At 37.5% G+C, this 101,875-nt stretch overlaps 1 protein-coding gene, 1 long non-coding RNA gene and 1 pseudogene across 2 annotated transcripts; 1 reads left to right on the forward strand and 2 right to left on the reverse strand.

Annotated features, from left to right (window-relative positions):
* Positions 1-11,523: 11,523 nt before the first annotated feature.
* LOC147578086 (uncharacterized) lies at positions 11,524-33,004 on the reverse strand. The gene is made up of 3 exons (XR_015254772.1): positions 30,619-33,004; positions 20,058-20,229; positions 11,524-11,784 (listed from the first exon to the last, which is right to left on the reverse strand). It is a non-coding gene; the product is annotated as an uncharacterized LOC147578086 (long non-coding RNA).
* Positions 33,005-37,730: 4,726 nt separating this feature from the next.
* Positions 37,731-94,161, forward strand: IL23R (interleukin 23 receptor). The gene is made up of 10 exons (XM_025935196.2): positions 37,731-37,829; positions 40,416-40,712; positions 47,548-47,671; positions 56,965-57,125; positions 62,182-62,327; positions 68,132-68,288; positions 81,470-81,559; positions 84,219-84,324; positions 85,267-85,357; positions 89,146-94,161. Exons 1-10 carry the CDS (start codon positions 37,760-37,762, stop codon positions 89,797-89,799), a joined length of 1,896 nt encoding a protein of 631 aa, XP_025790981.2. The 5' UTR covers positions 37,731-37,759; the 3' UTR covers positions 89,800-94,161.
* LOC147578087 (large ribosomal subunit protein eL42-like) lies at positions 63,950-68,587 on the reverse strand (annotated as a pseudogene).
* Positions 94,162-101,875: the final 7,714 nt, after the last annotated feature.

The following is a 101,875-nucleotide window of genomic DNA, read 5'->3' on the forward strand; positions in this document are numbered from 1 at the left end:
TATATGACAATACATACGAAGTATTGTTAACCAGGGAAGCTTACCTAAGCTTCGTGTCCAGATTTTTAGTGGGGCTTCATCATATAGGGATGTTTGACTGATTGATTGCCCTGCATGGTTAATCTCAGTTTCCATTTGACCCAAAGCACCCACCTTAAGTCACATTGTTGACCTTTCTGCAGTGGCCAGCCCCCACCTTAAGACTAAATGGGTGTGGCCAGGCCTCCACACTAAATCACACTGTTAGACTATTCAGTATGACCCAAGGCTCAAGGTCATTCAGTATGACCCAATGACTCAAGGTCATTCAGTATGACCCAAGGGAGCATTTCCTTTCTTGCCCCACAAAAACCATGAGGTCTGAGAGACATGTCACTATTCTTCAGCCTCCCTATTGTCCCTTTTATATCTTTATTATTCCTCTTTCTTAGGAGAGGCCTCCTCTTATGAGATTCATGCCAACCATCTCTCCACACCTACTTACTGACAAATTTCCAGTCATTTCCCACTTCTACCAATTTAGGAATGTCAGTCTTCCTTTCCATATTAAATCCATGAAGGCAAAAGTTTTGCCTCTAAACTCATTAACTACCAAATTAAAGCTATCTTTACTTCTTTATCCTTAAAACTGTTACTCTTTAATCTTGAGCTCTGATCTCTGATCACACAATCTCTTATCCCTTTAGTCCATTAGTCTCTTTCTTCCAGATAGTAAGCTCTTTGGTCCCTTAATCACCCCTTAATCCCATCTTTTTCATTTGCAAACCCAACAGACATCTTTCAGACGCTGTTATTTGATCTTTGTTCTGAATTTGACACTTCTAATTCTGTTTTTTTGAAACATTCTCATCCCTTGGCTTCAATGATCCCACTCTCTCCTACTTCTGCCTTACTGCCAATTTCCTTATTACTTTCCTCTATTCCTCTGCTCACTCCTCAAATATTATTGTACCCTAGAACTCTTTCCTGTTTTTCTTTTCCTCCCTTCATTCTTTTCCTGGGCTTGACAATGCCCTCAGAATACAGTCAAAATTATACAACATAGAATATGAAACCTTATATCATCTGAGTCTTGTCTATGTTGAACTGAGTTCTGATTTCCTTTATAGCTTTGTCTCAGCCAACCTATGGTACACAAAGTAACAACCTTATCAGTTAATGTAAGTTTTTCAGATGTTCCAGGTTTTTCTTATCTCTGTGTCTTTGTTCATGCTGCTCCCTCTGCACAGGCACTTTAGAAGAACTTATTCAACCCCGTGGTCCCAAGGGAGGAGCACTTTATCTACGCAATACCAATGAGACCACTGGCCACAACTCTCTAACCACAGTGACTGGCTCAGGAAGGGACATATGACTCAGGTGAAGTCAATTAGGACCCAGAAAGTTCAATTCTGAGATATCGAACCTCCAGGAAAGCAGATTCTCTCTCTTCTCCTATCTGTTGTGGGCTTTGGGGGCCACCACAAATAGCCTGAGAATGGAGTCAATCCAAAGGAAACAAACTGAAAGATTGGATATTGGTGGTATCATCTGAGCCCAGGGTGAATCTACCACTGACACTCGAGCCACTGCTAGACCTTGTCAGCTTACATGATTAAATAAATTCTCTTTGTGCATAAATTAGTTTGTATTTATTTTTCACTTTCTACAAGAGGAAGTCTAAAAACTGATACTGTGCTCAACAAATATTTGTCAAATAAATGGAAATGGTAAAATTAGGAGATTAATGATCTCATGGGCCAATCTGGGAATTAAATGATTTAACAATCTGAAGTGCCAAGCATAGTGCCTAGCAAAAGGCAGATAACCCAAAGCTTCCTTTAGGTTTCTGTGCCCCTTAGCCTTCTCACTATCCGCACAAAGTCCACACAACATAATTCAAAATGGCTACCTGCACCAGATTTTATAGTAATATGAAAATACATACTCTCAAGCATTTCAATTATTAAATCCTAGACTTTTTCTCTATAAATCCTTTCCTCCTATTAAAGACCACACTTTTAAACACATCCCTTAGTATAGCATCTTCAAATGTTTTGCCTGCTATGCATGCAAAAACATAATATTTAGAGTAAAAGATTGTCAGATCTGACTTCAGATTTAAAACTTCTGCATGTCAAAAACATAATAACAAAAATTTAAAATATATTGCACTTGGAAAACTGCCCAACATGTGTAAACACAGAGTATCTTAAAAATCTTAAAATCTTGAAAAAAAGACAAACGCCATACTGGGAGAAAAAATATGTGTTGCATATAAACTGTTCATTTGCAAAATAATACCTACAAATAACCATTAATTATATTTTTAATATCAACAAACTTATCAAAGGTGTATTCATTAAACCAACAAAATATAACTCTCTCCCTTGTATTGGCAAGTTGGAGAAGGGAACAGAGACACATGTATACCTATGCTCTGCTGGTGCAAATGTAAATTGTCAGAATGGTAACTTACAATTTACCTCAAAAAATATATAACCTTTGACCCACAATTCCACTTCCAAGAATTTATATTTGGGAATTAATCATAGAAATCCACAAAGAATTAGAAATAATGATGTAAATGTAACAATATATTTTATAAGTGTGAAAAATTAAAAGTAGATTACTGGCATCTATTATTTAATTATTGAATTCCCATTTATTAACTTTATTGTCTATCAAATGGTCTACTGAATTTCACATACATTGTCTCATTCAGTTTTTATTTTATAGATTTAAAAATTTGATTCAGAGATGTTAAACCTCTTGATCAAAATAATAAACCTACTGGGTAGGGGTGGGGAGGGAAAAAAAATCATAAAGCTATTAAGTGGCAGATTCAGAATTCAAACCCAGTTGTATTTATTTCCAAAATCTATGATCTTTACTACTATTTTTAGATTATTTATTTATTTATTTACTTTCAAGTTAGTTAACATACAGTGTAGTCTTGGCTTTAGGAGTAGAACCCAGTGATTCATCTCTTATGTATGACACCCAGTGCTCATCCTGAAAAGTGCCCTCCTTAATGCCTGTCACGCATTTAACCCACCACCCCCTCCAGCAACCCTCAGTTTGTTCTTTGTAGTTAAGAATCTCTTATGGTTTGCCTCCCTCTCTGTTTTTATCTTATTTTTCCTTCCCTTCCCCTATGTTCATATGTTGAGTTTCTCAAATTCCACATATGAGTGAAATCATATGATATATCTCTTTCTCTGACTGACTTATTTCATTTAGCATAAAACCCTCCAGTTACATCCACATTGTTGCAAATGGCAAGATTTCATTCTTTTGCATCACCAAGTAGTATTTCACTGTGTATATATAACACATCTTTTTAAAAATTTTTTTAATGTTTTTATTTATTTTTGAGACAGAGAGAGACAGAGCATGAGCAGGGGAGGGGCAGAGAGAGGGGGAGACACAGAATCTGAAGCGGGCTCCAGGCTCTGAGCTGTCAGCACAGAGCCTGACTTGGGGCTCGAACTCATGGAGTGTGAGGTCATGACCTGAGCTGAAGTTGGACGCTCAACAAACTGAGCCACCCAGGCGCCCCTATATACCACATCTTAATCCATTCATCAGTTGATGGACATTTGGGCTCTTTCCGTAATTTGGTTATTGTTGATAGTGCTGCTATAAACATTGGGGTGCATGTGACCCTTCGAATCAGCATTTTTGTATCCTTTGAATAAATTCCTAGTAGTGCAATTTCTGGGTCATAAGGTAGTTCTATTTTTAACTTTTTGAGGAACCTCCATACTATTTTCCAGAGTGGCTGCACTAGTTTGCATTCTCACCAACAGTGCAGAAGGGTTCCCCTTTATCCACATCCTTGCCAATATCTGTTGTTTCCTGAGTTGTTCATTTTAGCCATTCTGACTGGTGTAATGTGGTATTTCATTGTGGTTTTGATTTGTATTTCCCTGATGATGAGTGATGTGGAGCATCTTTTCATGTGTTTGTTAGCCATCTGGATGTCTTCTTTCGAAAGATGTCTGTTCATGTTGTCTGCCCGTTTCTTTACTGGGTTATTTGTTTTTTTGGGTATTGAGTTTGGTAAGTTCTTTATAGATTTTGGATATTAACCGTTTGTCAGATGTATCATTTGCAAATATCTTCTCCCATTCCACTGGTTGCCTTTTAGTTTTGTTGATTGTTTCCTTTGCTGTGCAGAAGGTCCCAACAGTTCATGTTTGCTTTTATTTCCCTTGTCTTCAGAGACATGTCAAATAAGAAGTTGCTGCAGCCTAGGTCAAAGAGGTTGCTGCCTCTTTTATCCTGTAGGATTTTAAGGGTTTCCTGTCATACATTTAGGTCTTTCATCCATTTTGAATATATTTTTGTGTATGGTGTAAGAAAGTGGTCCACTTTCACTCTTCTGCATATTGCTGTACAGTTCTCCCAGCACCATTTGCTAAGAAACTGTCTTTTTTCCATTGGTTTTTCTTTCCTGCTTTGTCAAAGATTCATTGGCCATGTATTTGTGGGTCCATTTCTGGGTTCTCTATTCTCTTCCATCGATCTCTGTGTCTGTTTTTGTGTCACTACCATACTGTCTTGATGATTACAGCTTTGTAATACAGCTTGAAGTCTGGGATTGTGATGCTTCCAGCTTTGGTTTTCTTTTTCAACATTACTTCGGCTATTTGGGGGTCTTTTGTGGTTCTATGCAAATTTTGGATTGTTTGTTCTAGCTCTGTGAAGAATGCTGGTGGTATTTTGAAAAGGATTGCATTGAATGTGTAGATTGCTTTGGGTAGTATCGACACTTTAACAGTATTTGTTCTTCCAATCCATGAGCATGGAATGTTTTTCCATTTCTTTGTGTCTTCTTCAATTTCTTTCATGAGCTTTCTATAGTTTTCAGCATACAGATCTTTTAACTCTTTAGTTAAGTTTATTCCTAGGTATCTTACAGTTCTTGGTGCAATTATAAATGGGATCAATTCCTTTTATCTCTTTCTGCTGCTTCATTATTGGTGTATAGAAATGCAACCAATTTCTGTATATTGATTTTATATGCTGCAACTTTGCTGAATTCCTATATCAGCTCTACTAGTTTTTTGGTGGAGTCTTTTGGGTTTTCCATGTAGAGTATTATGTTATCCGAGAAAAGTGAAAGTTTGATTCTTATTTGCCAATTTGGATGCTTTTATTTCATTTTGTTGTCTGATTGCTGAGACTAGGACTTCCAACACTATGTTGAACAAGAATGGTGAGAATGGACATCCCTGTCTTGTTCTTGATCTCAGGGGGAAAGCTCTCAGTTTTTCCCCATTGAGGATGATGTTAGCTGTGGGCCTTTCATATATGGATTTTATTATGTTAAGGTATGTTCTTTCTATCCCAACTTTCTTGAGGGTTTTTATCAAGAAAGGATGCTATATTTTGTCAAATGCTTTTTCTGCATCTATTGACAGGATCATATCATTCTCATCCTTTCTTCCATTAAAATGGTGTATCACATTGATTGATCTGTGAATTTTAAACCAGCCCTGCAGCCCAGGAGTAAAGCCCACTTGATCATGGTGAGTAATTCTTTAAATGTAGAGTTGAATTCAATTTGCTAGTATCTTGTTGAAAATTTTTGCACCCAGGTTCATCAGGGATGTTGGCCTGTAATTCTTCTTAGTGGGGTCTTTGTCTGGTTTTGGAATCAAGGTAATGCTGGCTTCATAGAATGAGTTTGGAGACTTTCCTTCCATTTCAATTTTTTGGAACAGTTTGAGAACAATGGGTATTAACTCTGTTTTAAATGTCTGGTAGAATCCCCCTGGGGAGCCATCTGGCTCAGGACTCTTATTTGTTGGGAGATTTTGATAATTGATTCAATTTCTTTACTGGTTATGGGTCTATTCAAATTTTCTATTTCTTCCCATTTGAGTTTTGGTAGTGTGTGAATGTCTCGGAATTTGTCCATTTCTTCCAGATTGTCCCATTTGTTGGCATATAATTTTTCATAGTATTCTCTTATAATTGTTTGTATTTCATGGTGTTAGCTGTGATCATTCCTCTTTCATTTGTGATTTTATTTATTTAGGTCCTCTCTCTTTTCTTTTTAAGAAGTCTGGCTAGCAGGTTATCAATTTTGTTTATTCTTTCAAAAAACCAGCTCTCAGTTTCATTGATCTGTTCATTGACCTCTTTTTTTTTTGGATTCTATCGTGTTTATTTCTGCTCTAATCTTTATCATATCCCTTTTTCTACTGGCTTTGGGTGTTATTTACTGCTCCTTTTCTAGGTCCTTCAAGTGTAAGGTTAGATTATGTATTTGGGACCTGTTTTTGCTTCTGGAGATAGGCCTGAATTGCAATGTATTTTCCACTTAGGATTGCCTTTGCTGCATCCTAAAGGATTTGGACTGTCATGTTTCATTTTCATTTACTTCCATGCATTTTTAAATTTTTCTTTCACTTCCTTTTTAACCCATTCATTCTTTAGTAGGATGTTCTTTAACCTCCATGCATTTGGGGGCTTTCCAGATTTTTTCTTGTGGTTGATTTCAAGTTTCATAGCTTTGTGATATGAAAATATGCATAGTATGATCTCTATCTTTCCTTACCTGTTGAGAGCTGTTTTGTGACTCAGTATGTGATCTATTTTGGAGAATGTTCTGTGTGCATTCAAGAAAAATGTATATTCTGCTGCTTTAGGATGAAATGTTCTGAATATATCTGTTAAGTCCATCCAGTCCAATGTGTCACTCAGAGCCATTGTTTCCTTATTGATTTTCTGCCTAGATGATCTATCCATTGCTATAAGTAGAGTATTAAAGTCCCCTACAACCATGGTATTGTTACCTATACATTTATTTATGATTGTGATTAATTGACTTACATATTTGGGTGCTTACACATTGGGGCATAAACACTTAAAATTATTAGTTCTTCTTGATGGATAAACCCCTTAATTATGATATAGTGCCTTTCTTCATCCCTTGTTACAGTCTTTGGTTTAAACTCTAGCTTGTTGATATAAGTATGACTATACTAGCTTTCTTTCTTTCTTTTTTTGATGTCCATTAGTGTGATAGATTGTTCTCCATCCCCTCACTTTCAATCTGCAGTTGTCCTTGAGTTTAAAATTAGTCTCTTTTAGGCAGCATATTGATGGGTCTTGTTTGTTTGTTTGTTTTTTAATTTTTGATGTTTTTCTATTTATTTTTGAGACAGAGAGAGACAGAGCATGAGCAGGGGAGGGGCAGAGAGAGAGGGAGACACAGAATCTGAAGCAGGCTCCAGGCTCTGAGCTTTCAGCACAGAGCCTGACGTGGGGCTTGAACTCACAGACTGTGAGGTCATGACCTGAGCTGAAGTTGGACGCTTAACCGACTGAGCCACCCAGGCACCCCAGGTCTTGTTTTCTTATCTATTCTGATACTCTATACCTTTTGATTGGGGCATTTAGTCCATTTACATCAGAGTGATTATTGAAAGGTATGAATTCAGTGCCATTGTGTTATCTGTAGATTTCATGTTTGTTGTGATGTCTCTGGTTCTTCACAGTCTTTGCTGTTTTCCACTCACAGGGTCACCCTTAGGATCTCTTGTAGGGCTGGTTTAGTGGTCACAAACTCCTTTAGTTTTTGTTTGTCTGGGAAAGCGTTTGTCTCTCTATTCTGAATGACAGCCTTGCTGGATAAAGGAGTCTTGGTTGCATATTTTTCCCATTCAGCACATTGAATATTTCCTGCCACTCCCTTCTGGCCTGCCACATTTCAGTAGACAGGTCTGCTACTACCCTTATGTGTCTACCCTTGTAGGTTAAGGCCCATTTGTCCCTAGCTGCTTTCAGAATTCTCTGTTTATCTTTGTATTTTGCTAGTTTCACTATGATATGTCATGGTTTTGACCTATGTTTGTTGATTTTGAAGGGAGTTCTCTGTGCCTCTTGGACTTGGATGCCTGTTTCCTTCCCCAGATGAGGGAAGTTCTCAGCTATAATTTGCTCAAATAAATCTACAGCCTCTTTCTCCCACTCTTTTGGAACTCATATGATATGGATATTGTTTCATTCCATGGGATCACTCAGTTCTCTAATTCTCCCCTTGTGATCTAGTAATTTCCTTTCCCTCTTATTTTCAGCTTCATTATTTTCCATGTTATCTTCTATTTCACCTATTCTCTCCTCTGCTTATTCCATCCTCACTGTCACTGTATCTAGTTTATTTTGCATCTCGGTTATAGCATTTTTTAATTCATCGTGACTAGTTTTGAGGTCTTTGATCTCTGCAGCAAAAGTTTCTCTGGTGTCTTCTATGCTTCTTTCAAGCTCAGCTATTAGTCTTATGACTTATCCTAAATTCTTTTTCAACATATATTGTTTATATCTGTTTTGAACAATTTTCTGGCTGTGATTTCTTCTTGAACTTTCTTTTGGGGAGAATTCCTCTGTTTTGTCATTTTGTCTAAGTTTCTGTCTTTTGAATATTTTAATTTTTTTTAGAAAAGAGACAGAGTGCATGTTGGGGAGGGGCAGAGAGAGAGGGAGACACAGAATCTGAAGCAGGCTCTAGGCTCTGAGCTGTCAGTACAGATCCTGATGCAGGGCTTGAACCCATGAACCATGAGATCATGACCTGAGCTAAGGCCGGATGCCCAATCAACTGAGCCACCCAGGCACCCCTGGGTGTTTTAAATTCTTGTTGTGTGTCCTGAGCCTACCAGTACTTTCATATTAAGAAGGAATCATACACTGTCCAGGTCCTGTCACTTCAGGAAGTGTTTTTGGTGTATGTTGCATGCACTCTACTGTTGCATTTTGGCTGTTCTGTCCCACTGGTCAGTCCTCTGCAAAGCTCCTCCTTGCTTGTAGTGGTGGAGTGTTTGGACCTTTTACCAGGAATGCTTTGATTTGTTTGTTCAAGTAAATCTGGCGGTGTGGGGTGGGGAAAGGAAAAGTGGGGGAGGGGGGCAGGAGCCTGATCCCAGAAAAAGAGAAAAATGAAGGGGGCGAAAAGAAGATGAAACAGAGAATCAAAAAAGTAAAGTCTAAATCCAGAGAAAGAGAAAGGAAAATAAAGAAGAAAGAGAAAAGGAGGAAAAAGAATAGAATAAAAATGCCTGATAAAACATTTAGATATATAATTATTTAAATTTTTTTGTAATGTTTATTTATTTTTGACAGAGAGAGAGACAGAGCATGAGCGGGGGAGGGGCAGAGAGAGAGGGAGACGCAGAATCTGAAGCAGGCTCCAGGCTCTGAGCTGTCAGCACAGAGCCCAACGTGGGGCTCGAACTCACAGACTGCGAGATGATGACCTGAGCCGAAGTCAGACACTCAACCGACTGAGCCACCCAGGCGCCCCGAGATGCATAATTATTATATATATATATATATATATATATATATATATATGATTGTTTAATGTGTGTGTGTACACACATATAATAAGAACTGACCAAAAACAAATCAGAAACTATAAGCCTGATTCCAAAAGAAAAATAATAAAAGGGTAAAAATAAAAATAAAATAAATTAAAATAAAATACAAAACAAAAAAACAGTTGTCTGTAGATGCCTGGGACTGGTGACTGTGCCGGTTTTGAGGAGTGGCCATCTGGTTCACTTAGTGTCAGTTTTTCTCCAGTAGATAAGCAGTTGCCAGGTCCAGAGTGGCGGGGTTTTGTGTAAGCATGTCCCGCCTCCACTGGAGGCCACTGTGCTGCTCTCTGATGTCCCACCACGTTGGTGTTGAAGGTAAAATGAACATCTCTTCCCCCTGACCGGGTATCTCTACCCATGCTGTTCAGGCAGCCCTTACAGAATAGAGAGAGCAGTCGGCTTGCTCTACTCCACAGTCTCCCGATCTTTGTAGGCACTCAGCTGGGAGTCAAATGCAAAACCTTAAAGGACCCAGCTGAGTGTGGTTCCTCTCCCCTGTTCCAGAATAGAGCCACTCTGGCCTGCTGATAAAAGGCCTTTGGTTGGCACCTGCAGGGTCTTTTGTCCTTGGAAGGGCAATAAAGCCTCTTCCCAAAGTACTTGAGGAAGGGAACTGTTCTCTCCCAGTGAACCCCTGAGATTGCTACACTGAGCTATGCACTCTGGGGCCGACTCCCACCTCCGAGGAGCATGAGCCAAGGCTCCCGGTTTTGCTCTGGAGAAAGTCACACACTTCTGAACCTCAAGTTTCAGCCCCTAAGGCTGTTTGCAAAAAAGAAACTGTCACTCTTCATATTTCTCATTCCCCAGTTCATGGTCCAGAGAGGTTTTCTCTTGTCCTAATTCGATGCTGCACTTTCACACCTCTCTCTCTCTCTCCCTTTTGTTTCTCCACAGAAAAGTTTCCCTCCCCTTTGTGCCTATGCCGTTTTATCTCCCGCAATTCACATACACACACCTCGATCCTGCCAAGCTGTCTCCTTCCAACTGTGGAGATCCTTCTGTACTCGGCAGACTGATTTCCTGGATGTTCCAAGTGATCTGACCTCAATACAGCTGTGTCTGAGGGACGAGGAAAATCTGGGTCTCCCTACTTCTCCACCATCTTAACTCCCTCTCAATTGTCTTTTTCTTTCTTTCTTTCTTTCTTTCTTTCTTTCTTTCTTTCTTTCTTTCTTTCTTTCTTTCTTTTTCTTTCTGTTTTATTTTACTATTTTTGAAAGAGAGGAAGACAGAGAGCAAGCAGAGGCGGGGCAGAGAGGGAGGGAGACAGTGTCCAAAGCAGGCTCCACGCTGTTAACACAAACGTTACCTTACATGGGGCTCAAACCCACAAACCGTGAGATCATGACCTGAGCGGAAGTTGGATGTTCAACTGACTGAGCCACCCAGGTGCCCCTATTTTTAGATTTTCTCATCTAAATTCTTATCTAGCCATTTGATGTTACATGTGATGTACATATTAAAAGTGATATAAAGGGATATTAATGATCTAGGAAAATATTTATGATATTGTTAGTTGAAAAAAACATATTGTAAGACTTTAGACATAGAATTTTTTTTTTTAATTTTTTTTTCAACGTTTTTTATTTATTTTTGGGACAGAGAGAGACAGAGCATGAACGGGGGAGGGGCAGAGAGAGAGGGAGGCACAGAATCGGAAACAGGCTCCAGGCTCCGAGCCATCAGCCAGAGCCTGACGCGGGGCTCGAACTCACGGACCGCAAGATCGTGACCTGGCTGAAGTCGGACGCTTAACCGACTGCGCCAACCAGGCGCCCCAGAATTATTTTCTTTTTAACAAAATAAAATATAGGTCTCTGTTCACAGAAAAAGAATCGTGCTAAAACATCCTAAAAGATGGTTACCTTGGGGCGGTAAAATTGTATCTTAGAAATTTTTTACTGCTGTTACTCTTGTTTTTCCTAAATGCACAAAGACTAACACCTAGAGAATACATATAAATACGTATTATTTTTGCAGCCAAAAAAAGTTATTTTAAAACTTCAGTATGGACTTAAGTTTTCTTTCCTTCTTGTGAGATTTGGAAAGTCAAAAGCCTTTTAAAATAAAAAGTTTAAAATGTCTTTCCATTTAACACCCCAAAAAAGTTTTTACAAAAGTACATAAAGCTAAAGATTAAAACAATAACTTAATGATTTTAAAAGTAAAGGATAAACCAATAGAAAATAGAAAAGCTGAGTGTAGACAAAAGAAAGATAATTGATAATTTCCAAGCAATCACCTTTAAAATGCTTCTGTTCTCTGTTCCAGGCTGTGGCACTTTTTCCTGAGGGAGGAGCCAAGACGCTTTTGTGCGAATAAGAGCTGGAGCCTCTCCAATTGGCCTGCTCTCCAAGATAGTTTACAAATACAATAAGGCAATCTGTTTTGTTTGTAATGCAGGAAAAATCTTAAATGAGCAAGACATTTTAGCTCTGACTTCAAAACTACTAAGTTTTGATTGTATCCTACAGTGGAAATAATAGATTAGTTATTCCTATGACTCAATCAAATGTAAATATTTTTATTGCTCAAAACTAGTGAGGATACATCCAATTAAATTGAAATAGAGTCTCTAATGCTGAATCGAACATAAAATTCCTGCTTAGATTAAGTTAGTGTTCGGAATCTTATTATAATTCCAAAATCAGCTTTTCAACTCTTCTAGAACAGTGACAGAAAAGAGTTTAATGTGAGTTTGAAATATTTATATGTTTTATTTGAAATTTTGCAAGGGATTCTGTTACTTTTTTAAAAAGTTCTCAGAAATCTGTCTTATTATTTTAAAATATTTTTAAAAATACTCTAAATTAGAAAAATATTATTATAGCCCTCATAGACCAGTGACGAACCAGGCAAAGGTGGATAAGGGAGTGTTGATAGAGAAGGCAGGAGGAAGGGAAGAAGGAGAAAGAAATTAGAATGAATTGAATAGGTGGGGGAGGGGATTAAAGAGCAAATAAATTCTTTAATAATCATGGAAGGTTTTATGGTACATATAAGAATATGTCCTGGATAGCTCTTTTGTTATTTTCTTTTTGGTACTATTTAGAGAAAGAAGGTGAAACTTTAAGAGAAAGAGGGCAGGGAGAAAGAGCAAAGACACATGTGTGAGGTATTTTGCTAGATGTTTTGTTTCTGTTATTACATTTAAAAAGTAACCACTTTTTTAGAAAGTTTAATATTTATTTTGAGAGAGAGAGCACATGCAAATAGGGGAGGGGCAGAGAGAGAGGAGAGAGTGAGAATCACAAGCAGGCTCCTCACTGTCAGCATGGATCCCCATGCGGGGTTCAAACCCACGAACCATGAGATGGTGACCTGAGCTGAAATCAAGAGTCGGAGGCTTAACTGACTGAGCCACCCAGGCTCCCCAGAAATAAATCACTGTTGATTGAACTGTGTTCAATCATCCTCACAAGCTTAAGAAAAAGGTATTATTATCCCCATTTCATAGGCGAAAAACTGACACTCAGATAGATGAAGTAATTTGACAAAGTTACTTAGGTAGTGAGAGGATGTTTTTATTTTCCTTTCAAAGCCAGGATCTTTCTCCTCTCCCCCACTCCCCCCAGCATAACAAAATCAAAAGCTATACATGTGCTTCATGTAGAGTAAGTAGAGTGTAATATCCTGTCTGTGATTCAAGACAAATTTGGCAGTCTGCTGAGAGATAGGCAATCTTTAGATTGTTTGAAATGAGTAGCATAACTTAGGATATAGTGCTGGGAAGAATTTTTCCTTCAAAAGTAAAATTAAAGGTGAATAGATCATGAAAATATAAAGATCATTACAAAGTGTTCTACTGTTGGCGCCTGGGTGGCTCAGCCGGTTAAGCATCCAACTTCAGTTCAGGTCATGATCTCACAGTTTGTGGGCTCGAGCCCCGTATCAGGCTCTGTGCTGACAGTTCAGAGCCTGGAGTCTGCTTCAGATTCTGTGTCTCCCTCTCTCTCTGCTCCTCTCCCACTCATGCTCTGTCTCTCAAAAACAATAAACATTAAAAAAAAATAATAATAAACAAAGGGTTCTACGATCTTATTTGCATTGTCCCAAAAGCAGACCAAGCAAAGACAAAGATTTCAGTACAAGGAGTTTACTTAGCAAATAATCCCAGGAAGTGTGATGAGGTAGTGAAGCAAGGGAAGAAGAAAATTTCATATGTTAATGAGTAGGTCACTGCTGCTGGCAACTGGGGCTCAGTTCCCCTGGGTAGCTCTGAGAGCTGTTGGAATTGATGTAGAACACACAACAGAATTGTCCCTACTATGGGTGAGGAAGCTAGGTTATTTATCTGTAACACTTATCCCTCATTGAATGATGGTTATTCTGTGTCATTATGTCCCTGGCACTTCCACCCTGCCCACAAAAGGGCTGAGCTCAGTTTTGAGACCACAGATGACTGAAATAAGATGTCTTTGGAATATAAAGGAATTCTCCATGAAGCTGCAGGTGACCTTTAGGAGTAGACTGAAGGAATATATAGGCAGGACATCAACAGAATGGACCATGGGGACCAATAAATAATATCATGTGTGTCTGTGCATGTGTGTAGCTTCTATAAATAAAACACAGTTTCAGAAGATAAGTAGATTCAATAGAATAAAATGAAGAGAAAAATTATATTCTCTTACTTATATACATCTTCCTTCCTCTTGGTGGCAGTTTACCAAAGTTTCCATCTAGAAGGAAGGAAGGGAGGAAGGGAGGAAGGGAGGAAGGGAGGAAGGGAGGAAGGGAGGAAGGAAGGGAAACAAAGTCTTGAAATGACACTGAATATCTCATAATAATGGCCCCAAAACAACTTCCCCAGAATATGCCCTTTTTCCAGTTGGAGATTAAGCTACTGTTACTATATTGTAAGAGTGCTTCCCTTCTCCCCCTAGCCCTGACCACTTTTATGCCTATTATAGTCATGAAATTACTATTACAGTGCAGTGAAACTGTTGAATTAATACTTAAACCACTTTCTTACTTTGTATATCTCTTTACTCTTTACTGCTACTTAAGGCCTGATTTGTCTCTCTTTATATTGGCATTTTTTATAGAAACAAAAATATCTTTCTTTTCAGTAAGAGAGGAGCTGTTTTCCTAACCAAAATGCTGATCAAAAATTATTATAAATGCTGATAATGATAACCATTTTTCTGTATTCATTTCTTGTGTTATATTCATATTTCTTCTTACACTACCTAACAATGATAAATTAAAAACTCTATTAAGTACACTTAATCATAAGCTTGTATAAGGAGCACCTGGTTGGCTCAGTCGGTTAAGCATCTGACTCTTGTTTTCTGCTCAGAACATGATCTCACAAGTTTGTGAGATCAAGCCCAGAATCTGGCTCCCTCTGCTTCTCTTTCTCTCTCTCAAAATAAATAAACATTTTTGAAAAAGCTTGTATAAAATAACATCATTATCTTTGAACTAAATGTAAAATTAAACATTGATAAATTATTATTAATGCTAAGAGGATTGATAAGCTCTCAAAAAAATAAAAAAATAAAAGGATTGATATGCTCTCAAACTCCCTTTTCTACTTCCTTTTGGTTTCCTCCTACTGATTAGATTGTTTCTACTGTGGGCTCTTCTTTCTCTCCTCATTTTAAAAAAATTATTTTAATGTTTATTTTTGACAGAGAAAGAGAGACATGATACAAGCAGCTGAGGGGCAGAGAGAGAGGGAGACACAGAATCCAAAGTAGGCTCCAGGCTCTGAGCTGTCAACACAGAGCCTGATGTAGGGCTCAAACCCCACGAACTGTGAGATCATGACCTGAGCCGAAGTCAGACGCTTAACAAACTGAGCCACCTAGGCACACCACTGTCTCCTCATTTTATAAATGTTGGTATTATCCAGGGTTTTATCTTCAAACTTCTATTTTCCTTCAACCTAGTCACCGCCCCTAAGCAATCTCACCCATATCTAAAGTGTTTCACCTCCTCCCACTTACTGACAATTCCTAGACTTCTATTCCCAGCCCCAACTCTCTCTGAAGCTCGTTTTATTTTTGTGATTACCTATTAAACATCTCCACTGGAGGTCCCATCATTGAGAGTGACATATTAAAATCATTTTAATGTGAATAATAATATTACTAATTGAGTTCCTACCTTGTCCCAGGCACTGAGTCTTTTATGTGTGTCACCTTTTTAATACTCAAAACAAGTAAGTGCTATTGTTCAGATCATTTTACAAATGAAGAATAGAGACTTGTCCATAGCTACGTGGCTAGTAAGTAGAGGAAGTGGGATTTAAACTCAGGCAGTATGTTTTCAAGCCCATATTACTAATCCACACTGTTAGTGATAATAGCACCAAATATCCATATGTGTCTAACAATTTTCCCACCTGCCTTGCAATTAGGTTGGGGCCATCTATCTAGTTCTGGCCAATGAAATGTGAATGCAAGTAATGTATGTTTCTTCCAGGCCATTGCACTTAAAAAATGGTGTTCCTCTCAATCTCTGTTCCTCAGCTATGGCAACCTTAGAGGCCATGAATTCCAGATGGCATAGCTACATGATGGAAGAGATTCCATATGACTAAGGATAAAACTTCTGTGGTAAGCTCTGGAAATTTCTGGATTTGTTATGAGCACAGTGTATCCTAGCCTGTCCTGACTGATACAGGCAATATGCCAATAAATTCCTCCCTCTCCTTTACTCTCCACATCCAAACCAATCAGCAAATCTCAGCCCTCCCTAATTCTTCTTCCTCTCTGTTCTTTCCACACTGCCAGAGACTAAGTCCTCATTGTCTCTCTAGCTGGGACAGCCTCTAAGTAACTGATCTTCTTGCACCCATCCTTAGCCATCTCCCATGCATATTCCACTGTGCAGCCAGAGTGACCCTTCTAAAATAATATTATATTAATTCCTTGTTCTCACTTGAAATTTTTAAATGGTTTCCCATTCCCCAGCAGATAATATCCTAATTCCACAGCATGGGCTCTAGGATGCTTGAAAAACCTGATTAACACTTACCTCACTGGCCACTCCCCTCAGGCTCATATTCATCCCATTCAGGTTCTCAAAGGTACCTTATTCTGCTTTTCTAATATGCTGCTCCTCCTGGGAATGTCTCTCCTATGCATCTTTAGAAATTCAACTTAGTTGTTGCCTTTTAGGAAGAAATCCTCCCTGACATTTTGTTCCATCTCCTCTTTTCTGTGTTCCCAGGACCCACTCTTCTCTAGACCTTATGCACTGCATGTAGCTCTTTATTCCCATGTCAGAATTCATTTCACTGTCAGACTCATGTTAATATGTTCATTACATGCACAGGGACTGGCACATATTAGATAACTCAATATCTGTTGAATGAATTAATGAATACACGAACGAGTGAATAATATTTGTAGCTATTATATTTGCCACATAACTTGTAGGGAAAGCAGGATCATTTAAAAAGGCACAAAACTACATTCTCTGGCTGAGGTAGCCAGTTTGCTGAAACAGCCCCCAGTGAACCATGCCTCCCAGTACTCATATCTTAGGCAAACCATTCCCATATTGAGTGGACTGGCCCTGTGGTCACTCTTAGTCAATAGAATGTGGAAAAAGTGGCACTGTGCAATTTATAAGAATGGGCTTAAAATATCTACAGTTGCTAATTTCTTTGCTTTGGAGACTCCCCTTTGGAAACCAGGCAACATGCTTTCAGCAGCCCAAGCCATGGAGAAGACACAAGGAGGAAAACTGAGGCACTCTGGTCAACAGTCCCAGCTGATTTCCCAAATGCTAGCCAGTGCAAGCTATGAGCCCCATGCATGACCCATTTTCATATTCCAGACCCATTGAGCCAAGATGACTACATGTCCCATCAACATCATGTGGGACAGAAGAACCTCTCAGTCCAGTCAACAGCTTTGCTCCTATTCTGGCTTAATGTGATCATGTCTTCTATGCACATGATGACAAAAGTGACAATTCTGCTGCCTTCCAAGTCTTTGCCCCACCAGACTGATTATCAGTGCCTGCCAATGTCTTTGCTAATGCTACTGGTACTTGATGTTGAGAGTGTAGATGTCTACACTGGGGTGTGGCCTCAGGTCACTACAGAAGTTTTGTCATGAATGCTGCTGACTTCTTGTACTTCAGTGTCCCACAGAGATCACTGTACAACGGCTCTTCTGATTGACTCACATTTTAAGTGTACCCCTTTCATCCTAGGACTCAGGCTTGAATCTATGGGGGCTTGGCCAAAAACCAATCTGACTGATAGACAGAAATTGTGCTGCATTCATAATCATTTATCCTCCTTTACCTTGGCCATTGTCCTTAAGCCATAGTTCTGTGCCATGAAATTCCATTCCCTGGGATTGAAGTATTTCCAAAGAGGCACCAAGGTCCATCATGTAAACAGATCCAAGGATATGAGTGTCACCAGACATCAGATATGTCCAGAGAAGGCTGAAACCAAGAGGTTCAGCATGCCCAGATTCTAGGGAATTAAGACTGAAGACATTTAATGTTTTTTGTTTATTTATTTAATCAGTGCAGAGTACCTCTCCTCACCTCAACTTCATTTACTAACAGCTACCCTTCTGCTTAGAGAAACTGCCCTTCCTTCTTTCTGATTAGCTATGGTTGGACTTTCAATTATAGTAGAGGGATACTAGCCCACAGGGATAGGAACACAAACATGTTCTGGTCAATGATACTTCATTTCTCTAGGAAAAGGGATTATTCTAAAGGATGAGTAATGACCCAATGATAGGGCAATCAGAATCCTTCTTTGAGATTTGTTTCAGGAAGACACTCCTTCATTCTTGAGGTATAGAATAAGGTTGTGATCTGAGCCTCTCTGTGGACAATACTTGGAAAGAACAAAGTCTAGAAGAATTAAACAGATGAGAGATGAATGGTATAAAAAAGAATGAGTCCTGATCATGTCAAGCTAGAAGTTTCTCTCCTCGAGATACCTGAAGTGACCTGCTCCTCACAAAAATGCCACTAATTCTATAATATGCCCCATTATTCTGCCATTAATTCTCATTTTTTTATGTAGGTAATTTGGGTTGGATTTCTATCAGGAATAGTAAAAAAAATTCTGACTATTGAAAATACAAGCATGCCAAAATGGTAAAAATATCTTTTTTTTTTTGTTTTAAATGATCTGTCTTACATTCATAATGGGAAAATGGGGAAAATGACTTAAAGTAAAAAGAGCTGAAGTTGCACATATTTAGAGTTATATAATTAGAAATCAATGTGCTTGTGTAACTTGTGGTTGCAATGATCCAATATGGTTAACAATTGTTCAAGAAAAGGAAATTAGATTTTCGGAGTTTTTTGTAATGGGAAAAATTTATGGAAAATATACGCTTTGTTGGAATAAAATGACAGTTTTAAAACTTACTCAGCTTTACTATTTTCTCTTGCAACTCCAATTTGAAACTTTTGTTTTTTTAAAAAAAAAAAGAATGTCTCTATAATTTTGCTAACCAGAAAACACGAGATATATAATATGAAGTAATGAAACTCTTTGAAAATTCTTTACTACTGAATAGTACTATGCTCTGGATTTAATAAAGTTTTCTATTGATTTTAGAGTAAAACATGAACAAAGATTCAACTCTAGCAAATTGGATCATTCTTTTTTTTAACAACTGATCAGTATTACCTGAAGAAAGATATCTCAGCAAAATATAAAGGTTCTTATAAATAAGGCCATATGAAATGTATAAAGTATAAAGGTGTCTAAAGAAGGCAAATTACTTAAATTCATTAGCCAAGATTTACTTTGTTAAATGAGAAAGTAAAAATTTGTACTATAAGTTGCCTTTTTAAATGTGTTTATAAGTGTGAACTCTTTGATTTCCCAATACTGGAAAGAAAAGGAGGCAGCATGCTAGTTAGTGTCTTTCTTTTATAGACAAAGAGATTAAATGAGGGCATGACCTACTCCTAAAAAAGCAGCAATTGGAAAAAGAGATACTAATTTGGAATCCTCAAGGACACTTTCTTTGGAGCTTAACTAAGAGAGTTTATAGACAAAATGACATTGTCTCAGTTAAATACAGCTTTTATTGTTTCTCCTTTGAGATTCTATCTGTTAGATTCTTAGTACAGTACTTGTTACATTATGAGACTATTTCTCTTCCAATTGCTCTGTAACATTTGGGGATTGACAGTATTTACTACTTGGTTTTACTACATTTGTATCTATGTAATAATACCATATTGGATACCTATTGTTTGCCCAACATCCCATCTTTCTCTGAGAGCTGTTTCTCACATTTACCCCCTATGGTGGATTGAATTATTCAGTCTCATCCTTCCCTATCTGCTGCATCCCACTCTGACTATAGCTTCACTTTGGCCAGAAAGTGTTTCCCTGGCCCTTATTGTCTAGCCATGGGATATACATTAACTGATGGCTTGTGGGTGGGGGTAGAAGTGTTTAGACGGTTCTGAGTCTAAACTTCAGAGGACTTCCACAAGCCCTGGCTAGCTTACTGTCCCCAGGGAGGTTGACCAATGTGTGGAATACCATGGTCACCACAGACTGAAGTAGAGCTGCACCAGCCAATCTGCACATCATAGAAATAATTGACAGTTGTTTTAAACCACTAGTTTGGGATGTTTGTTATACAGCATTAAAGTAATAATAGCTAGCTGATATACCTGTCACCCTACTCCATTTACTCCCCATCATATGGTTCCCACAGGACTTACCAAGTTATTGTAAGATCTGACTCCTTGTAATATCTTACAAGATCCTATCAACAGTTGGTCCAGAGGCTGACTGGGCTACTTAGAGTTCTCAATGCTTTGAATTTGGAGGGAGAACATCAGGCACACTTTCTATGGCAGAAAGTCTAAGATGTAAACCTTGGGAGTTATCAGCCTGTAGAGAAAGCATACTTGTAATGAGAAAGGAAATGAGTCAGGAGGCAGAGAGCGACACCTAGAGGCTGTTTAGAGTCTCTGGTTGCAGTTCTTGTTAAGGCTTTGCTGCTTCCTTACCCTTTCTTAGGTTCTCTGAACCAATAAATTCTCCTTTGTTTCACTAAGCTAATTTGGTTGGGTTTAATTACAATCAAATGAGTATCAGCACATAAACATTTTTGTTTTTCTTTATTGTGGTAAAAAACATATAACATAAAATTTACCATCTTAACCATTTTTAAGTGTAGTACCTAACAAATTAGAGTGCAGTAGTGTTAAGGATGTGCACATTGTTCTAGATCTTTAGAACATTTTTGTCTTGTGAAACTGAAATGCTACATACATGGAACAATGATTCCTCTTTTCCATCTCCTCTCTATCCCTGCCACTACCATTCTACTTTTGGTTTCTATAAGCTTAACTACCTTAGATATCGCATATAAGTGGAATCATTCAGTATGTCTTTTTGGGACCAGCTTATTTCATTTAGAATAATGTCCTCAAAGTTCAATCAAGTTGTAACACCTGACAGAATTTCCTTCTTTTTAGGCTGAAAAATGCCCCCATTACGTGTATATACCACATTTTTCTTATTCATTGATCCATTGATGGACATTTAGATTGATTCTACCTATTGGCTATTGTGAATAATGCTGCGATGAACATAGGTATGCAAATATACACTTATTTTCTTAATGGAGTCAAGCTAATAATTATTTGTGCAATCTCTGCTTACCTACTTTGGAAGGAAAAAAATTAAAGAAATAGGATGACAATAACAGTAGTCTGGGGACATGACCACCCACCAGTGAAACATACTCCTGAGCTTTCCCACCCGAAGACCTTTGCTCATACTGTATCTTCTACCTGTCAATATCCAATTCTACCCATACTTTAGGGGCTATCTTAAATGCTGTGTCCTCTATGGTACTTCTAAAATGCAGCCAATGAAGAATCACTTTCTTTAGCACAAACCTTCATAAGGTGTTTCTGCCTCACTATGTCTCTTATCACATTTTACTTATCTCATTCTCCATTATTATGTTTAAATCTTTCTGAAGGAACAGAGCAACTTATTTACATTATCTATATTTTCCAAATTATCCTTTCAAGTGATAATAGGCACTGAATAAATATTTGTGAAATTGAGTGGTTCCCCATCCAAACCCTGGAGTTAAAAACTAGATCCCTTTCTTTGTACGAGTAAACCCATATTTATTCTAATCTACCTACTTTATACTGGAAGTTCACATGTCAATCATTACCCATCATTTGACTGAAATTAAAACCCTAAGTTAGAATTTAATGAATGACTCAATCACCTGGTTTTTTAAAGGTCAAAATAGTTGTTGCCAAAAGGCCAACATGTTGAATGTCATCATCCCTATTAAGGTTAAGGTCTATTTTAGCTTCAAGATTCTTTAGCCTTCTTTGTGATATAGGCAGGTAATTATTTTCCCAATCATAAATAAATGAATTTTCTGGTAACCATCTTACAGATACTTGGTAGAAAATTTGCCTTGGTTTATTTTTCTTGATATCTTTGCATAGGAATATTCTGGGCAGAGTCCTTTTCAATCTCTAGTTTATATCTACTTTCTTGGTAATCTCAGTCATGTTAGTGGCTTTAAGTTCCATCTATGTGCAGATGACACTCAAAATCTTATATCTTAACTGTCTCTCTCTCTGAATTTTAGACTGGTGTGACCAACTGCCCACTGACCATCTCTGTCTGGATGCAAAATGGGGACTCTAAGCTGATAATGTCCCAAAACAAATGCCTAATTCCCTTCCCCATTCCTCTGCAAAATATTTTCCTCTTCAAGTTTTACCTCATATCAATTAGTGGCTACTTTACCCAACCTTTCTAGTTGCTTTTTTCTCCCATACTTACAGCACTGTTTATTTTAATATTTGTTTCCTGTTCTATGTAACATACATAACTTAAAAACACACCCATACACATTTCCTACAAGCTGCACCTTCATAATGAAACCCATAAACATACAATGTCTACTTCCCTTCCTGTGGTTGGGTCTTCTGTTATTGCTTTCTTTTCTTGTTGCTTGTTTCTTGGAGTCAAATCATCATCATTCTGCTACGTAAAACCCTCCAATGACTTCTCATCTCAATCATCAGAAGAGCCCAGAGCCCTGTGGAGCTTTATGCTATGGCCCATCCCCCCTCACTGCAGTTATTTCTCTGACTTCATTTCCTTCTGTTTTCATCTCTCACTGAAGTCCCTCTTGCCTACCTTGCTCCTCCCACACTGGCCTCCTTCCTGGCCCTCAAAAGCACCCCAGAGCTTCTTTTTTTCCCCCCTCTCCTGTCCCCAACTGTTCTTTCTGCCTGAATCACACTTCTTCAAATTACCTCTGTAGCAACTCCCTCATTTCTACTAGATCTTTGCTCAAATGATACATTCCAGCAAGATCTTTGAGCACATTGACCTCTGTCTGCCTTTCCTACTTAAATTTCACCAAACGTTATCATCATCTAAAACTATACTTTTCTTATTTATTTTACTTGTTACTTGTCTCCTTACACTTGAATATAAGTAAACTCCATGAGGAGTAGATTTTCTTTTCTGTTTTGTTTACCGCTTTATTTTCAGTAGAATAGTTACTGGAACATAGGAAAAAATAAATATCTCTTCAACAAATGAATGTAAGGTCAGAACAAATATGTGTAGAACAAAATGATAAAGAATCATTTTTCTTTCCCTTGAATTATACCTATCAATGCATATAGAAGGCAAGAATGATTCCACAGTATATTTTACATTGTTTAATAAAAAACACTATCATTCAGTTATTTTAAAGTATATCTATGGGTAGAATGGCAGAGAAAATATGCTAGCCAAAGTATAACAGTTTTAAAAAAAGGTTTTTTGGTTCTCTAAAAAAATTCAGTTTGCTATAGGGGATACACATAACAAGTTTCTTTAATGTAGTGTGTATATTTCTGGTGATAAATGAGTAATTTTAGAGTGTACACAGATAACCATTTACACTTAATATCAATGTGTTTATTTTAATATGTATTAGAAAAAATAAAACCAGAATATCAGAACTGTGATTTTTCTGGACATTACTTTTTTGGATAAGGCTAAAGCAAGTAGAAGTGTGGTAATCTGAATACTACATGAATCACAGAAGGGGGCTTCAGGTCTGCCCATGATTGCTGTGAATCTCCATGACTGAATTTTCTCCTGGAACTGTTCATGGAATGTATAACCTCAATGATGTTGTTCACTAGTATGTTTTATTACATACTGAATTTTCAAGCCCATTCTTGAATTCTTCTTAGCACTAAATTGAAATGTTACTTTAATCCATCTATGTCATTGTGAATGGCAAGATTTCATTCTTTTTGGTTGCTGAGTAATATTCCATTGTGTGTGTGTGTGTGTGTGTGTGTGTGTGTGTACACACATCTCTATCCATTCATTAGTTGATGGAAATTTGGGATCTTCCCATAATTTAGCTATTATTGATGATGATGCTACAAACATCGGGTGCATGTACCCCTTCAAATCAGTATTTTTGTATGCTTTGGGTAAATACCTAGTAGTGCAATTGCTGGGTTGTAAGGTAGTTCTATGTGTGGAATTTAAGAAACAAAACAGATGAACATATGGGAAGGAAAAAAAAGAGAGGGAAACAAACCCTAAGGGACTCTTAACTATAGAGAACAAATTGAGGGTTGGTGGAGGGAAGAGAGTGGGGGATGGGCTAGATGAGTGATGGGTATTAAGGAGAGCACTTATTTTGATGAGCACTGAGTATTATATGTAAGTGATGAATCACTAAATTCTACACCTGAAACCAATATTACAATATATTTTAACTAACTAGAATTTAAATAAAAACTTGAAAAAGAAAAAAAAAATGAAATGTCACTTTGAGAAGCTGATAACTGGAGCATTAAAGTGGCTGCCCTGAAAGCATAATCTAGTTACTGTTTGGATGCACCAGCAAAGCAAACAAACACAAAAAACCTTGAGCACCTACTTGCAAACTGAAGATAAGTATTTAAATGATGCTTTTCAAATGTTAACTGTATCATCCAAAGTCCTCTTAAGTGTCAGATTTTTCCTTTCAGGGAGATGAACAGAGGCAATGAAACCACTGAAAATCCTTAGATTTCATGTAGCTGGGTCCTCACTCTTTCATTTGAGTTGACAGGACTCTAAATCTTACTGGAGGAAACTAAATTTCAAAACTGTTTTCATGAATGGATTTGAACATTAAAATATCTTATCAATATCTTTGCTAATTTGAATAGCCTAAAGTCATCCTTACAATGCAAGGCCTCCATTAGAAATATATGGAAAGGCTGGGGCACCTGAGTGGCTCAGTCGGTTGAACGTCCGACTTCGGCTCAGGTCACGATCTCACAGTTCGTGAGTGTGAGTCCCGCGTCGGGCTCTGTGCTGACAGCTTAGAGCCTGGAGCCTGCTTCTGATTCTGTGTCTCCCTTTCTCTGCCCCTTCCCCACTCATACTCTGTCTCCCTCTGTCTCTCAAAGATGCATAAACGTTAAAAAAAAAAAAAAGAATTATATGCAAAGGCCAAGTGAAGGAGGGGTGTGCTTCTGCAAAACAGAGTGATGAATGTGTGCCTTGATCATGCTCAGTTCCATTGTTCTCTATCTGAAAAACTCTCTAAAAATATCTTGAACATCATGAAAGAATTCATAAATATTTTTCCCACCAATGGACAGTGGTGAACGGATAAGGAAAACTTTTTTTCTTCTAATAATATGTTTTTTAAAATGATATAAATTTTCCATCAAAGCCAACATTAATAATAATAATAATTAATGATAGTAAGTTTCATTGTTAATAATTATTATTATAGCAACAAGCACCTATATTAAGAAAAAGAATAGATCACAAGTAAACAACCTAACTTTACATTTCAAGAAACTATAAAGAGAAGAACAAACTAAACACAAAGTTACCAGAAGGAAAGAAATAACAAAGATCAAAGCAGAAGTAAATGAAGCAGAGACCAGAAAAACAATATAAAAGATCAAAAGTGAAACAAAGATCTGATTTTTAAAAAGATAAACAAAAATGGCAAACCTTTATCTAGACAAAAAAGAAATGCAAATAAATGAAATCAGAAATGAAAGAGGAAACATTTTAACTGATACTGCAGAAATACAAAGGATCATGAAATTCTACTATGAACAGTTATATGCCAACAAATTAAATAATCTAGAAAAAACAGATAAGTTCCTAGAAACATACAACCTACCAGGGCTAAATCATGAAGAAATAGAAAATATGAACGACCTATAAGTAACAAGGAGGTTGAATCAGTAATCTAAAATCTTCTAACCAAGGGAAGTCCAGGACAAGATGGCTTCACTTGTGAATCCTACCAAACCTCTAAAGAATTAATGCTGATCTTTCTCAAACTCTTCCAAAAAAGTGGAAAAAATTCATTTTATGACGGCAGCATTATCATGATAACAAAGCCAGACAAGGACACAAGAAAAGAAAATTACAGGCCAATATCCCTAATGAACAGAGATGTACAAATCCTCAACAAAAAGCTAGCAAACTGAATTAAACTGCACATTAAAAAAATCATACACCAGGGGCGCCTGGGTGGCGCAGTCGGTTAAGCGTCCGACTTCAGCCAGGTCACGATCTCGCGGTCCGTGAGTTCAAGCTCCACGTCGGGCTCTGGGCTGATGGCTCAGAGCCTGGAGCCTGTTTCCGATTCTGTGTCTCCCTCTCTCTCTCTGCCCCTCCCCCGTTCATGCTCTGTCTCTCTCTGTCCCAAAAATAAAATAAACGTTGAAAAAAAAAAATTAAAAAAAAAAAAATCATACACCATAATCAAGTGGGGCTTGTCCTTGGAATGCAAAAATGGTTCAACACACACAAATTAATAAATGTGATACAGAATGAAGAATAAAAATCATATAATCATCTCAATATATGTAGAAAAAGCATTTGACAAAATTCAACATTCTTTCATGATAAAAACTCTCAACAAATTAGGTACAGAATAAATGTATCTCAACATAATGAAATCCACATGTAACAATCCCACAGGTAATATCATTTTCAACAATGAAAAGCTTTTCCTCTAAGATCGGGAACAAGACAAGGATGCCCATTCTTGTCACTTCTATTCAACAAGTCAGATCAATTAGGCAAGAAAAAGAAATCAAAGGTATCCACAGTGGAAAAGAAGAAGTAAAGTTGTCTCTGCAGATGACATGATATTATATGTAGAAAACCTTAAAAGTGCCACCAAAAAATAATTAGAACTAACAAATTCAGTACATGTTTAGGGTACAAAATCAATATATAAAAATCAGTTGCATTTTATGTAGTAAAGTATCTAAAAGAGAAATTAAGGAAGATAATTCCATTTATAATAACATCAAAGACAATAAAATACTTAGAATGAATTTAACCAAGAAGGTGAAAGATCTAGAATTTAGATCTTAGGAATGAATTTAACCAAGAAGGTGAAAACTAGAAGACACTGATAAAAGAAATTGAAGAAGTTTCAAATAAATGGAAAGATATCCTGTGTTCTTGGCTTAGAAGAATTAATATTGTGAAAATGTCCATACCGCCTGAAGCAATTTACAGAATCAGTGCAATCCCTATCAAACTTCCAATGGCATTTTTCACAGAAATAGAAAAAACAATCATAAACTTTTTATGGGACCACAGAGGACCACATAGGCAAAACAATCTTGAGAAAGAACAAAGCTGAGGTCATCACACTTCCTGATTTCAAACTATATTATAAAGTTATAGTAATCAAAACTATATGGTACAGGCATAAAAACAGATATACAGATCAATGGAACAGAATAAAGAGCCGAGAAATAAACCCACGCACATATTAATCTTTGACAAAGGTGCCAAGAACACACAATGGGAAAAGAATAGTCTCTAATAAATGGTGCTGGGGAAACTGGATATCTACATGCAAAAGAATGAAATTGGACCCCTATCTTGCACATTCACAAAAGCTAACTTGAAATGAATTAAAGACTTAAATTTAAGACCCCAAACTCTAAAATTCCTGAAAGAAAACAGGGAAACATCTCCTCGACCTTGATTTTGGCAAAGATTGTTTGGATATAATACCAAAGTGCAAGCAACAAAAGCAAAAGTAAGCAAGTGGGGCTATATCAAACTGTGCAGAAAAGCTTCTGCACAGCAAAGAAAACAATCAACAAATGGAAAGGCAACCTATAGAATGGGAGAAAATATTTGCAAACCATATACTTGATAAGACTTAGTATCTAAAATATATAAGGAACTCCTACAACTCAATAGCAGAAAAACAAATAATCTGATTAAAAATTGGAGGAACTGAATAGATATTCTTCCAGAAAAGATATACAAATGGGCAGCAGGTACATGAAAAGGCACTCAACATCACTAATCATCAAGGAAATGCAACTCAAACCCAAAATGAGATATCACCTCACACCTATTAGAAAGGCTTTTATAAAAAGACAACAGATAACAAATGTTGGCAAGGATCTGGAGAAAAGGGATCCCTTATATACCATTAGTGGGAATGTAAAATAGGGCAGTCATTATGGAAAACATTATGAAGTATCCTCAAAAATTAAAAATTGAACTACAACATAATCCAGCAATCCTACTCCTGGGTATATATCCAGAGGAAATCACTATCTTGGAAAGATACTTACACATCCATGTTTATTGCAGCATTATATACAATAGGTAAGATATGGAAACAAGCTAAGTGTCTGACAAGGTGAATAAAGAAGATATGATGCATACGTGTGCACCCACACACACACTGGAATATTATTCAGCAATGAGAAAGAAGGAAATTCTGTCCTTTGCCACGTGGATGAATCTAGAGAACACTATGCTAAATCAAATAAGCCAGAAAAAGAAAGACTAATACTATATTGTATCATTTATGTGGGGAATCCAAAAAGTAGTCAAACTCATAGAAACAGAGAGTAAAATGGTAGTTGCCAAGGACTGTGGGGTGTAGGAAATGGGGAGATATTAGTTAAAGGGTGCAAACTTTTAGTTATAAGATGAACAAGTTCTGAGGATTTAATGTACAGCATGGTGATTCAAGTTAATAATAATGTACTATACACTTGAAATTTGCTAAGAGGGTAGATCTGAAGTGTTCTCACCAAAAAAAAAAAAAAAAAAGTAACTATGTGAGGTTATGGATGTGTTAACTTGATTTGGGTAATCATTTAATACATACACACACACACACACACACACACACACACATATATATATATGTATACACAAATCATCATGTTATACACCTGAAATATATATAATTTTGTCAATTTTATTTCAATTTAAAAAATTGTTATTATTATTATTGCATTTTTCATTGGTCTTCTTTTCTTTGAATCATTAAGGGCTTAAGGTCCAAGTCTTAAGGTATAGAAGAATTGATTTTTCCTCTATGGGAAGAAAAACCGTCCTCATTCCTGCCCCTTATAGTTAAATTTGCATAAATTAAATATGTACATCAGCAGACATATCAATAATTCCCTCCAACTGTCTCATATTTCAGAGTTGACTAGGAAGGAAACTCCCCTTTATATCCCTTCATTTAAACTTTTCCTTGTCCTTATTGTGTTTAGTATTTTTTCAATGTTTTAAAATTATCATATATAAACACTCACCCTAAAAACAGGGAGTTACAGAAAAGCAAAAGGAAGAAAAAAAAACTTGATAATTTGATAATCAAAAAAACCACTATTGAGATTTTGATGTATTTTTTCCACCATGGTTTTGATTGGCTTGTATAGTTGAGCTCTAGTGCAGTGGTCTTCCAAATATTTTCCTTAAATACTCTTAAAAGAAGCTTTTAAAATTATGTACCCACTTGTATATTTTTAATTAACATCTAAAATGTTAAACATAAGTCTAAGTAAGTTTATTTCTTTTTAAATAAACAACAGAAATTATTAAACATTTTAGATGGTGAAGTAAGTTCAACTAAGCTGTAATAGGAACAAATATGCCATGAACTACCTTATGGAATAAAGTACATTAAGTCTGAAAAAAATCAAGTAAAACTTTAACCATGAGTTTTATCCAATGTGTCTAGAAAAAATATGACAGTCCATCAAAAATTTCATTTACATTCAAGAAAATAACCGTAAGTCCTCCATATTGCTTCTGATGCCTGGTAGTCAGACTATTCCAAAAGAGATCCAAATATCCCCAAATTGGCTAAAATTCAGAGTATCTCAACACGAGCTGAAATACAAGTATTTTGGTAAGCTTCACAGGCAAAGGCTAGAGAAGCCTTAAGTATTTAAAGCCCCTGACTAATTATCCATAGAGGTCTCCCTGAAACCAGTATTTACATTTATCTGTTTGTTTGGTACACTGCAGCTATTTATACCCAGGGTAATTCAGCATGCTGAGATTTGGCATGGAGGGATACCATTCTTTATGAAATGAGAGGATGACTACTGTGAACCCAGGCTCATTCTCAGAGGAATCAAATTTAGGAAAGGGTATGTAATGGAAATTGAGACTCTGGAAATTGACCCCCTTAAAAGTATATATGCAATCTAAAAGCTTGAGATGTGCACTGAAAGTTTTAAAATCATCTCCACTTCTTAGCATTCTTAAGTCTCTAACACACTCATAAGGAAGTAAGGTAAAGATGACCTTTAATGCACACCTCACAGGAAATAGCAATGATTCAGCCTGTAGCACCCATTCCTCCAACACAGCTCAATGTACTATCAGGTGCTTGATGCTGAGAAGAATCAGGCAGCTGCAGGTAGGTACCATCCTCTGGATGAGTCATAAGATTTATGGTATTCATTTCTCTTCAAAGAGTCTACATATCTCTTTATGAATAATGGGGTTATTAATTCAGTGGTTGAGAAAATTAATAAAATGACACCTCATTTATCTGGCATATGTGAATAATGAGCTCTTCCAGGTAAGACTACCCTCAAGATAATTAAAACATAACTTCAAGGCCTTGAAGTTAGAAAAATAAGTTCGATATTTTTTATTACAAGCTTTCTGAAATGAATAACATTTTCTGTTACCTTCTTAAAGACTGTAGAACTAAAATTGTACTTTTCATAATTACTCAGACTTGTGAGTGTTGAAAAGTAGGGCAGGCTGAGACAGTGAGGTGGACCCCACTGGTGAAGCAAAGTGGATGTGGTATGGTACACTTCCATTGGAGGATGATGGGGCAGCAGGAGAGGCAGTTGAAAGAGTTATGCTGATACCATAAAATCAAGTTCAGAGGCAAAGGTGCGAGATCAAACTTGAGGGACCAGGCAAGAAATTGAGCCCGAGTCCTTGACTCACATCAGGTAAACTTTATCCTACAGGAGCTGGCGTTCAGGCCTGAAGCTTGCAAAAATTTATTCTTTTGCATTTTAATTTTTAAATTCTGTCTTCTTTCCCACTTAAGGATCCTCGAAAGCTATTAACATCTTCTCCATAGCCATAGCCTCAAGTACAGTGTATGCTGGTACCTAGAAGACACCCAAGAATATGCAGCCTCTTCATTGGGCCGATAACAACAGAAAGACAGGATGTCACAATAAATTAGCAAAATAAGTCTTCACTTCATATAGTCTACAGTGTACTGGAAAGTACAGAAGAGTTCTTTATCCTAGGATCAAGCTCCTTAATATGGTATATACAGAAATACCTTCAGGCCATGAAGGGTGGCTCACTGCATATGACCATCTGCAATCACAGTGGGCTTTTCTGCTCTCATCCTCAATTTCCGGGCACCCATCCATGCCGCTGCCTCTCTCTTGGTTCTTTAAAGAAGAAATTGGGAGGAGGAAGCCACTTCCCTAGTCAAACATCTGTTAAACAATTAGACTTTTATTCTACAAAGAATTGGGGAGTTATTTCAAAGCTGTGGTTTGCTTTAGGAAAAACAAAAAAAGCCATCCTCTCTTGCCCCTTTTTGTGTTGCTTTTCTAAAGGCCCTCTTCTGTCATTTTGGTTCCATTTGTGCCTACCCAGGAAGGAGGGTGGATATGTGTCTTGTCCCAGTCGGGGAGTGAGAAGGGATCCTTTTCACCCTTTACCTATTGTAGTACAGTAAGCCCTCTCAAATGGGGGCACTTTTTTTACACCCAGGTGTAGAGAGGACTGGGCTGTACCACTGCATCCTACATACCAAGAATTGGGTAGATATGTACAAAGCATCTTCCCCTGAGCATACTCATATATCAGGGGACATGCTCTGGCTCTTATGGGCTGCTTCAAAAACCATCTCATCCAACCACCCACCATTTTCCACACCTTTCCATAATATTGATTTATTCCTTTAGTACAGAAGTGCTAGATCACCATACAACATCTTAAGCCTCCCAAATCAAGTCTACCTAATGGGATTTGCATATTTAGTCATACCTCCAAGGGAATGTCTCAGGAGCTTTACACACTGTAATATTCAGTCACTCACCCCTACTAAAGCTACCACAAAGAAATGCAGTCATCTAAGGAAAAACAGTGTACCCTCTATGCAAGCACAAACTCAGGACAAGTTTCCTACTCCCTTTCTCTAACCAGATTACCAGCCCTAAACCAGGCCTATTCAAATCGCTGGGGCTGCTATATCACTTCCCCATATACAGGCGGTAGGTTTTCCATCTCTATTCAGAGTCAAGAGTCACTAGGTTCCCATTTCAGGGGTCAACAGTTTACTCCTTGTTCTGCTCATTCCCACCCACATATGGTATCTGGGTCCTGAGGCAAGATAGAGCCCTCTAGCCTGCTCCCCAATGGGTAGACCAGTGTTGTAGGCAATAGCAATTCCCGGTCTTGACCCAGCTATACATCTTAAACTGGGAGATCCTAACTAATCTACTTTGAGGAGTTCCTTCTAGTAGCTAGTTCCTTCTAGTTAGTTTATGACAATGTGTGTTGCCTATGGACAGGGAAAATGGAGATATTTTCAATCCACAACAGGCAGGTAAATTTACAGAAAGGCACAATTATGTAAGCACTATAGTTCTAACCGTTTCCTTCTGTTCTACCTTTAAGTTCCCTAGGGAGAATTTTTTTTTAAGTTGGAAAAAAATCTAAAATGCTGCATTATGATGTATTTGCCTTGATGATGTGCTAACTCACAATATACTTACTAATTTAATATGGTATGTTTTCAGGATATGCATTTTATACTCAATCACTCTTTTCATTCCCTTCAGCCAACAAACGTTCCAAACTTTTACCAAATACCAGAGAAAACTTAAAATAATGTGACTTTTAGGAAACAAACCAAGTTTATTACTTATATACCTATAAGAGAGTGATAATATATCTTCCAAAATGGAATAATTTTGAAAATAAAATGGAATGTTATATATAATTACCCTGGGACAAGTGTAAATTAGACTGTCCTGGTATACCCAAATAGCAACCCTGCCTGTAGAGAAAAAGCCAAGACAATGGTCTTCATGCTTTCTGATTAGCAAATGAAGTGAAACCACTTACATATGGGATTTTATATAGTTGATCTTCATCATTCCCTGATTCCAAATTTGGGAATTCATTTGCCAACTAAAATTTACTTGTAACCCCCAAATCAATACTTGCAGCATTTGTCAGTAATTTGCAGACATGTGCAGAGTGGTGAAAAATTTGAGTCACCCAATGTACAAGTCCCTAGCTAAGAAACTTGTTTCCAATCTCATACTATAAACAAGTGTCCTTTTGGAGATCTGTTTAGTGCCACATTTTTTCCCATTTTGTACTTTCTGTTTGCGATTTCACTGTTTAAAATGGCTCCCAATTTTAAACACTGTCTGGTGTTTCTGAGCACAAGAAGGTTGCAATGTATATTACAAAGAAACTCCATGTGTTGGTGAGCTTTGTTCAGGCATGAGTTATGATGTTATTGGCCCTGAGTTCAGTGTTAATGAATCAGCAATATAGATTAAGTAAGGTGTCTTTAAACGGAAACACACATACAATAAGATTATGTATTAATCTGTTGATGAAAATGTAAGCAGGGAAAAACAAATGGAACATTAAAATAATTAATTGGGGAGCACCCAGGTGGCTCAGTCAGTTGAGGGTCCAACTCTTGATTTCAGCTCAGGTCATGACCCCAGGGTCATGGGATTGAGCACCACGTTGGGCTTCCTGCTAAGCGTGTAGCCTGCTTGAGATTCTTTCTCTCTCTCTCTCTCTCTCTCACCCCCCCCAACTTATTCTCTCTCTCACTCTCTGAAATAAAGAAAAAGAAAAATATTTTTAAAAAAGAAAATAAAATAATTAATGAATCAGACTTAATCAAAATTAAAAGTTTCTGTTCTCAAATGACATTGGTAAGAAAATGAAAAGGTAAGAGACAGACCAGGACAAAATATTTGTACAATGTATATGTGATAAAGGACTGGTTTCCAAACATATAAAGAACTCTCAAAACTCAATAATAAGAAAAACAACAAACTAATGAAATGGATAAAAGATGTGACTGGACTGTTCACCAAAGAAGAGGCACCACCACCAACCCCCATTTTAAACAATAAATAAATCTTAATTTGCACAGAGCTCCCTATCAGTAGCATCTTCACTGTCCAAATTCCTGAAAGATTAGCCAATATCCTCTTTTTTATTTTTTATTCTAACTCATTTTAGTCTCCTTTCTACCTCCATTTCTTCTCTAAAACTCTTCTCAGGGAAGACTGACTATTGTCAAATCCAACATTTCCTTTTAGTTCTTATCATCTTTAATCTCTGACCATTGGACACTGGCCACACACTCCTTGTATCTCTTCTTCTTGTCCTTTGGTCAAGATTTCTTGGTTCTGTCCACCTGCTCCCTTCCCTTACGATTCTAGATGTGCTAAGTTTTCTTATTCTAATCTCAGTTTTAAAACTGCTGACATGCTGAAATCTTCCAAATTTAGATCTTTAGCTCAAACTTCTCTCCCAAGTTTACCAGTGTCTACGATGGCCTCTAGACAGTTTTCTCTGAATATGTTGTAAGCTCCGCCAAATCAACATGACCAGAATCAAACTCATCACTTCCCTATCACTCCTTTTGTGTGCTCAGTTAATGCCCTTATCTACTGGGTCAGCAAAAATCACCACGAGAGTCATTCTTCATGCTCCTGATTTCTTAGCTCCCAACAAGTGTTGTTTACTGCACAACTGCAGGGGTCGCCATTTTGTCCAATCTGCCTCCACATAGCTCCCAATGCTGTTTCTTCCTCTGAGTTCTTGCTGCCATTGCTTTGCTTTGTGCCCTCACCAGCTTCTGATTTTCAATAACTTAAATGGGCTCTTTATCTTCATTCAATGCTCCACACAATAATTAGAATCACCTTTTTTTTACATTTTTTTTAACGTTTATTTTTTGAGAGACAGAGATGGAGCACGAGCTGGGAGGGGCAGAGAGACAGGGAGTCACAGAATCTGAAGAAGGCTCCAGTCTCTGAGCTGTCAGCAGAGAGCCTGTCACGGGGCTCTAACTCACAAACCACAAGATTAATACCTGAGCCGAAGTGGGACACTTAACCTACTGAGCCACCCAGGCGCCCCTAGAATTATCTCTTTAAAATCCAATCTGATTATGTTATTTCTCTGCTTACCAATCTTTGCTATCTCTGACTGACTTCAAGACAAAGGTTAAACCACTCAGCAGGAATACAAAACCCAGTAATCACATTCTGCCACTGGCCTTAATTTTCTAGCTCAAATCCTATTCCCTTCAACTAGCTTGTCCCAAAACATCTCTATTACTTGCACATTCTGTTCTCATATGTGAAATGTTTTCTCACACCCTTTCCTTCACAGCTTGGCAAATTGTTCCTAATCATTGACATCCAGTTGACAGTCCTTTCTTTTGTGTGGTCTTCAAAGATATTCATTCTTATATTCCAATAATTCTCAACCCTGACTGCTCATTATAATCACTAATCACATGGCGGGGAGGTGTAAAATATTGATGCCCAGCCTTCACCCACAAACATTCTAATCTTCACTGTCTAAAATAAATCTGAGCATAGAAATGTTTTGAATGTTTCCCCAGAGTATTATATTATGCTAGGTACCAAAGATATAAAAATTTAAAAGGCAGGATGGAGTTTCTGGCTTCAAGAAGTTCATTGAAACAAGTAACTTAACTGTCATTTACAATAAAAAGGAATACACAGAGTGAAAAGATACTCAAGTAGAAGCAACCAAGGACATGGGAGGAAAAAGCATGCCATGAAAAGCCCTTGGTGAGGACTTCTATAAGTGTACCAAATATTTGGTAATTTTTTATTTGCCTGTAGAATCCTGTGATAGTTCAAAACAACTGATCTACCATTTAATCACTTTAAACAATACAACAAAAGAGCTGTTCAGTAATTAATCACCATCATATTCTTAATACCCAGAACAATGGCTGACACATATTAGATACCCAAAAATGTTTGTTAAATAAATGAATGGTCAATGGTAGCATTTAAACTTTCTTAAGAAACTGGTTTATAATAAATATCAATGTTAATTGCAAATTAAAGCTAAGCATCGTATTTTTGGTGTCAAAGATTCTGACAGATAGAACCTGTATAGGGGTTCTACTTCTTGGATGAGACAGATCATTTTAAATTAAGCTGAGAAAAAAAAGTACTGACAAAGCAGTTCACTTTCAGTAATCTGGGTTTTCCCAAATAGTGACATTAGAGCCAGTCATTTTGAATTGGACAGTTTGAGTTCAAGAGTCTGAAATGTAGGTCAGGGCTTTGCTGACATTTCCATTTGCCTCATTGCTGAAAATCTGAAGTGATTATTGACAGTGGGGAAAGAGGACATGATGCAGGCAACAAGGTAGCAGCCTGGCTCTGAAGTGGAATTATGTGCTTCAAACAAGTTGAAAGGTAAACAAACCATGATCATCCAAATGCTTAAAAACAGCTATATTTTCTATGGAAATACATGGCACAGGTTGTTTTTCTCTTTCTTTCCTTTAAAAAAATTTTTAATGTTTATTTATTTTTGAGAGAGAGAGAGAGAAAGAGAAGAGAGAGAGAACGAGCTGGAGAGGGGCAGAGAGAAAGGGAGACATAGAATCTGAAGCAGACTCCAGGTTCTGAGCTATCAGCACCAGAGCCCTACGTGGAGCTCCAACCCACGAACTGAGAGATCATGAACTGAGCTGAAGTCGGACGCTAACCAACTGAGCCACTTAGGTGACCCTCTTTCTTTCTTTTTTAATGTATACTTATTTTTGAGAGAAAGAGAGCACACACGAGAACACGAATGGGGGAGAAGCAAAAAGAGAGGGAGAAAGAGAATCCCCAAGCAGGCTCCTTGCTGTCAGCAAAGAACCGATGTGGGGCTCAATCCTAGATCATGACTTGAGCTGAAAGCAAGAGTCAGATACTTAACTGATTGAGCCACCCAGGGGCTCCGGTTGTTTTTTCTTGTAAGTTCTTGCGATATTTTATAGAGTGGTTACAGATGAAAGTTTATACTCAAATGTTGTCTGATACTATATCACTTTAAACAATTATTGTTGTATATATTCTATTGGGGTGAGTAGTTAACTTCTAACCAGGAACATTTTAGATTTTGTTTTGCTTATTATTCATAAAGAGAAGACCTCATATTGCTAGCAAATTATGAAAGGTGTTCCTATATTCATGGGTGTCATGGGGACCCCAGGTTTTAAGAATGTTATCAGATATTTTATGCTATATGATGAGTCATGATTTTGTTTTGCTGTCTTATATGAAAGGCTCAGGTTTTATTAAACATAAAAATAACTGAATAATGTTGGTTATTAAATAATAATGTAAAGTAACATTTAAATAAAAATGTAAGTAACTGAGTAAATAATGCAACTAGTCATAAACTAATGGTAATATTGTTTGGAGTTTATATAATGTGTGTCTTTTGAGCTGTCTACAGAGGAAAGGAATTTTATATAAATTTAATTGGTGATAGCACATATACCTTTGTCTCACTTCATCTTTCTTCATTTTGAATGCCTTTTTCTGGAACTTCTGAACTTTTTGGCTTTTCCTAAGTTTAACTCATCAAAGACTGATATTTCTGGAACTTCTAAGGCATAGAAATCTGGCCAGGAGTGAGAGCAGAGATTTCTGATGAGAGATACTAGATTAGAAGAAAGTGTATTTTATTAAGGGTCAAAATGTCCTAGTAAGGTAAATCATAGTGACTTTTGAAGGGTATAAAAGACCATTCTTTTACTTTACTTTTCCATCTGTATCATACCTCCTTACATACCACTGACTTTTCTTTGCCCTGTTTCCCTCCTCCCTTCCTTTCTCCCTTCCCCTCTTTTCTTCCTTCCTTCCCTCCTCCTTTCTTTTCTTCCTATTGAAATGTTCTCATCAAAGGCAATAATAACTGTTAGGAAAAAATGTAATGCCTTTATTATGGTTATTTTATTAAAATATTATAATTTAAAACTTTTTCATATTTTTTCTAGAGGGCAACAAAGAGCTATTTCCTGCTTTCAGGCATGAATCAGGTCACAATTCAATGGGATGTGGTAATAGCTATTTACATATTCTTCAACTGGTGTCATGGAGGTATAGTATTTTTAGTGCCCATTGCTTTCTTTTATTTAAAAATATGTTGAGTGGTTATTGCTTTCAAGGCACTATTCTAGGGTCTCTGAAGAACCAAAAATTAGATTGGGAAAAACTATATGCACATAAATATTATATGGAATGAAATAAAAGAGTCCAACCGCCCCCCCTAATGGCAGAATTCCTTTCCCTAATAAACAAACCTCTAACTCATATATGCACATTTCTATGAATAAGCATATTATTCTGAGTTGGCGTGTTCTATCTTTGAACTGTTACAATTGTTATATGATAATCCATCAAACATTTGAATTTAATTCAACTCCACAATTTATTTGTTGACAGGCACTATGTGTCAGGCACTGGGCTAACTAAGCCTTTTATTTCTCACAACTTCATGCAATGGTATTGGCTATTATTATTCCTATCTTATAATTCACACAAACATCTGGCATTATTACAGATACAAGCGTAAGCAGCTTTGAGGAATCCAGGAAGGGGATTGTCAGAAATTCAGGCATAATAGCCTTGACATCTGAGAGTTTTTACTGGGGACTTGGTGTCCTGGGCAGGGGGTAGAAATTCATTTAGTGGGAGACAAGCAACACTAAGGTAGGGTTCTAGACCTGGAAGGAAGCTTTGCAAACCATGCAAATTACTCAGAATAGTGACAAAAGCAACAATGTCTTCTGTAGGCTGGAACACAACTATATTGGTAGTTATACCAATATATTGATATATACCTCTATATATTGATATAGGGGTAGCTTTGTCATCAGAACTAGAACCCCTCCAGCAGGATATCAGACACTGCCAGAATCAGGCCAACCACTATCCAAGATTTAGGAGATTGAAATATGCAAAAGATAAGTAGGACTTCTGTTGATACATTCAAGTAATTAATAGAGTGTAGAGAAATAAGTCAGGCTCCTCTGACATGGCATTAGAGACCCTAGAGCTATCCATTAGATATTATTTTATATATTTTGTTCAATCTATGAATAATTTTAATATCATCCAGACTACATTTTTTCCAAATTTTCTATTAACATGGTATGTTCCCCTTTTCAATAGCTCTGCTGAAATAATAATAATAAAGTTTAACATTCCTCTGACCAATCTACTAACCCCATTAAAAAGAGAAATTAACATATAACTTATTCTTACATAATCTATGTTGACTCTCACTGATTACAGATTTTTTTTTTTTAGGTACTGAAAAATCATGGACTTACTAATTCATTCCTGAATGTAGCAAAGCTCGGTGGTCCAAAGTTTCTGGGGTTATTCTTTATTCTGTTTTTGAAAACCAACATTTGTCCAAATCTGAAGTCTTCTGATATTTTTTACATTTTCTGTGTATTCTCAAACACTACTCACAGCAATTTCATGATAGTATTCACATATTTTTTTTAAGGTGCTGGAGATGTAGTTTGTCTAAACCTGAATTGTTGACCTTATTTAAAGTAGTCAGATGTTTCCTTAAAACTTCCTTTTCTTATCTTTGGCTTCAATTTCCCATTAATAGTGATGGAATTATTTTTATCACTATTTTTAACATTTAAATACTTCCTATTTATGCCTAAATGTTCATTATGTAAATGGAAATATTCAATTACATTTATATTATGCAAGTTAATTCTTTAAACATTGTAGTCCATAGCTAAGGACCTTTTAAAATCAAATAATTACCTTGATAAGATTGGTAAGATTCTAGGATGTTTTAATGCAAGTATTTCCACAAAAAGACAATAATAAATTTTCCTTGATGTGAGTTTAATTTAACTGATACTGCATTGCACTGTCATTTGAGTTTATGAAAATGACTTTTAATTATTGCTTGGGGTTATAAAAGTAATACATTCATTATATAATTTTTAAAACACAGAAATATGCAAGTAAAAATGAAAAAAGTAGACTAACACACACAGATTATCATTGTTAAAATCTTAGTGTATTTCTCCTCATTCACTCTATTTACTTCTGGTACTAAACCTATTATTAAGTGTGTTGTTTTGCAAGTTACTTTTTACCAAAATACATTCTGGACATTTTCCTATATTATTCCTATATATTAAATTAATGATGAATTTTAAGTGGTTATCAAGCAATAGATTTTTGTCATTATAAGAGTATGGTTTTACTCATTAAACTCAAAATTTTGTGATAAAAGTAGCCGTTATCTACAGAAGAATGACAGATTGATGGAGTGCCTAGAGAATGGGGTTTGGATTCTGCAATGCTAGGTGTTATTTCTAATCTTACCTTTGAAAAATGGCATAGCCTCATAATGCATCAGTTCTCTACTTTAAATAAGGAGAGCTAATTATATTTGCTCTTTAGACAGAGTAGCTTAAAGGCAGACTCCAGTTTTGTATCCTGTTACTGAGCGTCCACAGAAGCCTGCTAAAAGTACATTATAATAAACTAATCAATGGAAAGATACAGTTGGTCCTAAACTTTTTTCCAATGGAAATCATTTAATTAATAGGAAAAGAATAAAATTTAAATGCAACAGCATATTCATCTGACTCTCTTGCTTTAATGTTTTACATGGAATTTTTTATTTTATCTATTTGTTTCCAGGAATTACAAATATAAACTGCTCTGGCCACATGTGGGTAGAACCAGCCACAGTTTTTAAGATGGGTATGAATGTCTCTATATATTGCCAAGCAGAAATTAAGAACTGCCAACCAAAGAAACTTTATTTTTATAAAAATGGCATCAAAGAAAGATTACGAATCACAAGAATTAATAAAACAACAGCTCGGCTTTGGTATAACAACTTTCTGGAGCCACATGCCTCTATGTACTGCACTGCTGAATGTCCTGGATATTTTCAAGAGACATTGATATGTGGAAAAGACATTTCTTCTGGATGTAAGTGTTGGGGTGCATTCAAAATTCAAATGAAAGCTAATCTAGCAATTAACTAGTCTAAAATCTTGTCTATAAATAGAGGCTAATTAATATAGTTTATTTCTTGTACTAGTTTAATATAAGAATTGCAAACTGAAATGTTTCCGGGGCCAGGTTAGTGAAATAAAGGAGTTAAGGAGGCTGGTGAGATCCATGCAGAGTGAAAAGCACTTAGAGGTCTACTGGGGAATAGCCACTGCCCAGCTCCATCATTTATAAGGATCTGGTTTTCCTAAATCTTTTTTTTTTTTTAATGTCTATTTATTTTTGAGAGAGAAAGACAGACCATGATCAGGGAAGGGGCAGAGAGAGAGGGAGACACAGAATTTGAGGCAGGCTCCAGGCTCTGAACTGTCAGCACAGAGCCTGATGTGGGGCTCGAACTCACAAATGGCGAGATCATGACCTGAGCTGAAATAGGACCCTTACCCGACTGAACCACCCAGGTGCCCCTGAATCTTTGACTCTTTAAGGGAAGACAGACATGTGAATCTTCAGTGTGAACTCTACACTTCTACAGCACTTCTACACTTCTACTCTACACTTCTACACGCTGCAGCAACTTTCAATGTTGCTGATGTATTCAAAAAACAAATTTTCAACACCAGCCTGTCCAAACACAGCATACATGAGGGGCAGCATCCTCTGATTTTTAAGTATTGCTCTTTTCATCTGCTTTACACTTACGTTTTTTGTTGCTTGCTTTCCAAAATAATAGCCTCAACCTTGAAGCAGATTCCATAAAAAAAATTCTGAGACTAAGATTTACAAAACAAAAGCAGTTGCAAATCTAGCTTTGTGTGCCTGCTATACTTACCAGCTGTGTGACTTTGGGCAAGTTAACCAGTCTGAGCCTTGATTCCATGTCTGTAAAATAAGGCTAATTATTCTGGCTGTGGTAAGCAGCAAATTTTAATAAACTACTTAAAAGCATGTTATACATTTTAAAGTGCAACACCATTGTGCAGTGTGGAGTCTTTGTCATGCTCCCTTCCCCACACTTTTGAGAATCCAATCTGAGTTTTTATTTTTCCTCATCTCCAGACTTTAACTTGCAAGAGCAAGACCACCTGGTGTTTACGACTTGCACCTAGAGTGGACAGCTAGGATACAAGAGGCTTCCTTGTTCTGAATAAGGCCATTGTCCTACTTAACTCTGGGCACCTGATCTTGCACGATTTTCAAAAGAAAGAAGAGCTATGGAAGGTAGTAGAGGTGAACTGAGGAAGTAAAATACTAAGTTTTGGGGTCAAACAATAAAGCTAGCAAACTCACACCTTAAATTGATAACACACTAAACATGCCCTAAATTATGGGAATTGAAGCCACACGCAGACATCTTATCTGATATATGAGGGCACCTTAGCTTGTCCACATCCTCAGGAAACATAAACAACACTTAATGCTTAAATATTTTACTATTTATCCTTTGGGGGTGTTGGTGGGGTGTTGAGAGAAGATACAATTTCTTTGGAGGGCAAATAAGCAATTTTCACAGTGATGGGGAAAGGTTAGCTTTTAATTTGAGCCAGAGGAAGAAAGGAGACAAAAGAAGTGTGGCTTCCTTCCGTGGGTTCCAGTTTGGGTGACATATTACCCCCAACAGCTCTGCCCCCAAACACAACCACCAGGCCACGTTTAGGGCCAGGGAATGGCCTGTGCCCCCTTCTAGGACAACCTCATAGAAGAATTTAGATTCTCTGCTGCTGGCTGCTTAAAAAGAACATCACTCTTTCCATTTATTTACTTTGTGAGTTGTAACTTCTTACACAGACCTCTGGTTATGAGAGTGAAATTGTAACTGCCAGGTAAGAATTTACTCTAACTCTTAGACCCAAGAACCCCTGGGTTCTTGAGCTCTGCATTCTTAGCAAGCAAAACTTCCTATTTAAGTAGGTCAAAAAAGGTTTCTGAGGGTTTTTGTGGTACTCTAGAAATTACATTGCTTTCACTGGGTTACTTTGATCACAGAGTATTTGTCCTGTGAGCTTTACTATGTTAACTTACCATCACTGTTTTGAACAAAATGATTACATGTATTTTTTTAGACTAGAAACAAGTCATAAAAGAGAGAGAAAATAAATGAGTCAGTGCTTTTCCTGAAAAGAAATCCAAATATATTTAAAAGCTTCTGTACTTTAATATGTAATTTGTGAAATATAAACATTATCACAATTTCTATTTTTAGCCATAATTTTAAACACTTTCTAGAATTCATCTATGATTAAATGCACACATATTATGGGAAGTTTATCAGATTCACACCAATCATGAGATAAAATACTGTAAGATGTCTTTATTCATTTAAAAATACCACATAAAAAAACATACATGGAACAGTCTGTTTCCACTTAATCATTTATTTAAAAGTTTAAATGTCTTTGACTTCCTTCAATTTTAACCATCTTTTTTTTTTTTTAGATTATTTATATATTGAGAGAGAGAACAAACAGGGAAGGGGTAGATAGGAAGAGAGAGAGAGGGGGATAGAGAGAATCCCAGGCAAGCTCCGTGCTGTCAGCACAGAGCCCTGTCAGAGTGGAGACCGACTCGGGGTTTGATCTCACAAACCATAAGGTCATGACCTGAGCCAAAATCAAGAGCGCCCCAAATTTTAACCATCTTTGATCTCTACTTATTGGGATGAAAGCAGAGTTCTTATCCAACAAAAGTCCCTGAATATTTGTCTTTAACGTTGCTATCTAGTATCATTATTACAGGCACAATTAGGCTGACCTGTGCTCTCCTTGGGTAAGGAATTACAGAGTGATCTTTGCCAGAAGCATTGTGCCTCTGTTCACTGTAAATTCTTCTCATTATCATTTTATTAATCAAGCCAATCAAATTATGAGATTGCTTTACTGAGTGGTTGCTCTGCGCCAAAAATGTGTTAAATGGTAGAAATTCAAAGAAAAGGGACTCTGCCTTTAAGAAACTCTCAGTAGAAAATGATCGTTGGCTAGACTCTGAATTCACGAGAAATCCGGCCTGTGATTAACAAGTGCTCCAATAATAGGGGAGGGATGGGATTGCTAGGAAAAAGCAAAAACATAAGCCTCATACTTACACGAGGGGGTTTTTACCCTTGACATTGGATAAAGGGGCAATGAGATTAATAATAACCCCATCTTATTCTCATAACCATAATCATACTCCCATCTTTACATAGCTTCATATTAACAAATATTCTGTTTATTTGCATATGTGTATATAATCTATTTGATATTTTGCAAAGTTAATTAACCACTAGACATTTACAAACCTGAGCACTCACTTCATATAGAATGCTGTGGAATAACAACCCAAAAGACTGACCGTTGTTTTTTATGATGGCCAAATCAATGATACTCTCTGGCTCATGTCTCAGGAGGAAAAATAACTTCAGCACAAATCACTGTAATCAGTGCAGGACCACAACTCAATCCATGTCCAAAATGACTTAAATTTACCCCCTTTATGACTCAAATAAAAAAATTTCTTTTCCCCTACTTGGAGTCCAGTTTGTCCCCATTGTAATTCAATGCTACAACTCACAAAAATGTTCTAAAGAACTTTAGTATGTTCTTACTGCTTGAAATAGTTTTTTAATTGTAAAATCAAATTGCATACAACGTAGAAAGTTTTTAAAAATTTAGACCAGCACAAAGGAAATACCCATCATCTCTATAATCCCATAATTTCACTACTAGCAATCCCTCTTTAATAATTTTAAATAGATCTTTCAAGCTTCAGTCTCTCTCTTCCCATCTCTTCCCCTCTCTCCTCCTCTGTCTCCCTCTCCCAACCCCTCTCTCTCTGTCTATGCCTTTCTGTCTCTCTCACTACAGTGTTTCACAGCCTGCATTTTTCACTTTATCATATGGCCAGAATTTACTTAATTAAACATATTCCTAGTGCTTTCCGGAGGCCAGATATTTAAACTATCTTCTACAACTTTGTTTTTGGATGTATTTTAGGAGTTTATTATAGTTTATTTAACCCTATTTTGGGGTATTAGGTTGTCTCCAACTTATTCATTATTATAGACAATACTTTAAGAGGGACACACTCTTGGCCAAATATTTTTGTGTATCTTTGAGCATTTCATTAAGGATGCATTCCTAGATGTAAAATTGCTGGGTTGCAAGATATTGCTCTTGCTTTTAAAGATAGTAATATGTAAAGTGCTCTCCATAAAGGTTGTGCCAGTTTGTACTCCCACCAACAGGAGTGTTAGAGGATTTCCCTGAAGTCCATTCCAACACTGTGGATTACCATTTTTTCAAAATCCTTGCCAATTTTATAGGTCTAAATTATATCTATTATTGTTTCAATTTGTAATGAGGAAAACTTTTTCATATATTTATTTTTTGATTTTACAAGTAATATTCTTAGTAGATGATGTGCAGGTGAAGTGTAAGTATATGTTTGTATGTAAGATAAATATTTGGCTATAACTTCAGGTGCATAGATGTCCATATTTTTATTCTTCCTGAGCCCCCATTCTTCCATTTTTCTTGTCATTTGCTGAGTAGTCAAGTTTTGCAAGCAGTATTGTGGGTGTAGGGACAAGCCAAGAGAGCCACACCTGAAAAGTGACTACATGACAAACACTCCGTATTTCCATACTTCTTTTTTTGATCTTGACCTTGGTCATTTATAGTTGGATGATGTAACTGAAAATTGCAGATGTCATTCTATAGTTGTTGGGGTTTCATAGACTTCAGAGACCATTAGGGCTCCAATAATGTCATTGGAATTCTCATCTTTTCCTATCTCTTCATGGGTTTTTTTCCCCCGTGTTGTCTTCTTTTTTTTTTTTTTTTAAGATTGTTTTTCTCCTAATTTTTATTTATTTTTGAGAGGGAGGGAGGGAGGGAGGGGGAGAGAGAGAGAGAGAGAGAGAGAGAGAGAATCCTAAGCAGGCCCTGTGCTGTCAGTGCAGAGCCTGATGCAGGGGTTTGAATTCACAAACTGTGAGATCAAGAGCCTGTCACTTAACTGACTGAGCCTCCCAGACACCCCTATGTTGTCTTCATTCTTAAATCCAAGATGGCCACCAGTGGCTCATGGCTCACATGTTACTCAGAGACAGCAATTTCTAGGGGTAAGAAAATACCTCTTACAATGGCTCTCCAAAAAGCCCCTTGGAGAATGCTGATTGGTTCATCTTAAATCATGTGTTCATTCCAAAGGGAAATACTCTTTAGTCAGCCTCAGTCAAGGATACACTTGTAGGTAAAGCCTAGTGAGTAACAGCCCTTGAGGCAGGAGTGGAGTGGGGATGAGGTTGGGAGTGAGCAAGATTTCAGTTCTCAAAAGGTAAAGAAGCTAACAGATAAAAACTAAACAATATTCTCCATATTATGGTCACTTAGAAAAAGAGCTAAAGGGGATGCAGGGAGGGAAAAAGAGAATGTTGAAATAGAATTCTGTGAATGCCAAAAAAATTTTAATTATTTTAGAGAAAGAGCACATGAGAGGGTGAGATGGGCAGAGGGAGACAGAATCTTTTTTTTTAAGTGTTTATTTATTTTTGATAGAGAGAGATACAGAGTGTGAGTGGAGGAGGGGCAGAGAGAGAGGGAGACACAGATTTGGAAGCAGGCTCCAGGCTCTGAACTGTCAGCACAGAGCCTGATATGGGTCTTAAATACATGAACCGCAAGATCATGACCTGAGCCAAAGTCAGATGCTTAACCCACTGAGCCACCCAGGCATTCCAGGAGAGAGACAGAAACTTAAGCAGCCTCCACATTCAGCACTCAGCACAGAGCCTGACGTAGTACTTGATTCCACAACCCTGGGATCATGACCTGAACCGAAATCAATAGACAGACACTCAACGGACTGAGCCACCCAGGAGCCCCCCAAAAAACGTTTAGTCATTTTTTATTGTGGTAAAATATACATAATATGAAATGTATTTTTTTAACTATTCTTAAGTGTATAGTTCTGAGGCATGAAGTACATTCACACTGTTCTGCAAATCACCATCATTTTCCGTCACTACCATTCATTTCCAGAACTATTTTCATCTTGCAAAACTGAAACTCTGTGCCCATTAAGCAACTCTCATTTTCCCCATCCCCCACCCTGGCAACCATCTACTTCCATCCATGTTGTAGCATGTATCAGAGTTCCCTTCCTTTTTGAGGCTGAGTAATAGTCCATTGTATGTATAAACACTAAACTTTTAAAGTGAGTAGTGGAATAGGTGCCAGAAGAGGAAACAGTCTGATGGGGTGAAAGAAAAAACACTTTTTTGGGATCCTTTCACAAGAGCCAAAGGCAAAGGTTTCAAGGGGAAAGGGACCAAAACAGTAAATGCTGCAGAAGTCAAGTTCAATGGGGATTGCACAGATATTTCGGAATTTGTTAATTAGAAAGTCATTAACGACCTTCACAACAGTGGTTTTGGTGGAATTGTGGGTCTGAATCTTGGTTGTCTGGGGTTCGAGAGCAAATGGGAGATGAAGTAAAAGACCAGTATAATATAGGACCCTTAGTTTAGCTGTTAAAAAAAGGAGATAGTGGTAGCTGAGGAGAGAAAATTTGAGGAGTTGTTTTTTTTTTGATAGGAGAAACTTGATCATATTAGTATCCCCAGAAGAGTGGAGAATATAGTATACAAAGGAGAGTAGCAATGTTTGATGGCAAAGTAGGATGTTAGGTGAGGTGGTAGGGATGGAATGAGGGAAGTATTGAATGCCAGTTGGGCTGGTTTCCTAAATAAAATGGGAACTTTATCAGCTAGCTACTTTATAAAGAACTTTATGTTTGTATGGTGGCTCCTAAGTGATACATTTTGTTGCAGATCCACCAGATGTTCCTGACAAGGTAACCTGTGTCATTTATGAATATTCAGGCAACATGACTTGTACCTGGAATTCTGGGAAGCCCACCTACATAGACACAATGTATGTGGTGTATGTGAAGAGGTAGGTTCCTTCAACAGTTTAACATGAGCAATTCCATTCCATTCCAATGTTCTGCCTCCAGCAGGGATCCAAAAATGAGCCTTAAGCATTAAATGTATGCTGATTATCCCCAATTCCCTAATTATCATCAGTGAAGCTACCTGAACCCTTTTTGGGCCATTAATATTTTCACTCTGTGGGACAATGCGTTCTATAATCTTTCTGCCCTTTAATTCATTGGTACGTAACTGGGGTCAGGGACCTGATGCTGATATAGCACAGAATAGTTTTAAAAGCATCTTTGCTTCAACCCCAGCTCTATCCTCATTCTAGGGTTTAGGCAACTTGCTCAACCTCTCCAAATTGCCTTTCTTTATCTTTAAAATGGATCTAAAAAACAGAGGCTAATGCACAGGTTTATTCTAATTATTTAAGTGGAATTTGGCTTTTAAAGCGTGCAGCACAGAGCCAGGTCCACCATTAGCACTAAATTCATGGACGCTACTAGTTATTAATAATGATCCCCAAATCTTAAATTTGGTGCCTGTACAGGCCAACCCTCTTTTCTGGTTTGCCCCAGACTAAGAGAGTCTCCAGGACATGGGACTTTGAGTTTTAAAACTGAAGTAATAATGGACTGAAAGTGCTAATTTTCTATCTGCAGTCCAGGAGGGCTTTGAGGAAATGCTCTTGTTACATTCTTACCAATAGCCAGATTTCGGGAGCCAAGGTGACCATGCAGCCAAACCTCTTAAGTTTTTATGCTTAAAGATAAATTGTTGATCATAAAATTTGTACTACTTCGTACTAAATTAAATTTGAATGCTTATTCAGAAATTACAAAATAGGAAAAGGTTGATATGAAAAAATCCCTTTCCCCTCCCCAATGTACACAGCTGAAATCTTTCTTTGTTACATTTAAACTATATCCATGTATGCTAGTCTGTTTTTGAATCCTCTGCGATTGTTAAAGATGAAAATGAAATTAATTTTTAAAAAGTTATGGGCAAACAGGGTTAAGTTAGTCACCCATCATGTTTCCCATTTTATTCTTTTTTTTAAAGAATGCCTTCAGTGGTGTATTTGAAGTAAACTTTTTTTTTGTCTGTTTGTGACTCTCAAAAAAACTACTTATTTTTTAAAAAGCATTTATTGGGGGAGCGCCTGGGTGGCTCAGTCAGTTAAGCATCCAACTTCAGCTCAGGTCATGATCTCATGGTTCACAAGTTTGAGCCCTGCATCAGGCTCTGTGCTGACAACTCAGAGCCTAGAGCCTTCTTCAGATTCTGTGTCTCCCTCTGTCTCTGCCGCTCCCCTGCTTGTGCGCTCTCTCTCTCTCTCTCTCTCTCTTAAGAACATTAAAATTTTTTTTAAAAAATAAAATAAAAAGCATTTATGGGGCCTTTACTATTTGCTAAATACTGGGTCAAAACTTTATATGTGCTACTTCATTTAGTATCTTACACAACCTTGTGAGGTAAATATGATTATTTTTCCAGTTTTTGTAGACAAAGTAACTGAGCCTCAGTGGGGTTAGGCAATGCGTCCAGAGCCACACAGCTCCAGAGAGGGAGAGGTGGGATTTGAACTTGGGCTGGCCTGACTACCACTGCTGAAGTGGTGTCGGAACCAGATCACAGGGCATATTTGAGAGATGATAACCAGGTCTCATCACAATAGAACAGAATAATCTTCCAATCTTCTCTCTCTCCAGTGTAACATACTCAGAATAATTTTAATTAAGTAAAACATAAAAAGCAGCACTTCTTCATTCAAGAAATTCTATGTAAAAACCAGGCAGATTTTACGAATACATTGCTAAGTCTGGAGTAATGGGCTCCATGCCACAGGCAAGACGCTCACTCACACCTGTCATTCTGAGCAGGGGTTAGACAGAGGCAATGTATCAAAAGGATGATGGAAACACTGAGTCACCTTATTTAAAGCATAAGCATTCTATGATTTTAGTATATTCACAGAGTTATGCGACCACCACCACAATTTCAGAACATTTTCTTATGCCAAAAGGAAACCGTGTATCCATTAGCAGTCACTCTATTTCCCTCAACTTTCCCATCCCGAGGGATCCTCTGGGGATTTGCCTACTTTGGACACTTCATATAAAAGGAGTCATACAATACGTGGTCTTTCCATGACTGACTGGCTCTTCCACTTATCATAAGCCTTTCAACATTCATCCGTGGTGTAGCATGTATAAGCACTTCATTCCTTTTTATGACCAAATAATGTTCCATATATGAATATATCACATTGACTTTATCCATTCATTGGTTGATGGACATTTGGGTTATTCCTGCTTTTTGATTATTATGAGTAATGCTTCCATGATATTCATGTACAAGATTGTGTGTAGACCTAAGTTTTCATTTCTCTTGAGCATACACTTAGGAATAGAATTGAGAGGTCATATGTTAACTCTGTTTAACCTTTTGAGGAACTGCATACTATTTTCTAAAACAACTGCACTATTTTACATTCACTCTGGGAGTGTATGAGGGTTCCAATTTCTCCACATTCTTGTCAACACTTATTATTTTTCTATTGCTTATTGCCAACCTAGTGGATATGGCTTAATTCATTTAAGTCCCACTTAGTTGCCCTCTCAGGTTCTTGAGAATAAAATTGCACTATAAATTTGGAACAGGCATACCACAATTTGAGAAGATATATTTGTTGAACAAAAACTTGCCAACCACCACCTAATTTCCTAGTTAGTCTCATAAAAATGTTCTCCAAATATTTTGATTATTATAGATTTCTTTTAAAATCTATTAATGCATTCAGTGATATATATTTAAATTATTTACACATGGCTTTTTCTGAGAAACACATCTACCTTACAAAGTGAGAAATACCTAGTAATTATGAGTATTGAGATTGTTCTCAATACTCAAGTTGCCATGAAAATACTAAAAATAGATTTATTAAAGATCATGCTTTTAGAGCTATCCACTGGAAAGAACAGGGGCTTTCGAGTTTTACTTTTGATTTCCAGTTCTAAGATTTATCAGTTAGGTGTCTTTTATGATGCAAATATCAGAAAATCTAACTGCAGTGACTTAAACATATGGGGCTTTATTTATATCAAGCCATAGTGGTAGGTATGACAGAGCTGGCATGATTACTTCAATGATATCCCAAAGGCTTTTTCCAACTTTTTCCTCTATAAGTTTTAATGTGTAGGCTTTACTCTCAGAAGCTGCACCCCTAGGCTTCACATCCAAATCCCAGGCAGGAAAAGTGGTGAAGGAAAAAGAACATCTCCACCTATAGACTTCCACTTGGATCTCATTGGCCAGGACTGAGTTACATGTCTACTCTATCTGGATGGGAACCTAAGAGAAGGGCATTGTTGATAGAATTTAGTACTGTCATCTAACAATATCTGCCATAATTGCTAGCTGTGTCGTCTTAGAAAAGTTATTTAGCTTGGCTGAGCCTTACTTTCCTGTGAAATGAGGATAAGTAATACTGTACTGGGTGTTACAAAATTTATAAGAACACACACTATAAAAAAAGACTTTCAAAAAGGAAGCACTTAGAAACAACAAAAAGGCAGAGTATTAAGGTGACACTCAAGGCTGACATACTAGTCTTGTTGGATTTGTTTTAAAATTAAAACCTGACTTATTTGGGTGAGGAGACTAATTAATATAAGTCCATTAAGAAATGGTCATTGGTGGGGTAGGGGCTGGGCACTGGTTGGCTCAGTCAGTTAAGCATCTGTCTCAGGTCATGATCTCACGGTTTGTGAGTTTGAGCCCCACATTAGGCTCCATGCTGTCAGCATGGAGTCTGCTTGAGATTCTCTCTCTGCCCCTCCCCTGCTTGCTCTCTCCTTCTCTCAAAGTAAATAAATATACTTAAAAAAAAAAAAAAGATCATTGGGGTGCCTGGGTGTCTCAGTCAGTTAAGTGTCTGACTTGATTCCAGCTCAGTTCATGATTTCATGGTTTGTGAGACTGAGCCGGGCTCTGCGCTGACAATGTGGAGCCTGCTTGGGATTCTGTCTTTCTCCCTCTCTGCCTCTACCCTACTTGCACTTGCACACACTCATGGGCTTTCTCTCTCTCTCTCAAAATAAATAAATAAACTTAAAAAATGATCATTTACAAGGTATTATAAACAATAATTTTACTCATTTTCAGGTAACAGTCATTTTAGACAGATGAATATCTAGAAAAAAGCTGTTAAATGTGCTCTGAAAGACTAATTTTTTAGCTGTTGTGCATGTGTCAGTAGGAAACTCACTCATTCATTCAAACTAGAAATGTAATCTCAAAATGGGCAAGAATTTATGCTTATTTTGTTCACTGCTACATCACTTGAGTCTAGAATGGGGCCTGGCGCATTGTAACTGCTCAGTTGATAGTCACTGAGTGGTTATTCTGATACGTAGACATCGACATTTCCTGCATTCTCCCATCACAGTCAAGTTAAATAATACTAATACAAAGTCTTATATTTTAGAAAAACTTTTTTCGCCTTTTCTGAAATCCAACAATAAATTGCAGACAAACCTAACCCAAATTCTGAATTGGCTGAGTCTAGATTAATAGAATTGTTTCATAGTTTAAAAAGAACATAAAAATGTGAAGGATTAGCATAAAAATGAATGTTCTCCTCTAGCAAAATCAAAGAATGAGCTCCTATAAGCACAAACAGGAAAAGGAAATAAACATCCTATCTCACAATTAAAAACACACCAATGAGTTGAAAAAAAAAATACAGAAGAGAAAGTTAATTTTTCTATCAAAACTGCCTTCCCCCTCACCCCCAGGAAAAAGTTGACTTATAATCAGTTTGTGGTTGAGGTAGTTTAAAAAGGTTATACTAGATCCTGGGTTTTTAGGGTATTTTCCATTTTGGCGGGTAGCTAGAGATCAGCATTTGCAAGGTTTCACTTCCAACTCATGTGGTTCTGTATTCCAGTAAAACCACATTTACAGAAGAGGCATTTCACCTCAGCCCATGGACTTGTTCCACTAGTGGCAGAAAGGTGACATTCCCTGTATGGCAGCCTAGGGGCCATCGGGCTTCCATTCATATACCCTCCTCTGCTGTGGTTTGCTGTTTATCAATAAGTGGTGGTAGGAAAAACCAAAAAAGAAGAAACTCTGGTAATAAACGTCTACCTACTATTGTCTATTACCCTCAACAGCTTCATGTAAATATGTTCTTTCTTTATCTTGGAAACTCTTGCAGTGTCCTTGCAATGTCTTCTACTCAATAAATACTTGTTGAATGAAAAAGAATTCATCATGGCGCCTCATTTTATTCCACTCAAGTCAATCTAGCAAAGATTTATTTAGCATTTTGCTTCTTCTTGTTACTATGTTAAACTCTAGAGAGTTTTTGTAGATAGGCACCATCTCTGTGCATGACAAGCTCATGATCTCACTAGAATAACACAAATGATGGAATTTTCAGGCACTATGAAAGACCAGTAGGGCAATTATTTTTTGATAAGATATCATTGTAGACCCCCTGAGATCAATTGCTTATTCTGTCAATTCATAAGGCCTGCCTGTTTTTGCCACCTCTTCTTCTCCATATGCATATTCTTAATAACCAGAAAGAGGTCTTAAGTACGATTCCAAATATTTTTAAGGCTGTGATATTACATTTCTGTCATTCTTTTAGGACTCAATAAGCAGTCATATTTTTAAATCCATTTCCTCACCAATTCTGTATCTGTACTAGCAAAGCTAATTGTGGCTGGGGACAAATGCAAACTTACTGACTGATATGACTATATATTCATGGCCACTAATCTCAACTGGGCCCTGACAGCTACCCAGTATCCTACCACATTTCACTGGCCCAGTCACTGCTCCACTAAGCCAGATAATTATTTCATTACTTTTTGTCTCATTTCTGGCCTCCAGAATGTTTTCTCTCTCCTTGTGCTCTGTCGATGACCTGCTCTCTACTTCATTGAGAAAATAGAAGCAATGAGAAATATGATAAGTTCCCCCATCTACTGACGCATTGACCTCCCTATCCATATACTTGGTCTTCCTTTTTACTACTGTGCATGAACTACTGTTTCCCTGAGGCCAACTCTCCACCTCTTGGGCTAGATCTTACCCCTCCTGCCTCCTGAAGGACATTGCTCCCACAATGTTCCTCTCTTTCTTCTGCACCTTACCTTTTCTATCTTTACTGGATCATTCCATCGGCTTGCAGCGTCTGCCCTCTTGAAAAATATAACTTTCCCTTGGTCTTTCCCCTCCACTACTCTATTTTTCTGCTCCTCTTTATGGCCAAACTTCTCAAGAGTTGTCTGTACTCTTTTTTAAGTTTATTTATTTATTATTTTGAGACAGAAAGTGCAGAAGGGGCAGAGAGAGAATCCAAAGCAGCTTCCCCACTGTCAGCACAGAGCCTGATGCGAGGCTTGAACCTATGGAATGACAAGATCATGACCTGAGCAAAAACCAAGAGTTGACCGCTTAACCAACTGAGCCACCCAGGCACCCCAAGAGTTGTATGCACTTTCTGTCTCTTTCTCTCTCATCCTTTCTTTAAGCTAGTTTAGTCAAGTTTTCACTTTCCACTGAGACAGGTCTTAACAGTGTCACTAATGACTTCCCCATTGCCAAATTCTCAGTCCTTTTCTTCCTTATGAAGAGCATTTAATAGCTTTTTGCTTCCTTCTTTTAGCTTGGAGGATACTACTCCCTTTTGATTTTCCTCCTACCTTCCTGGATGCTTTCTCTCAGTCTCTTGCTGATGTGTCTTCATTTCCAGTGAAGTAACAAGCCCCCAGAGTTTTATTCCTAGCATCTCCTATTATTTGTATCTACACTCATTACCTAAAAGACATAACACAAATTTATAGTGTAAAACTCCCTAATTTATCTAGTTTGAGTCCAGATAGCTCCCCTCTCTGCAGTTACCATATATCTAATATCTTATTCAGCACTTCCTCTTAGACATCCAAAAGGTATCTCAAAGCTAATATTTTCAAAACCCAAACACTTCCAGTTTCCTTTCTCGGTACTTGCATTCCCCTTCTCAGTAAATGGCAACTCCCTCTTCATTTTATTTGGGCCCAAATCACTGGAGTTGTCCTAGATTACTCCCTACCATGCCCTTAACAAAATTAATCAGCCAAACCTATAGGATTTGACTTCTTCTCACTACCCAGTTTGCAACCCCAGGCCAAGCCATATCATCCCTCATCTGACTTAGTACAAGAACTTCCTAACTGGTGCCCTAGCCTCCACCTTTGCCCTCCTAGAGTCATTCACAAGTAGCCTTTTCACATGCACCTCAGATCATGTCACTCCTCTGCTCAAAACCTCCCATTTCAAAGCCAGAGTCCTCCAGAGGCTCTTTGTGACCTTACAGTACCTTCTATATCTCTCCCTCCTCCAGAACTCTCGGATCTCATCTTTAATCCCTTTCTATCTCCTTTACGTACACCAAGCCTCACTGAACTCCTTGCTGTTTTTGAACTGGACAAGTGTGATCCTGCCTTACGGCCTTTGTATATCCCTAGAAAGTTCTTCCTCCAGAGAGGAGGAAAGTCACCTTCTCAGACAGGCCTTCCACATCTTCTTTTAAAATAAAAAATCCCCACTCCTGCATCTAGCACTTCCTAACCCTTTTTTGCTTTATTTTTCTTCTGAACATTTATCACCACAGGACATATTATATATTCATTTGTTTCCCCCAGAATGTGTGCTCCATGAAGGTCAGGACTTTATCTGTTTTGTTCATTGTTGTAGTCCCAATGTCCAAGGTAATACTTGGAACATAGTGGATATTAATTAAATATTTGTTTTTTTTTGTTTGTTTTTTTTAATTTTTTTTTTTTCCAACGTTTTTTATTTATTTTTGGGACAGAGAGAGACAGAGCATGAACGGGGGAGGGGCAGAGAGAGAGGGAGACACAGCATCGGAAACAGGCTCCAGGCTCCGAGCCATCAGCCCAGAGCCTGACGCGGGGCTCGAACTCACGGACCGCGAGATCGTGACCTGGCTGAAGTCGGACGCTTAACCGACTGCGCCACCCAGGCGCCCCTTAAATATTTGTTGAATGAGTGGTTAACTAAATGGAAAACGCTATTAACCGTTATCACCATAAATTTGAAATGTTTTTTATTGAAAATCTATGAAATACAACTAGGGCTAGGTGCATAGTAAACTTCAGAGAAACATCAATCATGCTGACTCCCTTCAACAAATAATCTGTTATGTAATAAAAACACACCAAAAACAGAAATAGAAATAAGAAATTAAAAAGAAACTTTGTAATATAAGTTTTATGTAAAAATAGTCCCAAAGTATAGTCAGTCACTCATTATTACTAGATTCCTCATCTAAAACAGTGTTCATGGTCTAGGTGCTAATAGGAAGGTAGACTTTAAGCAGAATTAAATTACCTAATAACTATGGTTCATGTTGGTTTAAGAATGTATTTGCATTTTGACTGTGGTCTCAATTTTTGTGGTAAAAGAATTAACCGCAAACCAATTAAGGACATGCATGTGGTTTTCTCTGACTGGAAAATATTCAAAGATGCCCTACTTGCTACTTACCCATAGTTGCCATTTTCTTATTTTTACATTTGAATTCTTACTGAGCATGAGGTTGGCATACCTTAAAAGCAATTCTCTGTAATTTATTTATATTCTGCCTTATTTCAGAAGAAATATAAAGGAACTATGACCCTTCATGCCATTCTTACCCCTTACTCTAGATCTGGTAGAAATGTCTGACTCAAAGCCCCATTACTGATCTCCTACGTAATGCTCCCTCCTAGAGGGTGTTCATTTATTTCAAGCTCTGTCCAGAGTCGACTTGTGCAGAAGGCACAGTAGGCACAGTGCCCAGGGCTCATGATACTTTCAGGAGTCCATGAAAATGTTTAATTTCATTTAATATCAGAAGAAAAAAAATAAACCTTAGGTCAAAGAAAATGTTTTAATATGTAACGTTAATATATTTGCTTTTATATTGACAGTTGTAAACCATAATCTACATAAACATATATATGTATCTCTATAAAGATACACATATCCACACATATATATGCTTTTTTTTTTCTTGATGGAAGAATGGGTCCATGAAGGCAAAAGGGCTTAATATCCATGAGAGTCACAGTGTGGCCCTGGGTAGCCTTGAATCTATTTTTAAAAATTTTTCAAAATGAAATCAATTTTAAATGATTTTTAAGTAAATGTATTCTGAAAGCAGGCTAAAAAAGTAGCATCAAAAAATTGAGGAGTAACTAATTCAAACCAACATAACCAGTTATCATAATCTTTTTTTTTTTTTTTAAGTTTAGAGACAGAAGAAGAGCAACAATATCTTTCGTCAAGTTATATTAACATCTCCACTGATTCATTGCAAGGTGGCAAGAAATATTTGGTTTGGGTCCAAGCTGCAAATGCATTGGGCACAGAGAAGTCAAAACAACTGCAAATTAATCTGGATGATATAGGTAAAGAATGAGAAGTAGTATGTCTTTATGAATAAACAGCTAATTTGTGTTGACCTACTCAAATGAAGTCGAGATGTGAAAGGTGTTCCCCTGAAGTTCCTGCAGATCATGATATGGAAAACAAGAATTACTCATAATGAACCAACCCAACACAACACAAACATAAGTACTGCTACCATTTTGTTGTATATCCTTCCAGTCTTATTTCTACATTGGTGCATGTGGTTTTACACATATTTATTGAAAACTTCTTATATTCAAGCATTGTTTTAAGAGCTAGGGAGAATAAGATAAGCAAGGTATCCACTGCCTTATGTATCTTACAATCTACCAAGGAAGATGGAAAGAAACAAGGATTATAATAAACTGTGATAAGTCTTATGTTGTGAGTACAACATACTAAAGAATTCTGCTGTATACACTATTTGGAAGTTATAGGTTTTTTAAGTTTAAAAAAAAAAACATAAAAAATGGTGAATTATGTAAACATCTCTATATTTACCAGCCAGATTTTACAAATGTTAGCATTTTTTGCTTCAGATATTTTAGGCCTTGCTTTTTAAAACTTATAATATAAAATAAACATTCTCTTGATTTAATCTACAATATTATTTTTAATGTATGTCTTTAGTCCCTTATTGTTGGAGATTTAGGTTGTTTTCAAATTTTCACCATTATAAACTTTACTGCCATGAACAACCTTTTGGATAAATATTTTCAAAGTAGTTTTTTGCATTTTCCTTAAGATAAAGCCCAAAAAGTAATTGCCCCTGAGCTTTTTACGGCTACATCCCAGTCTTGAAGTCAAAATTTAGCCAAAGAGCACCAAGTGAATCACCCTCTATTTGGACATCCTAATGCCAGTTATTTCTGTTTTTATTAAGGATGCTTTCAGTAAGCTAACATCTATGGAGCACTTTTTTTCAGTGCTAACTACTTTTACATAAACTACCTTATTTAACCCTCATAACAACCCTATTTTGTAGAAGAGATTATGGTTTCTATTTGAGGGAACCAACGCTAGGCGGCATCAAAATTTGAGACTATGGAGCTAGGGAGCTCTAATTCCAATATCCTCAACTTCTATCTTCAGTCTTCATTTAAATGCACATTGTTATGTGTCAGACAACTTTCCTGCTGATTAATGATCTGGGGGATGTGACATCTTCTCTTGGGGTACAACATGGATATTCTTTGGGGATCACTGGGGTCTTTTACTGGAACTAATATATCAACTTCTCAACTCCTGTCTCAACCAAACTTAACTATCCCAACTAACAGGATTGGTCTAAAAGTCTGTCCTAAATGCTCTGAATATTGGATTTGAAAACAAACACTGCTGATGATGGTGATGGATTCCACTGTATTATATATTCATGGAGTTATAGTTCTCTTGACCACGATGTACACGTTTTTGTAAATTTATAGTTTGAGGTAGGCTGCCATAATATGCCCCCCCCTTTTTTTTTGTAATATGCTCTTTTCTTAAAACAGGTTCCCCTCAGTGGATTAATGATGTTTAAAGGCTATCATGTATTGTATCATTTGGCAATATCATTTTTTAGAACTAAATTATTATCAGTAGTATTACAGTTATTATTATCACTGTGAGCTGATGATCTTATTATCTTCACATCCATTTATTAAATGCCTACAATGTTCCAGACAATTAACATGCAAATCACACTTAATTCTGGAAACAATCATACATGGTACTACTGTGCCCATTTTACAGATGAAGAGAGAGATAAAACAATTTGCTCAAGTTCACATAACTAGTAAGGAGGAGAGCCAGATTTCATCTCGCTGACTTGCAGTAGTTAATCACTGCCTCACCTCCCATAAAGGGAAAATCGAATCTGGCAGCCACCTCCAAATCGAATTCCCACACTGTGAACCAGGGAGCCTCTTGTTTGGGATTGTTATTCTGCCCCCTTTAAAAAAAAAAAAATCTCAAAACAGACTCTTAAAAATCAGGTAGAAAATACAGGTTGAATGTGTAGGAGGCTCCACCCAACAAAGCCACCAGATAATTAATGGATGAGCTATACTCACTTGTGACACTTTAAGAATGAGGCACTGCAAGTTAGATAAATGAAACTTTCTATGAAACTGAGGACAGAGGGCTCTCCTGAGAACAATTTTCACATAACAGCTATGGGGTTGGGCTTTAATTAAGTTAGGGAGGCTGTGCTGAAAGGCAGAGTTAATAGTGCAGTAACACTGTGCCAAAGTGACATGTGAGAGGGATACTTCAGCTTCTCCTGTAGAGAAATAAATGCCAGTACAGAAAGTGCAGTGCCTTCTGGCTGCCATTTTTTAAAATTTATTTGTTTATTTTTAGAGAATGTGTATGAGGAGGGGAGGGGCAGAGGGGGTTAGAGAGAGAATCCCAAGCAGGTTCTGCACTGTGAGCACAGAGACTGACACAGGGCTTGATCCCCGAAATCAAGAGTTGGACACTTAACCAACTGAGCCACCCAGGCACTCCCTGGCTGCCATTTTAACATTAATTCTCACATAGGTAAATTTTTTACCTTTTTGAAAATAAAATAACCATTCTGAAAATTAATTCTTGTATAGGTAAATATATGTTGTTGGAAAGATACTAAAAAACTACAAATCTGGTTATTTCAATATAAGTTGAAACTAAACACATGGCACGTAGATGGATTTGACAGTTTTTAAAAATGTAAGATCTGATGGGAATGTTTGAAACCTAAGCAATGAGAGCAAACATTCAACTTTGAGTGGTGTACCAAAGTACATATTCAAGTACTTATTATATAACAGGTTTATTTGAAAAAATATGAGATCATTCAAACCTAAAGGTTTAGCCCTCTATCGCATTGACCTGCCCTGTGCTAATGATGGGGTTTTGGAGTGTGGAGATTCGGAGCTGATGGCCAAGAAAAAATTCTTGAAGACGTCTTTGGTGCAAAAAGTTGATCTTTATTAAAGCACGGGGATGAGACCTGTGGGCACAAAGAGCTGCACTGGGGTTGTAACGAGTGACTGCTTATATACTGTGGAGTTGGGCAAGATAAAGTCATGAGGAAGTTTCTAAAAGGGATTTCCATGTGCTAAGGACTCAGATGACTGGAGGCCTAGCTACTGTCAAGCTAGGGTTATTTTTCCCTCTACCAAAGCATTATCATTAAAATGGTAGGGAGTTCCTGGAGATTAGGCTAGTGATAAAATTGCCTTTTTGTAATTTACTAAGATATTTGTAAACTGATGGAGACTACCAATTTAACCACTTGTTTGCTGTCCTTTCCTTTGTTTTTAGGCAGCCAAGAGTGCCTGAGGAATATCATACATATCCCACCTTGCGGGGATGGGGAGGGTTGTTGTTAGCTTGTGCTTTGCCCTCAGCTTGCCTTATGCCCCCGCATCACTAAGACTATCTTAAATCTGACTTGCTGTTCTATGTACATTTCTCATAGGACTAAAGACTTTTTCTTCCTCCCCAGAGTATTTCTTTCTGCAGAAGGGTCTCCGAATGCTTGTGCTACTAAACTAATGACAGGCCAGACTCAGAGATGGGAGATAAGAGTGGGCGGGTAATTTAGCCTGAGAGTGCTTTAAATGGTCCCAAGTGGTCTCAGAACCCTGGGAATCATTTCCCTGACTACAGAACCTGTGAATACTGATACTTATTACAAGAAGTTTACACTAGCAAAAGGAAATCAACTGTGAAATTCAGATGATAAAGTCTTTAATTAGACTCCTTTTGCTACTACTTCTTTCCTATGCTAGCTTTAGCCCAAGGATTATAAGACTGTCCTACTAAACATCAAATATTTAATTTTTATATTTCTCTATAAATCATACATCTGGGTATATAATTTTAGATAATAAGTCATTAATAATAAAACAGTGATATTCCCAAAGAATAATTTATATGCCTAGGATAAATGAAAAGGAAACTAATCATAGAGAGCACTAAGCTACAATAATGGTCCTTAAAAACACACATACAAGGCTATTCAGTTCTTTGTTAAATAATTCGTCTAACAAAGTCATAGGTTTTCATTGTTCTGTTGTGCATATAGGAGAAATGGGAAGTACCAATGATTTTATTCTGTTCAGACACAGCAAGCATATAAGAATTAATACAGTTTAGAAATACAGAGATTCCAGTTACACCACTACTCTTAGTACAACAAAACAACTAGTAAGACAATCTATCAGAATGTCAGTTTCCTTTTGGAAGTTATTATCACAGAACATGACAATAATTGGTAAAGTCTTAGAGTCTTGTGAGACTTGCTTTGTTCAAATCATAGTTTCAAGTATGGATTTATTTTAATGGAGAACAAAATAAATTAGCAATAGATTTAATTAAGATAATAAAAATATTATTGTGAAAGGTATCAATTTAGTGTCTTATCAAATCAGATTCCCCTGGGGGCGCCTGGGTGGCGCAGTCGGTTAAGCGTCCGACTTCAGCCAGGTCACGATCTCGCGGTCCGTGAGTTCGAGCCCTGCGTCGGGCTCTGGGCTGATGGCTCAGAGCCTGGAGCCTGTTTCCGATTCTGTGTCTCCCTCTCTCTCTGCCCCTCCCCCATTCATGCTCTGTCTCTCTCTGTCCCAAAAATAAATAAACGTTGAAAAAAAAAAAATTAAAAAAAAAAAAATCAGATTCCCCTGATCTAAATTTAGAATGCAAAACTTCATTTTCCCCTAAATAGATGCAGGAAGAAAGAGATACCTTCTTTATCTCTTTTTTTTACTCTTTTTGTTAATAAGGCCAGGCTTTGGAATTTCATTAGTTCAGGATTATAAGGGAATAGGGGGTGGAGGAAAGGTGGACTACAAAAGTCCCATTTAAAAGAAATGGAAAATAGGCTAAATAGAATTTCACTTAACAGCAGCAGTTTTCTCTTACATAATAGGTTAAAAAAGAAAAATATCATTACTTATTAATTAGATCATGACATTGTTTTTTTAGTACTTTGAGTTTTAACATGTCTATATATGGATATAAAGGTTATGATTTCTCCCTAGGCAAGTTTTAAACTGCTGGGTTTTTATTTATTATTATTTTTTCTAGTGATACCTTCTGCATCCATCATTTCCAGGGCTGAGGACATAAATACGACAGTACCCAAGACCGTGATTCACTGGAATAGTCAAACAACAATAGAAAAGGTTTCCTGTGAAATGAGATACAAGTCTAAAACAAACCAAACTTGGAAGGTAAGCTAACTTTCACTGTGCTTTAGCATGTAAGTAAATGAAAGAAAAGCTAACCCACAATGGACTTATGATGATCTACTTTACATGTTTTTATCTGTTTGATATTCAAACCACTATAGTTTGCTGGTTTTTTTAAAAGTAATCGCTATGCCCAATATGGGCTTGAACTCATGGCCCCAAGATTAAGAGTCATGTGCTCTGCCCACTGGTACCCCTCAAACCACTCTAGTTTTAATATTTGTTACCATATGCTTTCAGAATGGAGAGATGTTTCCTGAAAATGTCCTCTTACCTTTATAAGTTGCTAAATAGACAAATGTCCAACTAAGAGAGATGCATCTGTTTGGCTCCTTGTAATTCAGTGCCTCCTAGAATAAAATTTACATCAGTGATGATGAATATAAAATGTAAGGTTTCCATGCTGAAATTTAATAAGCATCTAGGGTAACAACTGTTGAAAAAGAAAAACTTCAGATTTATGGGTGTCTCCTTTTGAATGAAAAAAAATGCAACTCTAAATGGAAGATTTGTTACTACAATAGGCCTCAGTCTTATGTGAGCCTAAGGTAAAAAGTGAATATCTAAACAAACTAACCATCCTTAAATACCAATGGTAAGTTACCAACTGACTTAGGAGAGGCATAGGTACAAGGTTCGTTAATGAAATCACATGACATGACAGCACCTGTGAACATTATAATAAAAACTCAGTAATTTGAACAATGGGAAAACACTAGTATGACTGAGGGAAAATTTCCAATTTTGGTGTATTTGAAAAGAAATGCCATTTCATATTTTCAAGTACAACAAACTTCATTTAGTCAAAATAATTAAGGCATAGAGTCTCTGGCTTTGCATAATTAAGAGTTATGTATCATGCATGAATTTATCTGCTGTCAGGGAGTAAATGACATGTATTTGGTGATTAGCATGACTCCAAAGCCTCCTATTGTTTCATTATCCTGAACATCAGCTTTGCTGTAGAGCAATGTGTTTAAAGAGTGTCAAGAAGATGAGGGTAAAACTATATTGATTTTATGACATAATTTAAAGACTGTTCTCTAAAATAAATTCATGACACCAACTTGTTTATTTACCCCTGTTCATTTATGTCAGAAATGTGATCTGAACTTTACAATTGTTTAGATTACACTTACATGTGAATCTGTGCATCGTTTGGTCAATTACCAAGTGAAGATCCTGCTGGACTTGTTGACTAAATAACTGTGACATTTGTGTACACAGCAACCCTATGCTTAAAGCCTGGGACAAGCAGGATACAAACAAAACACAACTCCACAGTCAATCCTTTTGCAAATGTGGAATTTAGGTAAATTTGAAAACCCAAATGAAATCCTTAGATTAGTCTTAGATTTTGAGTCAATAGGATTTTATTCCAATAGGGCACCTGGTGCCCTTTGTTTAGTGTCCTGATCATAGGATGATACTGATAATACAAAACTCCTTTATTTGGCATAATTAGGAGAGATTATAGGCTAGAAGAAGGTTTAGAAAGTAGAAAGTAATTCTACCATCAATATCTCTGAATAGATTTTCAGAAACCAAGTGTTTTCTGGTTGAAATTCTTGTTCTCTGCTCCCCCTGCTGGTGCTACTCTACCATTGTGAGACTTGGTAACTCAGAAGCAGGCGGAAATGAAGGAGCTGAAAGAATATTTGTTACCTCATATAACCTTCATAACCATCCTTTGGGTTAGGTAAATATCTGCTCCGTTATAGAAATAAGGATGTAGAACTCGAAAGACGTCAAGCCAGGTTTTTCAAACTTACACTGCTAGGACTCTTTTAGACTCTAAATCACTTTGGGCACCCAAAAAATATTTGAAAAATGAAAGAACAGCTTTCTATCCAAAGCCTGTATCCTATCCCTTCTATCATGCTCCCTCGGAATATAACCACTCACACAGAAAAAGATGAATTACCATTTCTATCCAGATGACCCAAGTCCAGTCAGAAAGAGCCAGAATAAGGTTTTTATTCTCAACTTTTGCTACATCATCAATTTATCTGGATCATGCATAAAGTGTGTCTTTGCCTCTTTGTAGGGAGATAGGAAGTCAGAGGCAAGAAGAGGAGGCGATACAAAGGACTACAGATTTGATCTTCCACCTCACCTCTGCCTCCAGGAGATATTACTTGAAGGAGGTTCTTTATTTCTTTAAAAAAATTTTTTTAAATGTTTTTATTTATTTTTGAGACAGAGAGAGACAGAGCATGAGCAGGGGAGGGGCAGAGAGAGAGGGAGACACAGAATCCAAAGCAGGCTCCAGGGTCTTAGCTGTCAGCACAGAGCCCAATGCGGGGCTCAAACTCATGGACTGTGAGATCATGACCTGAGCTGAAGTCGGACACTCAACCAACTGAGCCACCCAGGTGCCCCAGAAGGTTCTTTATTTCAAAGTGGCAGGCAGCTATGCAGGAAAGCCATGTGACTAAGAGCACAGGCTCTAGAATTCAAAGCCTGGTTCTGCCACTCTCTAGTTATGCAACCTTGGGCAAGTTCCTTATCTTCTCTGTGCCTCATTATTCCCATACCTAAAGTAGGAATAAGACAAGCCCCTACCTCATATGGTTGTGGGGATGATCAGTGTAAGAAGCTAGCCTAGATCCTGGAATAGAGTTCAAGTTCAGTAAATGCTGGCTGTTGCTACTTTTCATCTTAACTTCCAGGAAAACCATGCAACAAGTTTGGTAGAGCAAAAGAAGACCCCCTGAAAAATCAAAATTAGAGAACTGAGGTTGCTTTTCATCCCATTTTAGCTAAGTTATTTAGACTATGAAGTATCAAAGGGAACTAGCCAATCCTTCAGGTGATCCTACAAGGCTAACACCATGTGGAGAATATTTATCTATTTATTGGTTATCTTCATGGACTATCTCTTTGGCACCTCAAACTTGTGTTATAAATTGAGCTCACAACCTTCGTCAGCAATCCTTGCCCACTTCTGTGTACTCTATCTCAGGAGCATTACCATGTTGTATATCTATTTACCTGTTTACACCTCTATTTCCCTGTCCTTTAACTACAAGCCCCTGGAAGGCAGGATGTTCCATAATAATTTCTTGTACCTCCATTGATTTTTACAATGTGTAATTCATGTAGATAACATTTTGAAACATTAGCTATTAATATTGTTTGCCTTTAGTAGGTGCCCAACAATAATGACAGTAAGGCAGGGAGGTCTTTGCTATAAGTTCAAGTAAATGGATTAATAGTGACTCATTTCTCTAATTAAGCTAGACTAGGGTATTGTTATTTTTTTAACATAACCTCAAGATTTTACTGTCTTCATAATAAGACAAAATGTGAAACACAGGACGGGATTACTTGTCCCTTTCTCTTATTATCCCCTCCTCGTTCAAAATGCTTGCATCTCTTGATAGCCAGAATTGTCTTAGATCTGCTGTTGGGATCAACACATGCAAGTCTCAGCACAACCTTCTTTGTAATTTTTAGCCTTTTCCCCCAAAATCGGCTCTATCTGCCCATCAGAGCATAGCCACTTTACTTCCTGTCATAACACTGCTTCCTCTGGGCATCAGAGAATTCTTGCCCTTCTTGTACTGTGCCACTTTGTGGGGTTGGTGCTTGCTAAGCTTCTTACAAAAAATTCAGTGGGTGTCAGAAACATTCACCATGTTTTTAAGAGCATATTAGCATGGAAAGTGGCAAACTTTTATTCAAGGGCCAGACAGTAAACATTTCAGGCTTTGCAGGCCATAAGGTCTCTGACCCAACTACTCAGCTTTGCATTTGTAGTGTGAAAGCAGCCATAGACAATATACAAATGAATGGGCATGATAAAACTTTAATTTTGGACACTGAAATTTGAATTTCATGTAATTTCCATGCATAACAAAATATTCTTTGGACTTTCTTATAACCATTTAAAAATATAAAAACCATTCTTAGCTCATGGAGCCCCTAAAACCAAGCATTCATTCTTTTCCAGGGAAGGCTAATAGAATAGTAGACAGATAGCAAAGGGTCAAACCCTTGACCTTGAATTTCAAAAGTGTAAATGTGGGGCACCTGGATGGCTCAGTGGGTTGAGTGTGGGACTCTTGATTTCAGCTCAGGTCATGATCTCACAGTTGTGAGTTCGAGCCCTGTATCGAACTCTGCACTGACAGTGTGTAGCCTGCCTGGGATTCTCTCTTCCTCTCTCTCTGCCCCTCCCTTGCTCACATGCACTCATGTGTGCCAGCGTATGCACTAAACAAACAAACAAACAATTTCTAAAAAAAAAGTGTAAATGCCGCTATAAGGCAGAAGACTTAGAAGAACATGTGATTAGTCAGAACTAAGTTTCTCAATCATCACCCCACTCCCTCTCCCACCAAACACTAGGTAAAGATTAACTGGGCAGCAAAACAAGGAAGTTGGAGGGAGGAGGGAGTTAGGAAGAGGAACCAAAAGAGTTTAGACAGTGGTCGGTCACCAAAAAGGGCCCCTTCACCCACGGCCTTGTCCCAGGTAGGGAGTTGGAGGGAGTGGGGATTAGAGAACTGAATAGGTTGGAGACTCTCCTTCCCTCCACCCAATAATGCTCCCAGAAATTTAATGTAACCCTAAGAGGTACCTTACATTGATAGAGGTCAAGTTTGCATGCCCCCCACTTTCAGAATTGAGGCCCTAAATAGAAATGAACTGCTATAAGAAATAAAGTCCTATTTCTTGCACTTGAGATCAAACCTTCTACATAGGCACTCAATTAGGTCTACCTCTCTCAGTGTTTGTTTTAGCCTATGAAAATATCTTGAGGCATCATCTTGTGCTTACAAGACTCGAAGCAGTCACCCGGCTTGCCTCTGCCTCATGGCAGAAACAAGTCTCTTAACGGTTCTGTAAAATTCTTCCATTTTAGAATTCTGGCTGTGCTTTAGTGTATTTCTCTACTTTACAGGGACTTATCTATAAACGTAATGGCAAGAGACATACTAGAGAATAACAACTCCCTTCCAAGAGAAACAAATAGAAGCAGAGTGCATTTGAAAGTCAAACTTTTGCTACAAGTAAAATCTTTCCTGGATCCCAGGAGACCCCCAAATGTTCCGCCAATCATATTTACACAGCAGTAAATTCCAAGGGCCAAGAGTAGAGACACAGCTTATAGAAACTCTGAATGATACTTTATATGAAGCATGACAGATCCCAAGCAGATATTTTCATGAATTTTACATTTTCAGTACATTAAAGGTTTTAAAGATTTATGTTAAGATTGGGTTTTCATAGAAGAATCTCTCAGGAAGGTTGGTAGCTTGCTCGCTTTCTTTCTCTCTTTCTTTCTTTCTTTCTTTCTTTCTTTCTTTCTTTCTTTCTTTCTTTTTTAAACCTTGACATTTTCAACTTCCTCTTTCATGAGTGTTTGGTAACTCTTTCCTCCTAGTTATTGCCTAAATGCATTTCTAGACACATTTTATGGTTACCTTTCAATCATGCTTCACTTTTTCCAGTCAATCCACTTATCAGAACATACTGAAGGTATGTAAATGCCTTGGTTTCTCTCTCCCAGCTGAACCAGGTTGTTAGGGGGGTCATTTTTCATTATGTTTTATAGCAGGTCATAGTGCCCCAGAAAATGATTTGTAAGTTTAGACCTCGTGTCTTTGATTATTTATGGTCATGTTTTATATAAAGTGCCCTTTTCTTCTTTGTTTTCCCAGGGCCTAGAAGCGTGCCTGGAACATAATAGGTGTTCCATACATGTCTGCCTAAATGGAATAATTATTTGTTTTAAAAGCACACTGTATTGTTTCATTGTTGTTATTCATTCATTTTAGGTTAAAGAATTTGACACCAATTTTACATATGAGCAACAGTTAGAATTCTACTTGGAACCAAACACTAAGTATATATTTCAAGTGAGATGCCAAGAAACAGGTAAAAGGTACTGGCAGTCCTGGAGTTCACCCTTTTCTCATAAAACAACTGAAACAGGTGAGTGTGTTTATATATTTAATCTCTTAGGCTTTTCTTTTGACCTCTGTCTCTTTTAAATATATTTATACTTTTTCTTCTTGACTTGTATCAAATTGACAAAACTATTGTATGGCAGGTGGTGACATTGAAATTGTCATTTTGCTTTGATTTTGTTAAGGCTGACTGTAATTTAGGTAATGGTTCTCAAACATTCTTGGACATAAAAGCCTATTAAAACCACCTAGTATGCATGTTCACTGTCCCTGCTCCCAGAGGCTCTGTGTTCACAGGTCTAAGGTACTAGGGGTGGGGGGGTGCTCAAGAGTCAGCATTTCTTATAAGCAGCCTGGGACATCCTGAGGCATATAATGATCTAAGATCATTTTTTGAAACACATTATTAATAATTATGTTAAACTCAAACAGCAACAACAACAAAAACAAACTTCTTATGCTGTTGGTGGGAATGCAAACTGGTGCAACCACTTTGGAAAATGGTATGGAAGTTCCTCAAAAAATTAAAAATAGAACTACCTTATGGCCCAGCAATTGCACTACTAGGTATTTATCCAAGGATACAGGTGTGCTGTTTCAAAGGGACACATGCACCCCCATGTTTATAGCAGCACTAACAACAATAGCCCAAGTATGGAAAGAGCCCAAATGTCCATTGAGGGATAAATGGATAAAGAAGATGTGTTATATATATACAATGGAGTATTACTCAGTGATCAAAAAGAATGAAGTCTTCCATGTGCAACAACATGGATGGGTCTAGAGGGTATTATGCTAAGCAAAATCAGCCAATCAGAGAAAGACAAATATCATATGACTTTACCCATATAAGGAATTTAAGATACAAAACAGATAAACATAAGGGAAGGGAAGCAAAAATAATATAAAAACAAGGAGGGAGACAAAACATAGGAGACTCTTAAATACAGAAAACAAACTGAGGGTTGCTGGAGGGGTTGTGGAGGGGGGATGGGATAAATGGGTAAGGGCATTAGGGAGGACACTTGTTGGGATGAGCACTGGGTATTATACGTAGGGGATGAATCACTGGAATCTACTTCTGAAATTGTTATAGCACTATATGCTAACTAACTTGGATGTAAATTAAAAAATAAACAAGTAAATTAAAAAAAAAGATCTGGTGAATACACACACCACATACATATACACACAGTGAGATATTACTCAGCCATCAAAAAGAATGAAATCTTGCCATTTGCAACAAAATGAATGGAGCTAGAGTGTATTATGCTAAGTGAAATAAGTCAGAGAAAGACAAATACTATATGATTTCAGTCATATGTGGAATTTAAGAAACAAAACAGATGAACGTACGGGAAGGGGAAAAAATAGAGAGACAAGGAAAAAAACTATAAGAGACTCTTAACAATAGAGGACAAACCAAGGGTGGACAGAGGGAGGTGGGTGGGGGACAGGCTAAATGGGTGATCGATATTAAGGAGGACAATTGTTATAAGGAGCATTAGGTATTATATGTAAGTGATGAGTCACTAAATTCTACTCTTGAAACAAATATTACACTATATTTTAACTAACTAGAATTTAAATAAAAATTTGAAAAGAAAAAATGGATTAAAGACCTAAATGTAAGACAGGAAACCATTAAAGTCCTAAAAGAAAACTTTGGCAGAAAGCTCTTGGACATCAGCTTTCACTATATTTTTTTGGATCTGCCTATTCAGGAAAAATAGAATATTAGCTATAAAAAAGCACAAAATCTTACCATTCACTACAACATGAATGCACTTAGGGAGTATTAAGTAAGTCAGAGAAAAAGAAATACCATATGATTTTACCTGTATGTGGAACCTAATAAATCAACAACAAAAAAAGAGACATACTCATAAATACAAAAAGCAAATCGGTGGTTGCCAGAGGGGCTGGTGAAATATGTAAAGGAAATTAAAAGATACAAACTTCCAATTAAAAAGGCAACTGCACTTGGGGCACCTGAGTGGCTCAGTCGGTTACGCGTCCAACTTGGGCTCAGGTCGTGATCTCACAGTTCGTGGGTTCCAGCCCCAGGTCTTGCTCTGTGCTGACAGCTCGGAGCCTGGAGCCTGCTTTAGATTCTGTCACCCTCTGTGTGCCCCTCCCCGGCTTGCACTCTGTCTCTTGCTCTGTCTCCAAAATAAATAAACATTTAGAAAAAAAAAAAAAAAAAAGGTAACTACACTTAAAAAAAAAAAAAAAGAGTTACATTAAACTCTTTAGGCCACCCTGATGAAATATATTTTAAGAGAGACACAAATCAAATCATATCAATAAATATTGATTACCTACTGTATGCAAAGCAATCATAAAGTTAAAATACTTAAACATGGGATTATTTAATTCTCAGCATGATCTAGCTGACCTATTGTTTATCTTTAGATATATTCCTGCTCTTAATATTATTAGTTTAATTTTCTATCCATTACATGTCATTCAATAAAATCTTGGCCAAATAGGCTTCAATAGTAAACAAAGTGAATCTATTACAATTATCTTAATACTCCATAATGACCACCATTAACCTCAAGATGTGTCTCCCTATTGTAGGTAGCTTATACCCAGACTGAATTTTTTCTTTTCAGAGCACTTAATTATAATCACAGGATTGTTAATACCATCTTTGTTATAATAGAGGTGTTGGAACTGAGTTTTATGTTTTCAAAGCACTTTGGCAGACATTATAAATGTTGATTGCTGCCAAATAAGCAGAGGGAGACAAATGGCAGACTAGCTAAACAGTTCTTTTGGCGCCCCCTAATGCCCAAATCTTAGAAATGCATTACCAAGGGAATAATTTGCAATGTAAGGGGATAATTTGAGTATCCGTTCTTTTTAAAAAGTTGGTTATTAATTTAATATTTTCTTTCTTACGTTTATATTGTTAAAAGTTCTTAGTACTTTAGGTGGCATCTTATAATAGTCAGAATTTAGTTGATAGCTCAATTTTTTTAATGAAATTTAGAAATGTCTAGCAAGATTATTCAAACTGATAACTAACATTTACTTACCATTTGCAAAGTACTACTATGTATAAGCTTGTTTGATCTTTACACCAGCCATATTTAGTAGTCTATTGGCACCATTTTACAAATGAGAAAACTGAGGCATGACTTTCTAAATAGCACATTGCTAGTGGCTGATAGCACCTAAACTAGAACAGAAGTTCATCGATTTCTTCCTTTAACCAGTTATATCAAAGTGGAGGAGCAGCTTACTAAAGTATTCTACAAGTACAGGACCACAAATGTTCTCCTTTAAAGGCAAAGGTCTTAAACATCAGATGGAAGAAAATAGAAACCACAGCAACCCTACAATAAGTATAAATGTAAAGTCTTGGTTTCCTAAGTGGGCAGTGGGGGGGGGGGGGGGAGCACTTAAAAGGCAAAACTGCTTTTTAGAATTAAATATCCTTGAAAACTTGCATCTATCCAATTTAATATGTTAGCAGAGGAACCATAAATTTTTCTTCTGGTACAAATTTCTTCCAAGACACATTAAATGACAAACAGTGAATATGAGTTAGGAAAGTGCTAATATTAAATGTTTTGGAAAATTTCTTTTTTTTTTTTTTGTTTGCAAAAGCAATGCAAATTTATTGCAATATACAACCTAGGAATAACTGCTGTTTATATTTTAATGAATTTAATGCCAGTTTTTTCTTATGCACATATGTTTTATTACTGAAGTATAATTAACATACAATGATATATTAATTTTAGGAGTGCAGCACTGATTCAATAATTCTGTACAGGATTCAGTGTTCACCACAATAAGTATAGTCACCATCTGTCATCACACAATGTTATTACATTATATACTATATTCCCTATGCTATACTTTTCATCTCCATGACTTATTTTATAACTGGAAGTCTGTACCTCTTAATTCCTTTATCTCTTTCATCCACCCACCTCCCCTCTGGCAACCACCAGTTCTTTGTATTTAAGAGGCTTTGTTTGTTTGTTTATTTGTTTTCTTTTTTATATTCTATATAAGTGAAATCATACGATATCTGTCCTTCCGTGTCATTTTTCTTAATAAGTGGTGTTGTGGTATATTGCTTCATATCGTGATTTTCTTAGTTTACCTTGTTGAGTTAAAAGAAACTATTTAATGGCCACACAATGTATGGATGTGCTATAATACATTTAATCATTTCCCTATTGCAACACTCTCTAGGTTATTTATTTTTTCCATTGTCAATAAACTTCTTAGAATAGGTTTTTATATAAACTCTCCTTATGTATTTAGATTTTATTGGATCTAAGCTTAAGCACATTTTAAGGTGTGTGATGCAAATTGCCAAATTGCTTTTTAATAAATCTTTAATATTAATTGTTTTTTAAAATGATATCTAAGAAAGGACATTCATTTAGTGATTCATGAAATATTCAATTAGCCTCTACCATGCACCAGGCACTTGCTATGTACTAGCAGAATCTCAGTAAAGAAAGGAGACAAAGATCTCTGAATTTTAGAAAAGACAGTCAATAAAAACAATGATAAAAATATAAATTACATAGCACTATAAATATCTTATCTGCTTGTAAGAATCAAACCTCACAACTGAAGTTTGAATTGCTTCACAATCGAAAATATTAAAAGATACAGTTTCTATAATACTTTAGTTAACCAGCTTGTTTGATAATGAGGCTTTTTGGCCAGCCAATTTTTCCCAGTGATTAAAGGTTTACTTATTTATGAAGAAAGACAGCCCAGCCAATAATGATCCCTCCATGCAGAAATTTGCTGTTTTACTCTCTAAATTCCTCATGTGTATATCACTGAATTGATTTATCTCAAAGCAATGTGTTTTCAAAATTATGCCTAGATAGTACTGCAGATCATGCAGTGGATATGGCTTATTCTTCAGACCCCAGCATCCTCCTGTATCACTTTCTTTGGTCTTTAAAAACCTAGTCCAAAAAAACCCCAAATAAACCCATTGAATGTAAGAGTTAAATTATTTATTAGACTTATTCTCTTTTCCTTCCTTAGAGTATTTGGACTTTAATAGAAAAAAAGTCTTATAGTAAAAAAAAAAAAAAAAATCAACCTCAGAATATAATATTAGACTTTACCAAACACACAGGAGAAGTTTCTCTAGATTAGAAACTCATATTTTTCTACCTGGTATACATAATGTATACAAATAATATGAAATACTAATATATAATATATAAATTATATATAATATAGTATAATTTATATTATATATTATAAAATATATGTTATACATAATACATAAGTTATATATAAAATATATAAATATAAATAATATAAATAAATAATAGCTAACATTTATTGGATGTGTTGGGTATGTGGTAAGCATTTTACATATGAATTGTCCTTTACTTATCACTAAAGCCCTATAAAATTATTATTCCAATCATACAGAAGAAGGAAATGAGGCCCAGGGAGATTAAGCAGTTTTGTTAAATGTTATAAAGCTGGGAACAGTAAAGCCAGGGCAGAACACATACTGTAAGTTTCTAGCACTGTAACTCTACCAGTTTCCTTCCTAAGACACCTAAGAGGGCCTTGTGTCAGCCTCCTCTCAGCCACCTAACCAAACCCTCCTCTACACATTAGCTAATAATAAAAGGATGCCAGCAAAAGTTCACTTTTAATGTAATGTTTGTTATGAAAATGCAAATACATGAGAAAGGAGGGACCCACTGATGCTATCAGCTAATTGTATATTGGCCTGAATACAAGATGTGGAAGCAGGTTTGGGTTATGGTAATGAAAATGTAACTATAGGACTCCAGGAACCAAGAGAATAAAGAATAGGATGGGGCAGTCTGAGATGAAGACAAAGTATAGGTGAAAAGGTGTCTCTGTTAAAGACAGGACCACTACAGGGCAGTTCATAATGTGTTTTTCCAGCTGGTCCTGCCTGGTCCAGTAAAGTGTCTGGAAAACAGTGCTTCTTGAGTGGAGTCTGTGGACCATCTGCATTAGAAATGCTTGGGTACTAGTTTAAAATGCAAATTGCTGAGCCTCTAGCCAAGTGAAACTTCTGCAGTAAAGTGTAAGAACCACTGCTCTAGAGGTTAGACACACCCTTTAAGAGGGAGAAGTGTCACGAAAAATGGCATAGGGTGTGGGCAGGAAATGTGGACAGGAAGGGGGAGACCAAATTGCCCAAGCCATTGCCTTAGTAATAGGGGTTTGAGGGGGTCAGAAAAGGGTGGGTACATGAGAATTTCAGGACATTATCTACAGTACTATCTGGACATCTCTGCTTCTTCTTCCTGACCACCGCTTCGCTTCATGAGTTGCTTAGCACCCTAGCCCCACCTTGGCAGCCTAGGATCCCCAGAAGCACAGGATGTAGAATCCTTGTGCCTCTGCCTAGCCCCTGCCCTGCCTCTGGATATGAGGCTTCAGCTGAGGCTCTGAGAACCACTGAGGGCTGCTGAAGTTGAAGCTTCTAGACCACCAACCTGCAAAGTCACTGTAAAAATTCCTGGGGTTTTTAAGCAGTACAGAAAGAGCCCCAAAGGAGAAAAGATCATTTGTGAGTGTAGAAAACCAACACTAAAAATGTGAAAGTCAGTTCCCTAAATTCCATACTACTGATATACAAAAAGGTGAAAAGATGACTGGTAAGCCAGAGTGTTGTTCCACTCTGCTGCAAACCAATCTCTTTGCAATGAAGGAAAGGCATAGGCTCTATAATCCCTTTAATGACAAGTCAGAGGCCTGAGGGAAGGGCAGTCACATTTCATAACGATTAATTAACTTGCTTGAATTGCTACCTGAAGTAGGAAGGTTTCCCAGAGAAATCATATTCTTTTTTTTTGACAATTCTCCAGAGGAAGGCAAGTATGAGCAAGATATTAAATCACATTGTGTTTTGTTCTCACAAAACAGCATTGGTTGTTCCATTACCAATGACTCCTTAAAAATTCTCGTTAACTTTTCAGAATTTTTAGGGACTACAAGAGAAAAAAAGAAAACAAATGTTACATCAATGGAACTAAATATAAGTGATATTAAATAGAACACAGATTAGAAGCTACTACACAGAATTGTACTTTTCAAAAATTCCATTATTTGTATTTAGGGGTTTCTGATTCATTCATACTGAGATGGATTATAAATGTGTACATTCATGATTACTAAACGGGTTTAAACAGACAGTGTTCCCTGAAATACTAATCAGTTTAGACTCTTAATATGGATTTATTTAATCTTCTTCATGTCCTATCCCTAATAAAGAACCAGAGTTCTGTAGAATAAAAAAAAAAATGTATAAGAGCTTTATAATCTCTGAGGTTCACAATATCCACTAATAAAGAATACAGATTATGCTTTTCTATGAGGAAGTAATAACCTTCAGTATTAGTTTCCTATTGCTCTTTAAACAAGTTATTACAAACTTTAGCCAAATACTATGTGGCTTAAAACAATACACATTTATTATTTTTTAATTCTGGAGGTGAAAAATCCAAAATCAGTATCACTGGGGCTAATGTCAAGATATCAGCAAGGCTATGTTCTTTCTGGAGGCTCTAGGAGAGAATTAGTTTCATTGCCTTTTCCAGACTTTAGAGGCCACCTACGTTTGTTGGCTTGTGGCTCCACCTTTCATCTTCAAAGCCAGAAGCATAGCATCTTCCAATCTCTTTCTCTTTGACTCTGACCCTACTGCCTTCTTGTAAGGACTCCTGTGATTTCATTGTACCCATCGCTATGATCTAGGATAATTTCCCCATCTCAAATCCCTTTTGCTATATAAATTAATCTATTCAAAGTTTCCAGGGATTGGGACATGTACACTTTTGGGGGGTAGGGAGGTCACTATTTGTCCTACCACATTTCCTCACCTAGCTACCCCACCACCTATTATTGCAATTTTTACTAGTCATTGTGATTTGGTGCCAGCAAAAGCAGTCAAATAAATTCTCTCAAGCAGAAATATTAGAAAGATAGCTAGAAATCCGTAGGCAAACAGTCACAAGTAGGATACAAGGGAGAGCAGAAGCCAGAACCACAGCCAAAATTGTAGTCCGGAAGACTCTGGTGAGGACCCCATAGCTGGCACTGTGGTCACTAACACTGCCTGTCTTTTGCCCTGCCTGGACTCCCCGTGGTGCTACAGTTACCAGACCTTGCATATAGCTGCTGCTATAAATAATTTCCTGGAACTGAGTAGTGTGCCAGTGGAGAGAGGAAAGCATCTGTTCAGGTAGGTTTAGGTCATCTGCTTATAGCTACTTGCTGGCAATGGGGAGAGGGAATCTTTGTTCCATTGAGGCTTCCACAGTGGGAAGCCTTTCCTGCTTCTTACCTGTTCTAGGATGCCCACAAGGAAATATGTCCTGGTGCTGAGCAAATAAAAAGTGGTAAATGTCTACTAGACTATTTAGACTCAGAAATAGGCACTTGCTATGCTTGGGAGCAAAGTGGTACTTTTGAAAAATCTTAAACTACTGAGTAAGACTCAGAAGCTGCCCATTCCTGCATATAAGGTTTTGTTACACTTTGACATCAGATCCACGGCTCTGTGTATTCTATGTGACTTAGGAAAATTCCCTGAGTTGGCTGCTGCTTTTCACTTTTTCCTCTTCTTCATCTTTTTCTTTAACCATATGATCACCATACATATATTTCTCACTTTCTCCTCCCTCTACATACCAAGTACTTAGAGTTTAGGAATATAAGCATGAAGATAATCCTGTGGATACGTCTAGGCACACCTTCCTATTCTTACTACACAAGGATGACATTGTAACTCATAAAATGATTCATCATTTGACTTGTTTTTCCAGATGTGGTAATGAGTTTGTTCTGACATATCACTTTCCCTGCCCTGGGCTTCTGGTGCCTATTCAATAGGTCTGGCCATCATCTTCTGCTTTGACAACTGACTGGGAATAGTGTCAAATCTTTACCTTTAGCCCAATAATGTTGAATTCCAACCCTAGAACTAAACTGGCCTGGGAAGACAGCACATAAACACCATGGAACATCTAAGATTGTTAGAAGAAGGAGATTAGAAAGAGAGAACACAAAAGGAGATGTTTATGTTAAGAAAAACCATTTGAAAAACATACCCTTGGTCTCTTTTAATAGGTCTCCTCTTGTATCTAGAGCCTACTGAAAAAAAAAAAAAAGTCTATAAACGTCCCTGTGTCAGCTCTGGTCAAAACCTTTAAGATGTAGGCGTTGGGTAGTGTGGCTTTGACACCATGATTGGCAAAGGCAAAAGTAAATAAAGAAGACTTATAAATGTCCATACTTATTCATCGATTACTATTAATCTATTAGTAATTCCACTAATAGAAATCTAGACTTAGTAAATAAGCAGAGATATGGAAAAAAGATTTATGTATAATGATATTTATCCAAAAACTAATTATAATAGTAAGAATTTTGAAACAATCTCAAAGCCCAATAATAGCAATAGCTAATGCTTATTAAGGTTTTAATTAGTGTAAAGCATAGTACCAAGTACTTGATATGAACTATCCCATTAGACCTCAGGGGTGAAGTACTATGTTATTATCCAGTTTTACAAATGAAGAAACTAGTCAGAGAGGGGTTCAGCAACTTACCCAGAGCCATGCAACTCCCGGAGCCAGGATTTGAATTGAGTTTTGTCTGAATCCAAAGACGGTGTTTGAAACCACCAAGCTATACAGTTTCTCAATAGGGGGACGATTGAATACCGTACAAACATGATGAAATATTAAATTGCTATGACAGTTTTGAACAGTTTTTAATAAAATGATGAAATGTTCATGACACAATATTGAAAGAAAAGAAAAAACAAGACACGATATTTAGATCATAAAGAGAATGATCTCCACTAGGGTACAGATATACACAAAAGACTGTTAACAAATATATTAAAAAAGTGATTGCTTCTAGTTTGTGAACAAATATAAAATTGCACTTTCTTCTCCATACTCTTTTATACTTTTCAAGCACCCTACAATTAGCATGCCTTGCTTGTATAATCAAAGAAAATAGCTGGCTTTCAGATGGAAGTTACCATAGGATGGAAGATTCTAGGGTCAGTGCTAAGTGGGTCAGCCCAACCACAGCCCATTGTGGTATGGGATGGAGTCCTACAAGGCCAGGCAGTTCTCATACACTGTGGCCAGCCCCTGGAGGAGCAGTGGCTAGGTCTCAGCATAGGAGCAGCTGTTTGCAGGACCAACTCACCTGCCCCACCCAGAGCCATCCTGCTGCAGAAGTGAGGTTCTTAATTAACGGAGCCAGTGACCAGCACAGACCACATGTCAGGACTGGATGGGAATTTTCACTCTTTGACCTCTATCTAGGTGACTTTGGGCAAGTCATCTATCCTTTTTACTACACCTCTGTGTCCTCATCCATGAAACGAGGACAACAGTATTTTCTAACTGATTTGGTTGTTGTAAGGATTAAATGACAGAAAACATGTAAAGTCTAGTACATTACCTTGAGCATAATCAGTACTCAATGAGTGGTCACTTTAAAAGAATAATAAAACACACTAGGCAGACATAGAGGGAAAAGACTGAGGAGTCAGATTTCATATCATCCCTCAGAAACAGATAAAATACATTATTACTAAAACCCAGAACTTTTGAGATTTGATGCAAATAGTCTAGCATCTGATGGGCCACAGAATGTAGTTATGTGCTTCAAGTTCTTTTCCAAGAATAGGAAACTACATTTTTTTGCTTAAAACTACTCTAAACTCCAATTTTCATTTAAACACACTGTCTTCAGCAAGACTAATTCTAAAGTCCAATACCAGTGTGTATAAGCTATATAAAAACCCTTACCAAATTAGAGATAAAGTGAGTTTCTGAGTATACCCAGGTATGTGTGGTGAGAAAAACAAGCAGAGACAGAATTGTCTCATTATGGACCTAGCACCACAGATATTAAATAATGAAAATATCATGAGATTTTTCTAGCACATTTGGTAATACGCTGATGATTAGAGCTGATAGAAACAATGTTTTTCAGTTATAAAGGTTCTGTGTGTGTGTACATCATTCTGTGTTTGTGAACCCTTTTCTGTGTTAAATGCCTGGAAATTATTTGAAATACTTGAAATACTACTGGCAAAAGGATCAAGGGGATAGGATTAGGGATGGTTATTTTTCTCTCTCTTTTATTCTTCCTCTTAATTTTTTTTTTTTCTCTATTAAGGTTACTGCTCTCATACTGATTAATATTAAGCACAATTTAAAAAGAAATGACCCAGCCACTTGGTGTCAGTATACCATGAAGAATATAGTCTAGTATGGATGGCTTCATTTCAGTCCTGTGCTTAAACATTTTGTCATTGGCTTGCTTTCTTCTCTGACAATCTTATTTATAAATCGTCTCACTTCAGATATTTGATTCCTTGTGAAATTACCCTCTGATAATTATTTTAAATGTCATTTTAAATGACTTTAATCTAATTTAAATGAGTGCATCTGGTTGATTCGCAACTCTGATAACAAAAAGGCCCTAAAGGATGATTGTGTTTATTCTATTAGGGCTAATAAAGCCCTAGTTAGATATAAACATTATTTTTATGTGGTACAAATTAATAACTGAAGTTTCATTGCTAAATAACTACCTGTAGTTTATACAGCAGAATTAAATTAACCTGCATTAAAAGCCAACAGCACCACATATTACTTTTAAATAAAAATGCTACTTTTAAAATAATGTAAGTGAAAACAAAAATAATCTAGCAACATATGCTACAAACCCGTGATCTTGCCAAATTGAAAACTGTGTTACACTTTAAAGTAATATTTTTAGTCTTAAAATTTCAAAATAATGTAGATGCAGAGTCCTGCCTGGGCTCCCTGGGAATGAACATAGCCTACAAAATACTAATTTTGATAAATAAACCTGGCTGGTGACCACTGGGGCATAACCTTTTTCCCTCGGAGTCTGATGGAACCACATACTTGGGAACAAAAGAGATTTAGTGAAGCACTGAGAAACCAGAAAGAATTTCTGATTTGTTACAATTCACTGTTGCAACATTTTCCTCTTGCTATAGAGAAGACAGAATAAAAACACAGAAAAGTACTTTTGGCTCTTCTGATGTTTTCACCTTCTAGAATTCACTACCCATTGTTCTTAGAAAACTACTGAGCCTGTACCTGCACCCAGATTGACCTTTTTCAAAAATTTCCAAAGACCATAGGAACCTTTTTATTGAAACTCCATGATATTTTTTCTCAAAGAGAGTTGTCTGGGCCACATAGCTTGTTATACAAGCCTGTGATATCACAGTGGCAGTTAAGCCTGCCTCAAGTTGTGATTTCTCCCAGGCCCCACAAGTAATTCCTCAAAAGGAAGAATTTGAACACTGAAATCAGAATAATTGAATACATAGGGCTTGAGGCACCCTTGGGAATCCAGGGCTTAGAACCATTTTCAGGAATGTCTTCTGTCAGTTAGCAGAATAGTGTCCTTGAAGTCACCTCTGGCAGCTTTTAATTGTCAGGAGAAAGGAGCCGGGTAAGAAAGCTCCAGGACTCCTTTGAGTCCAGACTGAAAGCAGGTTAGCTGCCAAGGCTGTTCACCACACCCTGGTCAGAAGCTCTCATTAGCCGTGACCTGACAGTCTTTATGACTAGACAGAGCTGGCCAGGATCTTTGCCAGTGGGAAAGGAGCAGAGGGAAGTCATTAATAGCATTCCACCCCTGTGTTATAACCTCAAAGTGTCTGCTAATCAAAAATGAGCTTCTTATATGGAGCCAAGATAGTGTTCACCAACAGCATCTCAAAGATTGTGCAAAGGCAAAAGTGACACATCTTGGAGGCTCTTAAGGAAACTTAAAATTTATTGCATCATCTTTGGAAGGAATCAAGGAGAGACCAGTTATTGTGTTTTGTGTTTTTTTTGTCAGTGAATTAAATAAAGCTCCTTGGTATTTTTTGCCTAGAAGCCTCATGAAATTAGAGGATATACCTCAAGGTTTTATAAACTAAAGTTAGTTTTCATTGTCCTTTCAGTGTTTAGGATTTGACCAATTAAATTAAAAGGAGGGAAAAAGACACACATACTGAAAAGCCTTTGTTTTTATTCCACTTACAAGCCTATTAAAGTTTACTTTAATCATCTCCAAACAAGTGAAAATGGGTAATTCAGAAACTGAATAACCTGAATGCAAATGTAAGAAGTTCACTCTGTTTTCTTTTTGTTTAAGTCCCCCAGGTCACACTGAAATCATTCCAACATGATACTCAGAATTCTGGGCTTCTAATTACTTCCATCTTTAAAGGACACGTTACTGCTGGTAAGAAAATACTACTTAGGTTTTTTGAGTAGTCTTTACCAATCATTCATTTGAACCCTTCAACTGAAAAATCATGTGCCAGGCATAAATTTCTTGAGAATAAGACATCACATGAGCTTTCTGTATGGAAATTATTAATAAAGATCCACGTAAAACTGAATTTAAGCAACGGTTTAGGTGGACTTTGCCAGCTTCTGCTATGGTTTGGATACATTTTCATTTCAATAGGTGCTAGGGCTCAAGACCCCAAAACTCCTAAAAAAAAACAACAACAACAACGTAATTTGAGTGTCTACCATGTGGTAGTTGGTTGTATACATTTGTTCAGTTTTCAAAACAACCAGGTAAGGTAAGTGTTATGTATCTATTTTATAGATGGGAAAACTGGAACTCAGAGAGGCTGAGGAACTTGTCCAGGTTCACAATAAGTGACAGATCAAAATTCAAATCCTGTTTTTCAAATCCTGAAGCCTGTACTCTTTCTTTTGTACAAACTAGCTCCTGTTTTGTTAGTGTGATTCAATATTTTCCATTGATGAGCTTACCTAAATGTTGTAGGCATTAAAAAATTATGCCATCAGGTATGTGTAATGGACAAATATAACTCTAAATGGAAATTTCAAATTTAAAAACTTTAGGCATAACTATTTCACCACTGACCACTGGTAGACCACTTATCTCCCTGCATAGAAATCTGGCAGGAATAAGGGCACCTGGGTGGCTCAGTCAGTTGAGCATCTGACTTTGGCTCAGGTCATGATCTCACGGTTGGTGGGTTTGAGCCCCGTGTCGGACTCTGTGCTGACAGCTCAGAGCCTGGAGCCTGCTTTGGACTCCGTGTCTCCCTCCCTCTCTGCCCCTCCCCTGCTCACTCTGTCTCTCAACAAATAAATAAATATTTTTTAAAAATTAAAAAAAAAAGAAATCTGGCAGGTATAGTACCAGAATTTTTGCAGGTTACATTGACAGTCTTTGGACTTCCATTCATTTGTTTCACAAATATTCATTAAGTAACTACTGTGTGCCAGGCACTGTACTGGATGGGAAATCAGCAGTGAAAAAAAATGAACAAAGCCCCTGTCTTCATGGAGCTTCCATTTTAGACAGTTGAGGAGAAAAACAAAGAGGAAAACAACAACAAGAAAAGAGTCAGGTGGCAGTTAAGTCTTATAAAGAAACATGAAGCAAGGTGAGGCCACTCTGAATTTAAACATGCAAATCAATGAGCCAAGTGTTTTGGCTCAGTACATATCCTTAATTACAGATGCCTCCCCAGGCCTGCCCCTTGATAGTTCTGTGGGAACTGGGGAGGTCAGGAGCTCATGGCGGCCCTATTAAGATAGGTGTTATAGTCTCTATTTTCCAGAAGAAGAAATTTGAGTTTCAGCAGGCTCATAATTATGCCCTGAGGTTACAGGGCTGGTAAGGGCAGAGTCCAATTTGAACCCAGGTATCTCCAGTTGTCTCTTGATCACTCTGCTCTATCCTTAGACCCCTATGCCTGGCTGCCTGGCCCCATGTTATTAGGGGATTCTCTAGTCTTTCCCAGGCACTAACCCCCAACGGTATGTGGCACCCACTACCTCCCATTAGTTGTGTGAAATCTTCAGCAATAGAATTCTAGTCCTAGGAAAACATTAATACCATATCCCCCTAGCTCTGGAGCAAGCTAAACTACACTGGCCCAACCCCTGAACACCAGTTGGTTTAAGGACAGGGGCCAGACAGCCTGGAGACCCCTAAGCGTATGGCAGGTGCAGCTGGAAAATAACGAGGGCAGGGCCAGTGAAGTGTCTGCCACATGGTAAGTATCTGATAAATATTTGCCAAATGGAGTGAGGAAGTGGGGAAGGAGAGTGGAAAGGAGGCCAAAAACCCATCATCACTCAGAACAAACTCCACTGTGGCAGACAAGTCTCAATTATAGTCTGTATTTGAAAATTGAAAATAGGATTTTTTTTTTCATGTACTAGGGAGAAAATGTGATGAGCCTAGTAGGTAACATGTGTTGAATATATCATATTAATTATTTAAGGATTTTGGGTGATTAATTAAGCTTCAAAATGTAAGGAAAGCATTGCTTTTAAAATAAAATATGAGTGCAAGATATATATCAATTTGCATTTCTTATATATTGTTTTAGGTTGTTTCTGTTTCTCAGCAGAAAAAAACTCATGAACAATAAATTTTGAAGAATGGTGACAAGTTGCACATTAACTTCTTTCTTGCTCAAAATTTTAAAAAGAAAACCCAAAAAACCTCAGCTGTGATTGTGGCTACCTTTAGACTCTGTTACCAGCAACTGGGAATTCTTACTTGTGTCAGACAAAACAAATGAGATTCATCATTAAACCCTTTTATATAAAATATGCATGCACAAGCTCAGAAAAATATCTAATGCTGACCACAATTGCCAGAGATGCACTTCTAGAAACCCATTGGTACCAGATACATGCAGCCCAATTTTCTCAAATAAAAGATATTGTGCAGTTTGGAAGGGCTGTCACTGTACACACAGCCTAAGGGAAAGGTTAATTTTGTTCTCCCCTTCCTTTTTGTCCTTTGAGATCAATGACTTTTGCTTGGCACAGAGAGAACAATGATTCAGACATCCCATGGACACTAATGCTTAGCTAAAATTATTTTTCTCTCCTTTCAGACAACAGGCAACAAGACATTGGATTTTTATTGGGAATGATCTTCTTTGCTGTCATATTGTCGATTCTTTCTTTGATTGGGATATTTAACAGATCTCTCCGAACTGGGTATGTTTTCGTAGAATTTCTGTTTTCTAATTTATACCAAACCTAGTCAATTAAGTTATTTACTAGGAAAACCCATCAACATTTTTAATCAGAGAAAGACAAAAATAAAATGAGCAGTGTTTAATGATTACCGACCCATGCCAAACTCTTTACACATGTCATTGATTTAATCCTCACAATGACCCTGCTGGAAACCCGAAGGTCTATTTTACAGATCATTTCCTTTAGGCTTCCAGAGGTTACGTGGTCAGCCCAAGGTCACTGAGCACTAACCCAGGAGCCCAGAACTGGCTGATATCACAAGTCATGTTTTCTCCTTCACTACACAGCCTGCTCACAGTGCCCTCAAGTTTATCTACAGTGCCTGGATTCTTTTTTTCTTTCTTCCTTTTTTTTTTTTCAAATGTTTATTTTGAGAGAAAGAGAGAGAGGGAGAGGGAGAGAGAGAGAGGGAGAGCATGAGTGGGGGAGGAGAAGAGAGAGAGGGAGAGAGAGTCCCCAGCAGGCCCTGCCCTGCCAGTGCACAGCCCAACACAGGGTTCAATCCCAGACACCGTGAGACCATGACCTGAGACTTAACCAAGAGTCAGACACTCAACTGGCTGAGCCACCTAGGCACCCCTGCTTTGCCATATTTAACGTGCGTACAGTTTTACTTCAGGGTGGCTCTCCCACTTACCTTGAATCTAGTGTGAGTGTTTCAAAATGTTCTGCCTCATTAGAGAAAAGCAGAGCAATAGAGAGAGGAGGAAAATCTGAAAAGACATTGAAGCAACTTCCCACTTAACTTTCTAAAGTAAGAGATGGAAATCTGCATCAGGAAGTTTAATCTTTATTATGCATTCCCCTCCCATTCCAGTTGATTTCCTCATCTCCTATGTGATTGCCTGAATCAATCCTAAAGTAAAATGCTTCTTCTAATGTGTGATATTTGTTTCCTAGAATTAAAAGAAGAATCTTATTGCTAATACCAAAGTGGCTTCATGAAGATATTCCTAATATAGAAAACAGTAGTATCGTAAAAATGCTACAGGTAACCAAACACCATCAAATAAAAACTAAGTGGCGGCTAAGACCAAAAGAGTAATCCATCAATTAGAGTAGAATTTCTGTTCAAATAAATAAATGTGTGTACATTTTAGCATAATTGTATAAACACATGTCAAAACAGAATTATACATATTTCAAATTATACTTAAGAGAGATAAGGGAATAAAGTTAAGGGAAGGAAAGAGAGAAGGAAGAAAGAAACAATGCTATTCAAAAGAGAAAAGTAAAGAGGAAGCCTGTGGGCCAAGTGTCAGTCACGTGATGGCCAAAAGCTGATGGCTGACTTCAGTGACAGGAGGAGTGCAGAAAAACTCAACAAAATGAGGCTTAAAGACACAAAGGGGCTTCTGTTTTACATGAGCCTGGAGAAGCAGGTGAGATCTGCTTTACTGCTGAAGCTCAATGGATTTGAGAAAATAAATGTGAGAGGAAAATAAATATGATGGTCTCCCAGGGGCAAGGCCAAGTTTCCATCTCAAAAAGAATAGAAGGGTGTGCTGGGAAGACCCTGAGGTAATAGGGGACTATGCTAATTATGGAGGAGCTGCTGATTCTGGAGAAGGGGAAAGGTTCTGCTATATGTGCTCCTTCTATTTTTTGGCATCCCGGTTTCATCATTAAGGGGCTCCAAACCCAGTAAATGGGACAGACACATCATCCAAGCACGGCCTTGCAGTGATATAAGTACAATGACAGAAATGAAACGAAACATGATGGGGGTATAGAGGAAGCATACGAAAGATGAGAAGGAGTCACTTAGGAGAAACAAAAAACATTCAAAATAGAGAGGGCAGCATGAGCAAAAGCACAGAGGTGAGAAACACATGTTTCAATGAAGTGTTGCTTTATTGAAAGGCTTGATGTGAGGAGTGGGTGGTATACTGCAGGAATGGTGAGTAGGATCAGATCATAGAACTCAGACTTCATTCTGTTGACAAGGATGCTCAAACTTGTTTAAAAAATTTAATTTTAGCTTAGAAACCTTTTGTTCAAAAGATGTGAGGAAAACAAGAATTTATAAAACAAATAAAAGTGGCTTTGTTTGGAGCTCTGATGAGCCCATTAATCAACTCCTTACCCAACCCCAGAGATGTCCTTAAGATAGTAGTTCTCAGCCTTGGTGGCATATTGGAATCCTGATGTCTGGGCCACATTCCAAGATCTCTTGGGGAGGGAGGGCATGGGGAGACCCAGGCATCAGTATTGTCGAAAGCTTCCACAGTGATTCCACTATGCATCTGAGGTTGAGAACACTGTTAGGGATTGAAAACTACTGCTAAAGACAATGAGGAATCACTAAGAGCTTTTCCACTGGAATAGACAAGGTCCTAGGAGAGAGGCAGAGGAGGAGGGTCAGAGAATGAGCATCATGTGGTGTGAGCAAAGTGTCAAGAAGCAAGGAACCATGGGTCTGACTACTTTTTAGAGGATATATAACAAAAAGTGAAATGAGTCCATGGAATTTGACAAGAGGGAGGTCACTGGTGAGTTGAGAAGTGATTAGTAAGTGAGGAAGTGGAGGCTGAGATGAAGACATTCTTCTAAAGGGAAGTAGAGAAAGGGGCTATGCTGACATATGGTCAGCTCTCACATCTCGTACAATGAATGAACAACAGTAGCCTCAGAGGGACATGAGTCAGAAGTGTGTTTATACTAAATTAGTTAGGCTTAAGAGGGACTACTACAGAGAAAGAGGGAATATTGATCCAACAAGACTATAAAGAAGAGGGGAGGGGATGTTCTAAAGGGATGAGGTGAAAAGGTTCACTTTGGGCTGAAGGAGGGATTCCTGTGTCTGTATACTTGAAGGAGAGAAAGGGTTTGCATGTGGCTGAGTTTGAAGGCTATAGTGTTACCTACTAATAGTGAAGGGGTGATTTAGAACAACTAAACCCACACATATAATGAGGTACATAGTACAAGTCACTGAAGGACAAGCATATATCCACCAAACTACAGACAATAAATACTATAATCTTAATATTCTTTCCACCTGGTAGTTCTATCTTGTTCCCCCACTAATTATTATCCTAGGGAATTAGGGATTTTCTGTGACTCAGAGAACTGTCCTTGACCTTGTTGTGGTCAGATCCTCTTCTTCCTTTATCGTCCTCACTCTGGAATGGTCTTCCACACTGTTGCTCCTCTGTGTCCTTCACTGTGGTCTGACTCCCACCCATTTCACTCAGTTGCTAGCCTGAAGTGCAGAAAATGCCTCCTTCTTTGGAACACAGCTACCTTGTATTCTTCATTTCTTATAGCATGTCTAGTTTCTTTGACTTCATCTGACTTTTGACTACATATTTGCCCTTTCCAACCCAAACCTGGTAAGCTCCCTAAGGAGGTTGAGCCTGAAGAAAATTTGAATGACACTTCATGCTGCTTTGTTCAAGGTCTTCCTTTTTGCCAAACTTCCTGCCCATTCTGGGCTCCTGGTATTAGAAGCAAACCTTCAGATGAAGTTTTGTTTTCTGCCGAAAGACTAAAAGGTGGTATTTTGGTCAGCTCAGACTACTATAACAGAATAACATAGACTGGGTGGCTTAAACAACAGACATTTATTTCTTGCAGTCCTGGAGGCTGGTTAAGTCCAAGATTAGGATACTAGCAGGTTGAGTTCCTGGTGAGAGCTCCCTTACAGATGGCCAGCATCTTGCTGTATCCTCTCATGGCAGAAGGAGAGATCACAGTCTCATGTATCTTCTTATAAGGGCACTAATTATATTCACGAGAGTTCCACCCTCATGACCTAATTACCTGCCAAAGGTCTCACCTCTTAATATCATCACACTGGAGATTAGGGCTTCAACATATGAATTTTGGAGGGACACAAACATTTCAGTCCATAGCAACTGGCTATAATTTTATAATTTTATAACTGGCTATATTTTTTGCATGGGAGTTATTTGCCTTGGGAAGTCAGCCATCAGCTGCAAGGCCTCAAGTCATTTTCTTACCCAGAAGAGTCATCAGGCTTTTATATCTTCCTTCTTCACTGATCCACCTGTTCATGTCTGAATTGTATAGCTTTATACAATTATACCCCTTTATAACCCCAGCACAAAATATTTATTACTACTTTATTCAAAAATCAGAAACAAAACAGGATTCTTCTACCTTCCTTTCTTTTATTTAAGCAATGAGATATTTTCTTGTAGTAAGGCTCCATGATATTAAGAAATATTCCAACACATTAAACTTCCAAAGTTTAAAAGGCACTGAAGGGGCGCCTGGGTGGCGCAGTCGGTTAAGCGTCCGACTTCAGCCAGGTCACGATCTCGCGGTCCGTGAGTTCGAGCCCCGCGTCGGGCTCTGGGCTGATGGCTCGGAGCCTGGAGCCTGTTTCCGATTCTGTGTCTCCCTCTCTCTCTGCCCCTCCCCCGTTCATGCTCTGTCTCTCTCTGTCCCAAAAATAAATAAACGTTGAAAAAAAAAATTTAAAAAAAAAGAAAAATAAAAAAAATAAAAGGCACTGAAATAATATGCAAGACACATCATTCTCTTTAAAAATTTTAAGACAAGACATGTGCTTAAAACAGCAATTATCTCTATTATTCCTTTCCTTCAGTCTCCTCATGGGAGAATTTAATAAAGATCTGGAATTGAGGAGGATAACAAAAGGAGGAAATTGTATGGGAAGAGAAACAATATCAGAAGAGGGAGGGGAAAAGCAAAGCCAAGGGAAAGGAGAATTCCAGTTCTTATTTAATTACCCAGTTAGCCCCTTTAAACGTCTTTTGTAAAATTAAACAAAAAAATCTTTCTTCCTAGGAAAAAAGTGAATTTACAGATAATAATTCCAGCGAACAGGTCCTATATGTTGATCCAGTGGTTACAGAGATAGAAATCTTTCTCCCAGAAGAACACAAACCAACAGACTATAAGATGGAAAAGAATACAGAATCCCTGGAGACCAGAGACGGCCTGCAAAAGTCACTACTCACCAACACTACAGTTGTATATATTCCTGGCCTCAGCCCTGGGTATAAACCCCAGATTTCAACTTTTCTCACTGGGGCAAACCATCTCAGCAAAAATGATGAAACAGCTTCCTCAACTTTCAAACCACCAGCTGATTCTGTAGACCTGGGGAAAAATGCCATGTTTAAGAAATATCCTAATTTTGCTTTCCCTGTCTCAAGTATGAATTCACTAAGCAACACACTCTTTCTTGAAGACTTAAGCCTCATTCTGAATCAAGGAGAATGCAGTCCTCTGGACATGCAAAACTCAGTAGAGGGAGAAACTACCATGCTTTTGGAAAATGTTTCACCTAATGAAACTATTCCAGAACAGACTCTGTTGCCTGATGAATTCATCTCCTGTTTGGGGATCATGAATGAGGAGTTGCCATCCATTAATTCTTATTTTCCACAAAATATTTTGGAAAACCACTTCAATACCATTTCACTCTTGGAAAAGTAGAGCTGCATAGTCAAAGCTAATATGGGGAAGCTGTCTTGCAATCTAAAGTTGGATCTCCTCAATATAAATTTAATTCTGCCCTATTTTTCAAAATTAGAGAATTAAGATCCAAAGATGGAACATACTTCATACTCACAAAAGAAGCACCAATATTAGGTACACCTTCAAAAAGTATCAACTAAATCCTTTTTATTTTCCTCATTGCAAGGCACAGAACGGATCTCTCCATTACAAGAAGGTTAAATAATAGAAGATATCTGGCAGTGAAATAAATGTTGAAAATACTTCTTAAAAATTGAGATGTTAATGTTTGTTTGCAAGGGAGAAGAAAGTTTAATTTTCATTTTATGGCTTAAAATTTTCTTGAGTAGATAAAAACATAGTCCCCAACAACAAGATAGAAACAAGAATAGAAACAGAGAAGAAATTAATTAGCATGTTTGTTGTATTGTTTCTACTACTTTCCATTCAGGTAGTAGGGATTTGATCTTTCCTTATTTTGATTTTGGACTAATCAGGTTATAAAACAATGAAGTGAGGACATCATGAAACTGCTGTCTTCATTCAAGTTAAGAGTGATGCATTATTGTCCTGTGGTGTAGTTGGTATATTAATTACACTCTGATACAACTGAAGTAGCAGATGTAATATCAGCAAGGTGTAATTATTTCTTTTCTGATCAACTATGCATTAGATGATGTTGAAATTTGGGGATTCAGAGCAAACGGTCAAGAAAGAATTCTGAGACATCTTTGGTGCAAAAAGGTGGTTTTATTAAAGCACAGGGACAGGACCTGTGGGCAGAAAGAGCTGCACTGCAGTTGTGACGGGTGACTGATTGTATACCTTCAAGTTGGGAGGGGAATAGGGATAGGGTAAGTCTCTAAGGAATTTTGGAAGCAAGGTTTCCAGACCTTGAGGGAGCTAGCTCTTGTTGGGAAAATGTCATTTATTACTGTCTAGTAAAATCTCGGTCATGAGACCCTTCAGATATATATTAGTGGGCCATATGCCTGGAGGATGACTGCTAATGTATATCTGGGGGGGTGGAGATAAAGGAAGTTTCCAAAGGAATTTCTGTATGTTTGAAGTAAACTCATAGGATCCTGGAAGTCGGGATAACGTTAAGCTAAGATTGCCTTTTGCCCTTAGCAAAATATTAACATCTAGGCTGTTGAGTTCCTAGAGGAAGGTCACTCTGCCTATCTCAAGGACTTGTCAATGGGCTGTGTTATAAGAAAATTTAACTATTTTCTTTTGCCTTTGTTCCCCACATAATTAGATATATGTCAGAAAAATATTGTTAAAACAGATATTTGACCAAATCTGGGATGGCAATATTTGCCAAACATGCCATTGTCCCATATCCGTATCTCCTGCAGACATCCTAACTGAGCACCACACACCTTTCTGCTAAGCCCTAAGGTGACCTCAGAATCCTCTCAATACAGTGCTTCTGATGGCTACACTCAATAAGGTATGGGACTAGAGATGACCTTTATCTGACAACCAGGTCAATACTGAAAGATAGGTGATCTTAAAATATGAGATGTGTGTTTTCAGCTGAGAGATGGTACTCAGCAGACTTCTCTATTCTGATTAATTTTTATGATCCAGGGAAAAAATTTTCTAATGAGCAGAATACTTTGAAAATAGGGTAGATTACCCACTGAATTTCTCTTTTCTAATCAGTTTCAACAGTAATATTTTATTATTCAGATTAGTTTATTACAACAAATTTGAGCAGTTAATCAAAAAAGGACCTACTGTGTGTTTAGCACATGGACAACCTATTTCATTTTCTTTTAGCTTTTTTTCTTTTCAAAATAAAAAAACAAACAAACCTAAAAGCAGTTTTATTGTGGTTATGCGCCCCCATGAGGAAGATGACCACATACCCTGGTTTATTCTGATTCATGGTCTGTTGCCCCAGTGCTAATTATGACCAGTGTACCCTTTCACTCTTAGAAGCATCCCATTTGGATGATAAATCATATGGCCATTCTATCTATGAAAACTATTTAATATCCAGCATATAAGCAATTTGTCACAATTCACTTCTTTTTTTGCATTGACAATCTTGCTTATTTTATTCAGTATCATTTATTAAAGCCATTTTGCTCCAAAATGGAACATTACTATTCACACTGTAAAAAACCTATCCCTTGCTACGAATTTATTTTCTGTTTATCCTAAAATATGTATATATTTGTTGTACTTTACATATTCTGAAAGGAGCATGTTTTAAACCACTAATGAAATGCTAATATTAAATTTCTTGACTTGTAACTGACCATATGCCTTTCCTTTATTCTTCTTTGAAGGGAGAATATAATGAAGAAAAAAGGCAGGTAGTATTTGGGATAGAGATAACAAAAGACTGAGACAAATCCCTGATGTTTATCAATATGATAAAGACATCTGTTAACATATGATGAGTATTTTCATAGTGTATTTCAGTATAATTGTAATTGGTCTCACATCAAAAAAGCTTTTGTCAAGCTGAAAGGATTGCAGCATTATTTGATCTGTGTATGCTTCCATTTCAGTGTCTCCTTTAGAACTTCTTGTCCCCTGGAGTGTGAAGGAGCCTGTTTTCTCTTTCCAGGGTGTCTTTTCCACACCCACATCACTATTCAGCACAGAGAAGATACTTCTAGTTCCATCTTTGCCTGAAGATACTTCTAGTTCCATCTTTGCCTTTAGTCATTGTTGGTCCCAATAGACTAAAAACTGAGGCTATACCTATGATGGAGGCAATGTGTCTGCCACTGCCCCAACTCAAGGAAAATTTTAATGGTTTTATCATAATGCAACCTTGGTAAGTGAGCAAGGGTTTTCTTCCAATGGTGCTTTTATTCAACAAGTATTTACTAAAGTATCGAATGCCCCTACAATGTGCAGGGCACTTTGACCAATACAGACGTTAACAAAACAAGCCAAGTCCCTGCATCCTTGGGACTTATATTCTAGGGGGAAAAAAACCAGACAATATATGCCCTTTGAGGATCTTACATTTTGGGGGAAGAGGATGACAGTAGGGCTGGAGTCTTGGTCTCTTGTACAAGTTGCCCCTAACCCAAAGCCCCACCACCTCCCCTTTCTTAGCCAGAATCTTCTGTAGATTTTGGGGGGCAAGTGTACCTTTTTATCTTTCCATCTAGCCCTTGGGCTTATTATCAACTTTCTTTCTCTGAGTCTACAATGTTAAGTTGTTGCTTCCTAAATGGAGATGCCATGCTTATTAGTATGGGTTAAGGAGGAGGAAGAAGAGAGAAACAGGCAGAAAAAGTCCCTCAAGATACCATTGGAAGGGAAGAAGGGGAGAGAAATACAAAATAAAGCAGATTAATCCTCAGTGATGCTGAAGCAAGATGGAACACCAGTTCCAGACAAAACTAAATCTGATTAAGGGACATCCAGTTTCCCCTGTTCTCATATCCTCCTCACACCCTACCTCCCTTTTCTTTTCTATTTCTTTTGATATTTATTTATATTTGAGAGAGAGACAGAGAGACAGACAGAGAATGACCAGGGGAGAGGCAGAGAGAGAGAGGGAGACACTGAATCTAAAGCAGGCTCCAGGCTCCGAGCTGTCAGCACAGAGCCCAACTCGGGGCTCAAATCCACGAGCTGTAAGAGCATGACCCGAGGTGAAACTGGACACTTAACTGATTGAACCACCCAGGTGTCCTACCTACCTCCCTTTTCTTATACAGAAACAATAAAGGGGGGGGGGGTTACAGATGAAGTATAGTTTGGGGGTGTTTTCTTGGTTTATGTGTGTATGTGTGTTTTATCATTTTTTTTTTAAATTAGGAATTTGTCTTTACCAGAGTTAGATATAAAATTGATGATATAAAAAGGTTTATGAGTTTTAGCATGTGGTTCTCATATAGTGTGGGTTGCTGTTTGCCCTCCTGGTTCCATCAGAGGGTTTTCCCACCTTTTTTTCTTTTCTTATATTTCAAGCCATCCTCCCTTTGACACAGAGACAGCACATGACTTTGGCATAGAGCAGAGGTTTTCAAAAATACACTTTAGCAACTGATCCCCTTTCTCCAGATGAAATCTGTTGCAGAAGCCCAAAATATAAAATAGGTGAAAGCAAATCTCCTAAAACAGAAGATGAAGATCATTCCTGCACCCCCTGCCCCTGAATCTCCTCTGCAGCAGCCTATGCATGTGGGATGAAAATCTGAGGCGACATTGTCTCTTCCAGACCTGGCGACCGGGTCCTGGCCCTCCTTGAGAAGCTTGTATCTTGGGATTGTGCCAAACCCTCCAACTCCGGCCACATGACTGCCAACCCTGGTGAAGGGAACCAGAACTCCCTCAAACCTCCCTACTTCCTCAACAGCTGCAGTAAAAAGGAGCTCTCTCAGAGATTCTAATAGAGGCAGTACCATATGTAATATTAACTTGGTTCTCTCCAATTACTTCATCATAAATGTTTGGGTTTTGTTCAAGTGTATGCTTTTTTTGTGATCACTAAGAATAAAATATTGTGTTGTGACATAATGAGATTTTATAAACCCAAAGATTGTCAAATTGTGTTGTGGTTTACCTCTTTACAAAGTAATTGCACCAACGACAGGAGGTGATGTTTTACTGCGTAATGTTATCCACTTGGTAGACACTATTGATTTAAAATAAAAGAAGTGATTAAAAACAATTTATGAATTTCTCTTGGGTAAAAGCATGAAACCAATATAAAATAATTGGATTCTGATTGTGTACCACGTTCTTAGAAGCTACAGATAAGGCAATATTACAAGAAACTCCAACAAAGGTTTGATAGAATGTTATTATGTCTCTTTCCCACTGCTAAAATTAGCACCACTAAATCCCAATTAATGTTTCATGTTAAAACTCCTTAGGCATTTTGCTAATTTTACTTTTCAACTTAATTTAGGATAAATTCTCTACATTATATCCAGAATTTCCATCAATTTTGTAAAGACACATTTCCCTTATGCTTATGTGCAGGAAAACAACTTATTATCAAATTCTCATAAGTAGCATTTAGCAACAAATTAAGAACTTATTCTTAAGTGGTCTATTTTTGTTTGGGGTGATAAAAGGATTCTAGCCTAGCTTCATGAAAAGAAAAAAAAAACTATACTACACAAATATTAGAAACATAATTCTTTCCTGTGATCATTGGTTAAAAATTCAAGCAAAATAAAATGCTGTTTCTAACCATAAAGGCATACCTAAAATTAGTGACTCTGTCAGAGGACAGGAAGGAAATCATAGTCAAACACTGGAGCCCAAGTGTGAGATACGGAAGTCAATGAACCTGACTGTTTTCTTTCTGTTCATATCCTGCTTGAGAACATTATTACAAGTGAGAGAGAAAGAATACAACAGTGACATTTTTAAAGTTAATTTTTAAGCTACACAGTAACTCATGAAAAAACACGTTAAAAAATCTAATACCAATGTAAATGGAATGAAAAGTGACAGTATCTCTTCACACCCCTGCTTCCCGTGACCCAACCCCTTCATCTAAAGTAGTAACTCTCAATAAGTTAATGTTTTTCTTTCCCATTTTTTTTAACCTAAATGGTTAACATATGGTATTGCTCTGTGACTTGCTATTTTCACTCAGTAATACATGTTGGAAATCTTCATGGGGTGTTATATATAGCTTTATCTTATTCTTTTCAGCAGTTGAATAGTATTCCATAGAATAAGTGTGTTTTAATATATTTTCCTATTCTGCTAATGGAGATTTATATTGTTTCCAGTTTTTTGTTTTGTTTTGTTTTACTATTAAACCCATTCATGTAACAAATCTTTTTGTATAGATCTTTACACACACATGAGAATTTGTGGGGAGGGATAGATATACAGACACCTAAATGGACGCAGCAAGAATGGGAATTTGAGATACACCAGAGGAGAAAGAGTGGGGAATGTCGGTACGTGTGTGGAGTAACAAGGTGGTAAGGAAACAGCACTAGAGAAGCTGCAAAGCATGCATTGCTAGGTAGTGCAGGATCAGTCTTGTCCACCTAGCAAGCAGCACCAACCCTGAATTCCTATCCTGCTTCTGCTTTTGTTTCAATGTTCAGGACTTCCTAGTAAACATGCAAAATTTGATATTCACCGGATACTGAATGATGTGGTATTTATCCTAAACGTCTTCTTAAATGAAGTTCAGCACTCATTTTACTTTGGTATTCAATGAAGAAGGTTTATTTTGTCTTGGTTGCCGAAACTGAAAATCACTTGTATTTCATTAAATGAGGAGATTAGGATTTTAAGAAGCTGCCAGCTGCCATGTATTTGCAGGTTCATTTTTCCTATTTTAGTATTCATTGCACATTCCATTCAATGTGCTACTTTGGAGATTGCATTTGATTGAATAGAGGCAGCCTATGCAAAACCCTGTGAGGGACAGGAGGGAGCTTGCTAAAGCCCACAGCAATGCACAGAAGCAATTGTAATCCAAAAAAAAAAAAAAAAGACAAACCAAGAAGTGCTTTGGAAACACAATATATAATAGATTCAACCTATCTTCATCACTTCAATGAAATGTTCATTTTTTAAAGCCCTCTTTAAAACTCTTGCGGGTTTTTTTTCCATGCTGGTTTTTGTTTTTTGTTTTGTTTTGTTTTGTTTTACTAAGTAGTGGAAATCCTCATTTAGCAAAAAAAATTGCAAAAAAAGCACAGAGAACAACAAATATAACTGCTGTTGCAAATAGGTGGACTGAACTCTCTTATCTTCCCTTTAAGAACTCGGGTTGGGGCGCCTGGGTGGCTCAGTCAGTTGGGCGGCCGACTTCGGCTCAGGTCATGATCTCGCGGTCCGTGAGTTCCAGCCCTGCGTCGGGCTCTGTGCTGACAGCTCAGAGCCTGGAGCCTGTTTTGGATTCTGTGTCTCCCTCTCTCTGACCCTCCCCCATTCATGCTCTGTCTCTCTCTATCTCAAAAATAAATAAACGTTAAAAAAAAAACCTAAAAAAAAAAAAAGAACTCGGGTTAAGCTCAAACAATCAGGGTTTTTGAATTTCAAATCTATCACGTGCCAACTGTGTGACCTTGGGCAATCACTGGAGTTTTAGGTGTTGTCACCCCTCCTATTTTCTAGGACAGAGATACTGACCTTGGTGTACCTTGCTAAAAAAGACTTGATGAGTTGACCCTCTCTGCTTCCTGCACTTTCTTTCCTCCAAGAACACCACAGGCCCACGACCTCTTTCTCTGACCATTCACTGTCAGCCTCCTTTCCTGGTTTCCCCTAATGTCTCTGTCACATAAATGTTGGACAGCTCAGGCCTTAGTTTCTCCTTTCGTGATCTCATCAATTCTTGCAGCTTTAATTACTATCTACAGGTCATGAAAACACGGACTCCATGAAACTCCATGAAAACACGAAACTCCAGACTCATTCAAATGTCTACCTGATACATCCATTTGCATGTCCTCATGGCCTGTAATTCCCGTAAGAGATGACCTCCCAAGTCTTCTGTTCTCACAGACATCCCCATCTCAGTAAATAGCATTGCCATTTTTCCAATGCTCACAAGTCTAGGTGTTATTCTTGACTTTGTTTTTGTTCTCACACTTCATGTGCACTTAATCAGGAAATCCTATTCACCCTACCTTCAAAATGTATCCAGAAATTAAATCACTTCTTACCAACTCAACTTGATCACCCTAGTTCAAACCACCATTATCCCTTGCCTGGGTTATTATAAAAGTCTCCTAAGGCCCATCTTCGAAAGCACAACTTTATGTAACTAGATGTTCCTGCTAAAACAACACTCGTCTGTTCAAAACCTGCCAACAGCTTCCCATCCCACAAACAGGAGTCTAAGTCACTATGCTGACCTATGAGGCCCTATCTGGTTTATCTCTGTCCCACTGACCACCTAGTAAGTACTTCAGGGCCTTTGCTGTTGCTATTCCTTCTTCCTGGAATGCTTTTCCCCAAGGCTATTGCATTGCTTACTAACACACTACCTTTAAGCCTTCCCTGGTCACTCCATCTAAAATGGCAACCCCTCTCTCCTCCCTCATAATTCCTACTCTCCTCATCTACTTTTCCTTCATTATAGTACTCACCACCATCTAAAATCAAGTATGCCACATATTTCATACATTAATCTCTTCACTGTCACTTCCTACAATGTAAGATCCAGGAGGGCAGGAATTTCATCTGTTTTCTTTCCCCATAAATCTTGTGGTGTGTTGTTTGTTTGTTTGTTTGTTTGTTTTAGAGAGAGAGCATGAGTTTGAGCAGGGGAGAAGGGCGGGGGTGGGGTGGGTAGAGAGAGAGAGACAGAGACAGAAAGACAGAAAATCTTAAGCAGCTTCCATGCTTACCATGGAGCCTGATGTGGGGCTCAATCCCATGACTCTGGGATCATGACCTGAGCTGAAATCAAGAGTGGAACACTCAACGAACTGATCCACCGAATCTCCCCTTTCCCCATAAATCTGTAATGCTTAGAACAGTGCCTACCACATAGTAGGTGCTCAACAAATGTTTGTTAAAAGAAAGAATGAATAATAAACAAAAGCCCAATCTATTAATTTCATCTGCTTCACATGAGAAGGAAATCAAAACGATGTGAAGGCATCCAAGAACTCTCAGACCTCAATGTGTTTTCTGAGGCTCTTCCATAATTCTACTATATTATCACCATCATTGTTGCTTCTCTCTAAACTGCCACTGTGTCATTGATGAGAAGGCAATAACACAAGGTAACATAAGCATTTTTCTTTTCGACTGTGCAGTTTTCTTTTATTCTTTAGGTCATTTCAACATGACAGTTTTTTCAACCACCTTTTTTACTTTTGACCAAAACTTTTATTTCAAAGAGATGCATGGGGCAGAGTTAACAACACCTCAGTGTGCAAACAAGATCTTTCATTTCTTCAGGAGGAAATATCTCTCGCCACCACACTAATTAGATAGCTCTCTGGCTGGTAATCTAGGCCAGATAAATTGTGTGATGTATTGAAGAAAATGAACAAAACATTAATTAAATAGCTTACTAATTAAAAAAAAAAAAACAGCTAAATTCTGAAAGACTGGGCATTCTCCTAGTTGGTAGGAACTTTGGCTTAAGGAAATATCACTAAATTCTACCTGAAATAGTCGAGTAGAGATAATGCATAGAATGTACTTATTCATTATTTGTTGTTGCAAATGCCATCTAATTTTGCTTCAATCTAGAAAACCTTCATCTTCTAAATGAAGCTGTGGTTTGGCTTGGTGATTTGGGCAGGGGCAATTCATACTCTCCTGACTCCTAGTCCAGGGTCCTTTCACAACATACACCAAACTAGCTGTTTAGAAATGGACCAGTGTTCTCACTTACCTAAATATTAGAATCATCTGGAGAACTTAAAAAAAAACCTAAACTGCCAAAGCCTGACCACCACTGCCAGCCACATTGATACTTTTTTTTAAAGGTTCATCAGGGGTATTTTATGCACTTCCAGGGTTGAGAACTATCCACCTAATTGTTCCTCCGTGTGCAAAGAAACTTTTTGCCTTTGTCCATTACCATATAGCAGCAATTCTCCCTCCACCTCTTCTTCTCAGAGACAATAGACGTGCACCTCACTACACCGCATCTACAAAAGTGCTTTCACCCATCCTCTCCTTAGTTCCATAAAACAAAAGAGGTACACCTTTCTCTGTCAGGCTAATCTCTCTACCTGGCACTGGACACTTCCCCTCATCTTGTGCCTCTTTAGGGACTGGCTATAGTTATCTGTTTATATATCATATTCATCTTGTTCCCATTTACCAGTTTCTGTGTCATAGTAAACGTGGCAGAGACTTCTAAAAGTCTATTCATTATCCATTCTCACATTCGTACTAACAGAACCTCTCTATTGGTGAAGCAACAATGCATCCCACTAAAAGACACATTTTCTAGTCCTCTTTGCCACTAGGTGTGGCCATGTGACTCGGTTCTGTTCAACAAAATACAAATAGAAGCTGTTAGAAGGGTTTCCAGGAAGTTTTTTTAAAAGGAGAGGCAGACAAATAGATAAATCTTTTCCCCTCACCCTCCTTCTTTTTCCTTCCTGACTGGAAAACAGACATGATAGCTAGAGCTCTAGCAACCATCTAGAACCATAAGGTTTCCTGGAGATGAAAGCCATGTGCTGAGGATAGTGGAGCAGAAAGATGGAAGAAGGCCATGTCCCGGATGATCTTGAGGAGCTATCCTAGAGCACTTATCTCTACGTTTAGATGAGACTAATGCTTTTAAATCATTATTATTGGTGATCCTGCCACCTGTATCTGAATTAACCATAATGGATGAAATAGGCAATCACAAGTTATTTTTTCAAAGAATGGATGGAGTATGCCTCTATGGTGATCATATTGTCTCCCAAGTTCCCCTTTTCTGGGAACACCCCTTCACGTGTTCCTTCAGTGTCATCCTGCTCAGCTGGCTGCAGTTGATGGGTGTGAGGTATCCTCATCCAAGGTGGGCCAAAGGTCTGTTCCAGGACTTGTCTCTGGTCATAACAGTTGGGATGGAGGTGCACACCTGACCTAAGCTGGACCCATTAAAGGCTCTCCCTAGGAGTTTTGGAAAAACAGAGACTCTCCAGTGACAGGATTTTAGATGCAAAGTTCAGAAGCTGTTGTCAGTCATGTTCTCCACCATGTGGCCAGAATAAAAGAAGCATGGTCCGCAGACATAGAACAAGAAGAATAAACCAATGAACAGAAAAGGGCAAAGAGGAGAGATGGAATGAGAACCTAAATGCATCTGAATCCCTGTTTTTTTTTTTAATGTCTATTTATTTATTTTGCGAGAGAGGGAGAGAGAAAGGCAGAGACAGAATCCCAAGTAGGCTCCATACTGTCAGCACAGAGCCCAAAGAAGGGCTTGATCTCACGAACCTTGAGATTATGACCTGAGCTGAAATCAAGAGTCAGACACCTAACCAACTGAGCCACCCAGGTGCCCCATGATTCCCTGGTTTAAATTGTTAGTAAGGTTCAATCACCTTCATGACTTATACAGTATATGAGAAACTTTTATCATAGTCTTTTTTTTGCTTAAGCTTTTTAGAGTTGTATTCCCATTATTTATGATTGAGAATCCTATTATGATCCTCTAGAATTAAAAAGAAAAAGAAAAAAGCTTTGTATTTTGCTCCTAGAATCTATATCATTTTCTTTCAATAATGATTAGCAATGATGGTGTTTGTTTTATCCTGTATACTAATTTACCTGATACTGAATAGAAACTACCTCACAAAGATATAATTAATGTTATTTCCAGTAAATTTTTCCTGGAGTTAAATCTCAAGCCATCCTCACTGTGTCTCCCTAAATCAATTTCTTTGCAATCACAGACAGAAGAATTGGTGATAAATGTAATTCAACTTAAAGAAAATACCATAGACTTAAAAAGCCTATGAAGGTCTACTGACTGCATTACCAACTCATTGCAGATTCTATTTGAAAGACTAAAGTTGAAATCAAGTTCTAATGTTTTTATTTTTATAAATGTTTATAATTGTCTTCTTTCCACCTCAACAATTATGCCTGGATAAAGATACTGCACATTCTCTGAGAAGAAGAAAATCGCTTTAAATTACATGACTGAGTTTCAGAATGTGAGTAAAGTGTGGCTAACCAAAATGTTCAAGTGAACCGATGCAAGTTTCCTTTTCTGTGCCTACATAAACAAAAATCTTTTGCACGGAACCATGTTTTATGTGGTATAACATGTAAAAGAGAAAGCACTTTATCTGTGTTTGCACGGGAATCAGGTAACTTTGTCATAAACTGGGGGAGAAATGACTTAAGTGTCACCTCCCACATCTCCTGGTGTGAACAGACTTAAGGGCTATTAGCTGCCATAACCATTAAACACATAAACTTGACAAACTAAATCTCAGTGCACAAATTGAAGAAAAAAAAAAAAAAAAAAAAGCATCTGCTATGAATGAGTTCTACAAATTCATACCGGGCTCTTCCCATATATTATTTCACTTCCCAATAACTTTACAGCTGAGGAGACTGAGTCACAGAGATACTGCATCTCTTACCTAGCTTCTGAACATGGGTCACTTCACTC

The sequence above is a fragment of the Puma concolor genome, chromosome C1 (assembly GCF_028749965.1).
Source record: "Puma concolor isolate L17-30 chromosome C1, mPumCon1.1.hap2, whole genome shotgun sequence".
Taxonomy (NCBI): domain Eukaryota; kingdom Metazoa; phylum Chordata; class Mammalia; order Carnivora; family Felidae; genus Puma; species Puma concolor.

Excerpts from the sequence above, each read along its gene's own strand:
- IL23R (XM_025935196.2), top strand. The coding sequence starts at position 37,760 with ATGAATCAGGTCACAATTCAATGGGATGTGGTAATAGCTATTTACATA. Across the intron at positions 57,126-62,181 it reads AATTAATCTGGATGATATAG|TGATACCTTCTGCATCCATC; the intron begins GTAAAGAATGAG and ends TATTTTTTCTAG. Across the intron at positions 62,328-68,131 it reads AAACAAACCAAACTTGGAAG|GTTAAAGAATTTGACACCAA; the intron begins GTAAGCTAACTT and ends CATTCATTTTAG.